The 144179-nt window shown below is 40.0% G+C and overlaps 7 protein-coding genes, 2 long non-coding RNA genes and 1 pseudogene across 11 annotated transcripts; 5 read left to right on the top strand and 5 right to left on the bottom strand.

Annotated features, from left to right (window-relative positions):
* The first annotated feature begins 59621 nt into the window (after window positions 1–59621).
* LOC125004442 (T-cell ecto-ADP-ribosyltransferase 1-like) lies at window positions 59622–60844 on the top strand. The gene is made up of 2 exons (XM_047579036.1): window positions 59622–59707; window positions 59836–60844. The coding sequence occupies exons 1-2, from the start codon at window positions 59633–59635 to the stop codon at window positions 60580–60582; spliced, it is 822 nt and encodes a 273-aa protein (XP_047434992.1). The 5' UTR covers window positions 59622–59632; the 3' UTR covers window positions 60583–60844.
* An 8523-nt stretch (window positions 60845–69367) lies between these two features.
* Window positions 69368–75123, top strand: LOC125001590 (T-cell ecto-ADP-ribosyltransferase 2-like). The gene is given in 7 exon segments (XM_047577248.1): window positions 69368–69594; window positions 69933–69985; window positions 70154–70343; window positions 73759–73852; window positions 74290–74557; window positions 74560–74934; window positions 75119–75123. Coding segments are annotated over 7 exon segments (1212 nt in total).
* Window positions 75124–89916: 14793 nt separating this feature from the next.
* On the bottom strand, window positions 89917–92255 carry LOC125004618 (complement C1q-like protein 2). Its single transcript, XM_047579347.1, has 5 exons — window positions 91794–92255; window positions 91393–91504; window positions 91053–91232; window positions 90563–90694; window positions 89917–90295 (listed from the first exon to the last, which is right to left on the bottom strand). The coding sequence occupies exons 2-5, from the start codon at window positions 91484–91486 to the stop codon at window positions 89994–89996; spliced, it is 708 nt and encodes a 235-aa protein (XP_047435303.1). The 5' UTR covers window positions 91487–91504; window positions 91794–92255; the 3' UTR covers window positions 89917–89993.
* A 1275-nt stretch (window positions 92256–93530) lies between these two features.
* On the bottom strand, window positions 93531–100303 carry tppp2 (tubulin polymerization-promoting protein family member 2). Its single transcript, XM_047579348.1, has 4 exons — window positions 100146–100303; window positions 98831–99022; window positions 98064–98217; window positions 93531–94363 (listed from the first exon to the last, which is right to left on the bottom strand). The coding sequence occupies exons 2-4, from the start codon at window positions 99019–99021 to the stop codon at window positions 94172–94174; spliced, it is 537 nt and encodes a 178-aa protein (XP_047435304.1). The 5' UTR covers window position 99022; window positions 100146–100303; the 3' UTR covers window positions 93531–94171.
* On the top strand, window positions 94792–96711 carry LOC125004620. The gene is made up of 2 exons (XR_007112365.1): window positions 94792–95198; window positions 95229–96711. It is a non-coding gene; the product is annotated as an uncharacterized LOC125004620 (long non-coding RNA).
* A 1310-nt stretch (window positions 100304–101613) lies between the features above and the next one.
* On the top strand, window positions 101614–105919 carry ftr84 (finTRIM family, member 84). The gene is made up of 7 exons (XM_047574808.1): window positions 101614–102326; window positions 102429–102524; window positions 102605–102838; window positions 103027–103183; window positions 103268–103324; window positions 103414–103467; window positions 103559–105919. The coding sequence occupies exons 1-7, from the start codon at window positions 101757–101759 to the stop codon at window positions 104098–104100; spliced, it is 1710 nt and encodes a 569-aa protein (XP_047430764.1). The 5' UTR covers window positions 101614–101756; the 3' UTR covers window positions 104101–105919.
* Window positions 105920–110811: 4892 nt separating this feature from the next.
* On the bottom strand, window positions 110812–111689 carry LOC125003211. The gene is made up of 3 exons (XR_007112079.1): window positions 111568–111689; window positions 111035–111113; window positions 110812–110865 (listed from the first exon to the last, which is right to left on the bottom strand). It is a non-coding gene; the product is annotated as an uncharacterized LOC125003211 (long non-coding RNA).
* Window positions 111690–122254: 10565 nt separating this feature from the next.
* LOC125000640 lies at window positions 122255–124584 on the bottom strand (annotated as a pseudogene).
* Window positions 124585–124746: 162 nt separating this feature from the next.
* Window positions 124747–126461, bottom strand: LOC125000633 (T-cell ecto-ADP-ribosyltransferase 1-like). Its single transcript, XM_047576226.1, has 4 exons — window positions 126443–126461; window positions 126084–126260; window positions 125812–125920; window positions 124747–125655 (listed from the first exon to the last, which is right to left on the bottom strand). Exons 3-4 carry the CDS (start codon window positions 125917–125919, stop codon window positions 124780–124782), a joined length of 984 nt encoding a protein of 327 aa, XP_047432182.1. The 5' UTR covers window position 125920; window positions 126084–126260; window positions 126443–126461; the 3' UTR covers window positions 124747–124779.
* Window positions 126462–126549: 88 nt separating this feature from the next.
* LOC125000997 (ecto-ADP-ribosyltransferase 4-like) lies at window positions 126550–140310 on the top strand. 3 transcript variants are annotated; one of them, XM_047576908.1, is made up of 4 exons: window positions 126550–126693; window positions 128030–128171; window positions 128365–128532; window positions 140172–140310. In XM_047576908.1, exons 2-4 carry the CDS (start codon window positions 128037–128039, stop codon window positions 140253–140255), a joined length of 387 nt encoding a protein of 128 aa, XP_047432864.1. In that variant the 5' UTR covers window positions 126550–126693; window positions 128030–128036; the 3' UTR covers window positions 140256–140310. The 3 variants fall into 3 exon arrangements, with proteins under 3 accessions (XP_047432864.1, XP_047432855.1, XP_047432846.1); XM_047576899.1 differs by lacking the exon at window positions 140172–140310 and having other exon boundaries at window positions 126551–126693; window positions 128030–128108; window positions 128365–129396; XM_047576890.1 differs by lacking the exon at window positions 140172–140310 and having other exon boundaries at window positions 126551–126693; window positions 128365–129396.
* Window positions 140311–144179: the final 3869 nt, after the last annotated feature.

Here is a 144179-nt window from a genome sequence, read left to right as displayed (position 1 = left end):
GGACGCTGCCAATAGCTGTCTTTGTGAAATGGTTGTCTCTTAGGACATTTTGCTGATGGGTACACTGTTAAACAATCAGCCTTTGTTGCCTTTGATGCTATTGGTGGTATGCACAGAAAAGATGCCATAGTTATCTTTGCCACAGGGTAGCCTACTCCTTTCCCGCTGTGCGCCACTTGATGTAGTGCTGTTGTTTGTCACTGATCAGGAACTTGGTCCACAGACTTAAAGCTGTGGTTTTGGAAAAAGGTAAAACAGTACAAGTACAAGATACTACTATATGTCTCCCAGTACTGGAGCTTTGTAAAAAAAAACAAAAAAACATTACCATTACAATCCCATAAATGTACTATGCCAGTGGATAATTCTGTAAATGTGTTCACTGGAAATCAGCTTCCAACTAGTTGGAATTAAATAAAAGCTGAAAGTAAACCTGTGGGGCGTGAAACCAAAACAACACACAGAAAGATGCCAAATAGAAATAGCTGATAGAAACTATTTTGCAAAATGATTGGATAGTTCAGCTGTAGGTGACACTGAATTATAGCTTTTAGTTGAAATTGAAAACCAAAACAAGAAGAAAAAAAAAGCAGAGGATTTCCTATTAAGTCTGCTACACTGCAGACTTAATGGTTGGATATGTAGTGGGAAGAGACAGTGTGTGTGTCTGTGTCTGAGCGTGGGCGTTGAGATCGGTATCACTGTAGACCATGAAGGCCTGGGCCGTTTATTTAAAGAGCCACTATAAATGTTGAAGCCGTGATAATGGCTGTGGGGCCGAGGGATGACATTTTGACAAACACTGCTTATTATAGAAATGGTTTTATCAATGTGTTTATAGCGCCATCCAAGTTGCAGATTGCGCAAGAGCTTGTGTGTGTGAATGTGTGCAGTGGAAATCCACACGCAGAGTGTCTCAGTCTACCACTATGTGAGTCTTGCCACTAGACCTTAGAATTTGTACAACTGGGGGGTTGGAAGGGCAATAAGAACTAAATGTGCTTGCTTTCTCTCATTTATTTTCTAAAGATTGAAGATGATAAAATGAGGGAGTTGAAGAGGAGGAGATGGCCAAGCATAATAACTTTTATACATCTTGTTTCTCTCTCTATCTGCAACTTTCTGCACATTCAGTTTCTGAACCAGGAGGCATTGATTGTTAGGATACTGCACACACACACACACACACAAACACACACACACACACACACACACACACACACACACACTTACACACACACACAGACTTAGATAAACTAGCAGACAGACACGTACATACCATGGATCTTCCAATAACTGCTATGGCAACTTAACTACAGAGCTGTTGCTGCCAGCTCTGTTAGGGCTACTGTCATGTCATTTTAATATTTTCTGCTTAGTGTGTGTGTTTATGGGAGGCGGGGTGGTGGCATTAGTGCCATTATAGAAATATTACTGAAGCATCAATACCAGTTATTACACAGCCATGCTAGGGCTGGCTTTATGTTTGTGTATGAATGTGTGAATGCACACATATATGTCATGACTAACACGCCTTGGTTTGACTATTTCTGGCAATGTTCTGACTTGGCCCATTAATCTATCTACCATTCTTTTTTCTGCTCTTCCCTTCTTCTCCTCTAGCTGAAATTACATCCTGTGTGGTTTATACATGATTTGACAGAATTGTTTCAGCATATGACTACAGGGTAAGGGTATGGGGCTTTATAATAAAGCCAAAACGTATCTGCACTGAAGCAGTGCTAAAATCATTTAATGTGCTGAAACATTGACAAACCCATCATGAAGTTCCCCATTTGGTTTCTAAAGAGCGGATCTGAAGCTCAGTATGAGTTACGCCAGTCAACGCCATCTTACCATTACCCGACTCTGTCTAACTAGCAGCAAATTTAGAAACTGTCCAACAGGTGGGCCGTCAGTTGAGCTGAGGTGACCAGGTAATGCCTGGGTAGACCACTAGCAACCTAAGACAGTCCCCACCAATCACTTAACTAAATAACTAACTTTAAGACTTTATATTATTTAAAGCTGCCAAAATTGTCACTGGCCTTCTCTTTTAGGCCCTGAGGCCCTTGTTTGGCCGAAATGCACTGACAGCAGGATCCATCTGCTTGAGGCCGGCTGGGTGGAGAGAGAAAAAGAGAGAGAAGAAGACAAAGAATGAGATAATCTGTCATAGATACATACATCTGACTAAAGCATACATGTACAATTCCAATTGTGATACAAAAACAAGACAGTCTGATAATGAATATAAATAAAGCTGTAAGTGAGAGCAGAAGTTCTATTACAGGTGAGTTAGCTGCTATAATGATTGAATATAAGAGGAATCATGGGCAGGTTGGCGAATGATGGATTCAGGTAGGAGTGGACTGCACGCGTGCTGAATAAGAAATTCACCTTGGCTGCTATAATGAAAATTTTCTTGGCATCCAACAGGTCAGTTAGCAGTTAGCAGCGGAAAACAGGTTCACTACATCCAAGTCACGAATCAGACACTTGTGTAAGGTGACGTGGAACAGAATATATTGTAGCGTGCAAGTTTCACAAAATCAATATTGTGGCGTTGTTGCCTTGCCTCCACTTTGTTGTGTTGCCATGACCTTTCTGTGCCCCATTTTCGCAAAGTATTTGTGCAAAAAAAATTGTCTCATTGCCTTGAAAAATTAAATGTGGCAGCTTTACTGCCAACTTCATCAATTTACCTTGTTAACTCTCTCAGGCTATAAAGTAATGGTTCAATGGTGGACACAGATAACAGGTGAGGCTGTCTGCTGCACACAGCAAGCAGAAAGAGACGTCAAGATAAAGATGCCATGCTTCTAGCCTTGTTGTGTCAGTAGAGACAGAAATATAAAGTACGGGACATATGGATAACACCAAAAACTCACCCTAATGTTTTTGAAAATTTTTTTCTTAGCACATTTATAGAGCCTTGCTATTATTTTGTCCGATGTGTGTTTAAGGTTAAGCCAGTGCAAAGGACATTAAAAAGGAATTGTTTCCCTTTGGAGCAATGATAGCAATTTTCATGGAAATCTCTATCTAATATAAACCACATGTTAACAACATAGGAAATGCATCCAGCACGTAACCCCCACATCATACAAAAGACTGAATTTTCTGCAGTGTTTTGAAATCCATCACCAAATTATAATGTTTACATGATATATAATTACTTTCTGAGGTATACTCCTGATAAAAGAAGTGTCTTGTTTTGCTGCTTTTAAGATAAAATGTCTTTCATGTAGTCCTGATACAGAGATAGCACTATAAACATGTGTGGTTCTGTGATAAAACAAATGCATTCCCTTTTCTTTTGTGTTTCAACTGAAGATATAATGTTACTACAAAAAAACTTAATATAAAATATAAAAAAAATATAGGAAACTCAAAACTTACAAATAGAGCCCATTTAAAATAAACTGAAAATTACTGGCATCTGACTTTGTGGACCTAAACAATAGCCTCCCTTACAGGCTTGATAATGAGCTGCTTTAAAACTTTGCTAGCCATTGCTAGTGCTAATGGCACTTATTGTCATTGTAGCTAGCTTGAACAGTTGCACAACTACATAGACACTTTCAGAAGAATCTCCTCTGTTGCTCACAAACCATGTGCAGAATGAATATCCATCTCCAGAATGTCAGGCAGACAATCTCTGGATAAAGAGAGCTACACAGTCTAACTCAATTTTCAGACATTTCTGTGTAACTTCAGAACCGCTCTCGTTTCCTTGTTGTCATGCCAACTCTTCTCACACACAGACAGTCATTTTTCCTGTCTCTAGCTGGTTTCTAACCCACCCTTCACCCAATAAATAACCAGTATTAGAGTTTTGATTGAATCAGTACCTTTTGTGAACTCTTCAATATTAAAATTAATTATTTAACATTTTATTTAGTTATTTTTTACTGTACTTATTAGACATAGATTTTAACTTTTCAATGAAAAAAGTCTTATCATTTGATTTTATAAATACCTTTTAAACCATATTTATAATCATTTTCATACAGAAACAATTTGTGAAACCAGGTTATATGTATTTTAACTTACCTGTTGTAACAACCTTATTTATCATAGAGAACCAAGTATTCCTGAATACATCTGTTTTTTGTTTGTTTGTTTGTTTTTACCCTGATTGCACCCTCCCCCTTTTAAATGTCAGATATCCTCAGTACTACACCTAGAAGGTGCAGTCTTGGAGGTTTGTAGAAGTCAAAATCAGAGATTAATTCTGTGTTATGTAACTCCTGTTGTATCATTGCAATAGCAAGTGCTTGTTGTTTCTGCATTTTTGGGGAGTCTCACCAGCTGTCCTAGTGGCATAATACAGTCTCTGTGAAATATTTTACTGATTTTCCTTCCATTTTCAGGTTTCGCCTCATAAACAGGGAAGGTGGACATCCTACTTACTGTAATGTACAGATTAAGACTCCATCAGGTTTGCAACTTGGGCTTCCCTTTCAGCCCAAAGTTCTTCAGGGCCTGCAGAATCCCATCATTTTTAAGAGATATCGGATCAGATGGCTCTCAAAATACTGCCCCTGATCCTATTGGATCCTGGAAGGGAAGCCTTAATGTACAAAGTACTGCTCAACTTAGATCTTGGCCACAGTATGAGCCTTATGGTTCTCTGTAGGTAATGCTTGGGTGTAGAGTGTGAAATGATCAGACACTACTGATATACTGCTTATGATCTTAAAGTCATTTTCCATTGAAAGGAAATCAATACATATAAGATCCATTGGTTCAGTGCTCATAGTTTGATATAATGGAGTTGCTCTTTGACAAGGAGTCTTGTAGAGGAGAGATACTCTCTGTAGTTCTTGGCATGTTGCTGAGTGTCTGTAGCCAATTATTGTGATTTGGGCCTCACATTAATGTCTATTGAGTTTCATCAGTAATATGCTAGGTGCATCAATTAAACCTTCTGGGATACCTTTTGTCCCCAGAGTGGAAAAAAAAGATCCTCACGCTGCAGTGAACTTCCACACTGGTGGAACTTTGGGTAGCAAGGTTCACCTTTATAATTTTAATGAATCAACATTTTAATTGTGTTGCTCTGAACTCTGGTTTATGGCAACAAAATGTCAATTCTCCCCAGTAGCAGAACTGTCTTCACAGTGTCTTCAGGGTGTAGCATAGGAATCAACTGCACCATTAGCTGCCTCTACTGTAGAGAGAAGCTAAATTGACTGGGACATCACATGTAGTCTCTGTCTTGTTAACCTTTTGTACTAATAGTTTTATTTGTTTCTTTAAAGCTGTCAACTCATAGTCAGTATGCTTGTCACTAGGGTGCTGTATGGTTGCACACTCCTCTGTGGTCTCAGGTGACTTGGTCAGTCTGATAAAATGTGAGAGCTGCTCCATGACTTGGAAAGCAAAACACAAATCTCCAGATTCTGTGAGACCAAATGTGTTTTTGCGTGTTTTCAAGTGGTCTAATGGTGTAGTGCGGTTCGCAAGGCTTTGAGTAGTACAAGCGCTGGCCCTTTCCAAAAGGCTTCGTTTTTTCTCTCTATCAGAGCATTCAGGCTTTCTCTACCATAAGCCATGCCTGCTCGAGCAAGTAATCAAACTGCTCCTCACCTGGTGGAACAGGCTGTATTCCTGAGAAGATGTGCAGTCAACAGTAACCACCTTCCGGTGGAGGTTTGTTTGTCTTTTGCAAAAAAAAAATCACCAACTGCCTGTTATATGGGCACAGAAAAGATAGTGGGGAGCGAAGCCATAGGCAGTAAAGCTTTAAAGTCCTAAATAGTCTTTCCCTCAACCTTCAACAATGTTTCCAATCTGTTACTGAAATTGTCATCTGCAGCTAAGGCGTCATCTAGCAAGAAGCCAGGCTAGAAGTACTTCAAGCAGAACATTTACTCTACCCAAGGCTTCCTTACATTCACACAAAATCATCAGGTTGTCTAGTTTTGGGTTAAACACTTAGCCTACCAGATACTCATCCCAAGCACTCAAAAGTTTGTAGGGATTCATATTCACGTTTTTGTTTGTTTGTTGTTGTATTTTATTACTGCTGAAAGCATATTATAACTTTGCCTTCCATTACAACCATCCAAACAAGCTATTACATCTGTATTTCTAAAACAGAAATACTTATACACAGAAATTGGACTTTGACATTTGAACAATACAAAATATCTGTCTGTATGTTTACATTTGACTGTAGGTTCCATTAAAGTAAGAGGCCTCTTTCAGTCAAGCAATTATGTTGTGTTTATTACTGTGAGACATTCATGATAACAGGATTAATTTTGCAGATGGACTTCATTTGGTGGATACTCTCTTATTTATAAAGACACATTTCCACTTGCCTCCAATCACAAATAGCACATTGACTCAGTCAATTAACTCAGGTTGTTCAAGAGCTGTTGATAATTAGAGAAAATCCATGGACAACATGTATTTAATTGGAGAAAACAAGGTTGTGTTATGAATTTATTAAGCCATTTACAATCAAACAGGGAAAACATCAGGTTGCTTCAGGATTTAATGCAGGGAAAAAGTAGTTTAATGACTACTGTGAAGCTATAAGCTCATAAGCGTCTGGGCTTTTGTGATTTCTGCCAACACGGGTTGCAATGCCAGCCATATTGCAGTGGTTGAAGTTGTTGTATTGGCATCATATTGACCCTGTAATAGGGTCAAAATAGCAGCATAGAGACACCTCAGAGCTCTTTCATGGTAATCTGCTAAAACTAAGGCAGCAGTGAGCAAATTTCCAATCTTTAATAATACTTTAAAGTAAAGCAATTATTTCACTTAAATATGAAGCTACAAAGGATGAAGAAATGTCTGTATTGAATGTGATGATATGTTATCCATTTGTATTTCTGCACACCTTCCTGAAGCCAACCTCTTTAACATGAGATATGCTGGTTTGACAACCCATATTCTTAAAAGTCATATTTAGCTCAATTTAGCTGCCTGCTGGTAGTCTGACAGTCAGTATGACTTTTCATCCATCACCAGCATGGGGCTTGCATTCATTAAATTTTGTTCTCCTATCCATGTCCTCCTAAGAATGTACTGTAATAATTTCAGTGATCCCTTGCCATTTGATGCCATAATCCGGTCACCTTAACTCTACCCATAGGACTGGTTTACCTGAAAAGTTTCCCAGCTGCACTAGCTTATTACCCTAGAAATGTGCCATTTGGATGTCATTATAGGGATTGTTTCACAAATAAAAAATAAATACCTTCACACAATTCCTACAACAACTACGAGTCCTACAACCAATCAGAGTCATCTTCAACTCCACTGCACTCAGATGATGTGGATGTGAACGTACCTATTACTCTTCTGTCCATCACTATGTAAAGCCCACCAAGACAATTTCATTGGCTCAGCAGCAGATTATTGCCAGAGCATAATCAGTTCTCAGCGGCTGGGTTTCACACTAGCTTTCTGCTACAGATACTTTAGGGGTGGGGCAATTTTTGGATTATAACAGCTGACACATTCTGGCTACAAAAGACAGTTTGAAATAATAAATGAAGCCATCTAAGTAAAATTGTAAACCTGTTCTCTGAACAGGGGAAGTGGCCTGAGATTAGGGATGGGCAATATGGCAAAAATATCATTTCACGATTTTTTAAAAATAAAATCACGATTTCGATTTTATCGCAATCTTAAATTGAAAAATGAAAAACAGACAATTTAGTCCAAAGAACCTTTCTTAATACATTTTATTTTAAGTAGTCGCAGTTTTTCCTGCATGTGCAAACAATCAAGTTTAAGGTAAACAACAACATTCTAATAAAGTGCGCTCTTGCAAAAGTAGTAATAGAAAGTTTTCTATCGTCTTCAACGGAACCATATCTTTTGCAAGATGCAAGGTAACTGCTTCTGTTAGCTCTTTCCATCGCTTGCTTGACTTGTCATACGGAGTACCGTTGTTAAACGCCTATTTTAATGTTGACTGTTTTGGTCTTACGCTAGCTGCTGCCTCTGCTGGCGGTACCGGTGCCACCGGGCCCATCGCTGTTTGGCTCTCAGCATATTGTTTGGGATGCTTCCTCTTCAAAGGATTGAACAGGTTCGACGTGCGAACATGTTCTGTGCACAGAACATTTGCCTGCGCTTCATCAATTGAGGAAAATCCAAACCAATTCCATATAATGGAAGTGGATTTTTTTTTAGTGACCAACTCCGTTTGGCTTTCAGTCGTGGCTCTCCATGCGGGTACCGCTACACACATAAACAAGGAGGCGGGTAAGAAAGCGCGTCACTGCCCGTAATTCGCTATGATTGGTCGGCCAGGTTGACGACGTAATACGTCTGGTGCGTCGGTAGAACAATTTATAGAATGTGCCCTAGACGATCCCACGGTGTCTACAGTTTGACAGATCGTCTTCACGTTGTAATCGTCCACCATTTAATAACAGCCACATACGATACAGTTTTAACACTTCGCCCATTCTAGCCATGATTTTGGAGAGTTGCACTTCATTAATAAGTTCTTAAACAACGATTTATTGTGAAAATAAGTTCAACATTGACAACATCCTGAAATTGCAGGTAAGTATTGGGTCATTCAGTGCGTTTACATGCACATGAAAAAAACAAATTATTGCCTTAATCGGACTATAACAGGAGAACTTAAGTGTATGTAAACACGTTACTCCGATTGAGACACCCAGATAATGCGACTGAATCGGAGTTTTTAATCGGATAATGCGTGTGCGCAAAAACGTCCAAGAAAGTCAGTCGCAGAAGAAGAAGAAGAAGAGAAACGGAGCCGCTAGAAGAACCGTCTGAGGGATAGCGCGGATCTTACGTATAAGATTAAAAAAAAATGTGCTATTATCTGTCTGGTTGTTGTTTGAAATGCCGGTCCGCCGCATGAACGACTCTAGCTTATTATATCATGTAATAGGTTGACCCGGAAATCGGGCCGTATTAACGTGGTATTAATCCGCTGAAAATACACATCTCGCCACCTAGTGTGGAAGAGGAGAACAGTTATTCGATTTTCTTGAGCTGCATGTAAACTGGGACAATGACTGTAGTGAGAAAGTCGAATTTTGTGCATAGCTCGATTAAGCTCTGCATGTAAACACACTGATTGACAATGGGCATAATCCGCAGATGTTTCTACTAAAAACTTAAACCATGGCATGTATGCAGCCTTGGATGAGTTTAAATGTCTTCAAGAAAACTACAAGTCCAATTGCATTTGTTGTAAACTTTTTCATGATATACTATGACCATGACCATGATGAATGTGAATCTTCAAATATACAAAACAAATAAAGCTGTGGTAGTAATCCATGCAATCCATGCTTTTCAGACGACAGCAAATATATCATCTGTTTGTTTTGCATGTTCTTATATAGACATGGATATATAAAGCTTATACCACGGGGCAAAATTACCTTTCGTACACACAAATGTTCTAGTCAAGATGTAAAAGCCATCCTGATGCTTGTGTTTGCTGAATATGATATGGTTTGTAATTCTTTTGAAAGAACATGTTTTTGCCTATTTATCTCATACAGACTCCGATCTCAGACAACTGTCTTTCACAAATACCAGCAATATCAACACACACACACACACACACACACACACATACACACACACACACATATATATATATATATAGAGAGAGAGAGAGAAAGGAGGAGAAGAGGTGGAATGAAAGTGTCTGTTTTGTTTCATGGGTGACTGCAATTCCCCTCTTGTTTCCTGCTCTAAGCCTGGTGGATTGGAAACACATTTTCACCCAAAGTCTGCACCTCATCCCAGAAGGCTCACACACAAGCACTTTCACTCTTGCACACAAACGTCAGGCAGATAAAAGACACAAATTTCCCTTGACTCGCAACCTCGCAACCACACACCTTCTTCCTACGCACCAAAAGGCCACTGGTAAACAGCCATTTGCATTGGCCTGACATCCTTATAATCAACCTCTTATCAAGGGTTCATAGGATCGTTAAGAATTGTTAGGGCCCGTTAGGTGCTGATTTATGCACGATTTTAACCCACTGCCTCATTCATGGAAACATTAGGAGATGGGCAGTGGCAATTGAACTGATACACACAGATAGCTACATACATACAGATACAGATACACACAGATAAAGTCGTCCCTATCCTCTTGATTTGGTCTGTATTTATACGTGTCTGTGAGTGTATGAAGGTTTGCGTGTGTGTCTTTCTGTCTTTATCCCCAAGAGTTGTGTGTGGAATAGTAATCTTGATCTTATCCTGTAATTTGCTAATTACAATGTCATCACAACTTCCTATCCTCTTCCTTTAACTCACATGGCCTTTTGTCAGTGTATAATAGCTGTCTGTGTTCTTGATTAGCCTTTTTGTTTTTTCTCTAGGCTGTTGTTATTAAAGAGTATTTAATTTTAAAAGTAGATCATTTAAATACTATCAGCTATACTATTGATACCCAAGGCTTTATTACAGCTTCAACCAAAGTTGTGTTCTTATTGTTTACTATTAACGTATAAACATACATACAAGGATCTTGTTTCTTGTTTTGAATGACAGATACAGGCTACTGCCAAATGCTGGTCTGGAGAGCTAGTTGTTCTCATGTAGGACCCATTTACTAGCTGGACGTTTCTTTGCAGTTTTTGCAATGTGTTCAAGTACAACCTCTGTTAGTTTTTTGATGTCAGTTTGGTGTGTCTGGGCATTAACATGTTAGACCACATTGCAAGCTACTCCGATCAGCAATATTAACATTATGACCACCTTCCTATATTGTGTATGTCTCCCTTGTGCCTCTAAAACAGCTGTAACTCATAGGAGAATAGATAGAATAGACATGGGTCTTCTGAGGGTGTCCTGTGGTGTCTGGTAACAGTACTATAGGTTGAGGGGAGGGGCCTCTGTGGATCATCCCACAGGCACTTGATCAGTTTGGGATCTATTTTTATTATATATATATATTTTTTTTTTTTTTTTTGAGTGCACCTATGTCAGGGATGCATCCTGCTGGGGATGGTCAATGTTATTCAATGTTATTCAGTTTACATGTCAATGGTCATAATGTTAGACTTGATCATCCACTGTCAGTCAAACTCAGACACATCCCTTCAGCCAGTATGGATGAATGAGAACATTCTGTTATTTTCTGTGGTTCTTTTAATGCGATACATTGCCATAAGAGTTGACTAAACTTTTTTTCAGCTCAGCTATAAAGTAATGTTTTTTTTTTTTTGACAAATGAATATGTACATGATAAAACAGTTTATATGCATGATGAAGCTAGAGTTCCCAATCAACAAGTGCTCTTTAATTATTATTCATAATATTCATAATAAGGCTCTATCTTACACAGTCATTGTTATGATGTTTTTCCTTTTTTTCAACACACTTCCTTTCCAGCCCTTTACAGTGTTTCACTCAAATGCAGTCACATTTCTCAGTGAGTACCATTAGCAGTAGCTTACACACAACAACTGCCTGTTACCACACAAAGCTCTCTTGATACAAACTTATTCGTCAATTAACTGAGACTGTGATTGCTTTAAGGCACTATAGTGTTTCCTGATTCTGAACCAGTGGTGCAGAAGACAATGAAATCGTTATGCTAATTACAAATGCATATTTAAAATGTGCCCAGCTTGTGCGAAACGCCAATAAGCACAAGCACAAGAGCTGATGACACTTCCAGAACTTGGTAGTGTTTTTGGTTCTTTAAAGTTTTTCAACTACTGTGAGCTGACTGGAGGATCAAAGTAATTGCAAAGTGAAAATTCTATTTTAAGAACAAATCACCACATTTTCATCCCACAGTCTCCAGGAAGGTGCTGAGGGGAACCGTGAAGGCTCACAAAAGAGCTGCTGGAAGGTTTAGCTGACACAGTGGGGTGGTGTCCCTGTGCAAAGTCTCTAAAAACAATCTTTACCTGTGACTACATTGTAAAAATCCCTGACTGACGTATTCAAACAAACATCTGAATGTTCCAAACTCATTTGAGAAAGTTTCAATTGAGCTCTTTGGCCATAATCCCTCAAGGGTAGATTTGGAGAAAAACAAATGATGATGAAAAAATGTTAAGCAGAGGGGTGAAAACGTTGTGTTTTGGGGCTGTGTGGTAGCCAGTAATGCAGAAAACATTGTACAAGGAAGAATGGAGTCTTCAAAATATCAGAAAAATACATAAAGACATGCAGTCAGTTGAGAAATGAAAGCAGAACAGAGGCAGGACATTGTTCTAAAACAGACCTCAGACTCATACAATGCAAATCCAAATAATCCTCTCAGTCCCCTGACTTCTCTGCCTAGATATGCTGAGTATGCTAGAAATGCAAAATTTGAAGTGATTTGCAAGGAAGAGTGTATGATAAAGTGCTAAAGGAAGGAATATTCTTAGCAGGCTACAGAAAGAGTTTGCAATTTGCAATATCCGGTGTGGTTCTTGACCTTAGACAGTCAAGAACTACTCCTGCGGCACATGGACAACAGATTTCAACGGGATGGAAGTTACACAACATAACAGAAGATACTGAGAGATAAAGAACAATAACAAGTTTTCCAAAATGCTTGAAACAACTGATATGTCAAGTGCCTTAAAAACAGTATCGACATACAAAGTATAGTTTTGTTTTTTGTATTTTTTTCGATTTATTTCACTTCGTGTTGACATAAACTGACATAAATTAACAAATAATAATGCAAATTATTCTCTATCAATTTGTGATTGGAAGTGTCAACCTATCATACCACCTGCCTTTCTGGCATTGGAGGACTTAATGTTTTTAAAGCCCGTTTATTCAGCCCATCCTAATGGATGCCTTCTAATGCCCAACTAAATGAGGTGGCCGTTCATTAAATCTCCTGCTTAAATTGTATTCACATCTTGTCTTAAAAGCGAGAAAAAAAATAATCTTCATTCATTCCCTGTCCTTGTTTTTGCCCAGTTAGTTTTTCAGAAGTCCTTTTTTTGGGAGCAATTAAGTTTCAGATGCTGGTGAGGGAAGTACAAAATAGGTAAAATGTAAAGGGATTATGTAACACTGAGTTAAAAGCCTTAAATGTACAATGAAAAGTAACTTTTCCAGAGTGAGACAACTCAGCTGAGATTGTCAGCAATCTAGATATCATTTTGTAGTAGAAAGACCTGAGGGGTATGAAACGTACAAAATACCACTAGGTATTCATACAGAACCTTTACATTTATTTAAAAAGAAAAAAAAGTGTTTCCAGCAAAGAAGGGTAAAGGAGGTGCATGTCTAAAAGAATGTAGAAACCCACAAAGAAGAACAGCATTTCACCCCAAAGTGTCATGGTAAGAGACTTAACAAGATTGCATTGATTTTAAGCCACTCACTGCTAGGTGCAGTCACAGCAACGAGCTACAACCAAGTTACTTTACTTTCTTTTTAATGAAGCTTCAGAGGGTGAAACAGGTAGATGAAATGGGAAAAAATGCTGGTAAAAAAAATAGTTATGAAATAAACAACACATTGAGAAAAACAGCAAGTTTAATTGGCCGGATGATTCATCGCTGCTCTCAATACTTTTGGAACCAGATATTTAATTTTTTTCCTTTCTCTCCATTTCTGTGTGTCTCAAAGAAATATGGACGGGGAGTTACATAAGACACTGCATGATGCCTGTCTGTAATGAGCTGGAAAAGCTCCCTGGCTGTGCCTTCTCAGTTTCCATCTCTGTCTGCCTGAGTGTTGCAGTCAATCAGTCGCTGGATGCTTTTGCTCTCTTTCCTTGATGCCAGGGGTCAGACGTGACAAAGACGTGAGAAACTGACAACATAGAGAGTGAAATAGCTAGTGCTGTAGAATGATTGCTGGAAGCAGTTTAAAGTACTTTAAATCAGCGGTCTTAGTTTGCCATTATAATAAGTTGATAAAGCATATTTGTAAATGATTCCACAGCCCTGAGCTGAAGGAAACTTTTTTGAAGGCTGATTTCCAATTCATTCTTCCATTTTTAGCCACTGTGTTGGTTCATGCTGGAAACAAGCTAAGTAAGTTACTCCACATGCCCTTCTCCCTGGCAACCAGTTCAAGGTGATCCAGGATGATACTCACAAGATTCCTGAACTCAGCTCAACTAACCCCTTTGACTTGAAGGAGCAGCAGCACCTCCACTACAAACCAAACCAATTTCGGCCTCTAGCACTCGCCATGCTTTTGGTTACTACCTAAAGTTTGTTATCATAAGCAAGGGTTGAGGGTGCATTAAAAGCTCTTCATAACAGCTCAGCCCTCTCGCTCTTGCTTATCAGCCTGTCCATCTCTCGCTCCATTTTATACAACTCCCTCAGATACTCCTTCCCTAGGGCCAGCAACTCACTTCCAATTTGGGGAGCACATCCAAAAAAAACATGGGCAACTGGAGTTGTAGAGTTTGTTGAAGAACTTCCTCTAGAACTTATTCAGTTCTAGAGGAGTGGTAGAGAGCTGGTGCTTAATAGGAACATCTGTGCCCAGCAAAAATGTTAGTGGGGACTTTTGGGTCCGATGGGCTTATGGTTTGAGGGGAAGGGCGTCATCCCACAGATTCTTAATCAATTTGTAATCTAGTGAATTTGGAAGCCAGGTGCTGTTCTTCATGGTTTTTGAGTTGTTCCTAAAACATTTGTGTGTGTGTTTGTGTCAGGCTGCATCTCATCTGCAAAGTTATGTTTCAGCGCTGGTAAATGTAAATGTCAATATGCAGCAATTTGCAGGACTGTATCCAACACAGTGGATGAAACTGATATTTGTCCCAGAGCCTTTAAATCCAACTCATCTCTTGGGTTTTAAAAACATAATTGACGTACAAGGTTGACATTGTCGTCATTGTTGTCATTCAACTTATATCATTCTGAAAGGAATGTTTTACAGCACATGTGTGTTTTCACATAGTCAATACCTTTCCAGCTGGTACTGTGCCTTCAGTGTAACAGTCACATAATTATTTGATAGGTAACATAAAAAAATTAAACATTTTCATCAAATATAATCGAGGCCACTCATCAGCCCTCTGGCTCAAATAAATCAGCAGTTACACATAAATTTTACACTAATAAGACATTGAAATATTACAATCATACATATTATTCGCTCTACTTTCAATTTTCACTTAATCTTGCTCTTTTACTTGATAATAAATATGGAATAAACACATCAGTAATGTGCTAAGTGTCCTGTGTGCCTCAATTTGGGTATTTGAATAACACAGTTGATAATGTGATTTGTGCCAGTGACTGCAGGAAACATGGCAAAGGCAGGGACCCTGTCACCTGGAGTAAGGACACCACTCAGCGTAACCTGAGCGGTAGAGAGCACTCTCTGAAGGGCAAGGCTGGTGAACACATGCATAAATTTGTGCACCTTGGATGGACACACTGCCTCTCTTGACAGTTTTGAAAATGTTAAAGCAGAAGCTAACATATACCCAGTACTCAATATCACAATGCAAAATAAATCTAAACACTTTCCATCATCCTGAGTTTACGCTATATATGAGCCGCCCGACCAACCTTTCGCAGTAAGTGGATTGAGGCAGACAATGAGTGGGACTGTCATTCCTGTGGAGGTCATTTGTCTGACAGCCTGCAATCTCATCGCGCAGAGTGTGTTAGTATGTACTGCTGTGCCTTGAGGTTGAGCATATCCATGCAAACTCACCTACACGTGTGAAATGTCCATAAAAATCTCATCTCACTTTTGAGAGGTTCCTGTCTTTTGAGGCTCAAAAAACAGAAGCATTGGGATAGAAAATGTTAACTTTCTGTCTTGTCGCCACTGATAAGCTGAGACATGCACTCCTACTCCTCGTATGGTCAGGTACAGACAGCTAGCCAGTCTACACATCTAAACTCAGTAAGTTGGTCACAGCTTAGAGACAGGCATCCACACTGGAAACTTAGCCTATCACATATAGAGCTATGCTGGAGCCTGAAATTATGTTTTTGGTGAATATAAACCTCACTGGTTCAAAGAATTTGTATTTGTCATCTGTCAAATAGAGATTTACGCCTGTTAGCCAGCATGCACACATTGTAGCGTCATGAATTCCTTGATCTTAAGGGAATGAAAAATAGATGTCACTGGCATGTGAAACCAGACTAATAACATTTGGTATGGAGGTTAATAATACAGTGAACTCTATTTGCCATCTACAATATGTCAGTGGTGTGAAAAACTCCTGTCTTTTTTTACCCATTGAGGCTAGATCCAATGAGTAGAGTTAATTCTGTCGCCAGAGGAGCTCAGCTTTTGAAATTGAAAGAATATGAAGGAGTGTAGTATAGTGTCACATTTTCTTTTTAAATACATTCAATAAATTAAACCGTTTCCCAGCTGGAGTCAGAAAAAAAGTCTCTAATCAAAGCTGCTCTTAAACACCAGCAGCAAAAATGTCTTCTGTAATCACAGAGAAAAAAATTAAGATGTGATATTATTATCAATGGTAACGTGAATGAGTGTCAATACTATAGTATTAACCATAAAGGAGAATGGATAGCTGGTAGGATGGAACAGGCCTGCAAGCCAAGGTGGAAATTGTGTTGTTTGGTGTTATATAAAGATGAATGATAAGAGGTTTAGATGTTATCTGCCTGGACAGAGAAAACCTTCAAAGAGTGTGTTCAAGTTTACACTGCTGATGGATGAGTAGTAAGTAGAATATCAAAATCTTTCATCCTACACTTTTGTCAGAAACTCAAAGTACCATGAGCACTTTGATCTGTTTTTGGGGTGGAAGCACAGACTGCACATTTTTTAGTATTTCAAGTTTGCTTTAAAAAACAGAAAAGAAAACTAGTTAGGTTCATTGGTGATTCTAAACTGCAATAAATATGAGTGTGGATGACTGTCAGTCTCTCCGTGATAGCCCTGTGATAGACTGGTGACCTGTCCAGGGTGTACTCTGCCTTTCATACGATGACAGCTGGGATAGGCTCCAGCTCCACCATGACCCTCTAGGACAAGCGGTTATAGAACACAAGAAGATGAGATTGAACTAAATACCATAAACTGATCTAACAAAACAAATAGCTTACCAGACAAAACATTGAATAATGAGTTATAAAGATAAATAAAACTAAACAGAAACACCCTAAATCAGGTAAACAGATTAAGTGAAAACAGCGATCATCAATAAAGAATCTGAAAGTCTGAACCTAAAGACTAAACTGAAAGCATCACAAGGCAAGGGGGAAAATGAGGAATAGGTGTCTTTCACCCATTAAAACATGAACACCATTAAGGATTAGCCCTACAGGCAGCACCAGCAGCAGCCAGCTGCTATATAATAATACAGCACCAAGAGGAGGTGATCTCGATCCAGCATACATTGATTAGTCATAACATTATGACCTCCTTCCTAATGTCTGTGAAGGTTCTTGAAATGTCTTCAAGACACTCTACAAGTCCAGATGCCTTTTCCTTTTTTTTCATACGCTTTTTGGATCACCTTCCTAATATTGTATAGGTCTCAGCTGTGTCTCATCAGAGATGTGGGTCTTCTTGTTAGTGGGGTCTTTGGGTCCTATGGGTTGAGGGGAGGGGCCTCTGTGGATCATCCTACAGATACTTGATTAGTTTAGGATGAAGTGAATTTGGAGGCCAGGTCAATACCTTCTGCTGCTGGGGATGGTTGCTGCCATCAAGGTGTGGGGGTGTCTGGTCTGGTCTAGGTGGGTGCTAAATGTCTAAATAACATCCACATGAATGAATGTCAGGTCCAAAATTTTTCCCAGCAGAACACTGAATTTTCAGCAGATGTTCAGTGTTAGTCACTTCTCCTGTCAGTGGTCATAATATTATGCCTGATCATCAGTGTCCATACTTCAAAGTCATTTACTGTAAAACATTCTAAAACCAAATATTTTCCCCCACAACTGATTATATTCAAGACGTTTTGGTAAAATTGATTCCCATCAATTTCATCCTTCATTTACCAGTCTGTGTGGAGATTTATTGTTGTACAGATAATAAATGATAACGTTGCACAGATTATGGATGAAAGACCATTTGGTTTCACAAATTAAATTCAGGTGATGATACTGAGGCTCCAGTACAAAATACATTTTAACTTTGAAATTCTTGACTCTTCTTCAGCCTGTAGTATAAACAGCATGGACGTGAGTGCTGTTGCAAGGCGGACTTGAGGAAGAGAATAATTCCTTAGCAGACTATGTTGTAGGTTAATGCATAGCAAGCCATAATTATTTCTAATTTTGTTTTACAGACATCACAGAGAGCCAGCTCTCACTCTTAGCTGCAAGACATTTATGGAGCAGTGGCAACTCACCTCATCCTCATTCTCTGCAAAATTCTCTGTGTCGCCTATTTTATTTTGTATAGTTCTTTGTTGTTTCCTGTCTTGTGTTAGTTCCTGTGTTTACCTCCTTTTATTTGAGTTGTGTTACCCCTCTGCAGCCGTCCAGCTAGTTACCCTGTCTGCCTTGGTTTTGATTCTTACATGTTTTTGATTTTATGTTCTTGGATTACCCTGCCTCTCAACTGCAGCGCCCTTTTTGTTTTTGTAATTTTTCGTTTCAATTCATTTTGTTTCCGACTCCTGCCTCATCCCTGTGACTTGCATTTTCAATTTTAAAATCTTTGTTTACAGAGGAGAAACTTTTTTTTTAATGTACAAAAAAGCAATATTCATTTTAGTCTGCTCAGAGCATTTTTCAGATGCAGCAATTCACCCATTTCTGAGTTGTGTTTATAAGATCAACCAAAGGTTCTTTGAATGGAGCAAAGTCGTACGGCTGTAAAAACACATGTGAAACGTTAGGATATGTCTCTGCAAATAGTTTTCTTAACTTGACCTGTTCTGTTGTAGCTTCAGTATCCAATATACTGTCTGTAACGTTCTGCAGCTTCAAGTGCATGAGACTCAAGCTCTGGAGAAATTTTACTTTGTCCTCCATTTCAGTCTCTTCTTCAATCCAGCTGCTTTCAGTGGATAGTTTACACAGTTGTTGATGCAGTCTGTAAATAAGATGCTTTCCTCTGATTGAACTGATAAGGTGACAACATCTCCTGTATGAGCAGTGTCAGATAAATCTGACCTGTGGTCAACATGCATATTTTAAGCACGTAAAATTGATATACATTAATCTGAGCTCAAAGTTAAACCAGATCATTTAAATAAATTATTATTTATTTTACCTCAAAACATCTTAGGTGATCATGTTCCTTTCGCTCAATCCATCAATCATATGAACACATGAAAGCGTATAAGCTGACTGAAAGAATAGCTAAAACAAAGTTTCTAATACTTGTGTTGTATCGTATCTATGAACTGAACAGTTTGAGTGAATTTCTATCTATCAGTTTCTAAAGAAGTGTGTTGCAGCCCTGTCATTTCCTTCTCCTCATTCACACACAGGCTAAAAGAGTCATTAACGATAAGAAGACGTGTCTTATCTCATTTACAGCTCTTGCCAGTTCCGTCTCTATGTGCGTCTGAGAGTCTCGGAGAGCCCGGGGCATGTTCAGCACAACATTTTTGGATGTGTGTTGCGGAAAAACACTGTGCTTCTTCATGTTCAGAAGAAGAAGCGCTCAGAGATAAGTATGTATAAAACTGAAGGGAATGCTTGGATGACTGAGTACACTTTTTGCTTATTTTTAGATAAGGAAAATTTGGATTCTTCAATTCTGATTATTCTGTTATTCTGATTTTGTAGTTATGCATGGGTAAAAGCTTGAACACATGTGGATGCACACACTCACATGTGCTCACTCATGTGCTTTGACAGATAGCAGAGGCCTCTTGTTCGTAATCATACATCAACTCAAGATGGATTTGTAGTGAAACCATAAATGTGAATATATGCTTATGCATTCATGCACAAACACACCAAAACAACATCAAACCCTGCTGCGCACTAAGTGTGATCAATCACCATACTGTGGCACACCACTCTCCAAACCAATATTATACTATCAAATGGTGGTGAATGGAAGGCTCTGATTGGTTTAGAGTGTGTTTTCTTTGGGTTGTAATTTACTGCGTGTTGTGATATGACCTTGGGCCCTTGCAAGATTTGCATTATCACAGGCTCATTCATTTTCTGTCTTTCCAAGCCATGACTGGAGAAAAATGAGTTGCTATATTGAAAGATATGAGTAAGAGGAAATTAGGGTATGGAGGGCTGGGAGGAGGGGGAGACACAGAATGTCCATGGAAACCGGGGATTTAAGAGAACAAAACTGAAGATAAATTACCCACAATGCAATTCAGATGTTACTTTATAACAAATTGCACATTAACTATGAATTATAGAGCCCATTAGATAACGATGAGCACAATTTAGACCTCATTAAAGGCTGGGAAGGATGGCTCAGACTTACCAACCTACAACCAAAGGACTGGCATGTATCAGTCACCAACCTCCGCACTGCCAGGTCAGTGTCACAGATGGGAGCTGTGACATAAAGCTATTGTAGTATGCCAGGGTGTCATAAGAGCTGTATTCTTCTTCTTTTTTTTCCCTGAGAATCATTCACTCCCCAGTGGACAGTGAACAAGCCAAATGCTGAACACAGATGAAAGAGGCAAAAGGAAGCGGGCACTAGTAGTGCCAAGCAACAGATGTTAGTTGGCAGACTACCACACAAATGGTTATAAAAGAGCCATGCAGGAATCCACAGCTTATGTTGGCTTTGACAGAAATATGGTGAGTGGCCAGGACTCTAGCAGAATCTGTACTTTACTCAGCTGAAACACAAGACTACACCAGGTGGATTAAGGATTAAAATGTCAGATGACTGAAGAGTATGGTGTGCTCAATTTGATACCTTGCAAAATATATGAGAATGGAATGTACAATGGAGTAATATCACAGATACAACCATTAAATCTACATTAGCTGATACTGTAAATTAAATTAAAAAATTAAATACTGTTGCACAACATAGTAGTTGCTCTCAGCTCTGTGAAGCCTTTTCAGATCTTCTTTCTATATCCCACTGCGCTTCAGTACCAGGACAAGTCTCTTTGAGTGGTATATGACCTTATTTGTCTTAATCCTGTTCCTACTACAGACAGTTATACTCATATTTTCTTACACTGACATGCTCTTCCTACAGTTTAACTGCACTACTCTGCAAAAAATAACAAAAGTTACTGCAAAAGTACAAATACTTTCGGCATTTGTGCAACTATTGTAAAACTGCTATACATATGTTTATTGTAAATGCAGTATGTGCTTATTTACCCTGCTCACAACTACACCCAGACTTTGTACAAAACAGTCTTGTCCACACCATCTTTATACACCACATTTGTTGTTCATTTTCATACTTACATACACAGAGAACAATGTGTAGAAGTCTTGTATGTGTCTGATTCTGACTGCCTGAGGAGGCCTGCAGTGTTTTATTGTTGGAATCCCAACTTATTTTTCTGCAGTAAACCATTTCTTTTTTTTCTATATAAAGTCGGTTGTGGCTCACAAGCCTGGATCTTAAACAATTCACTCTCGCTATCCTCGTCAGTAGAATTTTAAGACGCCGCTTGCAGCTGTTTTCATCAACACCGACAGAAACATCCTGCCGGTTTTTGATAAGCCATTTTTTTTCTGTAGTGAAGCATTTAGCAGCTAAAGAACAGCACATCTTCCTCGGGAATCGGTGGAGACTCCAACAGTCCTCAAAGGACAGGATGAACCAACACGCAGAGACAAGAACAACTTAAGATGCCCCATATGAATTTTATGGCAGTTAATGCTATTCTGTTCCTAACTCCAAGTATTGTCTTGTCATTTAATCTTAACTTTGTTGTAGTCACTTGTGTTGCAATGATGCAATTTCAGAATGCAAATAACTCTGTGTCTTTATGTGCTATCATGCGTGTGTGTCCATACAGTGTGATGATTGTTTGATTTTGTGTGCTGCGCGAGGCACAATTGTAATTGCAAAACAATGCGTTATTAGCCTCTGGCCATTTCTCCCCTCCCGGCCTCTCTGGAGCTAGGGAGGATTTATCAAATGGTGTCATCGACAGTAGCATCTTGGCTTGGTGTTTACTTGTGTGTTTGTGTGTTTTCAAGACATGTTTACTTTCCCTCAGGCATACAGAGCAGAACCCCTGCAGACCCATATGGCCTGGCATATGGCTCCTCATCCTTCCCACCCATCTGAGTTGCACCATACACACGCAGGGTGAGTTACACAGTGGTAATGAAGTCACACAGGAGACTCCATGGCATGATGCAAACAGGTACACAGAACACCCTGTTCTGCCCTGAATCTGCCCCAAGTATTTGGACTTAGTGGGCGTTCAGAACATTTCTTCTCTTTTTTTTTCGTCTTTTAACAGGGATGAAAAGATTTATTTCATGTCTCTAGCTGATTCAGATAGATCTATCATTGACTTTGGCTCACATTCTCCAATTTGATCTCAGCAGCTGCCTCTTCTTCAACTTCTGCATAACCAGCGAGTCTGTGGGACTTTGATGAATCTTTGGCAACCTTGTAGGCATGGTAACCGTTGCTACGAAAAGTCTCCATGTGCAGAACATGGAGGCAATGCTAAATACTGGCATGTACTCACTTGAGAACACTCATACAAACATGCAAATGTAATCTCCTACTTTGATTCACGACTCCACAGGGAGAGGTTGAATTTAATGGACTAATATAATTATAATTAATTATACAGTAGACTTTGCACCAACGCTAATCTCTCTCTTTCTTTCTTCTCACACACAATATACACATTACAAACATATATCTGTTCTTTCTTTGTGAGGACATTCCCTACACAATTACCTTAGAGTTACCCCAACGCTTCACTCCAAATTAATTCCAATCTTTATTTCCTATGTCTGGAGCTCAGATTGATCACTGAAAGAAATGCTAACATGGATACATGCTCATCCGTGGCTCTCTTATTTCAACTGTTGGATTGAATTGATTAAAGCACTGTTTTGCATGAAACACCACACACACATTAAATGCGTGTAACCTGCCCATGCATCATGCAGGTATCCTTCAGTCATCTTAAAAACCGCAATCAGGCTCTAGGAGATGGAGCACCCGCTCTTCATCAGCAGAGCCGTATCAGGTGACTCATACCTGCAACTGACAAGTCACTGCTATTGGCTGATGTGCTCACCCATTCACCCCTCTGATACTTTGTGTCACTGACTGTTGATGTATACTGCTCCTCTTTGTTGCCTCAAGCAGCTGTTACTAGCTATCTTGATCGCCATCACAGCTTCCTGTCATTTTTAGAAAATTAATTGTACCTCCAGTTTTCTGTGGGGTCTCTACCACAGTCTTTGCTGCGTCTCACCCCACTCACTTCTTTTGCGAAGCAGATCCTGTTCCAACCATGTAATCATTTGTCAGTGTGAATGGCTGTCTTTCTTTTAATTCTCATCAAGTGTTAATGACTGAAGTAGTCTTTTTGGGTTACATAGGAGTTACATTTGAGTAATATAGTTTTATTCATTGAAAGGATTTGATAGTCTTCTGTCTTAGTCAGATAGTGGAGTGTTGGTGTCATGGATTTATCTGCTGAAATAATGTGTGCGTATAATGATTTAAAAAAAAAACATCAAGAAACTGCATTTTAGTAAACTAATTATGCAGTGCAAAAACAGAAGCTCTGATTCCTTTTAATTCGATGACTGCTTTATGAAGTCTGGCAGATCTGACAGATAACAAGACGCTGTCCAAACTGAACCAGGTATCTATATTGATGCAGTTAATGACATCAATCTATGCAGTGATTAAAGATATCTCACATTTGAGGCAGCAATATTTCATAGATGTGACAATGGTACAGATTAGGCCTTAAACGACTCCCTATTGGCTAAATTTACTCTTTCAATGAGATGCACAACACCATATGAGCTGTATATTTTATACATACACTCATAAGAATCTGGATTATACAACATTAATCAGACTGCCCTGATCTCTTGTTTCCAGTCATGTGACCACCACCTCCTTTTTCTTTAGAATAGCGACTGGAGCTGCAGAGTGACATCCCAATCATGCATATCTTCAAATAGTCACGTTTCACCTGTGGAATGAGAGATGGAATTGAGGGAGAAAAGAAGAAAAGTAATTGGTGAGAAATTGAGTCGGTTTGACAATTCAGTGTCGTGCATGGGATCACGTGATACTGGATTTTTACGTTCTTGCATGAAGCGGACCAACATGTTCGACCTGTACTGATTAGGAGAAAATGACAATGCGAGAGCATTGGAAACACCACCATGTGAATGGATGACAGATGGGAGAATTACAAGTCAGACAGTGTCATGGGGTCTTGAAATTAGCTTCCATGGGTGCACTTCAGACCCAAGACATGATGCATCAGTTGGCCGTGTTTCGATTACACTACCTAAGTAAGAAATCCCATGGAATATTTAGAAAAAACTATTTTGATTTTCAGTGAGGCATGCTCTAACTGTGTGTGTTTGTTCTGTATGTTTTTTTAGATACACATTAACACATTATATCCTGATAAAAGAACTCCTGAAAATAAAGGCAGTGATAATAAATTACATGAATCAAAATGGAATTAAAGATTAATGGAATAACAAGCTTCTTAGTCCCTAGAATGACGGATAAGTCTACCAGTGATGGATTCTGCTCACTCATCACCCAGCTTCAAGGCTGGGTGAGATGGAGGAGATGAACAAGGAATCGGTTATAAGTTGATGTGTTTACATGCACAGTAGTTCTACAACACAGATGAAATCATTCTGACTGAATATGGCAACTTAACTGTTTACATGGCCACACCACGCAGTGAATAATGCATAAAGTGTTTTGATGTGCATAAAGTGGTTTTGCTCAATGTGGAGCATAAAATGTGCCATAAATATAGTGAAAGAAGTCTCGTCTTCCATACCGCTTAATCCGGCATCTGCATCGGGCAAGAGGCGGCGTCCACCCAGAAAGGTCCAAGCTGGACTCAAACCTGGACCTTGTCATTGAGAGGCATCAGTGCTAACCACCAAGCTGCTGTGCCACCCCTCTTTACACCATATAACTGTAATTATTAGAGTTATTAGTTATTAGAGAGCTAGTTACTTAACCTTGATACGGTCTCTAAATATATTTTGTACACTTAATATATTTACTCATAAATATATATTTATGTTATATATTATATGTTATATATTACACTCAGTAGCTTCGTCTTCTTTTGCCCCCTTAACTACTGGATGGGGGATGACTAAAGTCTTATCCTCTTTTATCTGAGCTTACTACTGCCATGTTTATCTTCCTCCCAGAAGCTCAACATGTCACCTTATGTTTAGCCCATGTGGGAAAAACACGGAGCAAAGAATGTATATGTTTCAACCAGTAATAAATGATCCGATTAAACGTTTAAGGCATGTGCTGAAATTTTCATATTCATCAGCCCATTAAAGGCTTACACCATCCCTCTAAATCTGATAGAGATATCCTTCTGATTGGGCCTGTCTTTTCATAGCAGTGGTTACATGAAGCATTTTTGCTTCTTACAGATCTTTTATTCTGATTATCTGTGAAGTACTAGTTTCTGTGTAGACATAGTTCGCCTCTTAACACACACTACAATAACAAATTACCTCATTCCCTTTAGAAAGTCTTAAAGTCTGACCTGCAATGTGGCACAAGATAGAAGCTCTATATCAACTGTATTTTGTAAGGTTCTGATCATTGAAGTCGCAGTTAGGCTATGTGAGGAAAAAAAAGGAGAGGGGATATTTGGAGTATGTTCTTATTTTTTATTTAAGGGCACTCAAGAGTTTATTCCTGCACTTGCAAGAAAAATTGTTGAGATTGTCATTTCATTTTCCACTTTCAGTCTTATTCTGCGTCTCTCTGTTTTTGCTTGCTTACTTGCTTCCTTATGGGAGTCCATCATATCTGATGATGACTCGACTGCTTCCGGTGTGTTTTGAGGTGACTGTGAAGTCCAGTACATGAGTAACATGGTCTATTGTGTGCGACCATGTGTGATGTTTTGATTAAGTGTTATGGTGTTGTTGTTGTTGTTGTTTGTTTGTTTGTTTGCTGGGACTGTAAAATTGGCCCCCAGTGGGATGAATTAAGTTTTCTGACTGACTGACTATTGCGATTGGGGCATATTGAGTCAGTGTTGATTGTCGTCATCTTGGCTGCAATGGTCATTTCCTCCCCTGATGTTTCCTTTCTCTCGTCTTCTTCAATGTGCTAAGGTCCATCTTAGCAGAGTTTTTTGACCTTCTGCAGATCACTAGTCATGATGTAGTTGAGCATACAGGAGTTGGCATAGAAGCTGTCCTCTTGCATCCTGATGGTGTGGCCAACCCTTCATGTTGGTGCTGAAGAAATGTGGCCTCCATACTCCTGGTGCCACTTCTCTTCAGTATGTGGTACACAGTCATTCCAGGTTAGCCCAGTGATGCACTGGAGACATTTGATGTGGAAGTTCTTCAGCTAATGGATGTGGCAGCAATACTCACAGCCATGGAGTAGTGTGGAGACAGATGGCTTGCTAGACCTCTGAGATCTTTGTTCATAAACACTCTCCTATGCAGTCTACCAAAGGATGTTGAGGCAGACTTAATGCATGGTGTGGACATCATTGGCAATACTCCAGCTTTCAGAGAGTACACTTCCAAGACATTTGACATCTGCTAAGGCTTGTTGTCGATATTGAAGACAGGTGATGGTGGTGGAGTTGAGGGCAGGAGTGCCTCTGTCTTTGAAGCCTACTATAAGCCTTCACAGCAGCTGTTAGTGTTGCTTGCAGAACCTCTGATGTATGTGCAACAAAGGCACAGTCGTCTGCATACTGTAATGCTATGCTTACAGTTTTGACCTTTGTAGCAGCCTTGAGTCTCCTGATATTAAAAAGTTCCTGTACAACATTTTTTTCTAAACAGTACAATACAGCTTGGGAATACAGCAAGTTGCATGAACATTGAACATTTCTGCCATCAAGTCAGAAAATCAGATTTTCTGGGGCCATGGGAATAATATTTTACATGTCAGTACAGTATAGTGAATGAACAAGGGACAGTGAAGAAATAATTTTAGTTATCATGTTTTGTTTTTTTCAAATTACCTTAATAATAATAATTAATAAAAGCCTTCCCAGTGGTGAATATTAATGGTCTAATTATGATCACAAACACCAAAGTGACAATGGTGCATTTTTATTAATGCAACTCATTTGCTGTGGTTGTCTCAGATTGTAATTGGGCCCAACTGCATTAGTACAATCTTGTATCGGGTTTAAAATGATTATCTGTTTCATGGATGTTCATCAACAACATTGTTGCAATTAGAATCTCCATACAGTTATTATAATCAGCCCTGACTGGGTTATGAGGACCTGCTGAGGTAACAATTACTTGTTTGATCATCAGCCACTATTTACTGATGTATATAATGTATAAATGCAAAGTGCAAACCTTACCGACTGGCTGAATTTCCCCTTGACTGAACCACCCAAGCATGGCAACCTGACATTTCAAGGTCCTTAAGACACAGAAACCGACAGTAGTGTGAACAATTACATCAGCAGGTGGTTTGACCTTTATGGGGTCCTCTTTTAATAACAGGATTATAAGGTACATGACACAGGTAGTGTCTACGGTCATCTTCTCATTTCATCACATCCATAGTTCATTTCGATTTAGTGGATCATTTTTATTCTTTACAGGAAAGCATTCTTTAGATCGTGGCCTTGTGTCACTAGCCTCTTGAGCTTCACTGAAATGTATATAAAAAAACGTGCTGAGCTTTTCAGAGCTTGAAGGGAAGTTCTTCTGTTCTTTCACACATTTATGTGGATTCTGTCAAAGAGTGAAGTGAATCAGATATTTGTTTGTTTTTGTTTTGTTTTGTTTTGATTTGTTTTACAGCTGACAGCCACGTCACACTGTATGTGATGAGTGTTGTAATGGTTCTAGTTTTATGTAGCGGGTGGTGTGACTCATATTTCAAATATCACTCTGTATTAGCCAGTGTTATTGAGACATCCTGTTGCCAGCGAAGATTTCTGAATGCAGAGTTTCTTCCTGAGATGAGGCTTAATTTTGCACCTTTTTCCTGCCATGGGTTGAATTGAGCTTTGTGAAGTCTTCTGAGCTAGAGAAACAAATGTGTCTCACTTAAATAACTCAGTGACAATCATGGTGCACATACAAGCTTGGGGCGATGAAAGCTAATGGAGGCTTCATTGAACCCTCAGTCTTAGCATTTTTTAGATAATGCTTTGGTCTCAGTCCCAGTGTCAAGGAAATCTTCCAGCCATTATTCCAGCGTAGCTTCAAAACTTTTGCGAAAGTAATGCAAAGCCAATATCATTTCAGAGCCTTAACTGCTTGAGAGATTTTCAAAATTGGCATCAATTTGATGAATACTTGACATAGAAAATGTAATGCATATGAAATGAATTGATCAAGGACCACGGAACATTCAAAGCAAAATCACGTTACCCTTCATTGGAAAAATAATTTATTCAAGTCATATTTTATGTAGATTGACTTGCACTTTATATGAAAATGTCTTCAAAATATTGAACTGGCACAATTTGCAGTTGTGGAAATGTTAGAATTATTCCTTTAATTAAAGAAAATCCCATCTTTAAAAGGCTCTGTTTTGCCCTGCGTCAGGTATTTTCCTGAACTCTTCATTTCCTTTCTTCTCCACTGCCTCGGTCCTTTGTCCCTCTTTTCTTGCAGTATTTGAAGCGGGAAATTAATGCAACTCTTATAAGCAAGGTGATAAAAATGTATTATGAATCGCCTGCACTTTCGAACCTCTGTGTGCGAAAATGCATTAAATGTAGCAGGAACTGAGGAAGACAGACCCCAGAAAAAGCGTGAGTGAGGATGAGGGAGAGCAAAAAAAGAGAGAAAACTTCACAACAGTGCGTCGTCAGCAGAAGGAGAACTGCGATATTTCATTTTGAGGTTTGTGTGTCTTTCTGCATCTATCTTTGCGGGGACCAATTTAAGGTTTAGACCTTGGAGTGTGGATATTTTGTCCTTACTTTGTTACAGAACTTTGAAGGGATGTTTGACTGCTGGAATCAGTTTTAGGTTAGTGCTGGGGCAAAGCGATCAGCTGCAGTGGTTTAAGGTCAGAGAAAGGAGAAAGGGACAGTTTTATGTCAATGAGAGTCCTCACAAAGACAGTAGTACAGATGTATGTGTGTACAACCTGTATCTCAGGCTTGAAACAAGATTGACTAGCGGAGGGAAGGAAAAGCTGATGAGAGGAAACAAATGCAGCAGGTAATAACATTTATCAGGACAGATGAGCTACACTGTAGGCATCAGTGGGTGTCTGCGTGTATGGGTGTCTATGCATATTAGCATGAAAAAAAAAAGGCAGCAGGGTACGCGCACACACACACACACACACACACCGCCACACACATAACACACACAAACATAAACAGAGATTAATGTTTATGTGACCGTCTTATGGATAAATATAGTAATATCACTCTCCTGGTCCTGGATGCTTATCTGAAATGAACAGGCGCAATAAACACATTTATATTTAGTGACACACACACACAATCACACACACACAGACTGACTATTAACAAGACTTGTAGTTGATGTCGGCCATCACTTCTGCGCTGTCTCCATTGCACTTATCCCGTGAACAGCTACTTCATCCCCCGCTCGTTATCTCTCTCCTCTACCCCGTATTCCCTCCCATATTGAATCCTCACCATCGATCCCCAACTTCTTTAAGCAGTCACGCTCTCTAAAACATTTTGTCATCACCTCTGTCTGACACACACTCCTCTGGAGTTGGACCATCTAATCTAAACAGTGTTCGTTTAGAGCAATATGTGTAAGAAAGTCACGTTTCTGTTCAGTTGATGTTCAGGTGCTTATCTGCCACTTACGGTGCAACAATTTCAAGTGTTGATTTCTTGGCGCTAAAATGAATAATATGGAGTGAAATCACTGCATTGCGTGCGTCACCTATGCACTACAGTTCCCCTTCTAAAGTGTTGTGTAATGCATAATTGATTAGGGCCTAATTCAAATTCATTCACTGAATAGCTGTGCATCTTCTTTCTCCTATCTCTGTGCTCTCCTCAACCCTGATCTCTCAGCACTAGATTTATAGCCCTCAGAAGAGAGGTCTGACAAATTGCCACCATATAAAATAGAACTATAGTAATACATATTTTTCAATAAAATCTCAAACAGCACATCCCTAAAACCACATGGGTCGAGTCCCTCACCCTGTCACATTTAAAACTTTATAATATCACTTTACAGAACAATGGCCAGCAATCCTTCACATATGAAAGGCATAAATTCATATAGTGTCTGCAAATGTGTTCAGTGTTTGTGCGAGCAATCATGTGTGCGTGCGTGTGTGGGCGTAAGGGCGTGGGGTGCATACAAGGGCATTCGTGAGAGATCGCCGGTGAATGTGAATAAATGCTCTCATGTGTGAGTGTCCTTTTGAAAAGCAATGATCTGCAGGACAGTAATCATCATTCATCTACGCTGAGATTTGAGCAACAGAGTGGCAGTCATCTCAAAGACAATTAGAGAGAGAGTGAGCCTGTGCTCAGGTCTGTGCATTAATGTGTGTTATTGTCTTTCAGCTGCTTTGTATGAGCTGGTGTGTACCTGAGCCATAGACTGTACATAAATATGGACAATGCGTCCTTACTTCCTTGCATTGACCAAACTGGTGCTATTTTCTCGAGGATACAGGTAGCGCATACTCATTTAATTAATACTACGCTCTGCTCTTCCTCTGCCAGTTACCAACAAATGTTAGATTGTACACTGTACTTATTTATTTATTTATTTATTCATAACTCTCACTGTACCACTGGGTAGCTTCATGGAGCGGTTTCGCATGGCAACTGGTAGTCATCATATCACGTGCTGTTTCTTTAGCTTCAAATAACTCAAACTAAACTTCTCAGAAACTATCTAAAATGACGAAAACCATCCTTGAAAGAAATTATTTGTTAGTGTACTTCAGTGTTTTGTTTTGTCTCAAGTCCTATCTACTAATGTGGAGGAGGTGGAACTTATGACCTATACTGCAGCCAGACACCGGGGGGAGCTCTACTTGCTTTGGCTTCACTTTTGAGGATCTTTTTACAACATTCATCTTTAAACTCTCGATGGCTTGAGTGCGTGTGAATGTATGTTTAGTTATAAAGGCAACGCAATCTATATTAAATAAAATGGGCTCTTCGGACTGGCATCTTTATAAGTGCTTGCTTCAAAGAGAGAGTCATGCAACATACCTGTGCCTCTTCTTTTAAAAACAATGGAGCTTTATTTTCTGAACTTTATAATTCCGGGTGCCATTTCACACCATTTAATGGACTTAAACTCACTCCCCTGTGTGGACCAACACACAATAATGGATGCAATACTCATTCACCTCCTGGGTTGAGGAAGGATTGGTGGGTTGGTATTCAAACTAAGCCACAGTTTCGAGGATTCCAGCTATATCTAGGGGATCGTACACCTGTACTGGGCTTTAATAACCAGCTAACTCTGATAAAACAAGTTAAAAAGAGAACTCAGAAAACATCAGAAGGAGAAAATGTAGCCACTGAGTACTGTTGATCCCAATAACAAAATACTGAGATGTCATTTCAATTGATCCTTCGTCCTCATCTATTTCTGAGCACGTGTAAGCCGAACATGAATAAATAAATGGCAAACAGGGAGTGTTCTCTGTTATGATCGCTGTGTCCTCTACAGCCGTGTCTGTGATTCACTTTGTACTGTGACAGCTCGCAGGAGAGCATATACCGCTGAGCCACTGACCTTGTCATTTAGTTCTGTGGATGTGTGCTATGTATGGGCATGTGTGGTCTGGCACCACTGCATCTCCGTGACATCTGCTGCCAGAAATGGTTTGATTGACAGCAGCTGCACTTCAGCCATGTGGAAATAGGGACTGTGTCCATGTAGAGTGCGACAGAGCTTGCAGTGATACTTTGATTCTAACAGCATCTTCCATACCCGAGGAGAAATATTAGATTTTATTGTTTTTTTGCGACCTGCAAAACTTTTTAATACACTTCCAGCATCAGGTTTGTAAAACTGTCAACAACAGATGGAGGAAAACATGCTTTTAATCACCAGTTTGCATATTAATACATCTGAGGAAGAAGAGCATATCTCACAGATTGTCTGTGTCACATTGGTCCTCGGATAATGCTGGGAAAGTTATCCTTCTCTGGAACCATTATAGACAACTGTAGCTATTTATAGCATATAGATTGTTCTAATTCATCATGTGTACCTGTAAACCATCAGGTGTTGTCAGCTTGCCCGAGAATACCCAGCGTACAAGTGATGAATTACCTCTTGCTGAAGTGCATGCGTGGGTCTCATTTACCAGTTTATTTATGGGAAATGTCATAAGCATGTTTTTTGTTCATATCTCACTTGTGAGAGTATGCATCTATATAGAGAAATATCTCTGCGGGTGCAGGCTCTGTCCAGTTCCTAGTGGTGTCTTTGTGAAGAGCGATGAGAGAGTAGATGACTTAGAGATAGATTTTTAATTTTCCCCTCTGTTCAGCTGACTGTGTAGTATTGATCAAAACACTGTTTGGGATGTAACACCGTGTGGCCTGGTCCACTTTGGCTGGCACTTTACAATCTGCTTAATTAAAAGTTAATGTCCAGAGATATTCAACGGGAGCTGACAGGGAGGATGAAAGCTCCAAGTTCCAGAGGCGGAATCAAATCAATTATGTTATCAGCATTGCTTTCTGTTTCTTAAATCTCTAGTTCACAGCCTGTGAAATTACTGTACTTTGTTTGACATTACCCGACTTCCAACAGCTCTGACTTCACAGTAATAAAAGAGTTCTTTGTCACGGAAAGGAAAAGTCTGAAATAAAAAGGTAACAGAGAAACAGAAAAATATCAGGGAGGGCAGATGTCCACAATTTGGGAAACTTAGGAGTCATTCTCATTAGCTCACAATATAGTGAGGCTAAAAATCAGACTTGTACTATAAGAGCATGCATGCTACATCCTGCTGAGCTAGAGCCGTGGTGCTCACTGGCCACAGCATCTACATTACTGTATAATTACACTTTGGTTTCATAATTTTCAAAGTGCTTAAACATCCTTCTAATTAAGCATCTCTCCAATTAAGCAGTAATTAACTCCGTTTACCATGTGAGATCCTTAACTGTAAATCTGACTCTAATGTCAAGATAAGAGCGCCTAAATGCTAAAATGACTTCATAAAAGGGTTAACCATCCTTAAGAGGAAAGACAATTAAAAAGAAATTTGTCCCAGAGGATAAAACATGGGATGAACTCTGCTAGACAGCTAAACATGCTGAGCTTACAAAAGCTCTCACCATCAGTCTCACTCAGCCAGGTGGAATAATCTCATGAGCAGTGAACTGGTGGAGACCTAAAGGAGCGAGGGATCATGTAAACCTGCACACCAGAATAAAAGAGGCTTTCGAGGTGTGTGTGTTTCCTCTGTGGACTTCAGCACAATGTATGACTTACTGTTCTCATTTGGTTTTAATGGACAGGTGCATCATTATGTGCCTACGAAACTTAGTTAGAAGTTTGCACTTTTGTCTCCTGGACAAAATTCCCTCCAGTGCCGTACTCCCACACACGCACAGAAATCTGGGCCAGAGAAAACAGCCTGCTGTAATGTTATTATAATATGATGAGCATTGACTAGTGGAGACCCCATGAAGTGAAAAATGACTTCTGGAGGTGTTCAACAATGAACCTCACTCAAATGTTCTCCAAGGAGATACTACAGGCTGAAAGTTTCTCAGAAAGTTCACCTGCTAGATATCTGAACTAAAAGAAGAAAGAGAGAGACCGAAGTCGTTTCCTTCAAGTGTATGGTAAATGTACTGTGAAGTTCTGATGTGATGTGCTCTACTGCTCATCAGCTTGCAAAACCTCAGCCTATTTCCTTTTTATCAGGTCCACTTGTCATAAAGTCAGCTCCAATCTCTATTTCATGGGTTCTTTAACAAGGTATATTGTTTTGAATTCTTCTCAAGTGATTCGAAAGTCATTTTTTATTAATGCATTCTCACTTTCAGCTCCATTTCCAACTCTAGACATTTCTCGCGTTCATATGCTGCCTTCACTAAATCATTTCTGGCAATTATGCCTCCCTTATGCTAAATTTAAAATAATTGTGGGAATGGAAATGCGAGGGCAAAACAATTGACAGATCGCACCAATCACGCTGTTAAATCAAAGAGTCTAGCAGGTGCCGTGACACACCAGGTCTGCACTTGATTCCAGTGTTAACCCACTCGTAGCAGTATAAGACATAAGGAGCATAGGTTAACATGAAGGAGTGTTTCCACTTTAAATCTGCAAAGTCTTTAGAAGGAGGTTGGAGTTGTGGTGGAAGCATAAGGCACAGGGCTTTCCCGAAAAAGACTGGCTATGTGACTTGTGCGACTGGGCTCCTCTGGAAATCGACGCATTCCTCTCTTCAACAACCCTCTTCAGGAAAGGAGTTCAAATACCGTGTTCAAAAATGACATTGAAATGTGGTGAGAGAAAGAAAAGATACAGGTAGGACACTGTACAGTAAAAAAAAAAAAAAAAAAAAAAAAAATCTGGTGTGCTGCTCTCCTTTGTATTCTTATAAACTGGGAATCTTTGTATATGTCTTATCTCTAACTTTAAGCCTTCTTTTCTTTTCTTTTTTTTTTTTTTTTTTTTTTTTTACAGATGTGAACTGCTTTGTGATGAATTTGTTATTCCTCATGTCTTATTTCGCACAAATATATTTTCTGCTTTTCAGGAAAAAGGCTACACTTCATGCATTACTGCCTGGACCTATAACAGAATTAGCATTTTTCTGAAAGTCGAGCATCTGCGTTTGTGCGCACACAGTGGTTCTATTTTTACACACACTGCTTATTATGAGCTGTAGGTCTACACTGGTGTTGCGTTGTCAGAAATTAGAAGCAAGGAAATTATGGCTGTGTTTGTGCCCACGCACGCGTGTGAATGTGGAGGAAAAGTGTGTGCGTCTGCAGTGTTATTACTCATCCCTGACTGAATTTACATTGTCCTCTAAGTCAGCAGGGTGGCTCAGTATAGGTGTGTACGGTATGTGTGTGAGTGTGAGCACTGTATTCACTCATGCTGTACTATGCAGATTTCCTATGCATCTTCTGCTGGGTATCCATGTGTTTGTGTGTGTGTTTCACTGCGGTCTACTTGACCTCCTCTCCACCTCTTCCCTGGTCCTACTGCCTTCATTACCATCAGCATACTTCACACTGCTGCTGCCTGCCCACACACTGATGCTATACAAGACACAAGACACACACACACCAACACATGCAGAAGGAGCGCTTCTCTCTGCTCATCACATCACCCTCTGTGATCCAAGGATAGTTACAGCGACAACCGACAAGACTTCTGTCTAACTAATCACTCCCAAACTGAGTGATTAAGTAGGATAGTCGAGTGCCAGTAGGTTGTAACATAAAGAAGCAAAAAGAAAAACAGACGGGTGGGCTACAGGTAGCTGGAGGGAAATAGGACAGAAGAATGGAAAGTTAAATAAAAATAGGTGGAGAAAGACAGGAAAAACAAACGCTACTCAAAATTTATAGGGAAAAGTTACCACACTTTATAGTAATAACTGAATAATTTGCCTGTTTTTGCATCCACATGCTGGCATGTTCTTAGACCTTGACCATCAGTCCTCTCCCTGTTTCTTCTCCATCTGCTACTGGACACAAAACAAACCATACCCCTCGCACACACACGCATGCACGGACATTACATTAACATAACTTGGGTTCACTAGCTAAAGGTCCACCCCGGCTATAGATTATTTACACCACCCGGTCTGGCAGGATGGTGGGAGGTCTAACAGGACCTACAGTCATACACATACTGAGCAGAATTCAACTCCTCTTCATTTTAGGATGAGTTTTTTAAAGAGTCACACAAACAATCTAAAAATCTACTCCAGACTCCAGTCATACATTTGTTAAAGCACATTTTTTCAATTTCTTTTTGCTAAAGTTGAAAAGCTGAAACACTTTCAGCTCATGTGTATGTCTTTGCATCTATTCACTCCACCATAAGAGAGGTTCTTTGCCATAGTAGTAGTCCTCTGTGTCCCTTCCTTTAAGTCCCATTCTGTTTTGTTTGATCCTTAGTTACCTTTTGTGTCACTAGCCAGCTGGAGTGATTGTGTGTGCTTATGTGTGTGTGTGTGTGTGTGTGTGTGTGTGTGTGTGTGTGTGTGTGTGTGTGTGTGTGTGTGTGTGTGTGTGCTTTTCTCTTTGTGAAAAGAAGCGGCATGCACAGCTTCCATTAACCTGCCATTTCACAGTCCACAAAGTGCAATAATCTGGTGGCAGAAGACACACACACATACACGGACAGTATATACTCCTTTAACACATTGAAAATACGTAGGAGGGGATTGCTTTGACTCCACTTGTAATCACACCACTCTTCTCTGCCTCTAAGGCAGTCCCAAATAGAAGGTCAGCGAATACGGACTATGGTTTGCACCCCCAGATGTTGTCATTAGAGCACATTACATCTGATGTAAGTTGTTGAGATCACATGATTACTCCCCAGATTGTAATGGGCAACATCAGTGTGTGTTATTGCGCCTTTTAATTTTTTGGATGTGCCTGCATGCATACACACTGTTATGTGTGGGCAAACATGTGGGTAAGAGGTCCATTACTATCGTATGTAGGAGGTGAGCACAGGTTGAGCAGCCACCCTGGCCCATAGTTGTCTCATTTCTTTTCTGCCTCCTACCATCAGTGTTTCAATTAGTGGTTCATGAGATTGTTAAAAATAAAAATGACTCTGCCCTGTCAGTGACCTGTTCCTCCCATCCAGAGGGGAGGGGATATGTTTAACAGTTCACCAAAGGCAGTCAACCTCAACTGGTGGCCTGCGGGTCATGTCCAGCCTGCTACAGCTTTCCATCCAGCCCCCCAGAGTTCATCAAAACAAATTAAACAAATGCCTTCTGAAAAGAAGCATGTGTCATAAGCGTTAAAATAAACAGTGTTACCAACAGCGTTGTTTTTTTCAGTGTTAATTAAAACTAATTACTATTTCCAATGTAACAAAGCTCTTACTGTTACCAACAATTAAATGTGGTGTGTTACTGTTTTTTTTTGTTTTTAAATGGAGGCCAAAGGAAGCCATACTTCCTCTCTTTTTTAATCTCTGTAGCTGTCATTAAATAAAAAGCATTCCTTTTAACAGTTTCGGCAATTCTTCTCAAGAGATGACAGTTGTGTCACTGTCATCTCTTCCTTATTTCTCTTCTCAAATTATTGAGAAGAGTGGCTTCCCCTGGTTAAAAAAAAAAGAAGAATAAGGAACGAATCAGTTGAGGCTACTGTCATGACACTGCTCACCTGTGATTGGCCACAATATACCACAGACAAACAGCCATTTCTGCTCCACACAGACAACAGCTTCTTGAGGTTGTGTCCCCCTCTCCCACGCAGGTATTGCCAGTTACGCTTTACGCTAGTAACTATAACTTAATACTTTTTAAAAGAAACATGCCCACTGGTCATAGCCTGCCTTCAAGCAAAGTTGTTTTTCACAAATCCTGCTTGGGCTTACTCACTTGCATGGTAAGTGCAAGAGTGGCACATCTGCAAACAGAAAGAAATGACAAATAAGGCCTTAGTTATTAGAATGTTAGTTTTTAGAGCAAATGAATGTAGTCTGGGAACAAATAAATACAAGAAAATATTTTACTTTATTTTTTTATGTGAGCATCTGGTCCTCACAGTGTCTACCAAGAAAAATTCTGGCCCTTGGACAAATGTAGTTGATGACCCCTGACCTAAGGCTTTAAGTAAAAAAGGGAGAGAAGTCTGGAAAGACCAGATCTTAAGCATCCACCACTGAAGGTGGAGCAGCAGCTCACCTATAAGAGGATCATCCTCCTGACATCAAATGCACCAAGAGTGGGAGGATCTGAGGTGTGCGGGGCTCTCCAACTTTTTACACGTAAGTGGATCATCCTACCCTGTTAGGCAAGGTCTTCCTGTAAGAAAGTGGAAGCAAAAGGAAAAAAGAGATGTGAGAAAAAAGTTGAAAAAACTGTTTAGAAAGGAGAGAGAGAAAGAGCGAGAGAGAGACGGGCTGGATGGGGCAGATGAAAAGTGATGTTGGCCTCTGCATTATACAGGATGTCTGTCAGCAAATTTTTCCACGCTGGGACGTGTTCCAAACCGAGTCTCTGAGGACAACACCGCAGCCATTACAGACCATTTTTCGATATGGTGCTTCAATAAATCTTTCTTCAGCATGGATCAAATACACAAAATATAGATTTTTATTTTTGTAGCCTTTACTTATTTATTTATTTTGGTTCTGGCAGGGATTCACCATTAATTTATAATAATCAAAATAAACCACTGAAGGTTAATTAATCTTAATTAGAATCAAACTCAAATTGCGCAGAAACACTCATAAGCCTAATCATCAAAATAAACATGCTAGCTGCAATTGCTCCTTTGGAAAATGAATTTAAATGAGTTCCCTACTTTGCGTCATAAAGATATCCTGACTTCTATGGTTTGGGTCACACTCTAAAGTGACATGTTGTAACTAAACAGCAATTCTCACAATGATTTCCATACTTCATCCAAGGGCATATATGTGTCTTTATCTGGCTGCTAATTGGTGGAACAGGACGGACAAGCTGAAGGGGTGTTGGGCTTCATAAATGTTCAGTGTCAAGGACAATAAACTGAAAAAAGAAACACATCTACTTCCAGTGCACACCTGCTTACTATGTTCCTGTGAATGAACTTCATTAATCACATCCTCTTCCGCCCATCAGATTTTCTCAGTGGGGTGTGCCAGATCCATGCCAAGCAACAACACTAATTAAAAACAGCGTTCCCGGCGGCACCGACACAGTCCAGTGAAGAATACTTGCTGAGGAACGCACTTCAAACAAAACACAAATCCAAAATAAATCCCCCGGACTCTTGAAATGAAACTGCAAATCCCAGTGGAAGTCACTGTTGAGAAAAGTGTGCCGACTGTGGGACACATTTCAAATTAAAAACGAGTCAATACCACCAAATGAAAAACACTTTCCCCCTTCTGAAAGTACAATTTCTTTCTCTTGGTGCTCCAGATGCAAGAGCTCTCAGCATGCCCCGTTTCCCCCACTGCGTTGCACTGCAAACAGCTTTCGAAATCCAGAAGAATTACATTTCACATCCAACCAAACAACAATATGAACATCTTTTATTGAATTACAATGAGAACTATGCACTCAAGTAGGCCAGGCATAACAGACAGAACCGTGGCACTCTGAGCCCAGGGCCCGGTGCATAAAACTGCTATGTAGATTTATGATTCAGATTACAATAGTATGACAGCTACAAGTGGTCATGTGATTTACAGGCAGAGTGAGTGTTCATATATAATCCCTTGTGTTAAACTCAAATTGGACTAGTTATATCTGGGAACCTAGAGTCATTTGTAATAACTGCTGAGGACATCTGTGATCTTAATTCCATGCAAATCGGCCATGTCCATAATTTGTTACACCACAAATTACCTACCCTATTTCTCGTAAAGCAGAGATGATATGATAATACTAATCCAGCGTGATTCAGCATCTTTGTGATTTGGGTTGGGTTTTTACTTTTTCAAGAGTTTTGTTTGATTCGCTGTTTCGTTTCTGCCTCTTGTCTCTTCAGGAAATATGAAGACATGCTACAAGGTCTTCCTGTCATCTTCTTTGGACAGATGTTAGGGGGAAGTCCAGATGTCAGTGACACATTCACCCATGAGAATAGGGCTAAAGAGTAAAACAAGGGTGAAAAAAGTCAAGCAGCAGGCAGAAACTACAAAAATCTAATTCAACAAATTCGAAATGCCCTGTCGAGTAATTGCCACTGGCTGAGACAGAGCGAACTGGCAAAGCTGGGTCTTGTTTTTTTTTTTTTTTGTTTGTTTGTTTTTTTGCTGGTTTCATGAGCACATGGGTTGCAGTTGAGTTCAATCAAGCAGAGGAGAGGGGCGGAGAGAGAAGGAGCAGCCCAGGGATTAGATGCTGAAGAAAACACAAAGTAGAGGGGGGGGCAGAAGACTGAACCCTGACACCTAGGTGATATGGGATGTCTGCTGTTCATTTTAATGAAAAAAATAATGCATTCAGCACAGTCCAGATGACAAAAATGACCTTCCAATATCAAAACAAACATCTCTACTATCAGTCTAGTCAAGCGAATTACATTTAAACACACTCACTGGGATGTTATACTACCAAATAGGGACTCCCTCTAAACTTAACCACAAGCCACTAGCTTGGAGCCAAGAAGCAGTGAGAATTTTAAGTTCTATAAATCAAAATAATGTTCTGCACAGTAAATCCACTCAAATCTCTTAATTAGATCTATCTATTAACAGAAGATTGTTGCTGTAGTCACAACCAAAATCTGATTTAGCTGTAAAACTCAAAGATTTAAGCAGACATCAATAAGAAGAGCATAAATAACTCGGCTCTGCAGCTGTTGATCACAGTCTACTTCCTGCTGGCCACAAGTCTGTCACCCACACCACTCAGAGGGGTGTTATTATAATGGGGCTGCTCCCAGTTCAATAGGAGTAAGACAAAGCAAAACCACGGATAAAGTTTCTGAGCAGGTGGAAGCTTGTGTGCATTTGTGAAAACCAGGGGTCTAAAGGTAGTTTACTACCTTTGGGGAAAAACAATTAATCTTGGATCAGTCATAACTGATAGAAATCCTATAAATAGATGGGAATGAGCAAGATGTGAAGTACTATAAAGGTATAATAGGTCTGGATGAGTTGTTAGGTCCCAACAGAAAGTGTCAGGGTATGTTGACACATATACACATCACTAAAACTAATTGGAAATATAGATCTAATTGTTTTCTGGGTGGATTTTCACTTGAGTATTTTTTGAGTATAGCCAAGAACATTTACAGACAACCTTTTTGAGTATTTCTTTTGCATACTCCCAGTTCATATGTCTTATTTTCTTGTCATTGACAGAGATGATAGGCCTTTGAAAGACAGCGTTAACAATCCAGTCAAGCACACTTTACAGAGATCTGAAAGAGGTACTAGGGAATTTGCAAACTTTGACATCCTGAAACCCAGTTAGGCGGTGTCAGTAAACCTAATGGTACCCTTTGCAGCCTTTTTCAGTTATGACCAAAAGATGAAAGAAGAGTTTGATTGTATGTCACCACTTTCTGAGCCAGCATTGTTAAGTTTCTATTTGTCTTTCTGCTGTTTTGGAATATTTTCTTACCCTGAAGAGGAATTTAACGTAGGTAAACAGTCCAGCACATCCACCAGGAATATATTAGTGTGGATGAGATGCTGTTGTCTGCTGAATCCCACATTTTAAGTTATAGGGTTATCTTGGCGTATTTTTATATAAAAAAAAAAAACGTTGGAGCTTCAACCACACCTGATTTGTCCTTTGTCAGTTCCACCAAAGTTTTTTATTTTTGGCCACACACTGCTTTTTCAGAAGCTGCCCTGTTCTGAAAATGATTGTTACCACGTTCCATCAATTTGTTTTGTCTGTCAATCATCATCCATGTTTTCTGTGGCCTGACTGTGACCTGCACTCATGTCCAATTCCATCAGTTGCAACTCCTCTTTTTCCACTTGCTGTTCTATCAGTGTTTGAAGGCCTGCTTAGAAAAATAAGCACACCTACACTCAAACAGTGTGCATGTACAGTGTCTTTGTTATTATTTCTGGCACTTTCTGTGAGACTCCTGGTTCCTAACCACTATTACCTTCAGAGCAGTTCATTTGAAGTACAGCAGGAAGTGAGAGAGATAGCATGGCACTAGGGACTGCTGCTACTGCTGCTGTATGCTAGCTGATAATAAAGCAGAGACAGAAATGGATGGGCAGACAGTCAGCCCACCCCTATGTTAAAAACTGGGACTGGATGTGTTTTAGAGGACTTTAAAATCAAATTTGATATGCATGGTCACCTGTCAAATAAAATTACATAAAATATACTTTACTTCACTACTGCTAAATGCTATGTGGGTGGTGACAAATCAGTTTTGTCGTAGACAACATTTCTAATTGTGATTTGACATTGGATAAGCATAGGCCCCCTCTACACCGACAATTACAAGTTTTCTGACACACAGTGGTGGAGGAGTTCATGTCGGAGAGGGATGACTCTCCACACTATGAGGTGCCCGGACAATAACTGGGTCCTTGACACCACCAAGATTTAGAGTAGTTGTCGGTGTAGAGAGGGCCTGTGCTTATCCAATGTCAAATCACCATTAGGAATATTGACTTGGACAAAAATCATTTGTCACCACCCACATAGCATATAGTTAGATTTAGACTATAGACTACAGGAAGAAGCAGGGACTGCATAGAGAGGGTCTTAGATTTCCAGCATCTTCACAGTGCTAGTGAAAAACAAACAACGGAAACTCTACTCCCAGAGGATCCCCAGGAACAACCACCTGACTGAAAAATTGCTTGTGTTCTTCTATTGCTCTATTTAGATTATACTAACCAGCAGCATCTGTGTGTGGTTGGCCAGCTGCACAGTGGCAGACAGGAAAGCTCTTCAGGCGGTTGTCACCACTGCCTAGAAGACCATCGGTGGTCCCATCCCCTCCCTGGAATAGCACAAAGAAAGATCCCACCAAGGATACTAAGTGCCTTAAATGGCCTAAAGGGGCTGATGATGACCCACGATATTTAGAAACCAAAAAGGCAGGACAGAAGAAGACTTCTAAAAGTCAGGTTTCTGTTTGGTGAATATTTTATGAGGAAAGAGAGGCTTTACCATGGACCTGTCTCCAAATAGTACAGAACCTTGTTGAACACCCTTTCCATTCTAGCCTCAGTCCACTACACAGTTTTGGATCAATTTAAAGATGATTTTATTTTTTTATTTTTTTTTTAAACTCTCAGTGGTCTTGCCCCACCCTACCTCTCTGAGCTGCTACCCCTTCATACACTTACCTGCTCTCTCAGGTCAGCTGATCAGCTGTTTCTCAGTGTGCCAAAGACCAAACGGTAGCTCAGAGGGGACCGTGATTTTCCTGTTGCGGCTCCACGATTGTGCAACAGGCCTCTCTTCTGTCTGGTTTGAAGTCCCATCTCAAAACCCACCTCTTATGCTTGCTGACCCCCTATTGACTTTATTTTATTTTATTGTCTGGCTTTTATTGTTTATTGTTTTATGTCTTTAATGTCTTTCTTCTCGACAGGTAATGGTGGTTGTTCCAATTAAGTCGGAGGTAAGGAGTATTCTGATGTAAACATGAAGCAACAGTATAGACTTAAATATTGTTACTGAGATGTTTCAACACTTGTTGTGGTTCAGATTCAGACTTTAGGAAAATCAAGTGGTGAAGTATATGAACGAAAGCTCTCATAGACCGTGAACTGTAATCGAAGTGTAAAGTAAACGTTAACAAATGGATCATTTAGTTATTCATGCAGCATAAAAATAAAAGCATTGATGAAATGAATCCATGTGAGCCCTGGCTGTAAACACTGGTTTCTCATGGTCTTCTCTACTTTTCACTGATGCCAGGTCTTATGAGGCCAGGTCTGTCCTATGGCAAATTTATTTACGTAGCCATCTGTCCTAAACACAGAAGTCCCACAAAGTCAAACTTCAGCCTTTTTGGTCTACTGGCTGTCGAGTGGTGTAGTATTATAGTCATTTTAAGTACCACAGCTCACATACAACACTAATGTCACACAATAAGCAGTATAGGATATTGCGAACAGAGTTGCTGCATAATGTTTTTGTGCTGTTATCAAGTAATGATGTTGATTCAGCAGTTCAGTTGCTTGTATTGTAAGCAGAGGACGATCTCACAGGATGGACACAGGAAACTGCCTTGAAGAAGTAGACTTTCGGGAGGGGCTTAAGTGCAAGGTAATGCCATTCGTTTCCAGGTAGAGGCTTGTGTGAGGGCTGCATGACAGGCAATATAGATAAAAGAGCTTTGAACTGTGATGTGTGAGTGCCCAAGTGGATCCAGATAGACATGTAGTGGAAGGACTAATGGTTCCTTGATAAGAATGGGAAAGAGAGAAGAGAAGGAGACAATTCAAATGATGGAAAGAAAAAAGGAGAAAAATGGAGACACAAGAAGCATGAGAGAAGAAGGAAGTGTCTGTCTTCACCTGCCACAGCATCTGTGCCCTGTCAGAAAGGCTTGACTTGGTAATGTATGCACATATGCACATTTTTAAAAGTCTGCACGTGAAACAGAATGAAACAATGGACAAAGATTTACACACACACACACACACACACACACACACACACACACACACACAGACACACACACACACATGCACAATGGTGGACTGCCATGTAGATAATGTCTGTTTTGAGCTCTGTACCACTTCAGAGTACCTTCTGCTTGTCTGCTGAATTACTCACAAACATTACACAGCAGTCATTTCGATTTCTCCTAATTCTGCTTCCAACTCATCCCTCTATTCTCAGTGCATCTGCCAGTTCAGATTCACACTCCGCCCAACACATCATTCTCTGATGAGTGTAATCCTTTTCGTCTTCACGATCTTTTCTTTGTGTCGGTATTGTGTATTATACTCTGTAGCTAAGGGAACACTGTAGACTTCCGGTTCCATCTATTTATACATATGTGTGAAAGCAAGTTTCATATGAAAATATCCATTCTCTATTAAGCAAAACATATTTTTCTGTGGAGAAAACTGTGAGCATTGTATATAATGATCCTATTCACTGATGAGATCCTTATTTTCTCTCATCTCTTCATTCCTTATCTTGATGTACAACTGGCAGCATCAGAGATGTACTCAAATAATTAAATCATATGCATTCATTTAGTGCGTAAGCTGATGTACTTTGTTCATATAACTGGAGTGTCTGAGTCACAAGCCCATAACAAACTGTGCCATGCATGGAGAGATCTGTTGTGAACTACATAACTCCAAGGGCTGATACTTATCTACTTACCACTGCCAATAGTAATGGGAGTGACACAATAGTCAGCTGGTGGTTGATGTTGGAACATCCAGCAACTACATGTTAAGTGTGAATTTTACCTTTCGTTCAATTTTTTAAGGTTAACATACATAGACTCTAAAGTTTTTTTTTTTTTTGTGTGTGTGTGTGTGTGTATAGCAGGTAACAAAACATCTTAAAATTCTTATGTCTAAAGATAAGAAAACAAAAAGCTTTGCAAAAGGCTGGGACGGGATTCTCCAATCATTGAAATCCATACCCTCCACCAGGTGGCTGCACCTAGAGATTCTATCCAAAAAGTTATGAACAGAACCGAAGACGAAGGGAACAAGTCCAACGTACAGCTGGCTACATGGTCCAAACTTGCACTCCTTTGGTACAGGGACTGAATGGCCCTAAGGTTAGGGTCATCCACCCCATACTCCCAGAGCACCGCCCTCAGGATGCCTCTGGGGACACGGTCATAGGCCTTCTGCAAATCCACAAAACACATGTGGTTTGGTTGGGCAAACTCCAATTTCTCACCAGGACCCAGGAAGGGTAGAGAGCTGGTCCATGGTTCCGCCTGTTTATATTCCTCCTGTTTATATGTTATGAACCCACTTGACATCTATTATACAGTATTAAACAGTACACCATGGCATCACTCTCCCTAAGTCTGGGACATATCCTTCCAGCCTCACAGTAACAGCCAGCAGTATGATAAATATTCCACTTTAAGGCATGTCTCTCTTCTCTATCCCCTCCCTGACTCCCTCTCCTTCTGTCAATTCCCCTGATGCTTCTCTGCTCCCCCTTAACATTCACACCTTTTGACTCTTCCTCCCCATCCTTTCTGATCTCCAAACTCTTCAGATTTTCCTTCTTTCTCTGGTAGAGCTCATGTTCCCTCACTTCTTTCCCTACTTCTACATCTTCTACAGCTCCTTTCTTGTATCTCCTTCCCAACCCCCATTTGTTACACCACGTCCTCTTTGCTCTATTCGTTCCCTCATTCCTGCTGCTCCTCTCATTGTCCTTCCTTTGTTCCCTCCATAATTCCCTTCCTCTGCCTTTCCCTTTCCCTGCTGTACAGTTTTGTTTCATAAAGCCTTGCTTCTTTTCTTCCAAGCAGTTTTCCTTGTCTTGCCTCCTCCTGGATTTCTCTAACCCTCTTTACATGCAACTTCCCTCATTTTTTAAATTTCCCTCAAAGTTATTCCTTCTCCTAAATCACTCCCTCACTTCAGTATTTTTCAGAATTTCTCCTTATCCCTTCTCTGCTAACTCTCTCTGCTCTTCTTAATTAGTTATTCACTCACAGATTTTAACTTCTCATTCCTACCCCTTTGAGTTTTCCACTTTCTCTAACTCTTTCTGGCTTTGCTCCCTTTCTCTTGCCGTCTTTCTGTTGGCTCAAAGTATTTACTGTACTTGATGTTTTCATTCTCCACACATTTCCTCCCCATCCATAGCAACCAATTTCTCTGCATTTTAAAGCTGAATTACTTTTCCCTCCCAGCTGAGGATGCTGAAATAATTCACTAAACACTGCACCCTCCCTACCCACACACATATACAGAACCCACACTCTGTTCTGTAAACTCATTCTCCACTGGGTCCATTCTACCTTTTCCTTTTTAGTGAGCTGTTGCATTCAAGGTTCAAGGTTCTTTCTTGCCATTTGTATGTTGCGCATACAAACAAAATTTGTTTGTCTGGGCCAGGAGGATACATACAAAAATAACACAAAAATGTAAAAATAGTGCAGAAGGTGAAAATAATATAAAATAAAATGTGCAATAAAACGGCTGAAAATGCAGCACATAGAGCAGTAGATGGCGGGGGTCACGTCAGGTCTTTGGAACATTGTTTATGAGTCTAACAGCTTCTGGGAAGAAGCTGTGCTGGAGCCTTGATGTTTTGGCCCTGATTCCCCTGCTTTCCTAGGTGTGTAGCAGCTAAACAAACATCGACTCTTCAGCAACAGCAACCTACTGATAACCTCCTTTCTCTTCACCTTGTGTCAGAATTCAGATTTCGCAACTCCTCTACCTCTCTCTGTTTTTCCAATTCACGTCTTTCTCCCTGCTGGCCTATCCTCTCATAATGTGGCCTCCTCTGAGAACTTAAAAATTAAATAAATAAATATCAGACATATACAACACAAACATACACACAAGCACCCACACAAAGTTAAATGCTGAAAACATCTCAAGACGACTCAAGATTGGCCAAATCACTAGACAATGCCGCCATCTGCTGGAATTTGGATGAAACACCAATCCTGGTATGTATGAAGCGGAAGGTTTTTAATTTTTACAACCACACTTCATTCGATTTTGTAAGCACATTTTCACAAATGAGACTATTTTTCTATTTATACATTAATGAAAATATATAAATAAGTTAAAAAAAATAAATAAACAAAAGCATAAAAAATTAAAACATTTCATCTCTTAGTATTTTGTAAAACAAAAAAAAAATATTTAAATTGCAGACAGGATACTTTTATGGCACCGTATTTCAGCGAACCTTCTTATATCCTTCATCACAGTGTAAAAGTTAAATTCCAGCCTCAGTTTTCAGGTTACCAGACTGAGGCTGCGTCACTACATGACAGGCCCTCTATTCTATTTCTTCGTGAAATATAAATGGCCATTTTGGCTTCTTTAAAATTTAACAGTTGCCAGATTCTCTTGTTTTCTTTTCTGTACTCTGCCCCATAAATAAGTTTAGTGGTTGTAAAATCTTGACTAAAAAGTTTAAAAACATCACGTAAAAGAATAAAAAATACCTTTGACAGTCACTAGTGTGATGCAATGGGCCCATGAAGAATGTGGCATTGTAGTTCTCCAGTTTCTTTTTTTTCCAGAGGTCACTTGTACAGGATCCTCCAGTTGGGAGCGGCTTCTCTGATTCTCTCTGACCATGCACAGACTTCCCTGCCTCTCAGAGTCCTTTCATTTAAAACCTTTACACAAGTCCAGTAGAGAGTCTTTTTGTTTACGGAGGATCCTCCTAATCAGACTGGTGGCTTAACTCCCAGGAAATGGTCTGTGGAGCAGATCCAAACTGAGTTAGTTGCCTCTTCTCTCTCAGCGTCAGTCTGTCCCTACATAGTTTCAGTAGTGCCTGTACCAGCCTGCTGGACCAGAGGCCCAGCACACGCCCCACAGCCTGGACGCCTGTCAGGTCCGGCCCCGCTGAGTGGACCAGCCACTCCAGGTCCAGGACTCTCGTCCAGAGCAGAGCAACCTTGAACAAACAGTAATAGATAAAAGCAGACCTCATCATCATGTTTACAGATGGATTTGTTTTCTAACATGACTTAAATATTTCTTCAACCTGCAGATTTCTTGGTCAGTTAAATAGGATGATGCTCTGTGCATGATAACTGGTTTTGCTGACAGGAAGAAGTCAAACTTAACAGGGAAGTGCAGATCTAAGCTGAGTTTCTTTACACCTTTTGTATTTTGGAATACGTTTTTTAACATTTGAGCCATGTATAAATTATTTTCTTGGCTACCAGTGACTGGAACGTGTCCGTGTGTGAGGGAGAGAAAACACACTGTTGTCCGACGTGTAGGCTTCACTGCTCCCTCCTCCAGCCGGCCAGCCTTCCTCCCTCCACCTGCTACGTTTTTACGCTTATTTCTCTTGAAGAGACAACAGGTGTCCAACCGGGGGGGACAAGATGCTTCGGGCTACAGGTTGTGTGGGCGGCTGCAGGATTCAAACAGCCCGTTCACCATCAGGCCTTCCTCCACCTGCAACCTCATCTGCTCCACTTTCTCAAGCCGTGGCCGATCCTCTCCCCCACGGCCAAAGCCACATCCTCCACTGTACAGGGAGAACCAGCAGCCAGCTTAATCCCGTGCTTCCTCAAGAAAGAGTAGAAACCAGATTCTGCCATGACTGGCTCCACCTGGCCTCATCCTCTCAAACAGAGGGGGTCCTAATCCCAAACACTAAACAAACTAAACTAACACTAAACTAACAAAAACACACATCTTAACAAAACACAAGAAAAATAGAAAATTTCTCAATCTCTCTTTGCTCTTCTTCTCACATGAAGAAGAACAAGAACAGGATAATGATTTGGCAAATCAGCGGAAAGAAAAGCAAAGGAATGTACAATTATGTTGCTCAGTTACATTCAGTTTCTCCTGTGTTGTTACCTTCCCATGTTATTTGAAGAGAACAACGACTTTCCTTCAAAGATCAGTCCAAAGATCTCCTATATAAAATGTATTTTCAGACCCTTTGAAATTGCAAAATCTGGAAATACAGGTCGGTTCTACCCGTTGTAGTTAACTTCTATGAGGAATTTCACAATCTGATAGAGAAAGACTTAAAAGAATTAAAAGTACGATAAAGCAATACATTATGTACACTATTATTATATATTATAAAGAATATATCACCACACTCATGCTTTGCAACTGAGCTGGGAAGACATCACAACTACACTTCTCAGTGTAGTTGGTACACATGGCCCTCTGTCTAACTACAACTAAAGAACATTTATTAACACCTATACTCAAGCTTTTCCTCTTCTATGCACTACTTCCCTGTATTTAATATTTCAGCAGCTTTCACATTCATCATGTTCAAATTTATTATTCCTGCTAAGTGTGTTTCATAGAACCACTGATAGACATTATTTTTTTGTGTTCATTATCCCTTATGCTTGGTAGCTGTAAGGGTTTGAGTCACAGGAAGCTTGAGAAATTGATTATTACTCAATTCAATTTAATTGATATTTTAAGAACAACTATTCTTGCCACAAGCAGTATGTACAAGCTGTTTATATATATATATGTGTATGTATGTATATATGTATGTATGTATGTATGTATATATATATATATATATATATATGTATGTATATATATATATATAAAGCCCTACAAACCACACCCTGGTGTTCTGCTTTGAATAGATGAAGTTTTGTGTCCATCTAATAAATGTACAGCAAACCTAACATGCACCAGAGTCACTTACATTTATGTAAATGAATGGAAAAATGTTAAACGAGCATCATAGCACAGCAATCTGGAAAAGAGGGGAAAACCTGTCATATGTTGCATATGCATATGAAATGCACCCAGAAAGCAATAAAAGGTGTAGGATGATGGTCTTATGATAATATATACACGGACCTGTATGCACCAGGTGTTGAGGAAAAGGACAACGAGCTGGAGAATTTCCAACATACAGCAATGTAGAATGGACTTCTGACTGTGTCATTCCATTTATTTTTATTGTGTAGTTTTGCTGGTATTTAAATAATTGTTCTAAGGGTCTGTCTGGGATATCCAACAATTAGATTGCTTTGTGTCATTACAGGGAGGAGATGACGGTGCACTACCAGACATTGTGGCAAACCTGTTGCTCCCTATTGATCACAAAAGGGTCAGCAGGCTCAACATCTCAAGGGCTAATGTCTGGGATGGAGTAGTCAGAGGTTTCAAGCGTTAAACCAATTCTGAAACCTGTGACATGCTGGTAAGATTTATCGATGATGCTGGTGTTTTGAGGAGGGAATTGACACAGATGGGCCAAGACGAGAATTTTTAACTCTGATAATGAAACACCTGAAAGACCCGTTTCTGATGGACCAGAAGGACATCGATTCTTGGTCTACAACACAAATGGTAGAATTAGATGGTCTTGCTCTTATATAGCGCTTTTCTACCTACTCAAAGGTACTCAAAGTGCTTTTACAGTCAGAGACACATTCACCCATCCGCTCACACAAGCACACACACATTCACACACCAGCACCAGTTGCACTGGGAGCAAATGGGGGTTCAGTGTCTTGCTCAAGGACACTTCGGCATATGGCACACTCTGGGGATCGAACCACTAACCCTTCAGATCATGGACAATCCGCTCTACCTACTGAGCCAAAGCCGATGTGACTATATTAATGGTTGGTTAATGATAATTAATATATACAGTAACATAGCATGTTTTTCCTCAATATCTTGAAGTATATAACGTATTGCTTTAATGTTTTAATTTTTGCAATATGAATCACAGCTGTTAGGGAGAATGAATACTTAATACTTACTGGCAGGAAAGATGATCACAGTGTCAATTGTACATGGAGTTCCAGAATCCCATTTCCTGTCAGAGGATCTTGTACATTATCTTGCCAGCCAGCCTTCATTCAAATCAACAGTTAATTTAATAACTGATGAAGAGAAGGTCAAACCAATAAGAGGTGTTATATGTTCAGACTCCATAGATGTAATGCAGAGTGTTAAAAGTGGAAACAACTCTAGAAGATCTTCTGCTAGAAGTGCATGTGATTTTATTGAATTTGCAGCATATTTTAGAGCTTTGCTTTGGCAGAGGAGAGGCAAAATCAATCATCCATCAAGGAGTTATGACCAAATGGCAGGACATATGGAATAAAGACACGAAGGGTTATAACAAAATTTAAAAGTCTGTCAAAGTAAAAAGGTCCCAGGAGAATGAAGGAAAGACGATGTCATTTTCACTAGGATATGACTAGGACACACAGGACAATACAGTACATTATTTATCATGGAAATGTGTGAATCAGATAAATGTGAAACTTGTGGACTTAGGGAAAATGAAGAACATGTTCTATTTGTGTGTCTCATTTCATCTTCTACCGCTTATCCTCACTAGGGTCTGGGGGGTTGCTGGAGCCTCTAACAGCTATCATTGGGTGAGAGGTGAGGTCTCCAGCCTATCGCAGGGTTAACACAGAGACAAACAACCATTCACACTCACACTCACACCTAGGGTGACTTTAGAGTCACCAATCAGCCTAACCAGCATGTCTTTGGAGATGGGAGGAAAACGGAAACTTATGATGCAGTCCAGAAATACCAGTACAGTACAGTAAAAATACAGTAGCCAAACAAATCCTACTTAACATGCCACCCAGAAAAGCCCGAGGTGGACTCCAACCCCCGATCTTCTCTCTGGAGGGCATCAGCACTAACCTCCACACCACTGTGCCAATTACGACACATCATCATATCAATAGAACCACCAAACGGCAGTGTTCACGATCTCCCTATATCAAATACTCGAGATCGAAACAATAACAGTTAAAAAAAAAAAATAAAAAAAAATCTGAATTGCTCCACAGACAGGTAAACAGCTTCGAGGGGTCCCCCACACACACCCACACATGTATCACCAATTACACATTACACAAACTCTGATTTAATTCAAACAATATGTAAAGTATCAATTCCATTTAGTTTAAGAATAAATTAGACTTACCAAGCCCTTTTTGACAGCTTCGATTAACCAAGTTGTCTGCTTAAACCAGTCCTAGTTGAATGACCTAGTTTTGTCTTTTCCCTCTTGAGAAACGATTAAATCCTCCAGTCGATGTGCTCCGAAATCTTTCATCTCCAACTTCTGCTCAGGTGTTAAACTCCTAGACAGCAGACTAGCCCGGTAGTCAACTTGATTCATCATGCAATTAATGAATGAAACATGAATTAGCTCCCGTTAGCCGAAGGCATGTACAATCAATTACGTTAGCCGAGCTGGCAAGACCTGTGACCTTGCCCCTCGCTTCCAAACAGCCAATGCAGGTTCAACAAACTCTGAGTCTAATACTAAACTCTGAGTTGATCTTCTCTGAGTTAGACTCTGGGTTTCCGGTTCAGACGTGGAGTTAATCGCGTGCACCACAACTCTAAAAAGCCAGCATCAATGGAGCCCCGATTCAACGATTCACCATGGCAACAGGGAAGCGCAGGGCTACAAACTGGAAATACTAATGCGCTGATATGGCGAGTTTCAACACGTTTTTAGAAAGAAGTGCAACACCGTTGCAAGTGCAAATGAGAGGCAGACGGCGTAAGAGAACATTGCTGCTCGGGTCAGTGCATAAGTTTAGATGTGGTCCTTTGCAATCACAATAATATTACTGGGGAAAACTGCTTGAATGGTAGCCTATTCATTTATCCCGCAGGGGAGAAGGGCACTTGGCATCAGCTGAAGATGAAATATAAAAACATTGTTCAAACAGGTCAGACCTCGGCATGGAGGGAACTCATTTTGATCATGTTTTACACTGTAAAGTAAATATTAAGTGGCTATTTGACTGTGCAGCTGTTTTATTTTCAACATAATGCTGTTTTCACACACATAAATGTCTTCTCATCTATATCATGTTCTGTTAAATTATTAAGTCTGTTTAAACTAACACAGACTTCTACTCAACCAACAGAAAGAAGGCAGATGCCCGTAAAACGGGTGGTGGCCCAGCACCGCCACCTCTAACGGAGGCAGAGGAGCCCTAAGCCAGAACATTGGAAAGCCAGTGGCTGAGGGAATCCCTGGAGGGAGCTCATCCTCTGAGTCCACCCACCAAGACACAAGTGCCTTCATAAAATGTAATAGGCCTATAGATATTTTTAAAGCCTATTCATACAATTATTTATTTGTTTTTTTATGTCTTTTTTTTCTTTTGTCCCAACAGATTCTGATGGTAACCCTTCAGATAATATGTGATGCACAAATACAGCTCACTAACATCATGGAAAGGTGTTGGTATTGCTGTATTAAGATCTTTAGGATCCATAAAAATCCTGATCTTCTGTAGAGTGACAACAGTCACCATGCTGTTCACCCACTGAGTTGGCTCGGACTGCTTTGTGATCCAGCTCCATCTTATGAAGCTGCTCAATCACTGTGTCACTGAGAGTAACTGGGATCCTCCTCGGTGCATGTATCACTGGTTTTACATCCGGGTCCAGTTTTATGGTGTTTTCACCTGGCAGGCATCCAGGTCCTGTGAAGCATCTTTCTCTATTACTTCAAAGTCAGTCTGATGTTTTTAAACCTTGTACTGGCATGTGACTGACGCTTTGCCCAGTGGCTCTATTTTGTGACCTGAGTATGCCACTAACTTGCAGCGAGATGCATGAAGCTTGTTGTCAAGTTTTATATCCCGCAATGTTTTAGCTGAAATTACATTACAGTCAGCTGTGGTGTCAATCCGAAATGTAACTTTCTTTCATATTATCGGCTCCTCAGACCATCTGTCATTGTCACTTTGTGCTGTCACCTCAAGCTCCGCGGTGGTTTGAAGTGTGCCATCCTTGCCATGTCTTTCTGAGTATTTCTTCTGACACCATGTAATGTTTGGTATTAATAACTTGACAGGACGGCCAGCTTTACGTGCAACAGCTTTACTTAGCGTCAGACATCCTCTAGCGTGGCTCTAACCAGGAGGTGTTGTTCTGCCCCCCATACAGTTACTTTTCACCTTAAGTCACAGTAACAACATAACAATACACTACACTAACAAGCCCTTTATTGTCTGCCTGTGTTCAGTAGCGTGTCAATAAACGCGTGTGTAAAGTGGGAAATGTCACATTGTATCGGCCTTGTAATAAAGTTGTTTTGTCCTTTGTGTTCGTTTCCCTCTAAAGCACCTACAATAATTAGAAAAAAAGTTGGTGTGATTCATTCAAATGGTGTATGAGCAAAGGACCCCTCTCACCAACCCCAGCACCGACTAAGAGAGGAAGTAAATTGGCCTCCTTTCCCAAACTCGGGCAATGGTGGAGAGGGCAATCGGCCCGCTGAAGGGACGCTGGCGCTGCTTGGACAGGTCGGGGGGAGTGCTGCTCTACCGACTGGAGAAGGTGTGCCGCATTGTAATGGCCTGTGGTGTCCTGCACAACGTGGCACACCTTCACGCCATACCACCGCCAGAGTACATCCCCCCACCAGAGGAACCGGATACCGGACCTGTCAACATCGCCCTACCCCGAGAAGCAAAACGGGCCCGCAACATGTCATTTCAACCATGTAAAGAGGCAAGGACACAATTTAGCTACTTATTCACAAGTGCATTGTTTGCATTGCTAATATCACCAAGGGTGGTAATTATGTGATCCAGACGATCATTAGTGCCATGGATAGCTGTCACAATGTCATTTTGTGACTCCAGCACCGCTTGGGTGGGGACACTGCCAGTCGGGCGGACGTCAGCAGCTGGCGTGGAGTTGCCAGGGCGCATGCTGCCCGTGGAGAGGGTGGAGCTGGTGGGACCAGTGGAGAGGTGCTTGGTGCCGGTGGAGGTGCCCTCTCCTGGGTCACTGTCATTTCAGAAATAATAATAAAAAAATTGTGACTAAACATGAGTCACTGTGTTTAATATCCTATCAACTTCACACAAAAGCCATGTGTATTTTTTTTAATTATTATTTATTTCAGATCCAGGGGGATCCATTACACAGTAAAGAAAAACAACAACAGCAGTATAAAAAGACAATATATTGTCAATACAATACAGAGCCTTTGACAATGTTCACTGTCTAACATACAGAAATGTTCGCCAATGGCTCCACAGTGTGGAGGAAAATCTAACAGAACTTTGTATGGGGTTAACCAAAGCAGTGATTATGTCATTTTCTGACCCAGATGCCCTACACATAAATCTAAACATCAGATTACGTGTCTCAACAGTAGCCTCATGCTGTCATTATAAGCCACTGAGTTTTCTAATGCTTTCTTGTTTATAACAGCACCACAAGTGGGCAGTATACAAAGGTGTACAATATACTCTAAAGAGTGAGATCTTCACAGATTCAGAGCACATGCTAAACTTCCAACACAGCATGTTTGCTTGAGCGTACAGCTTCTGACGCTGCCTATAGATGTCCTTGTCATCAGACAGATCATTTGCAAGGATGTGGCCCAAATATGTTACTTCACTGCACACACTCAGTGCAGTGCCAGACAAACGGAAGTCAGGAAAGGTTGACCGTCTGTCTTCTCTACTTCTGACAATCATGATCTTACTCTTTTTAGCCTTATATTTTTTTATCAAAATCAGCACCATACTGTGTGCTGATTCCCAGAAGCTGCTGGAGACCAGCACTGTATGGGCTAAAAATGACCATACATAAGGTGGTTAATTAGTAAGTCACCAACTCCCCAACCTGTACCACATGCATTTAATTTCGGAGACAAGTCATTCATATACATATTAAAAAGAAAAGGAGACAAAATTCCACCCTGGTGGACACCATTGGTCACATGGAAGGAAGCAGATGTTACATTCCCCTATCTCACTCTCATTGTCTGATGCGAGTACCAATATACCAAAATTCTAATTAAGAAACTAGGGACCCCATTTTTAAACAATTTAAAGAATAATTTCTCATGATTAACATGATCAAATGCTTTGGAAGCATCAGTAAAACACATGAACATTGTAGAGTTGTGCCTTATGTATTTATCTAAAATTTCCTTTAGTGCAAAAATACATAAGTCAGTGCCATGCTTTGGTTTAAAACCAAATTGATTGTCAGTAGACAAGACGTACCTCTCAAGTCTACTCAGTAGAACCATCTCCAACACTTTGGACATGACACTGGCCAGAGCTATTGGCCTATTATTATCTGAGCTGTTTAGCTTCCCCACTTTATCTTTGATGACTGGTACTAGCACAACCGAAAGCATAGAGTCAGGTAATACTCCATGGACAAGAAAACCTGTGTAGCAAATAGCCACCAGAGGGCACAGTTTCTGACTGTCAAGTTTAATATGCTCTGCTGTAATATTATCCAGACCATAGGCCTTATTATCTCTTAACTTCAGAATTGCTTCATGGACCTCAGCAGAAGTGACAGTAATACATCATTAAACTCTACATTATCCACTACAAACATATTACATTTTACACAATTTAACAGTTCAGAATAATGTTTCCGCCTACCTGTGCAATTTCATCAGGACCACTCACACCATCTATATTAGACGGAAGAGATGTTTTGAAATTGTTAACAGTTTTTACTTCTGTCCAGAAATCATTAACATTATTTTTTTGTAGCTTTTTATTTTCAAACAAAGGGCCATGCCTGCATTTGCCTGATTTAGCCCATTTCTTAAAATCATTTCGGGCCTCTGCATGGAACTTTTCTACATAACCCTTCCAACCTGGCTTAGCACTGAACACTTTTGTCCTATGTTTATATAGAGGCCTGCTCGAGATACTGAGAGACTCCACAATAGCTTCCTATGGGGAACATAATTCCTTAGATTGTTGTGCTTTTTTACAGTTCATATCCCGTACTGCATGAAATGGGACCTTAATGTTACTCAGCAAAACATCAGATTGATTGACATATTTTTTAAGATCTTTCTTAGACAATTTGACCAATCTGTTTTCCCTCCTGTTCCCTACTGTTGTACGACCAGTATAATGACAATATTTCTGGGTTTAACACATTTACCTTGAGGATGATCTGTGTCACCTTCATGGGCTCCCACAACTCCGAGGAGAGCTGTGTCACCCATTATGGCAGCCACTCTCTGGTCGAAGGGGGTCGGTTCGTCCCCTCCTGACCCCTCGCCAGTTGCCGTCAAGTTTCGGCGGTGTGCCGAAATCCTCCGCTTCACCTCAACCTTCACATCGAACCATTTCCTTTTGATTTCAGTGTGTGCACGCTTCTCTGACCCCATGGCATTAACAGCCTCACACACACGCTCCCACTCTTTCTTTTGGTGTTAATGCCGGATGACAAGCTACCAAACAGAATGTGCCTACGTGTCTCCACTTCATTTAATACAACTTCTACTTCGGACTCGGTGAAGTTCCTCATATTTGCTCTTCTCATGGTGAAAACCCAATCGTGCAGTATAGGGAATCTGCGATGCAGGCCCTATTTAAATTAATTTGCATATTTAAATTGCGGTGTGGACAGGGAGGAGTTTGGCACTTCGACATGTGCGCTCAATTCCACGTTGATTGGGATGTACAAAGGAAAGCTGCTTGGATCCATGTGAACACACACTTTGATACAGCTGATTTTTTTTGGGGGGGGGGGGACGCCAGTTTCTGGATTTTAGCTCACGCCATGGTGGTTCATGCTGGAAACTCCTCCAGTGTGGCTGAACTACAGCAATTCTGCAAAGATAATTGTGATAAAATTCCTACACAGTGCCGTAAAAGACTCATTGCAAACACTTGATTGCAGTTGTTGCTGCAATTTATTTATTTTATATTTGATCTAAAGCATTTAGGTGTAACAAACATGAAAAAATAAGTAAATAAAATCCGGAAGGGGGCCAAGACTTTCTCATGACACTGTATCTCTAGTTTGCTCTTTGTTGATTCTGTGTTCACCAATTGGCTGATGTGTGGTTAGAAAGAAATAAAGAAGAAAAGTTGCAGGCAGCACAGCCAGTTGAACAACCAAATGAAACTGAGTCATGTTTTTTTGTGGGTTTGTCATCAGTGCTGTAGACATATCATAGCTCATGGGTGGGTTTAACATAACCACAGCTGATGACAAACATTCAGCAGCTTATGGTGCCTATCTAAGTAACATGCTTTCAGTTAACTCAGTGTGTTTAGTGTTATGTAATGGGATTTAACCCCTTGAAGTTTACATTGCAATGTGAATCCAGAATGAATGAATTAATCCAAAATGTTAAAGAACAGTGTTTCATGGCTGTTTTAGACCAAGATGCTTGAATGCTTAGAGGAAATGTATACTTTTTAGATAATAACAGACAATGATACAGACATAGTTGTGAAGTATTGTTGACTGATATATAAAAGCAAATTAGCCTGCACATTCAAACTTATATTTCTATTGTAGACAAAAAATGATCAGGTATAACATTATGACCATCTTTCTAATATTGTGTAGGTCTACCTTGGGTGTCCAAAACTGTTTCGATGTCACAGATACTTGATCAGTTTGAATTAATTTGGAGTCCAGGTCAACACTTAGTGTTTTTAATATTTTTTTAGTTGTTCATGAAATGTTTTGCATATTCTGCTGTGGATGGCTGCGGCCATCAAAAAGTGTTGTTATGGGATGGGGGTGTCTGGTCTGGTCTAGGTGGATGGTACATGTCTGCCTAGGTAACATTCACATGAATGAAGGCCAGGTCCAAAAGTTTTCCAGCAGAACACTGTATTGTCACAAGATGGTCAATGTTATTTACTGTGATGTTGTGGCTGATCGGTGGCTGTTGTTTTTTTCTTAAGACAACTGTAACTATATATTAAGTACATATGATGTGTGTGATTTCTCTGGTGAACATAAAGCTCATTCCCTTTGAAAGAATAGAGTATTCTAAGACCTTCCATCAAAACCACACACTGCTCACTTCTTCAACAGTGACATTAAAGGTTTGGTCAGGGTTAGGGGCTAGGGAAGGCGTAGTCTGTGAGTGTGCATGCATGCATGTGTGTGTGTGTATGTGTGTGTGTGTGTGTGTGTGTGTGTATGTGTGTGTGTGTGTGTGTGTGTGTGTGTGTGTGTGTGTGTGTGTGTGTGTGTGTGTGTGTGTGTGTGTGTGTGTGTGTGTGAATGTGATGAGTATATATGTAGAGTGAGACAGCTGACTACCTGTCAAGTCAAAACTTTGATCTGAGCGGTTCTCAACAATTTGTCCTCTGAAAAACTGGTGAGTTCATCTATCAAAACATATTCTAATATAACATAAAAATACAAATCAAAAAATACAAAATCAACTCAACTGCATACAAATGCAGCTGAGTTAGAAGTTAGAGACGTCATATTATATTTAAAAAGACATGACTTGATAAGCTTGTAATAAATTGCTAGTACTTAAACAGCTTTGTGTACCTGTACATTGCCGCTGCCAACATTTGTCTTGTGTGTGTTAATCCAGAGCCTGTCTAACCACAGTGATGAAGTTTAACATGCTGACTTGTGCTCCACTGTGTTTGCTCTGTTTCTGGCTGCTTCCAATCAGCTCCCAGAAGGTGAGTGACTCTATATTATACTGTTGTTCTTAATCAAGACATATTTCTTCCAGCGCTGCATAATTGTACAAACTGCACGTCTGCGTCTGTCCATTGTTCTCAGCTTTGCCTTCTTCTCCTCCCTCTAGACCAGCAACCAGGCCATCCCACTGAGCATGGTTAAAGATGCTGTGGATGACATGTACAACGGGTGCAGAGCAAAGATGGAACAAACTGTTAAGGATCAGTACTTTAAAAAAGAAACCAGTGGCAACAGTCAATTTGGAAAAGCCTGGAAAGAAGCAGAGAATTGCACAAAGAAAGCCCTAAAGAAAAAAGAAAAAATAGATCAGGCATTAACTGAGGATCACATGAAAGCAATCTGTGTCTATACAGCAGAACGTCCAAAGATTTATGACGTATTCAATGAAGCTGTCAGGACAAACAGAAAAGTCTATGGCACCTTCTTTAAATACCACTCCTTACATTACTGGCTGACATCTGCTGTACAGATCCTCAGAAACAATCAAAACTGTTGGAATACTTACCGTAGAACCAATGCTGCGTTTACTGGCTCTGTCAACCGAATAATCCGCTTTGGTTCTTTTACCTCCAGCTCATTATTTGCAAACTTGACACAGTTTGGTGATAAGACCTGCTTTAAAATTGAGACCTGCTTAGGTGCCTACTTGAAAAACTATTCATACTTCAAAACTGAAGAACAAGAGGTGCTCATCCCTCCCTATGAGATGTTCAAAATTACAAAAAACAATGAAGTTGCTGACAAGCTAGCTGACTGTAAGTCAGTCTATTCCTTGGAGAGTGTAGGACTGCAGAGCAATCTAAACTGCAAAGCTGCAAGAAATTCCAAACGTTCAAGGCTGGCTGTTTGGTAGAACCAAATGAAAACTGACAGATACTCACATGTACATCAAACCAACAAATACTTATAATATCGCAAATCCTTACAATATTTCCATGATTTCTCTGCAAACCCTAAACTTACCAATCAGCATTGTTTGATTACTGCTTCCCTTTGCATCTTTCCCAACATGTTGAACAATATGAGCAACGATTCATAAAAGCTATTTGTAATCAGCCTCCATACTGTATGTGAAATATTGCTTTGAAAACAATACATTTGCTAAATCAGCTTAATCTGTTTTGTTTTCTTTCTTGAGTCGTGGAGTCATTTTTCAACGCTCCAAAAAAATGGGTAGATGTTGATGTCTTGTGCTGTCTTTCAATGGTGGGCGTTCTTTGAAAAAGTGTAACCCTTAAAAACTGAACGGATTGCTGGCAGTCCGTTAAAGCACGTGGTATTTGAATTTTGCCAGTAGCACAACCCATTGGGAGGTAATTCAAAGTGCGGCTGAACACTGGGATGTTGTGCTTTTGTCTGCAAGACTTATGTGACATCTCAAGGGATATAACTAACTTTGTCTTTACCAACAAATTTCTCCAAACAACTCTCTCTTCTTGGGTCTCCCCAGTCTTGCGTTACTCCCCAACCTGCAGCCGACAGCAGCAGTGCGTTATCATTACTGTAATGTCAGCTTTTTCGCAGTGTTCAGCTGTACTTTGACCATTTGAGGGTTAAGGTAATTCCAATACTGCAAGCTTTATTTTTTATCCACAGGCAGGTGTTTGGGTCTTAAAGGGTTAAGGCCTGAATTAGTCTTTAATGATGGTAAATAGCAGAGCTTCAGGAGCAGGACCACACCTCAACCGCACTTCTTCCAGCTCAAATATCCACCTCTGCTGTGGTCCCTACTCAGGTGCCCTGTTAGTTTGGTTGTGTCACTCTAGCCTTCATGCTCTGTAAAAATGGGTCTCTCAACCCTCCTTCTTGTCAATGGCTGAAACGCGTAGGGCATTGGGTTAATTAATAGAAAAATCCCTCTCTCTGCCTTGTGCTCTGATATATTTTCTCCTCAACTGCATCTTCTTCAATAGTGCCCTAAGCAAGTAACATATGCAATGATGCAGAGAGTGACTTAAAATAAAGATGGTATAGAGTACATCTAAAAAAACCCTGATAAATACATTTAAGTTTTATTTCTGTATTATGTTTAAAATATCTACACACAAGGGTTCTCAGAAGCCAATGATGAAATTTTGATAGTGCTGCCATTTTATTTATTTTTTTTTTAAGAAAGAAGTCTTTAACTTGTCACAAATCATTTGAGAGGATTTTAAAGAGGAGTCAACAGGGGGGTTAATCACAGTTTATTGTGTTTATCAGAATTCTGGAGCTATGATTGCTCTTGATGATGATATCTGAGAGGTAGTAGCGGATTAGTATGTAATCAGAGGTTCCTTACATATTTCATACGCACATGTAGTCTGTCTTTTGTCCACTCTACTTTCTGGCACTTCCTGCAAATACAGTTGTGGATGCATGCAGCCCGAGGTTCATTTTTGTCCTTCTAGCTTTGATCTTGAGAGGGACAATGGAATCCAAGAAGTAGAAGTAGAGGGAGATTCAATAACAGAGACTGTGGAATTACCAATATAGGCACTTGAAAACAAGCCTAGGTGTAGTAGAACTGACTATGCCTGAGCAAATTGGGATGGACAGTTTTGGTGTAGGTAGCAGAAGCTCAGTGTTAAGTAGAATAACCCTGTGGTCAGACACAGATATCTAGATATGTATGGAAAGCAAAATTGCTAAGTGAGAAACCAAAGGATAATAAAGGGTGTGATTTTTAACATGTGCTGGGGACATACACAGTAAAATCAGCATACCCAAATTAATACTGTAAGAGTTGATCTTAACACTTTTAAAGTGTCTATATGGGTCCACACCTCAGAGTGTTAATTTAACACTTTTTCGAGTGTTGGTATCTTTACACTAAGTTAGTGTAAATTTGACTCTTGTTGTAGTTAAATTTAACACTGCCTAACACCAACTAGTGTTTAGATAGATATGAAATCCTACAAAAAATACCTGGAAAATAAACTTTGCTAAAATAAGAAAGTGCATGACTTGTCTCACTCAGCCAAAACATCAAATCAAACGAACCGTTTACTGCTGTTACTCACTTTCTTTGTTACAGTGAAGCCAGGCATGTACGCTAACCTGTAGCTCATTAAGCAGGGTGGTTAGTAACAGCGTGACGAGTAAAGTTTCCATGGTTCACCGCTGCAAAATGACCAGGAGCCCGAAAATTAATGGCGGGGAGGGGGGGGATTCAACTCTTCTCAATTTGCTGTGTAACACCTTGTACTAAATGCACTAAAAGAGTGAATTAGATGCAAGAAATCAGTAGCGAGTGTATTTGTAGGACAGCAGACGCCAATGTTAAAATCACCTAAACTCAAAACCCTGTCATATTGCGACATGACAAAAGACAGCTCAGAGAATTTATTGAGGAAGTGAAAGAGATATGTGGTTAACTGGTTATACTAAGTAGGCCATCTATGTGCATGTCATTGAAAGTTACAAAGAACAAAGCACTGACTGACAATCAAAAAGAGACATATTATCCTTATCTACATGCTTCTGGAACAGGCTCATTAATATTTATTGATGATGTAACTGATGATGCTAATAGCAGAATGAATTCCGAAGTGTACAGTACCATTTTGTCCGTCAATTTACGGAGAAATGCATCCAAACTAATCTGGAGAAATTTATCATGCAGCAGGACAATGACCCAAAGCAAACTGCCAAAACAAAACAAAGGACTTCATCAGGGGGAAACGTGGAAGGTGTTACACTGGCCAAGTCAATCACCTGACCTTAACCCAATTGAGTATGCATTTCACCTCCTGAAGAGGAGACTGAAAGGAGAAACCCCCCGAAAACAAACAAGAACTGAAAGAAGCTGCGGTAAAAGCCGCAGCCGGTAAAAGTATCACAAATGAAAAATGCAACAGTTTGGTGATGTTAATGGGTCGCAGGCTTGACGCAGTCTTTGCAAGCAAGGGCTATGCCACCAAATATTGAATGTTATGTTATTTACTTTAAGATTATTTGTTCCATTACTTTTGCTCACCTAAAAATGCTGTGGTGTAATAAAAACGGTGATATATCCTAAGTTGTTTAACACATATAGATGTGAATACCAGGAAATAAAAGGTGACATTCTGAACTCTTGTCTCATATTCATTATTCCGGTACTCGGGGGCCACTGACTTGCATGTTTTCGATGTGGCCCCTGAGGACCGGAATTGGGCAGCACTGCCCTAAACCCTGTGGAAAGCCTTCCCAGAAGAGTTTAAGCTGTCATATTAAACCCATGGATTAAGAATGGGATGTCACTTAAATTCATATGCATGTAAAGGCAAGTAAGCGGATACTTTTAGCAATATAGTGTATTTCAAAAATGTATTTTAGAGTTTTGGGGTACTTAAAATACAAGGCATAAGTACCAGCAGGCTCTGCTAAGATCCCCAAGGTGGTTGAGTACAATTGAATCCTCAGTGACAATCCTTACATCCCTGACTTGTTCAGTTTCACCACTAATGGGAGTTTGATGTTCATTATCTATGATATGGACAAGCCAAATGTTTCAGATGATGAAGCATAACCACTTTGTTCATAGCTCCGGATTCATCTACAAACCTGCTCTTCTGTCACACCACAGTTCTTTTGTGCATTGTTTGTAGAAAATGAAAATGAAAGTCATACAAAATCCTGATGTTCTTCATCTCCAATAGGGTTGAGAATGTGAAATTTTATTGTAAATAGACTCTCCATCCATGCAGCCATATCTCACAAATGTGGAATCTATGCTGCTGCATGAGAAATGGAGGACACACTGAACATGACAGGAACTTATAAAAAGTCCACACTCCGAGTTCCCTCTGATCTTTGTCTATACACTGCCAGATCACAATTACTGCCTTTAGCTTTTTTATAGCAGCATTTGCTGTGACATTGTTTCAATAAAGTTCTGCAATGTCACAAGATTTATTTCCATCCATGGTTGCATTCATTTTTCACCAAGCTCTTGTATTGATGTGCAAAGCCTTCTCCAGCACATCCCAAAGATTCTCAATGGGGTTCAGGTCTGGACTCTGTGGTGGCCAATCAGCATATTCAGGTAGTCAGCTGATCTCAGTCTTTAGGCATTATGTTGCTGAACCTAGAACTGAGCAACTGCAGCAACCCTAGATCATAGTACTGCCCCCACAGGCTTAAGCCGGATTTCCATACACGGCCTACCTCCATGCCCGCCTGTACTGCCCACTTTAAATCGCTATTTCCATTGTTAGAAGGTGGGCTGAACGAGACCAAAGGGATACTTTTCTGGGTTCGTTTTAGCACCTCCTCTGTGGTCAGTCCGAAGTAGCTGAATTGGGGCCGAAAATGTGACGTAGAACGCTGCTTACTACTGACTAGTCAGAAAAACAAAATCACTTTTTTTTGACTAGTAGTAAACTGCTCACTTTCAACTTTCTTCTCTCGTGTTGGTACATTTTTAAATGATGACCGGAACAATAGTATCGTTCTGGACCAACCTGGAGACGAGGGCTTTTCTGTCCTTGTTGGGAAAAGAGAGTATACAGTGGGAGTTGGATGGGACCTCTCGGAACAACAAGGTTTTCCAGCAAGCAATGGAAAGCAATGGCCTAAGCAATGGAAAAGGTAGTTAAAAAAAAGCTTGGGAGATGTGGGGCGGTGTCGTGTGGGGCGGTGTGGAGGTAGGGTGTGTATGGACACTAGGCATGATAAGGGCATCACTTCATCTGCCTCTTTTCTTACCGTGATGCCCTAATCTGGACCATCAGACCACGTGACCTTCTTCCCTTGTTACAGAGTCCAATATTTATGCTCCCTAGCAAAACCGGTTGGCCTCTGATTAGTGGTTTTCTTAAGGTTCTGTTCAGACAAAATCCCTTGTGTTCCCTTCGCATTGCAGGTATGGAAATGTTTCTACTTTCACTATTAAACATAGCCCAGAGTTCTTCTGTTGTTTTTCTTCGATTTGATTTCACCAAATTTATAAGTGATCACCAATGACCCCTCTCAAACAGACTAACGTATGATAAATATTCCACTTTAAGGCATGTCTTTCTTCTCTATCCCCTCCCTGAATCCCTCTCCTTCTGTCGATTGCCCTGATGCTTCTCTGCTCCCCCTTAACATTCACACCTTTTAACTCTTCCTCCCCATCCTTTCTGATCTCCAAACTCTTCAAATTCTCAGATTTTCTTTCTTTCTCTGGTAGAGCTCATGTTCCCTCATTTCCTTCCCTACTTCTTCTTCAGCTCCTTTCTTGTATCTCCTTCCCAACCCCCATTTGTTGCACCACGTCCTCTTTGCTCTATTCTTTCCCTCATTCCTGCTGCTCCTCTCATTGTCCTTTCTTTGTTCCCACCATAATTCCCTTCCTCTGCCTTTCCCTTCCCCTGCTGTACAGTTTTGTTTCATAAAGCCTTGTTTCTTTTCTTTCAAGCAGTTTTCCTTGTCTTGCCTCCTCCTGGATTTCTCTAACCCTCTTTACATGCAGCTTCCCTCATTTTTTAAATTTCCCTCAAAGTTATTCCTTCTCTTCTTAATTAGTTATTCACTCACATATTTAAACTTCTCATTCCTACCCCTTTGAGTTTTCCACTTTCTCTAACTCTTTCTGGTTTTGCTCCCTTTCTCTTGCCGTCTTTCTGTTGGCTCAAAGTATTTACTGTACTTCATGTTTTTATTCTCGCCAGAACAAGATTAGCCAAATCACTGGACAATGCCACCATCTGCTGGAACTTTGATGAAACACAAATCCTGGTCTGTATGACTTTCATGTATGAATTTAGCTGAAATGACCCAACTACACTTCTCAAGTGTTGGTACACATGGCCCTCTGTCTAACTACAAATGAAACACCATTATTAACATACAGTGGGGGAAATAAGTATTTGATCCCCTGCTGAATTTGTAAGTTTGCCCACTTCCATAGAAATGATCAGACTCTGGTTTTTATGGTTGTTTACTGGTTATGGGTATAGACAGAATATCAATCGAAAATGCATAAAAAACACACAATCTAAAAGTTATAAATTGTTATGTATTTTATTAAGGGAAATAAGTATTTGATCCCCAACAATTCACTTAGAATTCAGGCTCCTACAGATTGGCTGGTGCGCATGTGGCACACAGCTGTGCTCAGTCAACTAATTACCAATACTCCTGATCTTAACTCGTCATTTATATAAAGCACACCTGCTCTAAGAATCAGTTTCTTACATTCCAACTTCTACAGCACCATGGGCAAGACCAAAGAGCTGTCAAAAGATGTCAGGGACAAGATTGTAGACCTGCACAAGGCTGGTATAGGTTACAAAACCATCAGCAAAAGGCTTGGTGAGAAGGTGACAACTATTGGTGCCATTATTCGCAAGTGGAAGACCCATAAAAGGACCATCAACTGTCCTCGGTCTGGAGCTCCCCGCAAAATCTCGCCTCATGGAGTGAGGATGATGATGAGAAAGGTGAGGGAGCAGCCTAAAACAACACGGCAGGAGCTTGTTAATGATCTGGAAGCAGTTGGGACCTCCGTCACCAAGAAAACAGTTGGCAACACACTGCGCCGTTATGGTGGAACTCTTGCAGTGCCCGCAAGGTCCCCCTGCTCAAGAAGGCACATGTACAGGCCTGCCTTAAGTTTGCCAGTGAACATCTAAATGACTCAGAGAAGGCTTGAGAGAAAGTGCTGTGGTCTGACGAAACCAAAGTTGAGCTATTTGGCATTAACTCGACCCGCCGTGTTTGGAGGATGAAAAAACGTGAGTATGACCCAAAGAACACCATACCCACGGTTAAGCATGGAGGTGGAAACATCATGTTTTGGGGCTGTTTTTCAGCAAAGGGTACAGGGCAACTTCACCGCATTATGGGGCCAATGAATGCAGCCATGTACTGTAACATCTTGGACAAAAACCTTCTTTCCTCAGCAAGAACACTGAAGATGCCTCATGGGTGGGTTTTCCAACATGACAATGACCCAAAACATACTGCCAGGACAACAAAGGAGTGGCTCAAGAAGAAGCATATTAAGGTCATGGAGTGGCCTAGTCAGTCTCCAGACCTTAACCCGATCGAAAACTGTGGAGGGAGCTGAAGCTCCGAGTTTCCAAGAGGCAGCCAAGAAACTTGAAGGATTTAGAGACTGTCTGTAAAGATGAATGGGCCAAAATCCCTCCTGCGCTGTGTGCAAACCTGGTGACCAACTACAAGAAACGTCTCATCGCTGTGCTTGCCAACAAAGGTTTCTCTACAAAGTACTGACTTGTGTTGTGCTTGGGGATCAAATACTTATTTCCCTTAATAAAATACATAACAATTTATAACTTTTAGATTGTGTGTTTTTTATGCATTTTCGACTGATATTCTGTCTATACCCATAACCAGTAAACAACCATAAAAACCAGAGTCTGATCATTTCTATGGAAGTGGGCAAACTTACAAATTCAGCAGGGGATCAAATACTTATTTCCCCCACTGTATACTCAAGCTTCCCTCTTCTTCTATGCACTATTTCCCTGCATTTAATATTTGAGCAGCTTTCACATTCATCATGTTCAAATGTATTATTCCTGTTAAGTGTGCTTTGTAGAACCACTGATAGACATTTTTGGAGTGTTTATGATCCCTTATGCTTGGTATTTTTTATTTATTTAAAAAAATAAAAGTTCTATATACCACAAACTGGTGTTCTGCTTTGATTGGATGAAAACCTTTTTGTGTCCATTACAGTTTTTTTCAATCGCTAACAAGCGCTTACCCATACTTCAGAGACTTTTTCTAAACCCTTAACACAGACTCACACATACAAAACACAATTAGTCAAATGGATAATTTTCTTCTCAAAAAACATTTTGTCAACTCTTCATTTCAACATAGAACACATCTGCACACACTAACCTTACCAAAACACTGGAAATCTGACTCAAAATGAAATTATTCTGTCAAAGAATAACACTTGTTTTCACTTCACAAGGTACATGCAGTCAGTCAAAGTACACCAAGTTTCAAAATACTGGCTATTGTTGACATTACAAAACTGCATAGACTTGTATGTTTCAGTTTTACAGGTATTTGCACGCAAAACATGCAATCCACCACTTTTACAATAAATTTCTTCGTTGCATCTGATATTATCCAAGGCGATGCACCTAGGATAAAACCGCTTGGTATGTCGGATCCACCCTTGGCAATCATCAACTGTGATGTCCCTGCAGCCAGCATCCATGGCTTCAAGGAGGGACATCTGGGGCCTCATGTACAAAGACTTGCATGGATTTCTCACTGAAACATGGCATGCGCTAAAATCCAGTAACTGGTGTCCGGCCCCCAAAAAATCAGTCAATCATGTATCAAAGTTGTGTGCGCCCAGAAACGTGGCGTACGCCCACATCAATGTCAATGTTCAGATGTACCAAAAGTGAGTTGACCATGGAAATGGGCGGTGACCTCCACCAACATCATGGCTGCTGTATGCCGGTTTCCACAGCTATTGTTCCTTTGGCTACACCAAGAGGCGACGCTGAGGAACTTTCAATAATGTGAAATCAAGTAGTTCTTGAGGATGTGCACATCAGAGACACATTAATGCGCAATTAACACACACGTCTTTGTAACCATTGGTGGATACAAAAGTATGCGCAAAGTGATGAAGAAAATGGTATTAACAATGGCAGCCTTGGCTTTGTTAGAAGACCTCGCAAGTGGTAACATTAGGCATGAGAGAGTGTTTAGAGAACACGAAGATCTACTCGCAAATAACAACCACTGGCTTCGGAGTCGTTTTCGTTTACCGAGGCTTTTACTGGAGCTGTGTGCAGAGCTGCAGCCCTAAAACACAACACAGCGCAGAGCCAGGGGTTGACCTGCCCACACAGGTGCTGACCACTCTGGGGTTCCTGGCAACAGGGGCTTTCCGGCGGGAACTGGCCGACCAGTCAGGAGTGTGACGGTCAACCCTGAGTCGAGCCATGCCAGTGAGCAATGTGTGGGATGGCTTCATCGGAATGTCATCCAGGTACATCAAATTCCCATACAATGCTGATGAACAGCCCAACAGTAAAGCATAGTTTACACCAAGAGCCAGTTTCCCTGATGTAATTGGAGCCATGACTGCACACACATTGCTATAAAAGTGCCACCACAGGATGAATTTGATTTTGTCAACAGTAAACATTTTCATTCCATAAATGTTCAAATAATATGTGATGCGCAAATGCAGCTCAGTAGCATCGTGGCAAGGTGGCCTGGTTCAACGCATAACTCATCCATTCTGACCAACAGCATGGTTGGGAACAGGCTGGAGGCTAGCACGGTGCGCGATGGGTGGATTCTCGGTGAGTAAATAATTTATCCATTAATAAAGTTGTTTTGTCCGAAGTGTTCGTTTCCCGCTAAAGCACCTATAATTAGAAAAAAAAGTTAGTGTGCGTCATTCAAATGGTGTATGAACAAAGGAAACTAAATATATATTTCGCACGTTTTCTGCCTTCATTTGACCCCAGGGGACTGTGGCTACCCCCTGAGAAGGTGGCTGTTGACCACTGTCACCAAGCCCTGCACCGACCAAGAGAAGAGGTACAATGACCTCCAGTCCCGAACTCGGGCAGTGGTGGAGAGGGCGATCTGCCTGCTGAAGGGACCCTGGTGCTGGTTGGACAGGTCGGAAGGAGTGCTGCTCTACGACCGGAGAAGGTGTGTTGCATTGTAATGCTGGAGGCACAGCAAAAATGGCTAGAATTGTCAGAAATAACAATAAAGAAAAATTTCGGTGTTCTGAAATCCTCCGCTTCACTTCCACCTTTATGTCAGACTATTTCTTTTTTTTCCGTTTGCGCGCTGTTCCGACCCCACGGCATTAACAGCTTCACACACACACACTCCCACTCACTTTTCTTTATCTGATTACTGTATACCATACTGTACTGTAACTTATTACCGTGTAGGTTACCTAGTTGCAAAGTGCAAAGCCTATAGAACTGGACATTGAATTAAATATACAGTACTATACCTGGATATATTGTCATCATAGCTCCTTGACTCTCTCACTGTTCCTCTCAAAGGGAACAGTGTAGAGCTGCTTCATCTGCACTCTGTGTTTGGACAATGTCCACATAATGGTTGTGAGGCCGATGCTATTGATATTGTCAAATATGTCATGGTCCTCCACAATTCTAGTTTGAATTTCATGCAGTTTTATTGCATTATTTGCAACAACCATTTCTACAATGGCAATGGTTTGTTGAAAGATGCGCCTCAAATTGGGCTACACTCATTCACCAGCCTCTCTCAGTGAAAGACCGTGGTTGATTACATGGTCAATAATAGGGGCACGAATTTCATCCCTGACTACTGTTCTTGCAGCCCTTGGAATGCCACTACCACGCATTCTTACACCTCTACCTTGCCCTCTCCTTGGGCATGCTCTTCTCACTGGCCCTGCTCCTCTCACTGCTCCTGCACCTCTCACTGCATCTCTCACTGGGCCTGCTCTTCTCCTGGGTCCTTGCACTTATCTTCATCTCCAGACTTACAGGTTGTTTTTCTGTTTCCAAACATCACTCCTCAAAGTTCTCCTTTTACTGTAACCCCTGCCACTGAGTCTAAGCCAGACTGGCATCAGCTGTGGTTGGCCCAATTTACCCGACATAAATCAGCTGTGTGTCAATTATTCAGCTGTTTGTTTATTATCAGCTGAGATATGTTGTTTTTGAACTGATATCATTGCAGAAGCAGAGGTTTGTATCTATACTATATCTAAGGTTTGGAATATTGTTTTTGCTATTGTGGGATGTTGTGTGTTAACATTCGTAAATAATGCAAAAACAATCCCTGATTTTGTTGGGAGGTATAGCTTGTCTGTTAAGGAAATGTGTTTGACTGCATATTGTGTTAAAACGACATGAAATGTGTGAATAAAACAAAATACCAATGCTGTGCTAATTGTGTTTAGAGTTTTGAAAATGTGACAACTGCTTGGACAAACACTTGTTAGTAACTGAAAAAAACTGTGATAAATATACAGCAAACCTAACATTCAGGAGAGTCACTTATCTCTAGCTTGCCATTTTAAATCGCTATTTCCAGTGCTAGAAGATGGGCTGAACGAGGCCAAAGGAATACTTTCCGGGTACTTTTTAGTACCTCCTCTGTGATCGGGCTGAAGTAGGTGAATTGGGGCCGAAGATGTGACGTAGAACGCTGCTTACTACTGATTGGTCAGAAAAAAATCATCATGATGCTGTGTCAGGTACAAAGCAGGATGTTTTGACTGGAGATATGAGTGTTTTTGACTAGTAAGCTGCTAACTTTCAACTTTCTGCTCTCGTGTCAGTATATTATAAAGACTGGAAAAGCAATGGTGTTCTGGACCAACCCAGAGGTGAGGGCTTTTCTGTCTTTGTTGGGAGAAGAGAGTAGTCTATACAGCGGGAGTTGGACTCAGAACAACAAGGTTTTCCAGTGGATCGCGGCTGAGATCACCAAACTTGGCTTTATTAGGACGGTAAAACAAATGAAGGAGAAGCTTAAGAAATTGAAGGCTGATTATCAGGCAGCCAAGGAGCACAACAATACAAGTGGCGCTGATTGAAAGGTCCCAAAATGGTATGAGGAGATGGACGCGATATACGGCCACAGACCAGGGAGCGCTGGTAGGGAAGCTTGCCTTGAATCCACTACACCGTTGGCACAGACCTCTGCTAAGTTTTTATTACATTCATTGCGTTCTGCTTGAAAGCTCATAACTGCATGACAGTTGTTTCCTTTTGTTCACTGGTTAGAACATAATTTTGTAGCCCACTGTTGCTCGTAGCAACAAGCGTGGGTGTGGCTAAAACCCGCAAAACCGGAGAGAGAAAGAGAAAAAAGGCTGGTGAGGTCTGGGGCAGTGTAGATGTAGCCGTGTATGGAAATCCGGCTTATGTTCACCAGTTGGCTGACACGTGGTTAGAAAGAACTGAAGCAGAAAAGTTGCAGGCAGCGCAACCAGTTCAGCAACTGTGGGTTTTCTGTGGGTTTATCACCAAAAGCAACACCTAGTCATTCCATCAGTGCTGTAGACATATCATAGGTCATGGGTGGGTTTAACATAACCACAGCTAATGACAAACATTCAGCAGCTTATGGTGCCCATCTAAGTAACACACTAATAACTCCTGACTGCTCAGTGTGTTTAGTGTCTGTCAACCAAACTCAACAACTCTGTAATTTGATTTAACACCTTGTAGTTTAAACTGTGACATGAACCCAGAATGAGTGAAAGAATCCAAAGTGTTAATGAACAATGATATATGCTTGTTTTAAACCAAGACGCTTGAATGTTTTGGTTCTTTGGGTCCTATGGGTTGATCACTTTGGGATCTAGTGAACTTGGAGGCCAGGTCAACGCCTTGTGCCTTGGGTAGTACATGTCTAAGTGGCATCCACATGAATGTCAGGTCCAAAAGTTTTCCAGCAGAACACTGAATAGTCACAAGAAGCTCAATGTTATTTATTTCTATTGTCAGTGGTTTAAATGTTGTGGCTGATGGGTGTTTAATAGATAAATCTTTATGTTTCATTGGATGGTGTTTCTTCTTAAGGCAACCTAAGTACATACTATGCAATGTTTCATTTTTCTGGTGAAGATAAACCTCATTTCCTTTCAGAGGAAACAGCATTCACCTTCCATTTACCACACACACAGAATGTGTACAAAGTGTGTGTGCTGTTGTACAGCTATCTTTCTGAGGACCTATTTGAGTTTTGCCCGATTAGAGTGAGAGCATTTTCACCTCACTGCTCACATAGGTGTGTGTGTGTGTGTGTGTGTGTGTGTGTGTGTGCGCGCGTGTAATGAATATATATGTAGAGCCTCAGACAGCTGACTACCTGTTTGATCTGAGCGGTTCTCAACAATTTGTCTGCTAAATAACTGGTGAGTTCATATTTCAAAACATATTCTAATATAACATAAAAAACAAATGCAGCTAAGTTAGAAGTTAGAGACATCATATTATATTTAAAAATACATGACTTGATAAGCTTGTAATAAATTGCTAGTACTTAAACAGCTTTGTGTACCTGTACATTTTCACTGCCAACATTTGTCTTGTGTGTGTTAATCCAGAGCCTGTCTAACCACAGTGATGAAGATTAACATGCTGACTTGTGCTCCACTGTGTTTGCTCTGTTTCTGGCTGCTTCCGATCAGCTCCCAGAAGGTGAGTGGGTCACTCCAGTCAAGGGAATCTGCCCAGTATTTTCAAACTTAATGCATATCAGCAGTCACCAGGGTTCATTCAGAACAGACTTACACTTGATGCTGGGATGAAAACCTTCTCTTTTTATAGATCCATCCTGGTTCAGTAGGGTCTAAAATCTATTCAGATTAAAAAGAGGACCCATCCCTTCATCATCTTCTCAACAGTTATGTAGTTTCTAAAGTACACGCAGTCTTTTATTTGTGTCAGTCACACGCTGACTGATGATAAAGATACTTGAACTTATTTTGTTGATTGGTATACATTACTAGCATGATGATACATGGATTATATGGAACCAGTAATGTATCATGATAACAGTGTCAGGGACTGTTCAGCATTAAAAGTCATTTTACTTGGACTCTATATTATACTGTTGTCCTTAATCCTCCCTCTAGACCAGCAACCAGGCCATCCCACTGAGCATGGTTAAAGACGCTGTGGATGACATGTACTTCAGCTGCAGTACAAAGATGAAACAAGCTGTTAAGGATCACTACTTTCAAAATGAGACCAGTGGCAACAGCACATTTGCAGATGCCTGGAAAAAAGCAGAGAGTTGCACAAAGAACACCCTAAAGAAAAAAGAAAAAATAGATCAGGCATTAACTAAGGATCACATGAAAGCAATCTGTGTCTATACAGCAGTTCATCCAAAGATTTTTGGCATTTCAATGAAGCCGTCAGGACAAACAGAACAGTCTATGGCACCTCCTTTCCATACCACTCCTTACATTACTGGCTGACATCTGCTGTACAGATCCTCAATAACAATCAAGATTGTCATGTTACTTACCGCAGAACCAAAGCTGCGTTTACTGGCTCTGTCAACCGAACAATCCGCTTTGGTTCTTTTACCTCCAGCTCATTATTTGCAAACTTGACAGACTTTGGTCGCAAGACCTGCTTTAAAATTAAGACCTGCTTAGGTGCCTACTTGAAAGACTATTCACAGCTCAGTCATGAAAAAGAGGTGCTCATCCCTCCCTATGAGATGTTCAATATAACTGAAGAAACTAAAGGTGCTGACAAGCTAGCTGACTGTAAGTCAGTCTATTCCTTGGAGAGTGTAGGACTGCAGAGCAATCTAAACTGCAAAGCTGCAAGAAATTCGAAACGCTCGAAAGCTGGTCAACAGGGCTTGTGGAACAAAATTAAAAAGATATTCGGATCCATTCATGTTGAACAATATGAGCAAAAATTTTAAAAACTGTTTGTGATGTACAGCTTGATTTTATCAGTCTCCAAACTGTATGTGAAATAATGCTTTGCTTAGAAAGTATCTGAAAACAGTACATTTGCTAAATGAGTTAAACTGTTTTCTTTTTTCTTTGATGAGTCACATGTATTCACCAATTTCCGACATGGATGTCTTGTGCTGTCTTATAATAATGGATGTTCTTTGAATAAGACTTTATGGCCTGAATTAGCCTTGACTAATTACTATCTACTTTACTATTAGACTAAATTCAAGTCTGCTATGTCCAGTCTACCCAAGTGAAAAAAAAGTACTTTATTGTATTTCAAGTATATTCATTTTGTAAATATATAAAAAAGTATACTAACATCATGCTTTCACGCTTACACTTTTAACACACTTGAAAATAATTAGGGGCTACGGGGCAACGCCTGAGGCTGCAGTCTACAGCGGCAAGCTGTAGACTCGTTTCTTCTTTTTTTTTCCACTTCCTCCCCGTTTTCGTCCCTTAACGCATCCTACAGCTCGAGCTGTAGGACGAGTTATATATCAAAACCTGTGGTTTGATCGAGATCGGTGTGCTATTACTTTTCTTTCTGAAATATAAATTTTTCGTGACGTAAGTTGCAAAAAACTGCGACAAATTTACCATTGGAAATGGATGGGACGTCTGAAAAAAAACACGCAAAAAAGACAGTTTTTCAAAGGTCTACTGTTCAGGCATACTTTCACCTACAGACTTCATTTAAACTTTAAAATGAAGACACAAGCATCATGTATTGGTGTATTACTCCTCGTTGGACATGTCTTATAGTTTTTGATCAATCACTGTTCAATGACCATAATCTTTTTCGTAAAAACACATTTTAGAGTGCGGAACGTTGGTACTTAGAGGGAGAGACCGTGTGTGAAATCGCCTCAAATTTTCCTCTTTCCACGCATGTCCCGGCCACAATTTACACACTAGACACACGATTTTTTTTCCACAGTTGTAAACAAACTTGTTGTGTCTCTCACAATGTGCTCGGCAAAGCAGTGAGACGTACAGAATTTAAACTGCGAGCCTCTGTTCGTGATAAAGTACCTGTCTGCTGTCCATTCACTCCAATGCAAAGGTTTTCTGAGAGAAGGAGAAGGGACCTTGTGTTTAACTCGCGAGTGTGTCCAAAATATTTACTACAGAAGAACAAAAAACATAAAATATGCTTGTTTTTCTGATAGGAGCTATGGTTTACTCACAATAAGCCTAAATGTGAGACCAGCGAAAAGGGGGGAAATCTCGCTCTTTTCTGTGTCCCAGCTCCGCGCGCTTCTGTCGTCATTGATTGCCACGGCGACCACTGTGAGTTGCCACGGCAACCCCTGAGCTGCAGCTCTGGGCCACAACTGAGACCAGTTCATTAATCAGCTGTTTCTGCTCTTAATACAGCTGATCCTTGTGTCCCACACATTTATGTTACAATTACACACACCAACACACACACCTCCTCACCCACACAGGTCATTTTTATAATTACAGACACAAGCACACGCCACACACGAGCAAACAAACACACAGGTAACTTTATGTTATTACAGTTACAAATGCACACAGGAAGAGTAGTACGATACACAAACATGCGTGCGACAGCACGCATTGATCTCTAACACACAGGCTAACTGTAGCCCTTTCAAAATTTCCCAGAGGGAGTTTTCTAGTTACACTATCTTACACTTATTTGCAGCACCATAAAGTTGCCCCTTTCAACCCCCAGGAAGCATAAGCTATTACTCTGTCCTCCCCTTCCCTTACTTGTACTAACACTGCTCCTAGTCCTACATCACTGGCGTACTTTAAAGGGAAGCAAGAGGTCTTGCTGAGCTAGGATGGGATTACTGACAAGGGCCTGTTTTAGCTGTCAAACCTTTTCTGGCATTCAGCCGTCCAGGTCCACGCCACATCTTTCCTGGTCAGGCGATGGAGGGGAGCTGCAATGTCAGCAAAGTGAGAAATGAGCCAAGGAATCTCTGTAATGCCTTAACATTGGTGGGTGTTGGATATTCTGTTACTGCCAGTGTTTTCCCTATGTCTACCTGTACACCTTTCTCCGACACTACATGGCCTAGGAACTTCAGTTCCTTAAAGAAAAAGTGACACTTTTTCAGGTTGAGGGTTAGATTGGCCTCATGAAGCTTTGCCATCACAGCTGTCAGGTCCTTGAGGTGTTGCTCAGGTGTGGGTGAAAAGACTATGACATCATCAATGTAAACAAAACAGATTCGCCCTCTCAGCTCCCCCAGGACCTTCTCCATCAGACGGTGGAAAGTGGCATTTGCGTTTTTTTAAAACCAAAGGGCATACATCTGAATTGAGAGGCCTATTGGTGTGATTACTGCGGTTTTGGCTTTGCTGTCTTCCGCCATCGCCACTTGCCAGTACCCAGATTTTAAGTCGAGGGAGCTGAAGACTGCAGCTCCATGCATAGACTCCAGTAAATCGTGGATGAGGAGCATGGGGTAGGCATCTTGTTGGGTCTTAACATTTAATGATCTAAAATCAACACAAAATCGGGAAGTGACCTGCTGCTCAGAAGGCTGAGAAATAAAAGGATAGAAAGTATAATCCCTCGGGCCCTTCACGCCATAAATTCGGTCCCCAAGATTAATAATTGTTGAGGTCTTTGTTAGAAAATCTAGACCTAAAATTAGGCGAAATGCTAGGTTGTTATCTTCAATAATGTACGTCTCTAACGACCACAGCATGCCATGCCAATCATACAGTAGCTGTACCTTTCCTAAAGCTTTGTGGCAGGTTTTCCCATCTGCCAGGGCAAAGCTTGGTTTTCACTTGGCCTATTTTTTTCTCCACTGTGTGACAAGACATCCAGCTAATCTGGGATTACAGTTATTGAGTATTTTCCTGACCAACTCAACTTCTGTGATTTTAGGTTTCCACTTTAGACAAAGGGCACGATAATCATAGGCAAAGTCCCTTAGACACTGGTCAGGAAGTTGCACCATATCTCTAAGTTTTTCTTCGACTTCAGAGATAATCTGGAGGTAGGAAAGCTGCTTGGAATGCTTCTTTAAAATCTACCCAACTGTGGACCCTGTTTCAATGACGCTCCACCAACTATGTGCTGGCTCTTTAAGAACGCTGGACAGCGGTCCGTCAAGCTCTGCGTCGCTTAATGGCCGGACAGCGAGGAAAGTTTCACACTGATCAAAATTAAGGACATACGCCACCTCGCGGGACCCGCTTAAGGTAGGGAATTCCATGTGCACGGCGAGTTTGGCATATACTACGTGGGCTCTAGAAGTCTGGCTGCTCATGGACCTTCAGGGTTTGCACTGGGAGTAAAAGGTGAAATTAAGGGGTTATAGTTGTGGCTCTGCAGCTGAGGTTAACGGTTGGGACGAATTTGTGGCTAATGGGTAGTTTATCACAAGCACTTGAGGATTCTGGGGTGTGAACATAAGTCAGAGGAGCAGTTTGGCACGAAGTGGATCGAACATCCCATGGGTGAGGTGTTGCCTCGGTGTTAAAGAGGGACCGTGAGGCAGCAGTGAGGCTGGCGTGCTTCAGCTTCTCCAATTCTGCCTTCCACTTCCCATCACGTCGCTGAAGGCACTCCACGAGCTGTTCTTCAAAAAAATTTAGGATGGTCAGCATCTTATGCTCAAGCATTTGCGTGCTTCGGTCTATGCAGCCTCTGAGGTTTTCTTCTCTATTTAGGGAACTACTGACTGAATCTCTAAAATCAGTCTCTAGGGTTTTAACCTTCTCAATGACTGTCCCTAAATCAGCACTAAACGTATTTAGAGCAGAGAGGGTAAGGAAAGAAGTAACATCTCTCTCTAGTTCTTGTTCTTCCTGCTTGTCACCATCCTATAAATAAAGAGAACTAATCAGTGAGGTAACTTCGACAATTGGATTTCTCCTAGTAACCCAAGCGTCCCCAGTTCTATACTTCGGTTGACTAGACTCTACCTCAGATCTAGGAGTAGAAGCCCTAGTTTCTGTGTCATCCTTACTGTTGTCGACATTGGTATCAGGTACATCAAAGTGTTGTTGGCCATCTTCACTATCACCATTATCCATGTTGGTTTAGTTAAGTTCTCAGATAAGGGCCAGGAATCGTCTCAAAAGCTAAAGAGCTTTACAGAAATGTGCAAAATAAATTCAACTGAATTATATCCATTACAAGGCAAAAGGAAATAATATACACTTTAATACTGTACGTGTGTTCAGAATTGAAAGAAACATTTTCAGTCACAAAAAGGTAAATCAACTCGTATTTCCTGCTCCCCGTACGGGCCACCATCTGTAACAATTCACCTTTTCGGGTTGAAGGTACTTACACTCAAGGGGGATCTTTTCAGGATAATTCGTGCCAAGTGAAATGAATAATATACAGAAAGAAGACCCACACTATTCCCATAAACACATAGAAAAAACACACAAAAATCCGTCATGGATATATGGGGTCCCTCATTTAATTAACAGAAATAAGGTCTTGTTTTATATTTCGTATATTCAGGAGAAATCACCATCTAACAAAAAAATTTTAATTCGGACCCTTTGAACCCCTACAAAATGTCTTTTAAATTATATTAAGTTAGTCCGACTCCGCGGCCCCCGATCCTGCATAATCCAACCGTCCACAGTCCACGTAGCCCGCTTGCCAATGTCTTTTCTTAAGGTTACTTAAAATTATTGGTTTTGGCTAACTAGACAAGCTACATCTTTTAAGTCCTGCTATAGGTCCACCCTTAGTCCTTTGTTTGCTTTTGCGGTCTCCCGCTTCTCCCCTCTTCCGCCACAGCACATCCTCCATATATAACCTTTCCGGTTATCACACAGATCAATTAATGTACAATTACATTTACAATCAGACAGACCACCCATATCATACCTCGTCATATACAGTGAAAATGTAATTCTTCATATGATAGAGAAAACACGGCGTTTTACTACAACTTCCATTTTATTGCTTTACAGGCTACACTCGATTCATTTTTTATTTACTTTTGGTGACACCGTCACAGTACACAAAGGTATGCTAAATGTCAGTACACTTAGCACATTTATTTTTCAGCAGATTGTGTGCAAAACCACAGCAAAAACACACAACAGGGTGTTTCTATAGTATCTACATGGATCAGTGGGGATTAGTTCAAAAAGAAAAAAACGCCGTACACTCAGAAGTTCAAAAGTAGTAGACACTACAGAGTTCAAAATGGCACACAGCTCTACTGACACCACACCAACAGGTCCAATAGAAACTAGAGATTATGAGTTCACTGCATGTTCTGGCTGTAGAGCTCCAGGGATAACCTCCATTAACTAACAGGAGAGTAATAACAAGACAGACATGAGGTTAACTGGTGATAACAAATAGGCCATTGATGTGTGTGTGAGTGTGAGGGTGAACAGTCTTGTCTGACTCATATTCAGTGTTGGGCATGTTACTTTTAAAAAGTAATTAGCTAAAGTTATATATAGGTTTCACAAGCCAGTTGCATATAGAATTGTATAGACACGGACTTACACAGAACTTTTAACATTTATTGCACCTCACCCAACCTCACCCACCTCACCAACATATACCGCTTTCACATTGGCAAAAGTCCCGTGTCGGACCTCCACCTGTGAGAGCTGCTTTCCCACTCTTCCAAAAGGCTGCTGATATTAAAATAAATCACTGTGTCCTGCGCAGAGCCCGATATCTGCCAGTATCACTATTATTATCAGTAGGCAGGAGGAGCTGTTAACTCTACATGTTGCAGTCTTACATGAGACCCTAAAGATGTTTTAACCTGAAGTTGAAGTTACCATCAACTGTGGTTGTGAAAAGTGTCACACTCTTCACTTGTGAGTTCAAATGGTGTTTATAACAACAGAACCTAAGAGAGTTTTAGTCGCAGAATATTGATAGCCCTTTTGACGTACACTGCATTGATGTAAAAAGTGCTTGTATCATGGTGACACTGAGACACAGTGACACATATCCTGTTCAGATATCTCTGGTGGTTTCAGAACAACATTCGCATACATTATCAAAGTTAATTTCTCGACTCTCTGAGTGACTTTGAGTCCATGGAAATACCATATAACTAACTTAAACCTTATACCTTATTTTAAAATGTTGACGTTGTTGCCATCACGGGACAAAAGTGTCCTCTTCAAAAACACCCTAAAAAATAGCATATCCCTCCTATTATCCTGAAATATTACTAACACGTTTTACTCTCAAGAAAATTATTTACATAAACTTGTTGACTAAGTTTTTGTGTCAAGCACTTTGTTTATTTGTTGACTTCATAAATAACCACTTGCTACCAGTGAGTTGACCTTCCCTCTACTGTTATTTTTTGAATGATGAACATTGATTGGGGTCAATCGACCCCAATGATAATAGGATGGATATATTAATATTTTTTTCTACTTAATCAATAATCTAAATGAAAAGTGGATTTTTATTGGGGGGATTATTAGAGTCTTGGACATGTCAGTGATTAGTAGCAACATTGATTTAGACTGGTTTTTATTTTTTTGTAGTGCCCGATTCAAAAAAATAATTCCCATTAAAATCTGTTGAAAATCCATTGAAACTGCTGTTGCAAGCTGCACTTTGTCTTTTTTCACACTCAGACTCATTCACTCTGACTTTCAAGCAACAGGATAAAAGATAAAGTTGTAAAACCCTAAATTACCCACATACATGCATGCAAACACACTCACACAGGCACCCAGGTCAATGCAAAGATCACTATGAACCCACTCGTCCTCATGGCCTAACACCATTTTTGTTGTCAAAACAAATTTGGGAGCTGCAGATCACAGTAGGGCCACAGCAACATTTTATTTTAAGTAAACAACATTTCAAAGTGTGTGCACAAACAGACACATGCATGCACAGGTCAATACAAAGACCACTATGAACAATGTGACATCATCTCGGCATCATAACAAACTTGGGAGCTTCAAACTACAGCAGGGCAGAAAGTGAGGACGGCCTGAAAACATCCACTCCAAGGTCTTCTACTACTACCAAGACCCACACAGACATCTCCTACATCCCAAAGTGTGGAAAGGACATGCTGCTGTCAAGTACTGGACACTGGGAGCTGGGCCATTACTGGAGAACCTCACCAGAAGATCATAATAATCCTGCAAAGGTGGTGTGGACAACCTGGATAAGGTACGCACGATTGCGTATCGATTATACACACACTTTATTATCACTGGAGTTATGCTCTTGTCTTAGATACAGTGCATTTATTAGAAACCTTTGGCAATTTATTTAAATAAAATTATATGCTTTGGTGTGATGAGGAATAAGTGTTTTGCACAAACATGCATGCATGTGTTCAGTTCACTCCCATGCTGATGGATGTGTAAACTTTGTAAATCTACTTTCCACACATGCAGCAGGTATTGGTAGCCGTCCTCCTTTGACCAGTGTAATGCATGCACAGTCAACCTTTGTTGGATTTGAAGGTTCCTGGGTACCCACTGATACAGGCTCGGTCTACCCTTGCTGGGGCCCTTAGACTTCTTCATGTTGTAGTTGTTTGTTGCAGATTTTGATGCCTTGATGACAGAGGCATGGGCTCCCACTTAAAACTCTGTGGCTCGCCATCTTCACTGTCATGATGGATCATAGAGTTCCCTAGACACTACAAAACAAATCCTCCAGAGAAATTTGCACAATTTGTACAATTTGCTCTGTTTCCATGTTGGATATACAGTAATCTACAGCAAAAAAAAATGTTGAAAGCAAAGACAACTAGGATGTTGTACAACAAAATTAGTGGCCAACAGCAGGTCTTTCAGTGACAGCTGTTTTTTCAAACTAAGGGCCCCAGCCCTTAAACCACAGGGGCGTTGCTGTAAGGATCACCTTGACCCGGGCAGAGAGGCCCCCCACACTAAGGTGCGGAATGCTTAACCACCCAGGCTGAAGGGACCCAAGGGAGGGCGCCCCCCATGGGCAGACAGGAACAACCCTGAGCCTGGCAGGCCTCAATGAGGAAACACTGGAGGACTAAAAGACTAAAACAATAACATGTGGTAAGACATTGAAATAAATAGATAATAAATAAATAGATAAAGTTTGCACCTAGACTATTCTGCCTCATTGCACCTAAACATATAATTTTATTCTACACAGGTCATTAGAAAAAACATAAACAGTGGGTGGGTAAATTAACTCTTATTTCAGCACCAGCACTATGGGAAGACCATTTGGGGAGACAGTGTTCTGTTGCAAAAGACTCCAAAGAGTCCAAAGAGCCTTGGTGCCAAGTAGAGCAACAGACCTTCAGGGGTCTAGTGGAGTCCTTGCCTGGAGGGGTCAGAACTGTTTTGGTGCCAAGCATGGAAGCTAAACAATATTAAGCAGGTAATAACAAATTATTTCTGATTGATGTATGTATGTGAAAACACAAAATTCTGCAACATATGAAATTATGTAACCCCAGGGATTTTCAACACTGCTGATGTAGCCCCTGCGACAACTATATTTTGGTTTAAGGTTTTGATCAAAGAATTCATGAAAGAGCTGAGAGAGAAGGATCGATAAATGTCCAACCTGCCGAGCTGGTGTTTCTCTGAAACAGAGAAATACAATATAACTGTTTCTCTTTTCTCTGAAACAAAGAACCAGTGAACACAGTAGATGATGGACAATAGATCATCTAGAAAGATAAGCTTCATACATTCAGTGTTTATTTTCTCATAGGAAGAAAACATGCTTTCATCACATAATTGACTTTCATAGCCTCAGGGTGATGATGCATTTGAGGAAATAAAGTGACCATGGCCAAACCAGTGTTGCATCAGCAAGAACCAAAATGTGGAACACTTTTTTATTTTTTTTTATTTAACATTAGTGCTTCCCCAAACAGAAAACCATGCACCCTGCTTATTAATAGGGTAAAAACTCAAGTCCAGTTTAACTGTACAGGCAGTACCTTCACACTCAAAATTGTTTTATAAGTCATTAAGCGAACAGGAACAACAGGGCCCTCTTGAAAACAAAAAAAAAAAATACATTTGTCAAGAGCCAAACTGTTTTGGGTTTTTATTTTTGTTCAGTCCAACCACGGAGAAAACTCGTTCTGCATCAGCATTTGAATGAGAAAGTACGAAGACCAACTTGGTCATACGAGACAGCCTGCCAGATCTGCTCATACCGGTCTCCTTTGAAAAATGTACATAAGAAGCCTAATTACTTTCAAGTATTTTTGTTTAGTATTAAGTTGATTATGTCAATGGGCATTCCCATGAGTACAGAATAATTCTTACCTTATTCTTCATTGATGCTAATCACCAACTTTTCTCCTACAAGAGACACAAATCAACAACTTCAGAGGTCATTAACGATGCTGTATGCACCAACATGTCAGTGTGAGACGGGAATAAGACTGTGTTGAGTCACTTTAGTTACCATCAAAAACCACAATGGCACCCATTTAAGTATGTTCACATATCTCTGGTGGTTAAAAAAAAAAAAAAAAAAACATTTGTCACATGAAACCTGTGCAATTCCTTTGGATGCTAAACAAACAGTGTTATTTTTAAGTATCTACATACTGAACAAGGAATGCTCACAATTAATGGATTTTATTGATGTGCTGATATAGAGTACAGATAAAATACTGTATATATTGAAAATGTAAGGTAATATCAAGATAAGCTCCTCTAGTGGTGGAATGTGCAGTGTTGCAGCAGCATATAGTTTAAGGACAATGCACACAAGAGATAAGAATACGAACATATAGAAAATAAACATTACAAAATCGTACGTTTGCAAATTGCACATGACAATAAAGATATGTCGGCATATAAATATTCTTGTTGATTAAACATACATTTTACCTTTATAAATCAAGCAAAAATTATGCTGCTGTATTTTTTTTTTTGATTGTTTGTTTTTTGTTTTTTTTATGCCTTTATTTAATTAATAAAAGAGACTACTGAATAATTTATCTGAAATCTTTATTAATCTTAACAATAAACAGACAAGATAGCCATCTTAAAATAAATAAACAAATAAAAAAAAAATTACAGAGCAATAGAAGTACCTGCCAGAACAACACAATCAACTTCTGCATGTAAATGTATCATGTTCAATTGGTTACAGAATGAATTCCATTAATGGAAATCCAGTATTAATAGGCCTATTATAACTCATTCAACAGTATTCAGACTGAAAGAACAGCATTTGTACACATGAATCTTGAGGATTGAAAATCCAATAAAAAGTTGACTATGCCACATATGTAACAGTTGAAGAAAGTGACGTAGACTACTCCATGGAGGACATAAAAAACACACAGGCCAGGCCATCGTTAGCCTAATAGCATAACTGCCTACGTCACCTTTTTGACCTACTGTTACAAAATAAATAAAAATACTGATGTGTTTCCTGAAAAATGTTTTTACTTCATATTGTTTTCCGGAGACATTCAATTGTGACTTTGACAATTATGCTATTAGACTAATTGAAACACAACATATCAGGGCTGCCAAGTTTCATACAATGACAAGAGTGAAACTCTAGAGCTATGATGTTGATGATGTTATGATGTTGAGCTATTAATGTGGATTTATACCTTAAGACTGATGTCCTCACCACCATGCCAGCTGCTCTCCCTGCACTGTGGCCTCCTAATGCTAGTCTTAATTAACCAGAAATTAGAAATGAAAATTGTAACAAAAATTTTGACAAAATACATTTATTTGTCAATATTTCATTTTAACCAACTCTCCATTATTTAGGTGGGGACATGTCTCATGTTGTAGTTGTTTGTTGCAGATTTTGATGCCTTGATGACAGAGGCAGGGGGTCCAACTTAAAACACTGTGGCTCGCCATCTTCACTGTCATGAGAAATGTTGTGAGAAATGTCAAGTGTGGTGCGAGAATGGATCAAATTGCATAACTGTCACACTCAGATGCTTGATGCTCGGAAGCTCTGACATATGCATCTCTTGGTACCTTGCAAATGAATACATATTAAAGGAAAAGCACATTAACTTTACATGACTGTTGACTAGGGCTGCACGATAAATCGTTAAAGAAATCGCGATCACAATTCACACATACAGGTGATTTCGTTTCGAAACACAACGATTCTTAAGCATTTTATTTCAAGAGCAACATCACAAACCAATGCAGAAAGCACAAAGAGGAAGACACGAATGACTGCAGACTGAACCTTAATATCATCATTGTCTGTTCCTGTCCTTTTCTGGTTGCTGTGTTCCTTTGATTTCGATGTGATTGTAATGATTTTTATACCTAAATTGCAGCAAGTTGCAGTGGCCTTGACATTGGTCTTTCTTTGGGCACGCATGCAGGTTACAAAACTGATAAGTTTAGCAACAGCAGATATGCCGTAAAAAAAGACAGTCTTCGCTAACATAATTTAACTTGATGAAAGTAAAAACACATAGCTTACCTGGTTGAGCACTGCATGTTCCACAAAATGTCCGACTGATGTGCACTTCCAGCAGAAAGTCATTAAAACCGGTTCTAAAACTGGTTCAGACAACGTATAGGCATGGACATATGAGCAGCCGTGGAGTTGGCCCAACTTGTATTATTATTAGAATATAATCCATATCTACAAGCAGAGCCAAAATATTGCAGCATAATGGGTCAAAGTCAGTGTTTGGTTTGGGTTGATGCATGGGAAGTGGACTACTTTTGTTGTTTGCTGTTTACTTACATTTTAGTTAATATGCTGTATGTAGTGGTGAATTAACATAGAAACTGAATACTAAATTTAGAGATTAAGTTTGTAGAAAAGGTTTAATAATATCAGCGTTAACTGACTGGTCATTATAAAAATGATTTAGTTTTATGTACCTTTTTCACCTTTTGGATATAATATACAGTGCAATTTATATCCAAAGGGTCAAAGTTCAACTTCACTATTTTTCACACTTGATGTAGATGGGGATTTAAATGAATAATAACAGAATATATTTAATCACAGATGCAATATTAATAAGTGTTTCCCTCCAGTGTGTGAAACATTTCTTGCCAGCAGCTTTAACAGTAAGGCAGGGCCAAGGTTCAAACCAACCTATATTAACACTAACAGGACATTAACAAACAAAATAAAAAATCTAGATGGAGGCTTCTCTTACATCTTTTTTACAAACTAAATAATTTTTATAATGACCAGTCAGTGAACTCTGATATTATTGAACCTTTTCTAAAAACTTAATCTCTAAATTTAGTAATGGTGTCTCTGCAGTAGGGGCTGTTGGGTTTGTCCCTTGCACAATGCTGTTGTGCAGGGGAAGATTATAAACTTTTACATGTTTTCCTGTGTCAAAAATGTTGTTGCACATAAGTTATTGAATAATCAACTTTCTCCCCTATTTTTCATTTGATGAATACAAATCCCGTGTTGATACTTTTTGTGGCATATTTGTGTCGTTGTGTCTGGTGCGTCTCTGTTTCCTCTTTGTGGGGCACCGCTAGGGTTGGATGGTGTGACCAACAATCTATATCACAGTATTTCAACATTCTGATGGTATCATGGCATAACACAGTATTTTTTTTTTCATGCATAATCACATGTTCACAACATTTTCTACTGGTTGAGAGAGGAACTAAAGCAGTATATTCACTAAGGATGGACTATTTTACTGTGATGATGAGTAAATATTGTAGAATAATCCCACACTAGTAGTAAAACAGGTTTGCATGGGACCGTGTTAGCACTGCCTGCTGATGTTACAGCTCGGAGATAAAAAAAAAAAAGAATTAAATGTTTTCAAGGTGGAAGGAAGAAACAGGGACGATTACGATTTGATTTATATTGACATATTTATTCATATTTGAACTGCTATCTGTAATGTCAATAGCAGCGCAACCAGATAATTGTAGTCCATGGGCAACATTTTTTTCTCATTCATAAAACGCTAAACTTGGGGGTAATTTCAGGGACAGCTGCAGACGGGGGACAAAACAGGGGCTGTCCCCAGAAATTGGGGATGTCTGCTCACCTTAAAAAACAAGAACCAACACGACACCTTTTTTTGGCACAAGTCATCTTGTTCTGCCACTTCATTTCTGGGACCTTTCCATCTTCACCATACTTCGCAGTTGCATCATACATGTTTAGAAGTGCTACACTGAAAATGGTCCAGTCTAAAACAGTTTGGTGACTTTGTATATTGATTGATGTGTACTGGGTGTGCGCCATTCATGCCATGAGTTGTGCAGTGTGTTTTTTTATTGTTGTCACGTTATTGTTTTTCGATGTTGAGTATCTGATATAGCGAAATCATAAGCAGGTCCGGGTTCGAATCTGATTCCACCTTCCCGGGTGGAGTTTACATGTTACATGGATTTTCTCTGAGTGGCCAAAGGACAACCGTAAACCAAACCCAGTATTACCTTAGAACAGTAAAGGATGTGGACTGCAAATGTGCACTTTATACTCCTGCAACCAGACTACCCACAGCCTATGCCGCAGGGGATCATGCCTTCTAAAGCATTTAGACCTGTATGCTAATGTGTCTATAGGTATGCCAATAAAACACTAGCCTGAGACTGACCACTCCTTACTTCATAGAAATGGTGAGTGGAGTGCTTTATGTTTGGAGTAGAAGTTAATAAATGTGGATCAACGGCTCCTTTCAGTGGAATCACTGTAGTACAGAACATAGAGACGAAATTTGAGTAGATGTTGTGTAGGAAGCTGAACAAAGGAGAACTTTCTGATCAAGGAAATGCATTTTAGACTAATCATAGACGTTACGGTCAGTGTTGCCATGAGACATAATTACACATCTAGGGAGGTGCACGTTAGAGTTGGATACAGTGTTGGGTCTGGAGCTGCACCGTAAAAGTGACATCTAACTACAAATTGTAGCTATAAGTAAAGCTTAAGTGTACGTGTCTGCAGTGGTCTTTTTGAATTTATTCCTTTACATAAATGACGTTTTGTAAATATTACAGTGTCCAGAAGTTTTAATTAAATCTCTATAAACATTTAGATGCAGAACATAATAGACACAAAGAGAAGCACCTGTACATGGAAATGCAAACCTAAAATCAAATGATGTGTTGTTGGGCTATACACATGGAAGTAAGGTTAGGGTTATGGGTTAAGGGCTGCATAATATGCTTACCTAATGTTCTAGGATAAGGTCTTTGTGCTCAATTAGGGAAGTGTAAAGAGAATATTGGCAATACGAGGCAGTGCATTCAGTACAGCACTAGGTACAGACACAGTTGTTAGATAGCGCCATCTGCTGTGTTCTGTATGCATATCTGCAACATTGCCACTTTAATCTGCTTATTTTTTCCATCCATCTTTTGGATTTGTACCTTTCATCTATATCATCTATATTTGTCCTTAGTGGTTAAAGTCCTTTAGTGCAGCTTGGTTTGAAGGAGTGGATTTAGTGATGCAGAAAAAGTTTTCAGAATTAAATATGTGAATTATTAAGTGATATTAAGTGAATATCGCAGCTGTCATCGGGTGAGAGGTGGGGTAAACCCTGAATAGGTCTCCAGTCTGTCTCAGGGCTGACACAGAGAGACAGACCACCATTCACACTCGCACCTAAAGCCAATTTAGAATCACCAATTAACCCACACGGGCCTAGAGAACCACCACACCACTGTAAATTTGTGGGGTCAGGCTTAAGATTTTGGCCATAAGATCTTATTGAAATCCTATGTCTAAACTCCACATTGTTGCCACAGCCAGGGTTTAGTCCCAGAGCACTGGCTACTTTGCAGTGGTGGATACCTGGATGTATAAACCACTGTAATACAGAACGTTTCATTTACACAGAAATATAAACATAGTTTCAGAACTGCAGCTACAGTGCTGCAAATTATGTATTTTATTTTCAATCACATTCAAGGTCACAGGTAAATCAGTATTAAGCCAGAGTGGGATAAATCAAAGAGCCAGCGAAGGTGTTCAGACCCTCAGCATTGTCACAAAGCTGCCTGCCATTCAGCAGCTCTACATAAACCTGGCCTCCCTGCTGCAGAGACAGCAGTATAGTCTGGGAGTTGCTGTCTTCTGAATCCTCCCTGTTGTCCTCCCAAGTTGAGGTAACTGGTTCTCCATTTCTTATGAGTTGTACTTTGTAGTACATCCGCTCCCCTGCTCCGCCCACCTTGGAGTAGACGGAGAAGGAGAAGGAGTAAAGTCCGGAAAGAGGCGCTGTGAATAAACCTGGAAGAGCAGCAATTTTAACTTTAGATCATTGTCACTGAGCAACTCTATGCTTTCATATGCCAACCAAACTCATCCAATAGTATTGTACAGTGTTCATTGCCTAACAAGATGTCTGTTAAATGCTGGTCAGCCAAATACTAGAGGAGATGATTTTGTTACTTCCCTGTGGTTAAAATTGCTAAACATTCAGAGAAACATTGGTCCATTGCACAAATCATAGTTGGACAACAGTTTTATATGCTTCAATCATTTCTTGTGACTTACCCAGGGCAGGATTATATGCACTTCCGTGGTTGAGGGTGATGACATCGTAAGGAATTGGCCGATTCCTGGTGAAAGGTCCGAGGCAGTTTGTTCTGGGGCTCATGGAGGCGGTGAATGCAACCCTTATCCCTCCTGACAAACAGGCAAGCCAGCAGAAGAAAAAAAAAAGTCACCTTTCATGTCAGTATTTCGGGCTTCAGCCTTGACAGTGCGACCTTGCATCCCAGACAGTTTTCTTGGCAATAGTAATTTCTTTAACCTCATGTGATTGGACGCTAACTGGTCATAACTAATGATATTTCAGCCTGATCGCAATCAAACGTTTTGTGCAACATGGACAAATTCATCTGTAAAATGTTCATCTTATTTCATTAATATCCAGTTTTGCTTTAGTATGAGCAGTCCCTGAAGTAAATAATAGATTAAAAACAATGTTGGTAGTTTAACCATCACCAATTGGTTGGGGGGTTTCTGTCAGTGTCTAGAGTACCTATGAGTTCCAGGATGCTGTCACCCAGCTGGGACGCTCTGTTGGACAGGTCCTTCATTCTCATAAAGATCTGATCCTCCACTTCTTGGAGCTCATAGGCTGCACAGCAACAACCTCGCTGCCGAGTGAATGCACATTCGCAGTCCCACTTTCTGCATGGCAGCTCCCCCTCCCAGGCAACTACAGATGCAGAAAGAGACACAGACAGAAGTGTCAACACCTTGAGTTGGATTAGAACTGACATTTAGAGACTAAACCTCCACACCGATGACCCCCTATTTTTCTCCATATTAACATCAATCACAACAGTGTTTAAAATAAAAATAACTGCTTGGTTTACCTCCTGCTGCCCGCAGGCTGCTGATGATATCTTCAGCTCTCACACTGTTCCAGAGCAGTGCCAAGGCAAACAGACTACACGCTATAGTTCTCATTTCACAACACAGAAATGTCTGCAGGTAGAATTGTAAAAATTAACATCACATTTATTTAATGTTGCCAAACAAAATTGACATGGGAAAACATTAGAATGATTAATTACAATACTTCACGATTGTTTCAAAAATACCTGTCAGCATTAACAGAACATTGATTAAGCAGAACACAGTTTGTTGTAGCTTTACACATTATTTGAACAGATTTTAATTTAGATTATACTGGGAATTTAAAGATTAAATGGCAGCTACACTTTGTAGATAGAGTAATCTTAGTGCTTTCAGTAAAGCGAATGTCTTGACTCACTTCAGTTGTGTGAGAATCTCCTCTTCAGATTGTATCCGGGTGAAATCTGGTTTAAACCACCTGTAGTTCTTTAAATACTCTTGCAGTAATGTCAGAGATGTTCCTTTTTGTTTCCTAGATGGGTGGAGCAACGTCTGTGTCCAGTCACCTGGCAGAAAGGTCCCAAACAATTATTTGATTACCCTGCAATATGCAGTGTCACTCCTGTGCTCTCCCGGCTGTCTGACCTGCATAGGTTAGTTTCAGCAGGGCCATTGTGATGAGTCCCCCAGGGTATAGGCTCCTAAAGATCTCCTAAAGATGTTATCTAATAGAGCCTGTGTGTATTTGTTGGTGGGTCAGCGGTGTCAGGTTTGCTGATAAGATCCCTCAGTTTGTTGTTTATAATAAGCCCGCTGCTACCCATCAACAACTGCCCCGCTATTGGATACGGATGACGCTGAATGAAAAGACGCCCCAGTTCAGTTCATGCTGCTGTTTCCAGTAGTGTGACAATAGTCCCTGTTTCTGTCAATCAAGACCAGACTACGAGGAGGCAGTATGACATGGAAAGTGTTGAGCTGAACATTAGCACCCATTATACACATGTTTAAAAAGCTAATAACTTTTATTTCATACATCTTATCAAGACATTACAACTCTGCCATGTGCATCACTGTAACTAACAATGTGTAGTTTAATAGTTTATTAGATTCTTAAGCCTCTTTGTTCACAAACCCCATTCATTCTGACACATAGCTAAGCAAAAATGGGAGCACTATTCATCTTGTAGCCAGAAACACATCTCTAGATGAATAAATTATGACAAGACAAGTTTGTTAAATGATAATAAGGCAATTTACACCTAGTGCAGAAAGACACAATGCTTTCAGCTTCTTATTTTAGAGTTAAACTTTATTAGTAAAGAGTATTGCTTCATTGTCAATTAAGATCCCTGTGATTACACTGAACGGTGAGTTGAGTGAGACAGTTCAGACAATATGCTTTGTATTGTGGAATTCAATACCATTATCCACATAAATACCCAAGTGATGCTTATCGGTTCAGGTGCACAGAGTCTTGCATAGAAGAGGAGAGTTAAGGAGAGAGATCTTTAACCATGTACGCTATACGAGATGTTTCTTATGAATCCTCCATAAATGGTCAGAGTATCACAATACTAGGAGGGTCCTGGGAGATGAATGAGTGTACGTTTAGTTAGTTTATTGTTCTACAAAGACTCTTTATGGTATGAAATTGGATCCTGGTTATTTTTGTGGACCAGCCAGGTTAGATGAAGGCGGGTGAGAGAAGATATAAGTTGTGTTGCTTTGAAGAGTTATTTATTGACAGAAGAAGACATGGCAAAAGAGATATTTAGTTTTTATCTTTTGTTCTGTTTTAGTTTTTCTTCTTGCTTTCGTTTTTTATGTAGGATCAAATGTATACTCATGCAAAAAATGTGTATTATGTAAGCCACGTCAGAAAAAGAAAGACAGATCAGTATCACGTTCTGCACCCTGATATTACTTATAAAATATACTGTTTATCTGGTTATAATGTAAAACATTTCACATGTAATAAGAAAAATACACAATATTGATTTTTTTTGTTTGTTTCCATACAGTATGTATGTATGTGAATTCATAAATATTGTGTGTTCAAAGTACTAGATACTGTAACATCCCAAACATTTTCTTCCGTCATGTTATATTGCTGCACCCCTTAACCCAAGTTTAAATGTCAGAGTCATTTGGATTTATTTTTGAGTATTTATTTAAATTCTTACATTTGCTTCCCTTTAAATGCATTGTTTTGTTTATGGGAGAAACCCACTAAGAAAACAAGACAACACAGAAGGACACATACTGTGATGTGAACTGCATGATGACATTAGCATAATCAGTGGAGTCTAACTGTTCTTCACCACTCATTACATTATTTTTCTACAAGCTATTTAAAGACATAATACATTCACTTCATGACATGAACAGATTCCATCACAAGAATAATAATGGGCACTGATTGGTCTTGTAGCAACACGTATTGGCATATAAAGTGTAAAGCTCGGCTACAGTCATTTCATGAAGGAAGCTAAATTATCTCCTGTTGCACCAAGATAACTAAGCATAGCAGCGCATCTTATCATAGACATTTAAGTAGTGTATAGCTTAAGTAAGGCACAGTGTTAGTGCATGATAAAAAGCAGAGTTACACAAAGCAAGCTGTGTTTTGGTCCCTGTCAAACAACACAAAATTCACAGTGCCTGATTAGTTGAACATGCTATGTGTTATTTCTGTACTAATGTCTTTTGATTTTAATAGGGACTAGGGAAGCCAGTACGTGTTTGTTCGTAGCAGCCTTACTTTGGCTTATTGGTTAAACAAAATGTTCTTAACTATGCTTCTTTGACTTTTTCGTCGTAAGTGCCGCTGCCTTTGTAAGCTGACACGTAGCCACTGGTGTCTGGGATTTCCTCACGCCCGGCTTTCCCTTTCCCTTTGCCTGACTCGTCGAACCGCTCCTTGTGTAAACCAGTGTACTTTGTGGTGTCTGTCAGTCTGTCCACTGCCGCTGCCTTTGCCACTTTCTAAAAGGCGGGGAAAGACACATTTTACAGTAGGAACGTAAGCAACAAACAAACTCCACTCCTTGTTTCATTCAGTAACACATCCGATAGACACATTTTAGCTGTGCTCTTGTTTACTTTCACTCACTAATATCACACACTACAAAAACAGCATTACTAGAAAGAAGCAAAATATTCTTATATTCAATCAAATCATCTTGTATTAAGAAAAATAAATTTGCAATGGGTTAAGCTATTTTTGCTTGACCATAATTCTTAAAATAAGCACAAAGTTATTAAAATAAGCACAACGTTCTTGTCTCTGAACAATGTATAAGATGTCGTTCAGGCGTTGCTTTAACATCAGTCCTGGGGAATCAGATCAAGCGGCCAGCCTAAAAGTACAGCTGTGAACACACCCAGGAGACACCGAGGTTGCATTTGGAAAATCCGATCTGACCACATCCGTGGTCTAGGTCACATTTGACCTCATTCCTGTGGTAATGTTAAGAAGTGTAAACCAGTGATTCATTAAAGTGTCGTGAGATATCAACTGGTGTGCTGAGGGAAATTAACCAATTTTACTTAACTAGTCAGAAAATTATTATTTATTTACTGCAAATAATTCGACGTGGTTCGTCTATAACCGCCACGTATAGTGACAGGCAGAACAATTGAATCCTCTTCCACTAGATGGCAGAAGGTAGATAATTAACCTCTCCATCTACTTGTTGTCATTCAAACAGAGTAGGTCATGACGCTTGAAGTGAGACAGCAGTGTTAGAGATGGATAAATACTGGTAAGGAAAAACTGTCTCCGAACTGGGTTCTGGAGACAGTTCTATCCCAGACTAAGGTCCTAGAGACAGTTCTGTCCCAGACTAAGGTCCTAACATGATATGAGTAGTGGCCAGAAGAAAGCAGAACGAGTGAGTTCAAGATGACACATGAAAGTTGTCTTTCTTTTTGGATTTACTGTGATGTGACTGAAGGTGGGCGTGGGTTGCTGAGGCTCAACGGACTGTGAACAGGTGCGTGTGTGTGAGAGGGAACAGGTGTGTGTGATTACGGGAGGGAGAGACTTGTGGGTTTGGGATGGAAGGGTGAATCTCTCTGTTGGTGCTGGTTGGAGCTCACGTCTGGCGGCTTGGCACTCTCGGGAGGGAGCGGGGTGTCGGTCGTGGCTGTTTAGGGCCGCCGGCGACGAAGACAGCTAGTGCAGGGGGTTAGCTGTTCCTGCGCCAGTAGGGGAGGCTGGACGCCTCTTGTAGAATAGTCAGGGCCGGGTTTAGTGAGTGCCGGGTCTGCTGCTGCTCCCCACCGCCGTCGAAGCGTCTCTTCCACCGGGTGGATTGGATCCGCGCTGTCCAAACGAAGCCGTTTTCTCCGTAGAGTTGGACGGCGTCTCAAGCTCAGACTCTGGGGGGGTCTCGCCGGACGGGCGAATTGAGTAATTACTCTTTTAATTAGGTTATATTTGTTACTGTATTTGAATGTGTTGGCCTGTGTGGGCGGGAGCGTAGTGGGGACAGCTTACTTGAGCAGGAGCGAGGGAGGGGCTTCCACTTGTCACATGTGTGCAGTGCTAGGCAGGTGTGTAGTGCAGTGCCTCCAGTAGAGGGTGATAGCGTGCCGTGTGTGTGGTGTGCCATAAGTTTGCTGTGATTTGTAGTGGGTAATAGTGGGAGTTTTCCAGACTCTTGCAGTGAAGAATCCTCTTTGGCTGTCGTCGCTCATCAGCCCCCTGTTTTATGAACTGCCTTTCGTACCAAAATAAAGATTATTGCATTTTGTATATTCATAGTCTCTGGGTGATTTTTGAGGCTCTGACCTGGTGACCTTCACCATTTTATTTGAACCCCAATATTTATTACGTTACTTTTACCGGGAAACCGTGCAGACTTATTCTGCTGTATGCGTGGAAAAACTGGCCCACTAGGTAACCGTGCCATGCCCAAATGTTTGTTCCCTAAAGTCCCGATTTCATGGCTAGTGAGAGTGCTTGCGCACCGTGCCCAAGTTATGGCAGCTTTGCTGGTCACGTACGTGCACAACCGTAAACGTAACCACGCAAGTAGATTTCACACTAAGTAAAGTGAGTAAATTGATGGTGATAAAATAAATGGTAAATAAATCAGAATTTACCGGAATTAACATTAAATTAAATACAAGTAAACTGTGTGTGATTCTGCCATGTGTCTAGTCCAGTCACCAATGTTTTTATGTATCTTCATTGCCAGAGATTTTTCGCTCACTGACAGCACAGCACAGCAGTGAAACTATAGTGCGTGTTGATTTATTTATTTTAGGAATATAATGAGCTTTGTGTATGACTCTAAAATAAAGTAAGGGTACAGATAAATAACTTTTGGTGAAAGTGAGAGACTTCACAGCGTGTTCCAATATATAGAGGATGGATTTTCTTTAGAAACAGAAACTTGCACTGTGCCCCAAAGGATGTTTGTGTGTATTGTGGAGATGCATTTTAAAGCTATGTGTGAACACATACTTTAAACTGGTCACTTGTGATCAGAATAACCAGGTCAGATGTTAATGTGAGGTTTGAACAGGGCCACAGTATGCTTGACACACATTTTATCTGAGTAAAATTTGTAAAGAATCGCACTTAAATTGCAGTGCAACTCCTTTCATGTCATTCCACAAGAATAACCATTATTTGACATATTTCATCTTAACATAAAATTATTTTCTGCCGTCTACCAAACATATTTGTCCAGTAGAGAGTCAGTCAGAGAACTACACCATATGATTGTGGAGGATCATTTGTTTCAGCTCAGAAGAGGACCCTAATGTAGGACAGAGAGAGGCAGACTTTAAAGAACGGGAAGTGACATCTTAATGAGGAGCTGATTTAACACTGTCATCGTCCAACACATTGAAGTGAAGTTTGCCAAAAATTGAGAAAGGCAAAACCATAAGATGCAAAGTAACACAGCAAAAAAAAAGCAAAATGAAAAATGGCACAACCATGGAAGATTGGCCAAGAACAACTGAGAGAAGGTGGTACTGAACTATAAATGAAGAGTATTTGACAAATGAAGCCCATGTGTTACAGAAAAGTATAAAAGGAAGTAAAATGTATGTGAATCTATCTTAGTATATCAAAAAACTTATTCTGAAAACAACAATATGCAATATGCATACTATTTCCAGGGAAATTTTGTCATATGCAACCAATAGACACAATACTACTGACATGGTAATTCTATACTGAGCATGTCATGTCAGTATATACTGATGTTTATTTGCATACGTTGACCTTATTGACTATGTAATGCATAAGATGTGCTTTAAGATACTCCTGGGCTGAAAAATGTCAATGCAAAATCATCACTGTTCTTTGAATATCAACTTGACATAAATTCCTCAAGACAGCAGAGATGATGCCGATATGTTTACAGCCTGGTACCAAAAAAATGTAAAAAATAAATCACCATTCATGACAAGTATGCAGGTGAGTTTTGATGTAACTCATCCATTTAAATTATACCGAGGCTTAAAATTTGTGCATGATTTGGTAGGATGACTGATCTTGCAATTTCAGATCATCCTCAAATTCAGTCACTCACCAGATCCTTGTCCACTCCTAAATTGGGACACATTTGGAAAACTGTCTCTCAAAATATACTCAGCAACTCTACAAGTGTAGTTCCTGGATTCTGCCGGCTTGAGGATGTCAAGGTTGTATCTGAACACTCACCGTGACTCCAACATTGGTAGGTTCCTTCCCAACAATGAGACCATAGAGCTGCTGAAGTGCCTCGTCTTTGTTCTTGCCTTTGAACCGTTTGGGAGCCAACTCGGTCAGGGCCTGGTTGAACTGCTCAAACGTGATTACACGAGCGGATTTTGCCCTGAGGAAACATACAGCGTAGGCAATTGTTTTCTGAGGAAAGTTATCCAAATAATACCATGTGCCAGCTTTCATATCAATATATTGCCAAGGGGTAAACAAAGAGAGGTGGTTACATGGTCTGACTGTGAGCTATAGTTGGACTAAATAAACAAGATTTTGTTGTAGCAGCCACCACAAGACTAAAATGCCTTTCTTTCTCTTCTTGAAGAGACACAACATAACTAAAATATTTTTTTCACGACCAAAGACCACACCTTAATTGATGCAAGGATTTTTATTCATGGATACTACAGGAGGGTAATGGATGGAGGGATGTAAAAGGTTGAGAGGGGATGAGGGGATGAATAATTGGATGAATGATTGTAAAGGAACCCAGGGAATGAGACTCGAGATCGGGGCACGTCTCAGGAAGCTTCAGCTCCTTCTACCCCAGGTTCCTGTAACAAAAAATGAAAGTGGAAGAAACGAAAAGAGGGATGGGGAGGGTGAGGATTGAGAACTGAGACAAAAGAGAGGGAAAAAGACCAGGAAAAAGAATTTCGACATTGGGCATGAAATAGTTTTATGAAATAGTTTTAGCTGTGGTAGATTAAGCCTGGGTGAAACCTTACTTGACCTTGCTGAAAACTATGTCAACGTCCGTGGTGGTGACGTTCTTGCCATCAGTGATGCGGCAGTCTTTGCAGAGCTTGGCAAAATTCTTGCCGTTCATCTCTTTCCCCGTGGCCTTGGTGTCCCCGTGGACTGCAAACTTCTGGAAAGCTGTCTCCACCTCTGCTACGGACACTGAGCCCTCAGCCATGCTAACAGATGCACACACAATTGGACGAAAGATGCAATAAAATACAGTTACAGTAACAAAGCATGAACCATGTATGGATGCACTGTTGTTCACTTGCTCATTTGATTATGCGGAGAATTCTGAATTGACTTTAATTCACTCCAATTCATAGTGACTCTATGAGCCCATTGACCGGCCGGCTATGATGTTCAGTCTAACATCTTTCTCTCTAGACGAAAACACACATTTGTATGGCTTTTTTAGTCAGGACATTCATCGACATAATGCATTCTCTAACCCCTTACTGTAAGCCTAACCATCTCAACTAAGTACCTAACCCTAACCTTAACCATGATCCTAGAGAGGTGTAGGTATAGTTGTAACCTTTAAGTCTTAAACAGTCTTGTGAGGACTGGCCAAAATGTCTGAACAAACTGGTCCTCAGAAAAATAGCTGTTTAAGTACACACACACACTCACACACACATTGTACATCAACCATTTGCGCTGTGAAAGCTGCTTGCAAGCCACTTTAATTCAATCAACTTAATTTCCAAAGAGCTGCTCTGCTGCTCAATCCTCCCCTTCCTCTTCAGTAATCTGTCACTTAAGAGTTACTGCTGTAAAGATACTCTGACGGAAGAACTATTAAAATGTTAATTCACTGAAAGGGGGTAATAAACAGTGAAATGGAAACATTGTTTATTGGTCCAAAACAAACCCTTTCGTTTAAAAATCATGCCTTTCTTCAGCAGATAAAGGTTGATCTGATATAAATTCCCTTTTCATGCGTGGGTACATTAACGTGGCAGCCAGTATTTAATTTATATTACTTGAGTAGACATTTTATTAGTGGGCAGGTAAATAAAAATAAGCACATAAAAGCTGCATAATCTCCACTGTAAAACCAGTGTTGCATTTTTGTCCAGTGGCACCTTGTTCTGGAAATAATCCTGAAGCAAAAATCGAAAACTTCAGTTGCATCTTAAAATACATCACATCAATACTGTATGGTAATTCTCATTACCGTCAAATGTCTAAATGTTCTAAGAATTGTGTACTGCTGTTAAGATGATACCCACTGCCCCTTTGCTGCATTACTCCAAGTAGCGCATAAGACAGTGATACTAGAACGTAAAGGCGTACCTGCTGCCGTAAATGAAAAAGGATGCTGCGTAAATATTTAGGAGAATCCTGATGAAGGTTGTCCTCAGTTTCCTCTTTGTTCTCTGCCTCTCCTCTGTCCGGCCACTCCCAGGCTTTCTCACAATGACGACACAAATGGAGGGATACAGAGAGGGAGGAGGAAGGGAGGAGGGAGAGAGTACCAACCAGCACAGTGAATGACATCATAGGTGCTCAGCCCCACTTGTGTCTATTCAGTCTCCTTAGTTCCTATCTCTCTGTACAGACTGGCATCTTTGGAAAGAGTTCTCATGTCCTGAATATATAGTTTAAGGCTTTTCTTAATTTTAGTTCCAGATCTTCTTGTTTTAGAGAACAGGCTTCAAAAACAGAATGTATTATTCACTCCTATATCCCCACAGTTTGTTAAAAACTAAATCTAACTTGTGCATCTGCCAGGCTCATTATCCATTTCTCAACTAGCCTTGGACTCTCTCCTTTCTCTCTCCTACTGTCATTGTCACAATAGCTCTCTTGTTGGCCACAGATGTGAGTGGCTCTTCACAGAAGGAGAAGACAACACACTCTGAGCTTTATACAGGTTTATAAAATAACTAACGTCAAAGCTAAGACAAATAATAAAAAACTTCATGTATATTATATTTGTTGACCTCACAGCTCGTTACACTAACAGCTGTTAGTGTTAGGTAGTCCCCTTGGCACAGTAGTAGATGCAGATGTTTTTTCTAATGCACCCCAAAATTATGTCAGTATTTATTTGGATACAGAGCAGATACCAGGTGTGAACATAAGTACTTTTAGCTGTCTGAATAAGGCCTCAAGTTTAATTGTTGTGTCTTGTCAGTCTGTGATAAGAGACATTGCTCAATTGATTATATTGTTTATTTTCTGTTTCTGTGTTTTAATGCCATAAAAATGTGTTTAATAATGCTTTGTTGGGGTAGATGAATTAAAAGATTTATGTATTTATTTCAGTATTTTTTCAAGTGTGTCCCTGTGGGAACTCACATGTTCTGTATTTGTTAGCAGGACAAACAGATATGTTGTTTTGGCATCAGGTGCCATTATGAAACTTAGTCACCTGGAAAGCTGAAGGTTGCGATGGCCTTTTGCCTTAGAAATGATAAATAGTGTAGCCAATTCCTAACTTGTGATTAAAAAGACATTTGGAGGGATTAATGTTAAACAACAGTGGAACTGTTCTTTGTTCAGTCTTGTGTCTTTTAACTGTACGTTCCTGGCAGCCAGCTGCAGTTTCTCTGTTGACAACTTGACCTTTCTGTGTTAGTTTCCCTGAGATTCCTGTTTGGTAAGCACATTGGATGTAGACATGCAGACCTCAGTACTTTCAGTCATATGCAGGAAACAGGGCTGTGTGGGAACACATCACCTGTCTGCTTACACTATCAACAAAGCCTTTCTTTAAATAATAGCACAAAGCAGGTTCTTCTGGTGTAAAGGAGTAGGATCACAATATCCTGTGGATGCATTCTTTCTTGGACCATACCTTGAGCAGCAGCACTTGACTTACCATCATTTTGTGGACTTAAATTTATTAACAGTTTGGGAATCTATTCTGATTGATTTCCAGTATCTTCTAAATCCAAAAACATGGCTGAATCCGGGTTCCCTTTGCCACCAGCTTTTTGTCAACTGTGTGCGGACACTCTGAGAGATCCGGTCACCATTCCCTGTGGTGACACTTACTGTCTAGAGTGCATCAAGATCTACTGGGATCAGTTTGACCACATGGGTGTGTACAGCTGCCCACAGTGTCGTTCCACCTTCACTCCGAGACCCGTTCTGAGACGTAACGTGCCAGATGTACAGCACGAGCCACGGCAAAAGCTTCCAGAGCTCACTCCTTTCCCCTACATGCACCGGGAATCCTACTGCGATTTCTGCGTAGGTCGTCGCAACAAAGCCGTCAAATCATGCCTCATGTGCTTGGCTTACTACTGCGAAACGCACGTCAAGCCTCACTACGAGTCGTCTACCTTCAAGAGGCACAAGCTAGTGGATGAAACAGGTCACCTGGACAGGAAGATTTGCCCTCAGCATGAGAAAGGCCTGGAGCTGTTCTGTCGCTCTGACCAGATGTGCATCTGTGTCCTGTGTACTGTCCGAGAGCACCGCAGCCACAACATTACTTCAGCAGAGGAAGAGCGCATTGAGAAACAGGTAAGTTTGAAGCTGGAGTCAGTATGTCTGGTTCTGAATAACATATAGGCATCATGGGGCAGTTGTATAGACATCCCATCTTTATTTTTGTTTTTCCATTAGAAAGTCCTGGTGGTCACCCAGTCTGAGGTCCAGCATATCATCCAGGAGAGGATGAAGGAACTACAGGAGCTGAAGCATAATGTGGACGTTTTAAAAGTATGATTCAACATAGCCACGAGAAGAATGAGTGTTACTGCACCTAGATGCTCCTATTAGAAACTGACTTTACCTTTCAGAGTGGCGCCCAGCGAGCACAGGCAGAAAGCGACAAGACCTTCCACGAAATGCTGCAGGCAGTGGAGCGCTGGAAAGCTGAAATCAACCAGATGATAATGGCCAACATGCAAGCGGCGATGTCACAGGCGGAGGGTTACGTGGAGCGCCTGGAGCAGGAGATCATGGAGCTACAGCGACGGGATGCAGAACTACGACAGATCCTCGAAACAGAAGACAACATTCATTTTCTGCAGGTACTGGAAGATGATACAGATCTGCAACAGTTAACATTTATGAGTATTTATAATGTAAAACAATATTTGATTTCTATGCACTTTTGAATCCATATGTTTTAGCATGGCCGACTAGGCTAATTGTATGCTATATTTAGTTGAAACAAGAGATAAGTTAATGATATGAGAAAATGTTTTTCTTCAAACAGAACTTCCCAACCCTGTGTGTTCCTCCTGAAGCCATGGTGCCCAAAGTGCTCATCAATCCTCAGTTCTCCTTTGGAGAGATGAGCAAAACAGCTACTGAGATGAAGGAACATCTGGATGATGTCTGTAAAAAGGAACTGAGCCAAATCTCCAAGACAGGTTCGTTCCAATTCATTTATTTTTATATCAGTACACTAAGAGAATCGTACAACACAGCAACTTAATGGTGTAATGTATTCACAGTCAGTGAAACTCCAGTGTACATATTGTTGCCGAGAAATGGAGACAAACGAGTCAAAGGTAAGAGTGTGTAAACTGAATAATTTAATTATATAATTACACTTATATACATTTTACGCAAAAATATATATGTTTTCAAATCCAAACAGTTCCTTCCAGAGTAGATTTTCAGGAGCCCAAAACCAGGACAGACTTCTTGAAATGTGAGTAAACTGTTTATGGTTGAGTCTAGTCCAGTGCCTTTCACTGTCACCAGAAATGTAGATGATGGATAACTGTGGTTGTTTTGATCAGATTCCTGCAAGATGTCATTCGATCCAAATACAGCCTACAAAGAGCTGGTCATATCAGACGGGAATCAGAGGGTCACAAGGAAGAAATCAGTCCAGTTTTACCAGGATCATCCAGAGCGCTTCGATGGCTTCTCCCAAGTGCTGTGCAAGGAGCCTCTAACTGGTTTCAGATTTTACTGGGAGGCAGAGTGGGGCGGCGAGTTTTCCATTGGGGTGGCTTACAAGAGCATCAGTCGTAAGGGGAAGAACTCGCACAGTCTGCTGGGCTACAATGACAAGTCGTGGAGTCTCCTCTGCTCGGACTCTGGCTACTCTGCCTGGCACAACAAAGTAGACAGAGACCTTCCTGATGCACCCAGGGCTACAAGGATTGGTGTGTACCTGGACTACGCGGGCAACACTTTGGCCTTTTACTCAGTGTCAGAGTCTATGGAGCTTATCCACAGATTCAAAGTCCAGTTCAGTGAGCCTTTGTATGCTGGTTTTGGCGTGGGCTCCTCAGTCACCCTCTGCCAACTGAAGCAGAGTCCCATGGCTTATTGATTCAAAAGGTCTATAACTCACATTGATGTAGATAATGTAGATATAGTACTGTATACATTGTGAAGTTGCAATATCATAATATTTCAGATATTTACCAAATCATCTAACAGTAATAGAAATAATAAAACTACAAAAACAGTCTGTGTGCTAGACTAACAGACTATCTTTGGTCCAAAATCTGTCACAAATCGATCACCAGCTAGTCTGTAAATACAGGCAGGTAGCGAACAGTATGATTGTCATTTTATATTATGTTAATATGAAATTATATATACATATTGTTATAGCTACTTTAATGATAAAGCTCTGTCTTACAGTCTTGAATATATGCAGATATTTTAAGCTAAGCTTTACATATGAACATTGTGATCTTCCTATTTGTGCATGTTTAACTTGAAAATGGAACCATTTGCAGATGCACTCTGGGCACTTTCAGTGCTCCAGCCGTTTGGTCTAATGTGGTGAGAAGTTTGCTCTGTCGCAGCTGTAACCACTCAAGGTGAAAATCATGGAGTTCACCTGTACATTACAGCAGCAAAGTCAAAACTTAAACCACTGGAGGTGACCAAAGCAAAACAATTCACAGGGTGTAAAGTTACTATTTAATGTCATTATTTCTCTGATCCTGTACGATAATCAACAGTTTATAGACCTATGAATATTTGCATATTGGCTGTTATTTTCTGGAATGTTTCACCACTCTGTACAGATAGAAAAGAGGATGGAAAAAACCTGTGATAACAAAGGTCCATATATTTGCTGACGAAAGTGTGAAAAAATGTGAATCTGGTATGGTCTCTTTCAAGCATGTGAGTAGCACAGTTGGGAGCTGAGTTACAGTTGTAAACACCAAATTAATGAGAATGATGTTAAAAGCCCTCCTCTTCATCCTGTTACCACTTTGGTTTTTCCTCCGCCCTTCCCCTGGTCCAGGGAGTTTCAGAGCTCTGAGAATTGAGATGCACCAGAAAGCCATCAAAATTAAGAAAAACTGATATAGAGCTGCTACCACAAAGAAATACTGCCTTTCAGAACTGAATGCTCTAATGACAGTGGAGACCACGTTCACGATCAGCCAGGACACACAACAGCCAGTCACTCTGTGCTTAAGAGGTTTACACCTGAGGAAAATAACAGGATGGATTGTAGCGAGGTATTGTTCCAGGCAGCCACAGCTCTGCAGTAGTGGACGAATAAAAATGACAATCGCACTGGAGAACACATATATTCTGTTGATGACACAGAGCGACATGTGGTGATCCAGGAAGTAGAAAACGCCTGACATACAGAAAAGAATCTCAGACACAAGCTGGTTGACGAGGATGAAAGCAGAAGCGATCTTCTCTTGTTTTTCCCTCAGTATGTGCCACAGGACATAGCCATGGATGGGGAGACCAAAGAGGAGGTTTGCTGAGTACGCTGCTCCTGTCAGACAATCCTTCACCGTCTTCATGGCGTTGTCTTCAGGAGACATCCACGGTGAAGTCGTGGCTGTACGGTTGATGGTGCAGACATTCATTTTCTTCCTGATAATAAAATACTAATCAATCAATCAATCAATGTTTTGCTTTTGGTCACATTGTAGTTGTGGCTGTACCAAACCTGACTATATATGGGCAAACAATAATCAATAAGTAATATAAGCAACAGGTACTGGTATCGTTAAAAATTTAAATTTCTTGCGTGAATTTATTGCATCAGAATAATGTGTGACTTGTAGTTCTGCATGTAATGAGTATTCCTCGTCTTAATCTCCGTGCATTTTTTCAATGTAAGAATCTGAACTAAATAAACAGTTGTCACCATTTTCTCTCACAAAGTCAGAGGTTTTTCTTTTTTTAAGCAAATTTTCCGTAACAAATTAAATTGATTAGCTGTTTTTTTTATCTTACATTACATACTGTACTGGTAGGATTTTCCATTCCCACACTGTAAAATAACACCCTCTTACCTGGAACGGCCTGACACGAGTCTCCTTCCATAGCTGTGTGAGGTCATGTTCAGAACCAAGATGGCTGCATATTCTTTACATATTCACACCCTCAAAATAAACATGCTGTTGCATTGCTGATGTGTTCGACTCAAGTCAACCAATAAGAAGCAGAAACGCAGCTAATCTCAAGAACTATCAGATGGTTTTCAACTATCTGTCTTTCATATATGTTTAAGAATGTGTATCAAATTACAAAATAAAATAAAATAAAATAAAAAAAACTGACTACAAAATAACATACTGTATTTATTATATTGAAAAATATCAAGTCCAGATTGGTTCCACTGACTGTGCTTGATGGGAGCTGCACATAGTGGTAATTTTAACCTTAATCTGTTAATATTGATCTTTTGTCACTGTGTTGCTATTTTTGAAATATCATATTAACTGTCATTTTCGCTGCTACCCATAGAATGGAAATTGTCTTGCTGCGATCAACTCACATGATTTGCAAGACAAAAGACCCACAGGGTACACTGCTGCTTTCCTTTTTTTTTTTTCCATATCAGACGCAAAGCACGGTGACGTGTGTTATATGTAAACGTACAGGTGTTGGAGGCGATCAGTCAGTGGAAGAAGGAGCGCTGCCAAAGGTCCTCTGTCCCTGCAGCAGTCAGACTCTTCAACATGAGTCTCTGAGTCTCTGCTGCTGTCTTAGGAAATGTACTTATTTATCATTTTATCATTTTCATTGTGTGTAAATGTGGTCTTTTTCGCAAGTGCAATACAGCAGTCTCAGGTGTGAAAAGTGCAAATGCCACCTTGGGTGTCCTTTCTGCGCAATATTTATTTTTAAGAGTAATACTCCTGTTGGAATTTGTCATTACTCATGATATTCATGAATGTCCATATGTATGTTCAGCTTCCACCACTTCAACACTTTTCTTTCAGTTAAGCATACTTACTTAAATTTGTCTGCTTTCTCACCAAAATGTAGTTACTTACAGTAAATATTTGTGTACTAATCTGTAAGAATGACTTAGACTTAGTCTTTAATGATCCACAAGGGAAATGGCTTGGTCATAGCAGCATCTATCTATCTATCAAATAACAAAAGCAACATTTGTTTGTGTGTTACAGCAACATTAAACCAAGTTCAAACTATTTTTCCAACATGAATGTAAGACGACCTGGTTTCCTGAGAAAGGGTTTTGACTCCAAGGAGTATCCATAGATTCTTACAGAATACTTAAAGAACATCTAAATCGTGGTAAGACAACAGAAGGTCTGAGTGCATGCAGTGATGGGATAAATGGAAAACATTTGGGGCGGCAGGATGAAGGAGAGGGTGGACAAGAGAAAAAAAAAAGAACCTCATTCAGTCTGTGGTCTATCATCCAACCGATAATAGGAGCCTGCAACACTATTTGCACATCATTTTGAATCTACATTGCAGTGCTGTTTGGCCAGAGCTCAACACACTGCTCCGCGCTGTACCAGATTTGCAATCCTTCACATTTAATGGCAACTACACTGGTGGATATAGACATATCAACAGCAACCGCGTTGCATTAAACTTCTGCCTTCTTTACAGAGACATAATGAACATCACTTTGGCACAGAATGGTGCAACAACATCCTGGGTCTTCCTTTGAATGGCCATGTCATGTTTCTGATGCTGAGAACAGCCAGAGGGACTTTGGCCTCAGACTTTTTCTCTCTCAACCTGGCCACATCTGAGACCCTTTTCTCTTTATCCAACCTCTCCTATGTTCTTTTTGTAGAGCTGATGTTGTCCTTCTTTTTCGAAGCATTCGTGTTTTCCCTCGGCCTTCTATTTATGGCCTGCCCTCTTTTCCAGTGATGGATCTGTGTTGAGTGCTAGGCTGGGGTTGTCCACCCTGTGTTTTTTCTTTGGTATAAAGCACTGAGATACAGAGTGGCCTGTTGTTGTGCCACCTGGCTCATTGCTTTGGTTTCCTGCATTTATTCTATGTTCACCTATTCTAACACTCTGTCTTTATGGATTGGAGAAGAAGAAGAAGAAGAAGAAGAAGAAGAAGAAGAAGAAGAAGAAGAAGAAGAAGAAGAAGAAGAAGAAGAAGAAGAATAGCAATGCAATGAAAAGAAGGGCCTTCAACATAATTTTAATAATTGTGATTTCCATGGCCATTAATTTTGTTTCATATGTGGCTAAACTTATCTCCTGTTGTCTTATTCCTATGGATTGAAGTTACTGCAATGCTAGTCAATGCATTGTGAGAAATTGTCCATTTATACGATAGTAATAGTGCCACAAATCTTAAAACACTGAATGGTAGCCCTCTTTCATGTATAAATTTTTATAATCTATATGTCTGTGAGTGATCTGCATGAATTTGAGGATTATTTGCATGTTAAATCGGCTGCTCCCAAACAGCACATATCTGTGGTTTGTGTTTCTTTCTGTTGACTGATTTGACTAGTAATATAAATACAGCTCTGTTGAATAAAATCCTGGATATATCTTATACCAACAATCTGACACATCTGGAATGCTGTTTCTAAGAAGAGTGGGATCAAATGAACTAACCTCTTATCATTGCAGGTTTTTTGCAAAAAAAATTGCCTAGTTAGGAAATACCCAAACTAATGTGAATGCTGTTTGTGAACATTTTGCAGCTCATGCATGGTCAGATTCACTCGAAGTGGCATTGTTCTTGAGTAATCAAAGTTGGCACACAGTTAAAAAAATAAAAAGTTTCCTGAACTTTTTAATTTTCCTATAATGACTTTTATCAGTGAAATCAATAGAAAATGACAGATCACATACAGCATTTACTCAAACACAACCCGTGTACAGAGCTCTGATTACTTCAAAAAGCTACTGCCGTCCCATATACCACCCACAGGAATGTTGAAGGAAATTAAAGCATGCTTCTGTTTTTTTTAAAAAAATGTTTATCAGTGGTATTGACTCAGTTGTAACTTAAGTATGCAAGATTCCTGATATGAACTGTCTTTGCTTTATTTTTTCGTAACACAACTGGCCTCATGGCGTATTTGCAACCTGACAACAACATTTTAACCATGGAGTCCACCACATCATTGAAGTGAACCTGGTAAAGAATATCTAACTTGTGTGACTCGTTCTGTTATGTGAGGATATATACAGGGGCATCATTTTATATCATATTAATGGATTATATTAACAGATATTAAAGGTGGTGTGTGATAGATGCTGAACTGGACTTGTCCACTCAACCTTGCTGTCACTTGTTATTGTTGAGTGCACTAGAGACGTTTTCACTGACTGGTGAAAATAAATGGTTGTTATTTTGCTCACATATTGTATTATAATTAGGAAACTGACGAGATGACAGCCATTTTCTTTGTTCACAAGATGAGAATACATGCGGCTAGAGTTTGGTCCAATTGTTTAGAGTTTGGTATCAATCACTCCTATTAATGAGAATGTGATGTTTCTTACTAATGCAATGGGACTTTGCAATACCATAGGACAGCTGCATGTGAGTTACTTCCCAGTAGATGGCGCCATTTCCATCCTTTGCTGTTTTCTTTCTCATGGTAAATCATTAGTTATATAATCATGTGTTATTAAAACCCTTGTGTGTATGTGTGTGTGTGTGTGTGCTGTGTGTGTGTGTGTGCGTGTGTGTGTGTGTGCGTGTGTGCGTGCATGCGTGCGTGTGTGTGAATCAAAATGTGGCTCCTTTGTGTTACGTTTTCATCTCCACTGTATATAGATGTTGTATATAGATGTGTTGATGTAAAGAAGTGATCTCCACTGACAAGTCGTCTTTTAAAAAAGGTTTATTGCATGAAAGAACAATGTCAAAAACTCTTGCTCTCTCTCGTTCAGCTCCAGTCTCCTTATTATATGGTTGCTCATCCCCAAGAACCTCATTTATAAACAAAGGAAGCTCGTCTCCTTACGTCTTGATATTTTACGAGCCGACAACTGGTAAATGACCTTTTAACCTTTGAACTTTGTACACATTTCACAAACCCCCAAAACAGGAAAAGGAGCAAGAAGAGAAAAACAAGAGGATCATATACAACAAAGGAAATAGTAAACAGCTCAATGGCTCACTTAGAAAAAAGAACAAATGTTTTTTTAATGGTGGAAGCATTTATGCACAATAGCAGTTGTACGATTTTCAATTTTTTTTGAAGTCAACTAATATGTGGTGAAAGTTGAGTCAATGACATGCATAAAAACACAGTAGTAAAGTTGTCCTAAAATAATGCTTTACAACAATGAAATCCGTACTCTTGACCTGAATTTATGTAGCATCTCACACAACACAAGACAATACATTAATACTGCGCGCTGCAGATAGCGTATTGGCAATCGTTAAATGCTATCGTCAATAGCATTTAACATAACAACAGCATTTATACAATATGTCTCACATACCCCGACATCGACACACCCATATCCACACATATACTGTATATATACACACTATATGTAGAGGGTGACATTGTTCATGATGAACTGAGGCATCTTCTTCCGTGTATAACAGCTAAAGGTCTCATATCTTAAGACACTGAAATTCGTCAATAAATTGTTGATGAGTCCAGCCTCATTCTCTCTGTTATGGCGTTCAGTGAAGTCGTTAACTGACTGTTGTTGTGGATTGCTACTCTGCTAGTGTTAGCTGGTGCCTTTTCGGATGAGTGTGCTTTTGTTGTACTCCAGGACTGACTTACCAAGCTGAGAAAGTAAACTTGACTGCAGGGCATATTGGTCTGTTTAACCACAGTCTGTACAACTTCCTCTTATCAGAGATGAAATCTTCTCCATTTTACATTTTGCACACTCAGGTCTTGAAACAAAAAGACAGTCACACCACTCCTGTATCAGTCTCTAACACTCCTGGTCTGTTTTAGAATGGAGTCACTACTTGTGTCCCCTCCACGTCGACTCCACAACAACAGTTCAGTACAGCTGATCATGTACTGTGGTTCAGGTTGGTCCTGTGTCAGGTGTTTTACCTTAAAGAGTGCTGTAGACTTGATTTGGATCCATCGTAGATTGTTGAAGCATTTCATAGACTCCTTCAGGACCTGCACTCTGTGGGAAATTGAAATGAAATACTAAACAACAAGTGTTCAAACATTATAAACTCCATCATCTGTTATTGAAGATGACACTAAGAATACAGCTGTCCACACTCTGACTGAATTCAGTTGTAAGCACTTTGGGATACAGCTCTTCTATACTCTTTGTCTTTGTCAGTGTTTGGCTGTTCACATTAAATGTGCCCAACGTTTCACATCACGAGTCAAACATATTATAGAAGTGGCAGCATATCAGACTATTAGGTTATTAGGCTATTAGACTAGGTTAAACTCAGCTCATTGAGATTTCTTTCAAATGTTATGCACTGTTGGTCACTTGAGGATGAAGTAAAAGATTGCAAAATAATGCAAGTGACCACAAGTTACAGATAAAGCAGCAAAAGTACAATTATTATTATTTATTATTTATGTAATTATTATTAACAGAGCAGTGTGAAGGGTCTTACCCTCATGGTGTGTTTAAGAGTGCTGTAGGCTTGGTCTCCATCTGTCGTGGATGGGTGGAGTGTTTCATAGACTCTATCAGGACCTGCTCTCTGTAGGAACTTAAAATGACTACAACTGGAAAATATCTGAAAACATTATATTAAACAATAAAAGGAAAATTCAGATGAGGAGAAAATGAGCCAAACATCAAACATGTTTATTTGCTTTTTTTGGTGACTGAAAATGAAAACAACCTAGAGGTGAGGCTAGTCGGTTTCTGGGTGAACTTCCGTTTTTTGTTTAAATGTTCTATGAAGGGCTGCTAGGTTTTGTTGAAATCATTACCAGCTTCCAGCATGTTTGTAGGTCAATATCTGCCGCTTTGTCACAGGGAGATTAGGTGCTGTAAGAGTGTGTGAATTGTGTGCAAAGTCATGTGTGCAGCAGTTATAAGGTCAGTTCCACCACAGTGTTGGTGGAGCTAGAAAACATGTTAGCATTTCATTTAGCACCTCTAAACTTTGTCCTAGCACCTCTGAAAATAAAAATGTTTTTTCGGTTGCTTGTCTATGATAATAATGACAAACAATCTGCACAATAGCAGAAAGTTAGTGGTTTAAACATAATATTTTAATAAGGAAATGCAGCACACACAGCTGTGTGGGCGACTGGATGGAATGAATGCAAAACATATCCCCATGAGAGATAATTAATAATATTAATTCATATAATATTAAATAATAATATTATAAATAATTGTAAAAGAGGACTCTAGAGCCCTGACTTACCTCCTGTACTTCTTCTGGTGGAGAATCAGCTCTTGTCACTATTTCTGACAACATAAAAATTTGTTAGTATGTCTGAAGGAGGCTTTAGTGTGATTCTCACATTGTGTGCTATGTCTGTGGTGGCCGGTGTGGGTCTTACTCTGCTGTCTCTTCACAGTCTTCATGACTGTCAGCAGGAAGATCAGTGTGGTTACTGTGGCAACGACACCTATGAGTATAAATGTTGCCTTAACTGGTCAAAGACAAGAAAAGAAAGAAAAAGCGGAAGATGTATGTAAACAAAAAAAAAAAGCCAGACAGAAAGCAATATAAAAAACAGACATGGAATTAAATACTATTCACAGTGTACAACACATCATATGTAGTTTACATCATACCAGGTCCTTGCGTTGCTGATGGAGGAGGTGTTATATAAATGGTAGAATATAACCCAGACATATCAGTGATGATATCATGTTACTGGAAGACACAGTAAAGGTGTTTGTAACAGCAAATGACGCTGATGGTGCAACAGTCACTGGTTCAGTAGGTGTCCTTCGAACTGGAGGCTCAGCTAAAAGTAAAGACATAATATACAGTATACTGCTTTATTCATTACCTGAGATGTTAGTATTATTTGACAAATAGTGTTTTATTAAAATAAAAATGAAGAACATGAACTTACCTTCAATAACTTTGAGATTAAACTCTATAAAACTGTCAACACCCAGTCTTTCAACTCCACAATAATATTTATTGGAATCTGACTTTTTAAGATTAGTGAAGGTCACAAATAATCCTTCTTCAGTGTTAGTTATCGCTATTCTGTCCTTGTATGTAGTCTTTCCAAAAGCTGCTTTGATGATGATATGTGTGTCATCAGTGCATGGACTGTGACAAAGATACTTAACATTTTGTTGTACATCATTCCATGCTTTCCAGTCAGAACATGTAAATGTCACATATTTCCCAACATGTCCCACTTTGTTGAGAGTCTTCACCTCCACAAAACTCAGAGCTACAAGAAGAAATAAAGAAAACATTTTCAAGTTGTCATAGTGTCAATGAATATGTCATCTCAAATTTGAACATTTCTATTAAAACTGATCCATTTAGCATTCATGAACGATTGTATAAGGTTACAGAAAAACACAACTCACCAGAAAGAAGACAAGTGTACATAAATATTTTCATCATCGTTAAAATGTAGAAAAATAAAAGCGAAGTTTGTGAGAGTGTTCAGGTCGGTTCTACCACATAACTTCCCCTTCCTGTAAAACAGAGGTGGGCAAACCTTTTGACTCTGGGCCACAGCGGGTTCTAAAATTAGTCAGAGAGGCCGGGCCAGGAGCAGATAGATGTAGTGTTTATGTAAACTAATATAAATGACATGTAAAACCCTTTTGTTTTAAAACCCTTACTGGAAGACAGAGCAATTGACACTGGTGGCTCAGCTGAAAGTAAAGACATAATATACAGTATACTGCTTTGTTCATTACCTGAGATGTTAGTATTATTTGACAAATGGTATTTTATTAAAATAAAAATGAAGAAAATGAACTTACCTTTAATAACTTTAAGATTCAGCTCTATAAAAGTGTGAACACCCGGCCTTTCAACTCCACAATAATATTTTTTGGAATCTGACTTTTTAAGATCAGTGAAGGCTACAAATAATCCTTCTCTAGTGTTAGTTATCTCCATTCTGTCCTTAGATGTAGTCTTTCTAAAAGTTGCTTTGATGATATTTGTCATCATTGCATGGACTGTGACAGAGATACTTAACATACTGTTGTATATCAGCCAACAAGTGTTCCAGTCAGAACATGTAAATGTCACATTTTCCCCAACATGTCCCACTTTGCTGAGAGTCTTCACCTCCACAAAACTCAGAGCTACAAGAAGAAATAAAGAAAACATTTTCAAGTTGTCATAGTGTCAATGAATATGTCATTTCATGAACTACTACATGAACTACTATGTGTAAGGTTACAGAAAAAGTAAACTCACCAGAAAGAAGACACAATATTGTGTGTACACAAATATTTTTGTCATTCGTTAAAATGTGGAGAAACAAAAGCAAAGTTTGAGAGAGTGATCAGGTCGGTTCTACCACAATCTTTATAACTTCCTCTTGATCTAATGCCTTCAAAGACAGAAGCTCCTCCCTTCAGCCTTTTTTTATTTTTTAATTTATTTTTTAAATACAGTACATACAATACAAATATGAACAACAAAGAAGATATGAACAATGCGTATGTGTGTGTGTGTGTGTGTGTGTGTGTGTGTGAGTGTGTGCGCGCACGCGTGCGGATGTGTGCGTCACCTACCATAATTTCTATGTTTACCATTTAATACAATAATAAAGGAATAATAAAACTTATTACATTGTTATTTATATTATAGTAAGGCTATATAACAAACATATGAAGTAAAACAATGCGTCCATTAATAAGTATTAAAAAAAAGAAAGTAATAATGATAATAAAGAAAACAAACACAACCAACAGAGGTATAGAAAATAATTAATAATTATAGTGATAATAATTATTATAGTGAAGGATAGTGAGAGATAGTGGAGGGGGAGGAGGAAGGATAGGGAAGATCTTCTAAGACAGTGATTTCTTTATTCAGTCTATTTTTAATTATTTTAATGTGTCTCGGGCCCCTGCTGACCCACTGGGAGCCAGCCTGAGGGTCCCTGCACCCTCCAACCCCTGTCACCCGCCTCCCACCAGGGCTTGTGTGTTTTTTTTGTTTGTTTGTTTGTTTTGTAGTTACTGTTGTTGCATGTTTGTATTTGTGAATGAATGTAGTGCATTAAAAACTGGGCGTGTGTGATGCATTAAAAACAACATGGAGGTTGCCATGTTTGCTGTTTGCATGTGAGTCGTCCAGGGCAGAGAGGGGAAGGGCCAGAGGCCGGGAGGAGCGAAGAGACCCCAGGCAAGGGTCCATCGGCACGCTCTCACTCACATACTCGCACACAAGCACAATTCAACAATGTAAAAGACAGAATAAGTGAATAAAAAAACAGCAAAAAGTGGAATTAGGTTAACTGAATATGACTCTCGGGACATAATTCATCATCATCTCTGAACTATTGTATTTTGAGAATTTCTGAGACAGCCCCTTTAAGAAGCATCCGAACGTGTTAAGTCGTCTGTTGTGGTTACCAGAGTAAATAAGAGTAAATTTTGTGTTCTCCTCTGTTAGAGAGCAAAATGAAGCTTGATGAAGTCACAGCAGTCAGAACTCAAATACTGGAATGAAAAGCGGAAATTAAACAAATGCAGGTGTGATCTCATTATAGAAGATGCCACCAAGACTTCAGCCACCCGACTTCTGATGTATTTGAATTGCACTGATAAGTCAATAAAATTGACTTGACTTGAGTGTTAATCATCTCTAACAATATGGTTTACGCTACTATATTCTTTAACATTTGCAGTGAAGGCCTCAAGTAGACACACCAGTCATTTCACACATAGATTCAAACACACACTGTCTACCGAGGGCTGGTTTCTGTCACCAGCCTCACATTAGAAAGCCTTTTAAGCTTCTATGTGTCTTTGAATTACATGCAGGCACAACTAGAAAGGACAGGGGCATAAAGTATATTTGTTTAATTTGGGCTTTATTTATACAATATACAGTACATTTAATAGTCTATGAAACTGCTTTACAAAACAAAATGTGTCTTATACAGTATGTATATAACTAGAATAGTAAAAATAATATTCTACCATCATTTCAATCTGTGACTTGAAATATTATTTGACTAATCTGGAACAATTCTGCATATTGTTTTTCATAACAATAGCAAACATCTATTAAACATGTCACACTTTCTGTTTTTTGATGAGAGCACAATTCAAACTGGAAACAGTTTTCTCGGTGCTATTCACTGTGTAGATCACCTCACATGGAAGAGAACTCTTTTGCTCTCTTCTCTCTATCTTTGTGACTTTAAAAACCTCGTAAGGAGGAATCAGGACTTCTCTCTCTGACTTAAACTCAGAGTAAGATGAGATGTTGACTCCAACGCAGGTGTATATCTCAAAGCACGTTTTATTTCCAAATTTAGCGTCAGGGTATGAACTATATGAGCTGGAGGTGAAGGACCCAAAGCGAATCTCTTTGTTGAGAACATCTTGGCTGAAGTAGCTGTCCACTCTGCGGTATCCAGTGAGACATCTTTCATTTTTAGGTTTACAGGAGTTGAGAGTTTGAGAGTTTTTGCGATACACCCAGATGTAACCCTCTTGTAACCCTCTGTTACCAGGTAAACATAAAAGGTAGTCAATCAAATTAAAGCTGGGCTGATATCAGAAATTCAAGATGCGACTATGGAGCCTGAAATAATAAAAGTCAGCAGAAAACATCCCACAACACAAAACAGGTAGGTTTAGAAAATTATATTATACAAAAAATCAATTACAAACCCTGCCTACCTAAGCCGGCTTCCTAAATGCACATACGCATGTTATAAGGGCCCAAGAAAATAAATAATCGCAACAAAAAGTGTCCCTTTATGAGATTTCATTCAAAGTTAAAGGAAATAAAGCTGCTCTTTTCCGGAATTCATGAGAGTTCTTGGTGTGTGTGTTCAGTAAAATGTGTTCCTTCTCTACCCGGGTAGACTTGTTCTTATGTGTGTTTTTATCTGTGTTTCAAATGAAGTAGTAGGATGATGACGATTCCAAAACGCCACACCAGGCTCTTGGTCCTTTCGTCGATTCTGCAGTTGGCTCGCCACTGACTGCTAGAGTCAGATTCAGATGATCTCTGTCTCTCTCTCTAAAACCAATCTATACATACAGTACAGAATGCATTAGTTACTCTTATTTCATTTCTGTTTAAATCTGATCAAGTCATTTTCATTCAAATATCAAATCAAATATACCCAATTGTTAAGGATATGAATACTCTAATCATTATGTAAATGAATATGTACACATCACACCATGGATTGGTCACCTCTAATGAACAATCAATCAATCATGCATTTCCACCTCACAGCATAGAAATAAAATCATGAAATTTATGAAACCATATATTTATGTTTTTTAACCTTTTAAATCTATTCATGCATTTTAACATTTTAACCATCACCTTTTAAACATTTTAATATATTTATCATTTTAGTAGTTAGATAACTTTTGTTACCTCTCATCCATATAACATACATATATAACATGTTGGTAATTAAATGCATTAAATCACCCATATTTTGCATATAGACAAGAGGATACATATACCCTCAATCAAGTGATTTCTACGTTACAAACAGAGTCTAAAGGCACATTTAACGGTGAAAAAGATGTGGTACAATGGTAACTAGCTTAACCGTGCAAGCAGCAGAACTAAAACAACCAAATCCACATTCAAATGCTAGCGATTAGCACGCGGCTAGAGCGATTAGCGTTCTTTTATAAGCATTTTTAACAATATAAAACTACTTGAAACCGTGTTTATAAGACATCAACAGTCAACAGTAAGAAGAAAAGTCATATCTCCGATTGGTTTTGTACGGACACAATATTTCAGTATTTTGATGTGAAACTTTATGAATTTCTGTTATTCTGGTGATATTTTCATACCAGTCCTTCATGCGTTGGGCAACGTCTTGACCGGAAGAAAGGAAAATCAAGGGTCTTTTTGACAATCCCCCGGGGCGTATACGCCACCCTCTGGCAGAATAAGGGATTGCACCCTAGTAACCTTGTGCTGGTTACACAGACACCCTCTCAATGCAGCCACCACGCCACCGTGTGCCTTTCAACTGACAGATTAGATAAATCTGACTACAACTGCTACTACAACTCCTTTTGACAGTAGATAGCTAGCCTTACCTTTAGCATGCTCCCCAGAATGTGGCTAAGTGTACATACACAAGAACAGAGTGGGCAGGCAGCATCCTCCCCTAACCACAGGTTTAGGTTTTGGGAAGGTGGCAGCACATCATAAATTTCCCCTATCATAAATCTAATCCTACTAGCCTCCATGCTCCACAGCTCTCTCCAAGACAACTTCCTTTTCTCTACACTCTCCCAGTTCACCCACTGTCCTTGCTTAGCCTGCGACACTGCCTTAGTGCATCTCATTGCTTCCTCTTGCCTATGAATTTCTTCCACTACCATCTTCCTCTTTTCCGCTGCGGTTGCCTTGCTCTACAGAGGTTTCCCCCACGCAGTCGCAGGCCTCCATGCCCTTGCTGTACATGCCTTATGATATCCCTAAGCCTGAAGGCAGCCTGTGCCTCCTGAACCATGGCTCTCAGATTCCACTTCCTCCCTGTTTTAACCATGAAGGCTACATGCCTGACTACTGGATCTTTCAACTGAGTAAGAGTCACCTTCAGTCTAGCCTTAGCACATTTAAACTTCCTCTGTTAGGCTAGTTACGGGGAACTCCAGTATGCCTTTCCCATACAAAGCTGCACTGCTTAAGCAGTGTCGGACACCAAGCCATCTCCTAATTGATGAATTATTCATCCTTTCAAGCCTCTCAACCTTTGTCAGACGGACCTCATATACTGTCAGTGGCCACATTAGTCGGGGCAATAACCCAAATTGCATACACCATAACGTTAGTTAACGTTAGCTTTCCTGGGAGCCCTAACTGGTCTATGCTTGGAATGCCTTGAATCATTTTCTCCACCTACCACCCATTTCGAGGCCCTAATAATCACCTCCATTGCCATTGTAAAGACTAGCGGAGAGACTGTACACCCTGCCATGATACCTACCTCCAGCTGCTGCCATGCTGTAGTATACTCAGCTGTGGTAAAGCAGAGCTGTGTATCTGCAAAATATGCTTCGACTAGGCCTTTGATACTACCTGGGACACTAAAAAAGTCAAAAGCTTCCCATAATAAACTGTGAGGAACTGAACCACACACATTGGCCTGGTCTAGAAATACAGCATGCAGGTCCGTCTTCTCTCGCTTTACTAACTGAATTTGGTGCCAAATCACACTGGTGTGCTCCAAGCATCCCGAAAAGCTGGGGATTCCAGCCTTTTGCACCGATGTATCAATCAAGCCATTTTCCTCCAAATAACTGGACAGCCTCTGTGCCACAACACTGAAGAAGACTTCCCCTAAACATTAAGCAAACTGATCGGTCTAAACTAAGTTATCTCTACTGAGCCCTTCTCTTTGGGAATGAAAAACCCCTCTGCTCTACGCCATGCTTTGGGAATGACCTGTTTCTTCCAAACTCATCAAAAATCTTTCCAAAGAAATCTCAATACATCTGGTGCACTTTTATACAGTCGATACGGAACTCCATTAGGTTCCGGGGCTGAAGAGGCTCTTGCGCGCCTCACCACCTCCTGAACCTCTTTCCACCTTGGTGGGCTCTCGTCACACTGATTACCTATTTTTCCAATTGGTGGAATAACAGGGGGGAGCACCATCTTCCTAAACCTTTCCTTATCTTTGTGTACCTCCACCAAGTACTCCTCAAGTTCCTGCTTTGGCACCATCACGCTACCATTCTTTTCTTTACCAAATAGCGAATTTCACAAATCTAAATGGGTCCCTATAGAATGCTACTCTCTCCCGCTCTTTCCTTCTCCTATTTTTCCTAATGCTCTTGGCCCTTCTTAATGCTGCCAGCTGCTCCTTCACTCCTGCCTGTAAGCAATTAATGCCTTTCTTCTCCTCCTCTGTAGCCTTCTTCTACCACTTCTTAAGCATTCTCCTCTCCTGTTTAAATCTGTCGATTTCCTGTTGACGTCTGGACCTAACTACCTCTCTCTCTGGTTTCTTCCGTTTCTCACTAATACCAATTCTTTCCTTACCGTTATCGTAGATTATATCTCCCATTCTCTCCAACTTATTCTCTACCGTCCCTTTTAGTTCACCTAACACACTGACCAAATCATTATTGATGTCCTCCCACTTCCTAGTTTCAGCTGTGCCCGGCCACTTGGCCCTTGGTTTCCAACCACTGATCTTCTCCCTCCTTGGCTGGCTGCGCTCTTGTTCTGCCTCCGTGCTAGTACCTGTCTCAACATTAGGGATGCTGATATCCTGTGAGCTGTGGGTTACTTCCTCGCTGGACTTTAACCGACTGACTTGATACGCTTCTTCAAAAATAGCTATCAATGCGGGTTCCCTGCGTTCCCTCTACCAAGCACTTTTTCCTCCCTTGATGGATTCTGAGGCCATTTACTGTTGTTACTTTCTGTCAGCCACACACACACACACACACAAACCTGCTGTTTCTTCCCATTTCCATCTGGACCACTAAACTTTTACATGCACTCAAGTATTGAAGTTACATGCAGTTTTAACAAATGTGTACTTTGAGAATTTATACCTTTACATTTTGCTACTTTATAAAGGGAAATATTGAACTTTGGACTTCACTACACTTATCTTACAGCTTTAGTTAATAATTACATTTAATTAGATCAGGGTGCCTCAGTCATCTGTCCTTTTGTCATCTATCCTTTTATATAAGATTATATATATTCAGAAATTGATGTCTCACTCAGTGTGTTTACGTACATGTTAAAAAAAATAATTATTGCCTTAATCGGACTATAACAGGAGAACTTAAGTGTATGTAAACACGTTACTCTGATTAAAATCGGAGTTCTCATTATCCGATTAAGACACCCAGATAATGCTATTGGAATTCAATATTCTCTGGCGGTAATCGCAGTTTTCAATCGGATAATGCATGTGCGCATGTTCCACAAACACTGTGCTGCTGTGTGACCCCGGAACAAAAACATCCAAGAAAGCCGGTCACAGAAGAAGAAGGTAAACAGACCCGGTAAAAGAACCATCTGAGGGATAGCGTGCATCTTATCTGCACCAGAAGTTGCGCATTACGTACGAGATTAAAAAATGTACTATTATTACATTACATTATTACATTTGTTGATTGAAATGCCGGTCTGCCGCAAGAACAACTCGTGTTTATTATATCATGCAATAGGTCAGGCGTATTAACGTGGTATTAACCTACTGAAAAGACACATATCGCCACCTAGTGTGGAGGAGGAGGACATGTTATCATCAGTTATTTGATTTTCTTGTGCTGTATGTAAGCTGGGACAAGGACTGTAGTCAGAAAGTCGAATTTAGAGCATAGCACGATTAAGCTCTGCATGTAAACACACTGAGAAATATTATATTTGCTGCTGATGCTTATGCTCATTTGTTAAAGTGGGGTCTTTCAAGCAAGAAATCTTATCTCATCTTCTACTGCCACTTACTCTACTTGAGTGATTTTAATTAGTCATAATTATTAGTTTTGCACATTCTGTATACATCTTCTGTCACTGGTTTCAAGTAATTAAACAAAATAAAATGTGTATCATTTCACTGTGGTGGACAGTGGAGAACTTGGTAGCATCCTCTTTTAAAACCCCTCTCAGAACTATTTTATCTCACATTTTAACCATTAACTTCAACTATTAACTTAAAGCTTGTTGTATTCTGTTATAATGTTAATATTCTGTGACTGAGAAGGTTGAGCACACATTTACAACATTTACAGAAAGCGCTTGTCATCACAAAGGGAAGTCACAGTTGCAGACTAAGTGAGAGTGTATCCGAGTCAGGAGACAAAAAACACACTCAAACATGACCACAACTAGAAATGTAAAATGACACCGTATTTTCAGATAATATATGCGTCAGTAATGTAAAAAAAAAAAAAAAAAAAAAAAAAACAAGAAGAAAAAAGTGTGATTTCCTGCGCAAACAGTTGATGGAAATATGTTCTTCAGAAGCCAGTGAGACAAAAACTACACTGAGTGATACCAGGATGTTGTATTATACTTCTGTCTCATAGGCCACTCCAAAACTCTGGGGAGACTTTGCTGTAGAAAACATCAATGTTTGCATGTTATATAAAGGATAATAAGTGTAATCTTTTGATACCCTGTGCACTCTGCAAATCAGAAACAATTAGACAACTTTTTATGATTTTATTTATAATTTCTTGCGGGGTTAAAATTAACTTTTATCTTTTACTTTGAAATGAAAGGGTCTTGGCACATGTTATGTTTTCTTCTAAGACCTTCTCATTCTGTATGAAATGTTCGAAATGAGATGTTGAAATGAAAGGACTGAACGTGCTCCCAGTCAACATTAATGCAGTGACCATAAGTACCAGCAGAGGTCCCAGTGCAGCAGTTACAAAACATGTCTACTTCATTTATCAGGACTAAACACACTGCCCAGGGGAAAGCACCAAAACATTTGTTTGTGTTGATGACATCTTGCTGAAAATGTTTCCATGTCCTGTGATAGGTGGTTCTGCACGATGTACAATTGTGATGCAGGATTCAAATGGCATCAGTCAAGTGGCAGTAGAAATAGTGGAGTGTAAATCCATCTGTGCTGTGGTTTTGTCTTCCCCCTTCGTCTTTTCACTGATTTGTTAAAAACTATGCCATGCTCTTCAGATAAGAGATAGCTGCAATAAGAAAACCAACACCTGGAGAAATGTAGAAAATTTGGTATAAATAACATAATTGAATTTCAAAATATCACTAGACTGCATATTGTTCTGCATGTTTAATTATAATATATATGTTCAATGTGTCAGACTGCTCATTTCAGAAAAGAGCACAATTGATATTAGAAAGATTTCTGCCTGTGCTTTTTAGTTTATAGACCACCTCGCATGGAAGACTCTGCTCAGACCTTCTCTCTATCTTTGTGACTTTAAAGACCTCATAAGGAGGAATCAAAGCTTCTCTCTCTGACTCCCCGAGCTTAGAGTACAACGAGATGTCTGCTCCGTAGCATGTCATTATCTCAAAGCACGTTTTATCTCCAAATCTGTCAACACTAGGGTACTGACCCAACGAGCTGGAGGTGAAGGAGCCAAAACGAATCTCCTTGTTGCGAACATTTTGGCTGAAGTAGCTGTTGACTCTGCGGTATCCAGTGAGACATCCCTCACCTTTAGGTCTGCGAGAGTTGAGAGTTTGAAGGGCGTCCGTGAGAAAAAAGTGCAGTGAATGATATCTGAATGTGGTCTTGTAGTCGAGCCTCTGGGTTCAAACTGCGTTATTGAAATCAAGATAGATATTTGGTTTGTCAAGTGTATAAACATAGATAGCCATGATCTGTTTCTTCCCCAGAGCGCTAGAAGGTTTTCTTCCCTTTCTATGCCTAAATCTTTTGTTGTAGTATTTCTCTGCGTCACTCCAGGCCAGTGTGAAATTTTTGTCTTTGTTTTTCTCATTCATCAAGTACTCATTCTTCACTCTGTTCTCCATCTTCTCTCTACAACACATGTACATGTCATCTACAGAGTTTGGAGCCATATCCAGTGGGACTTGAATATTTGAGCCAGGTTTTGCCACGTTCTGCAAAAACAGTAGATACAAGAACAAAAACAGAAAAAAAAACATTCAGTGATAAAGACAAACAAATAGCTGTATACTGATACACTTGATATAAGCCACCACCCAGCTCCCACTACCTTTGCAATTCCTATAGAAGCTCCATATGCCATAAGCACTGTGGCCCAAACTGCCATCACCATCTTTAATCCTGGACATAAAACACAGTTCTGTGATTGTCAGTGTAAATCACATCTCTTTGTTGACTTTCAGTGTTACTGAATATTTAACATATAAAGATCAACAATGTAACGTGATAGGTCGGATTTAGTGATAAAACGGCAAACTGGTAAATCACCTTTGCAACTATTCAGTCAACTGGACTAAAGCATTTTCACATTTTAATCTAAGTTCATCTGGAATCTGATCAAACCCCGGAGGAAATTAAGACTTTCGTTTACATACCACAGTTCAGTCCTCACATCATATCACCTTTAGTGACTTGTTCAGATGGGAGCTCCTGCGTGTCTTTAGCCAGCTGCAGCTTCTTCCAATCAGGGGCGGGACTTCATTGAACACCACTTTTTTGATTGGAACGAACTGCATGCAGCTGTCCAGTTGTTCCTACATTACAAATACTCTAAAACTGCATTTAATTACTCAATTAGTATTGGACCCATGTTTTTGTTGTTGTTGTTGTTGTTGTTGTTGTTGTTTTGTTTTGTTTGTTTTTGTTTTTTTGAAAATAATAAAAAATATTTGAAACAACAGTTAGTGAATCTCTGTAAATGTACCACTACATAAACCAAGTGCCTGGAAAACATCATATGGTGCTTTAGATTCAGGACAGCACAGAAAAAGAAAATATAAATACAATTGCAGATATAGACTTAATGTCTGTACAGAGATGAGAATGACCTCATTTTGACCAATTTGAATGATTGACCATCATTTAAGAATTACCTTATTTTGATCACATTAATCAACAAAATCAAAATTGTGAATTAGTCTGAATTTATTTTGCAGAGCAAACTGCTTTTGAATTTGTTATTACTTACAAAACATGTACAAAGTCTTTCAGTGGATCAACTCACAAGATCAGTCGTCCCGTTGTCACATCATCAGGTCTCTTTTATTTGCTGATCAAGTCAACATTACTGCAGTGACTGCCAGCACCAGCAGAGGTGCCAGCACCACAGCCACAAAACACTTCTGCTTGCGTTTTATCAGGACTAAAGAACTTATTATCAACAGTGTCCCGCATGCTGACATCAGCCCAACACTGTATTGCCACTGTGTTGAACCAATTCCAAAATATGCCGCCATCAGTCTTTGGTTCAGTCGACAGTTGACATCCCCCTTTGGTGTTTTGGTACTCTGTAGCTTGTAGACCACACTGCACCATGGCTCGCTGGTCACAACGTCTGTGACTTTGAAAACCTCATAGGGAGGAATGAGCACCTGTTCCTTTTGTTTTATGTAGGAGTAGTATGTTATATCAGCACCAAAGCAGGTGTAGATCTCAAAACAGGAAACATTGCCGTTGAACACCAATGAGTGCTTGTTTGACGCTGCCCAGGTGAAAGCACCAAAACGCATGTTTGTGTTGATGACATCTCGCTTAAAGTGCTTCCATGTCCTGTGATAGGTGGTTCTGCACGACGTCTCATTGTGACGCAGGATTTGAATGGCATCAGTCAAGTAGTAGTAGAAGTAGTGGAACTTAAATCCACCTGTGCTGTATTTGTGTTTTCCCCTTTTCACTGCTTGGTTGAAGTCTTGTCGGATGCGATTTGCTTTTGAGAACATGTGTAAAACTATGGCATGGTCTTCTGTCAGGTGCATGTTCAAAGGTTTCTTTGCTTCTCTTTCAGATAAAGCCCAGGCAAAACTGAATTTTCTATTGTAGTGCCACTCAAACACACCAAACATGTCAATCATAGAGGCTGCTGCAGACCTGCAACCATCAAACATGTCATCAATGGAATATGGAGCCATGTCCAGAGGTAAACCGCCAAACTGTGACAGATAAGAGACAGCTGCAATGAGCAAAAATCAACAATAGAAGAAATGCAGAAAGATGCTGTGCATATTGTCCCAAACATTATTATGACTGATAATACGAGTTTCATGTCTGTGTGACTGGAACATATTTAAAAAGGACTATGATCCCACCTCACTCTTAGGCCGCTTCAGTATCTGAAATGGGTCAGCATATGAAAGGACCGCCACCACCAGCAGGACGCACAGCATGGCCCAGTTTCTCAGTTTCTCAGACTTCATACTTGAGTGAAAAAGATACCAAGTATCACGGATGTACCAAAGACTTATTATTTTGTTTTCATGCACATTCAGAGTGTATGGCGATGCCTCAGCTCGGCGGTTGTTATGTAACAAACGGTAAAAACGGTGGAAATACGGTATTCTTTCTTCCCTCTTTGACCTACCTTACTGACGCTCTCCAGCAACTCCAGGAAATGGTGATGCCTGATTGTTTTGGCCCACCTTTGTCCTTCCGAGGGTGTTTAATAGCGCCATAAACAAAGTTTCAGCAGTGTTAAAAGCGCTGTTGCAGAACTGTGTTTCCGTCAGGAAGCTCCACCTCACTGGATCAACAGGTACAACTGCATGACACACACAGACATGTGCACACACACGCACACTTATGTTCTTTTTTGTGTTTGCTGAAGAGCTGAAAAAGCAGCACCTAAAGCTTTACTTTTATTATTTTAACTTAATATTATTTTTTTCTACCAATTGTTCTCTCAGTTCGCTGTGTGTATCCATTAAATGAGGGTAAACAAACCTTTGCTTCATACTGGCTCTGTCATATCTTTGCATCGCTCGGGGAGGTTTACATGTGGTAGTACTTGCAAATCCGGTTTAGTCACGAGGTCAGGCAAAGACAAACAAAGGTAAGTCACATAGTTGGAAAACACAGGAAGCAAGCTGTATGAAACAGGAGACACATTTTTTCTCTAACAGAAGGTCTGATAGTGACAGCTCGTTGTTTCTAATACACAGGCCACTCTTCACCACAGTGCTGCTTACGATGTGGTAAGTTAGAAAGCATTATATCTGCTCATTAGTTTTCAGAATGTAATGTGTTTTCACACACAGAGACATTGTTAGCTCCAGTGTCACTGATTACTGATTGAAGGGAAGAGTAGCAATAACTAATTTCATGAATATGTTTAATGTAGAGCTCAGATTTTTTATTTGAGTGGGGGGAAGGGGAGAACCACTACTCCACTCCTCCTGCCATTGTTGTTTAGGTTTGTGTCCTGCGTGGTATTACACGTGAGCTGTCCTCATGCTGCAAATGTGACTTGTGGCATACGTGTTGTCACTCCACGAGATGCATGTAACGCACAGTAACTTGGATAAATTCTTTTAATGTGATTTTTGATGATTTGACGATCTGATTTACTGGTTTGGAAATAGTAACACGTTAGATTACTTGTTAGTGACAAAAAGTAGTCAGATTACAGTAAGGCATTATCACTGGTAAATGTATTTTTTTTTTTTTTTTTTAAAAGTCAGCTCATTTGAAGATGGACATTTACAAGGTTGGATTCACACTTGAAGCCAGCCTTAAGTGGTCGTTTGCGGACATGAATCGGTTATTGTTATACAACTCTGGCATTTAGTATTCGGTTCTCTCTCACACTCCCACTGGCTAAGAAGAAAACCCTGTTTTCTTTGTGCAGAGGTATTTTTTAAATGTAGCCTTTTCTATATGCTAAAGCCATTTGTCCAGGTTTGTTAGGTCTCTGAAAACGTGTCATCTTAAAAACTAGGGTGAAGACTGTCATGGACAGGGAAAACTAATCTTGTGGCTTGTGAGACAGAATGCGTGCCATTATCTCTTCTATTTACATGAGGTGATTTTGTTCACTGGTAGATGTGGCTGAAATAGCCCTGGTTCTAACATGATCTTTGAAATGTTTACACATAAATGCCCCATTACCCTTCAACATGAGGAACAGAGGCTTCAGAATGTGCTATAGAGTTCCCTGCTACATAGACCACACCCATAAATGATGCAGACCCACAAAACTGAGACAGCAGGATATGTTTGTCAGCCTTTTGACAGGCCAAAATGGGGTCAGGGTAATACTGATGCCTGTTGGTTTGGCATGCTCTTGACAATGCCTCCCTTGTGCTTTTGCATTTGCATGTGGACAGTGTGGATGATACCTCAGTACATGTGGACTGTGTAGCTGCACAGATGCTTGTGTTGTCACAGGCTGTGACGTGGTATCTTTGAATTATCCCACAGTGTGTATTCACTGAGCAGATAACACACAGTACGATACAGACTGTCACTGTCAGAGCTATCACCTCACATCAAACCAAATGACTCTGATCTGACAGATGTTCTCTTTTCCAGATGCATCATGCCTTCCTGGGAGAAGCAAGCCTGCCAGAAGATAGCCATATCTCGTGCCATCATTTTTATTGTTCTTTTGGTGGGATTGCTGATTTTGGTTGTCGTATATCTGTCAGTCAGCTGGCAGGGTGTGATTGGGGAGGTTCGTAACACTTAAAATAATTACAATTTATAGATTTGACATAAAGTTGATGCTGAAGCTCAAAATTCCTGTATGTTGTTGGATCTCTGTCATCTCTGATGGCTGCGCAGAGGTCCTGGCTTCCTGCAGTTTATTTTGTGTTTGTCGCCATCTAGTGGACATGTTATTAAGGACATGTTTCTCCTCATTTCAGAGTTCCACTCAGGATGTGACCTACGACCCCACCGACAACAGCCTCGGTGACGACACGTTTGAGGGCTGCAAATCTAGAGCTACAGTTGTAACTGATGAAGACATAATGCAGAGATGGGACACCTGCAGTAGAACCTTCACTCAGGCCTGGAGCAATGCAAAGCAAAATGTTAGTGAGCCAATGCACGAGTACATGGAGAAACGTCATTCATTTGCTTTATACATGTACACAAATATTATGCTGCAATCTGTTAAACAGATGTCTGCATCTGCAGAAAGAAATGTGAAACAAAAGGCAACTTTTGAGCCACACTCCCTATATTCATCCCTCAGTGAAGCAATCCAGATACTGAAACACAGTCAGGTGATGTGCCTTAGTACAAGTTACAGAACAGAGACAGTTTTACATCTGAACACCTCTAACAAGCAGGTTCGGTTCAACACATTCATATTAGGTTCTGATGAGCGGAACTTTACTGGGAACGCTTCATGTTTTGAGCTACACTCATGTTTTGGTGCTGACATAACACATTACTCTGCCCTGAAACAGAAGAATCAGGTGCTGATTCCCCCCTACGAGGTTTTTAAAGTCACCCACACCCAAACAGGAACAAAGAGTTGTGAAGTGATCTACAGACTGGAGAGCAACCTGAACTGCGTTTATGACAGAGACAGCAATATGTTGCATCCAATATCACCATTACCAGTGGAGAGATTTTGGCTCATATTTACCATTATTTGTATTGTAATCATATTTATTGTGATACCTTTTGTTATTAGGAAGGTGTTCTATAAGAAGACCACTGTTTACAGACCGTCGTATTTGCAAAGCAGCACTAGCACTAACCCACATTGGGGCGCCTATTAGGCTGATATTTCCTCGTTGTAAAACTTCATACGTGGGAAAACAGGACAATAAGGTTAACATCTGCATACCTGAAATACATTAACATATATTATCCATAATTATGTTGTCATTTTGTAAACGCTTGTATAATTTCTCTAAACTAATAATAAATCCAATCTAAACTAATATTTATTGAAAGTCTCCAGCCCATAATACCTATGGTACCGACAAAATGTGAGAGCCAACACACAAGCACACAGACACACATCATTAATTTCCTTTATAAGTGTCCACAAATATTATGGTGTAAATCTATGAATCAGCCAAGTTTGCAGAAATAAGTATCGAACAAGAGGTGAAAATTTTGTACCACTCAGCTCTAAAGTCTGATTATGAAACACAGTCGACTACAGAGACAGTTTTACACCTGAACATCTCTAAGAAATGGATTCAGTCCCATACTAGGTCCTGACGAGTGGAGTTTTGAGGTTTATTCGTGTGCTTTTGTACTGACGTAATACAGTACCCTGCCACAAAGTCCTTTGATCATTTTCCAGAGAATATGAATGATAACACAAAAACATTTTTTCCACTCATGCTTAGTGGTAGGGTGAAACCATTTATTGTCAAACGACTGTGTTTTTTTTTTTTTTTTTCAAATCATAATGACAACAGAAACTACCCAAACCCCCTGATCAAAAGTTCACATACCCTGGTGATTTTGGCCTGATCACATGCACAGAAGTTGACACAAATGGGTTTGAATGGCTACTAAAGGTAACATCCTCACCTGTGATCTGTGCTTGTAATCAGTGTGTGTGCATAAAAGCTGTGTGAGTTTCAGTGAGTTTTCTTCACAGGAAACTTGGTCAAAGTTGAAGGAAAGATGAATGCAGCACGTTCTCAGCAAATACTGGAGGCAAATTTGCACTCATCAGCCTGGAAGCTGCACATGGGACGTACTTAGACGTTCCAACATGACAACGATCCAAAACAGAAGGCCAAGTCGACCTGTCATTGGCTACAGCAGAACAAAGTGAAGGTTCTGGAGTGGCCATCTCAGTCTCCTGACCTCAATATCACTCAGCCACTCTGGGGAGATCTCAAGCGCGCAGTTCATGCAAGACAGCCTAGGAATTTACAGGAACTCCCGGCTTTTTGCCAAGAAGAATGGGCAACTTTGCCATCTGAGAAAATAAAGAGCCTCACCCACAACTACCACAAAAGACTTGAAGCTGTCATTTATGTTAGAGGGGGCCGTACACGGTATTAAGAACTGCGGTATGCAAACTTTTGATCAGGGTCATTTAGATGTTTTTTGTCATTATGGTTTAAAAATAGAAAACACAGTTGTTTATCAATAAATGGCTTCACTGTCATCATGCCCATAGCATGCTCCCTTATGAGGTCCAGTGTAAGGGCTTTGTGTGTGCAGATGATTGTCGCTTTTAGTGGGCACAGGATGTCTCGTCTCAATAAGTTGATTGGTGCTTTCTTAATGTAATAGTGGTGCTGTTATTATTTTTCCTGATATTTTCATGCGCACCGGTCATGTTACAGGAATTACCTGGGTTGTCCCAGAGAAGCCTACAGTTTTGATGGACTGACCTGAGAGGATAAGCCCCTGTGTCCACCATAAAAGCATATTCTTGATTCGGTATTGTAACAGCAACAGTGGGTTCCTTCTGTGGTTGTGTCGAAATGACCGGTGACATGTCTCACCCCTCTGGCTTTTCTAGATACCCCTATTGGCACTCCCTTGCTGGCCCCACCCACAGATTAATGGGACAATTAACATGACGATGGCCTTTCTGGTCACATCCCCAACACACCACTACTCCATCTTGTTCTGTGTTCAGTTGGGCATGGGATTGTGCATGCCTCCGCATCTGTCGATTGAAACATCTTCCTCTTCCGTGGCGACAGTAGCGTCCTCTTTGTCCTGGCTGCCCTCTATAGGGCTGACCTCTGACTGGCTGAGGCTGATTCACGTGCACATGCCAGTTTTTTGTAGACTTTTCTGTCAGTTCTCTGTCTGTAGTTGACTCAGTTCCCATCAGGGGCCACTGCTTCATTTGTGCTGGCTCCACACGAGTAAGGAGGGGGTCTGCTCATCACTGTTGGTGCAGTGGGCGTGGTCTGTTGTTCGGCTCCTCCTTTGTCTCCTCCTCCTAGGGCAGGCATCCAACACATATTGTCTTGCAGCCTCCCTGAACCATCTGAGCACTTCTCACTCCCTGGCTCGCTTCCCTTCTCTACTGTCTGTTAAATCTTTTCATTTGTAGTATTTTATACTTGATTCAATTTCCTTGCAGCATGCTGTGTTAAAAGTCCCCTTCTCAGGCCACCGCAGAACACCTGATGTTCTCTTGTGCCATTTGTTCATGCATTGTGTAATCTGCTTATCGTGACCTGGATGCTTTCTTATCACTAATTCCGCTGGGATCATCAGTCCCTCCCCTTTTACCACTCCAGCCCCCATAACTCCCTGTTTAACACTTTCCTCTTGCCTCCTAATTTCTGGCTGTCCCTCTTCTGTTATTATTAGTACTATTATTTTATGTACGGTGGTGGCCTGTTTAAGCCTAGGTGTCCCAGTAGGGTTGTACTTCAAGTCCTCGCTTCCGTCGTCAGCTGGAATTTTAGTAAGGTACCCAAATTTGCCAGTTTCCCATTCCACTTTTTTGGGAACCATCTGTATTTGCAACCATGGATTTACTGCCCCCCTTTGTCTCCCAGTTATGGTTAGGTTCTCAGGAATCCCCAGATAGGGTTGCAGAGGCAGTGCTACTATGCTGGATTACAACCTCCCACGGTAGTGCTGGAAACTCCTCTTTAGTCTGAGTTAAGTTTCCAATCTTTGTGATATGCCACAGTTTTTGGTTAATCTCTTGTTCAGTCTGCTAATGCTCTATGCCAATCTCTATTTGTCCGTTCCAGCTAAAATTGTGTCCCGATGCCTTTCGTCTCACAATCTCCTTCTCGTTCAAAATGATCAGTGGTTAATACTTTGCCCTCACTGTCACTTCCTTCATTCTCTGTCTTATTTCACCTTTTTATGATTATTATAAATAATATATATCTTAAGTTAATATATATATAAGTAAATATATAAAACATATAAGTAAATATATCTATGTATTTAATGCTTTACAGACTCTGTTCTTTTCTCACTCCTCCTCCTGTCTTAGACATTTGTGTGTGTGTGTAGTATCACCACTGGTGATACTATCCTGCCTCACCCTGGACAGGAACCTGGCCTCAAACTGGACAGGGTGGGCTTTATAACTCCCCCCCTGGGGCGGTGGCTACAGACACCCTCCTCTCTGAGACAAGACATACAACTGTGCCTGTTTTAAGCTGGTACTGGATTATTACACAACAACCCCTACATGGCCTTCTGAATTCACTTCCCTAACATCAATAGGCTATCAGGAATTTCTTACAGTAATCTCTCAAGTTCACTTCCTCAACATCAAGAGACTATCCGAACTGGTTATGTCAACCTCCCAAATTCACTTCCTCAACATCAAGAGACTGTCCGAAACCTATTGCCCAGTTGTTTTTATCTTTTTCTGATTATTACCAACTTAACAAATCCCTCAGCAAATACCAGTGTGGTCTTCTGAATTCACTTTCCCCACATCAAGAGGTTATCAGGATATGCTCTGTTCTTGTCAGCTATTCCTGATTTATTGCTAGTCTGAATAAGTCATCACTCATTCACTCTTTCCACACCATGATCTGGCTGAGGCATCTGTAACACACACAGACAGTAAGACAGACATACATATAATGCAGGTTTACACTCTGCTGCTCTGAATGCCCCCCATGATTTTAGTGATTTTTGAAAAGGTTAGGTTCAGAGCAGATCATTTTTCGACGAGATTTTGATCTCACCTGGGCAGACCACATTCTCCCCACAAACACCACTTGTACAAATTTGCAGATTTTAAAAAAGGCTCTGCTTCTCTTTTTGGCACCAATGGTGTCGCGGTTGAGTCTGAGGTCCTCCCGGTGATGATTCTCTCTCCATCTGATCTTTGCCCTCCTGGCTTGGCTCGCCAATAAATGTTGTATCAAATTGTATCAATTAGGAGACCTTTGTCAAAAAAAGCCCTTGGCAGTTGTCCAGTTCAGCCTGCTGGAGTCTTCTCTTTGGAGTCTTGAAGAAATCGTCAGGAGTCCACATTCAGAGCATCAGAGTGATCTTTATTGCCAGCAACAAAGGAGAGCACAATTACATTCCACACAAAGTACACCATCCTACTCTGAAGTGGGAATGCCTTTGTTCTCATCTTTTATACTTTTGGGGTCTCACAGGTCACACCTTCTGTCCGTTCCCTACATTCCAGCCCCTCATTTTAGCCAATCACAGCATTGTGGCAGTGAGAGCCTAGTGTTTCACTCTTATGGAGCATCTTGGTTTATTCCAACTACCTTTTTATTTTTTCTAGGTTCATCCACTTGTATTACACCAGTAGCTTCAGAATTCCCCTAGTCTCCCAGTTTTATACAGTCACTCCTGCCTATTTTACCCTTATTTTCTAATCCACTTGTAAGCTTTTTGTTTTTTTTTATTGCAAAGAAACTGTGAATTTTAGCAAGTGTAATAAGTGCAACTATCTTCTACATACACACATGCTCTTGGGAGGAATACAGTAGATATACTTTTGATTTCTGTGCTCTCCCTTTGTGTTCTAGTAGCATATGCCTGGTGAAGGCCCATCATATCATGACATTATAATCAGAGATATCATTGTAATCAATATAACATTATAATCAAACATGACCTCATTGTCATCTGCTTACGTTTTTCATTTATCTTCTTCTTAGCACATTACAGGCTTTAAAATTACACTACACAAGTGTTCTTCTGACTCTTTTGTTTTAGGCTGCTAGAGTTTTCAACGGGAACGTCTTTTGTTTGTTTTTTTTCTCTAGTCTGTTTTCAGAAGACAAGTACAGCAGCCAATAGCAGCAACAAATAACAGACAGGAGAACTATCAGCTAAAATGTTTTCATGATTTTTTCTTGAGTATTGAATTAATTAAAGGACGATCTCTTTGCCACACAATGGTGCCTCATCAATGACTGAATGACCCACAGTGTTTTCATTTACCGGTTGTTGAGTACAAGGAACCTCTTTGTGTTTGACCTCATTGTTCTGTTTTTGAGAAACTATTGTACAGTTTTGGTTTGGATACACCTGTTCACCTGTTTGTGTAGGACTGGGGCTGATTGGGGAAATTAAAAACCCCCCTGCAGTACGTCCGTGGACTGCCTAGGGGTTGTGGACCCCCTTTTGCAGACCTAGTAAATACAAATTGCAAATTGGATATTAAGATAAAACAAGAAGTGCAGGGTGTGGCTAACTTCCCTTGAAAAGGTCAATAAAATGGTCTGCACCGTGTTTATTTCTATCCAGAATGTTTGTCCTTAAAATAACTGTGATTGTGCAATGACAGTACTGAAAAAACGACATTCATGTCTTGAGCCAGTAGGTTTCACTTAATGTCAATGAAAAATACTGTTACTACAACATCGGTAACACTTTCTATGAAGGTTGTATTTATAATGCCCTATGAATGCACTCATAATGTTTTATAAGGTGTCTATAAAGCATTATAATGGTCATTATTACCATGTATACATATTCACAAGTCGTCATAACCAACTTCATGATGCATTATGACAACTGGTTATGAATGATTATAATTTTAATCTGAATAGTGCATTATAAATATGTCAATATCTGCCTATTCACTTGTTCATTTTATGATGCATCATAACTACTTTGCTTTGCTAAATGTGCATAGTGATGCATAATGAGTTTTGACTTCTACTATAGTGCTTTATATCTGTAGTTATAAGTATATGTAATAAAGTTATAATAATGTATACATCTCCCTACAGCACACAGTTATAAACAACTATGCAATATCATAAGTGCTATTTGTCAGCGCTAAGTAAAGTGACGAGAATATGACACTATTATTAACAGATATAAGTTACTATGAGTAATTAAAAGGTGCAATGAACTAAGTCCTGACTCTGGCATCTTAACCCCATATGCACAATGTTAATATCATAGGTGTTATTTGTCAGCTTTAGGTAAATTAGTGCAAATGAGGTGTTGTGGATATAAGACTATTATAAACAAATATGAGGCACAATGAAATGAGAGCCTGGACAGTAAAGACAAAAGGAATGCATTTAGTTCACTAAACACACATAATCAGAATGATTATCAATGTTCTGAGCACATTACACAAACACATGAAACACGTGAAACAGGCCACAAAAGTGGCACGGCGTGGTCCTAGAGATGTGGCTCTTAAAAGTGCCTTTGGGTTGGTGAGGTGATTCAGGGTTAGAGGTCAGGAGATGGTATGACAGCAACTACAAGAAGAACAGAGGCAAATCTTTAGTGCTCTAGCTGGGTTTGTTTTTTATGCAGAAAGGTTTGATTGAAAACACATAAGCAGATCACGTTTTTTTGTTTAAAGCAGCCTAATGAGACATTATGTTACCGCATATCATGCAGACACCGCAGATTACCCGTAGGTGGCTTAAGCTAGCTACACGAAAGTTACCAGACACGGCTAGTTTTACCTCACAAATTAGATCATTTTCATATTCTTGCGTTTAATGATTGAAACCATTCGAAATTATTGCTTTAATATGTAAACGATGTGCTTCATGTAAGCAAAGTAAGACATTAGCTCATAAAACACTAGCAGGACAGTGAGACAACCTACCTGTCCTGGAGAGGACTCAGCGGAGAAAGGGCAGAAAAGCCGCTTTACGACTAGTACACACAGTCAATGCTTTACGACAGTAGGAGGAGCTGTGGACGGAGGTGGGTGGGGTCAGAGGTCAGGGGTCATGGACTAACGAACGACATTTCTACAATAATAATAATATTAATAAAAACGATATTAAAATAATATCTGACGGCATTCAATAAATGCGGACATTTCTAGCGATCCTGTATAAGAGACCGATATAACAAATAACCGTTAATTTTTTTCGAATCTCAAAGTGCCGAATCCTGCAGCAACATTGACGTTACATTAAAAACCGAAATAAGACCATTACAAATCTAGTCTAAATGAAATTAAATCAAACCTCTTCATTGCGCAGTGTCCCACTGACAGTCGTCCTCATAGCACGAAATAACTTCCAATTGAAATGCATCAGTTTGAAATTCGTTTCGAGCGGCATGAAAATGTGAGGAAAATCGGCAGGCACCAAACAATAGATTCATTTTCGTGACAGTTTCACATCCACTGTGACACCGGGTTGGCATTTAACCGCTTCTTTATACAGGATCGCTAGAAATGTCCGCATTTATTGAATGCCGTCAGATATTATTTTGATATCGTTTTTATTAATATTATTATTATTGTAGAAATGTCAGTCTTTAGTCCATGACCCCTGACCTCTGACCCCACCCATCTCCGTCCCCAGCTCCTCCCACTGTCGTAAAGCATTGACTGTATGTACTAGTCGTAAAGCGGCTTTTCTGCCCTTTCTCCGCTGAGTCCTCTCCAGGACAGCTAGGTTGTCTCTCTGTCCTGCTAGTGTTTTGTCAGCTAATGTCTTACTTTGCTTACATGAAGCACATTGTTTATATATTAATGCAATGGTTTTGAATGGTTTCAATCACTAAACGCAAGAATATGACAATGATCTAATTTGTGAGGTAAAACTAGCCGTGTCTGGTAACTTTTGTGTAGCTAGTTTAAGCCACCTACGGGTAATCTGCGCTGCCTGCACGATATGCGGTAACACAATGTCTCATTAGGCTGCTTTAAACAAAGAAAAACGTGATCTGCTTATGTGTTTTCAATCAAACCTTTCTGCATAAAAAACAAACCCAGCTAGAGCACTAAAGATTTGCCTCTGTTCTTCTTGTAGTTGCTGTCATACCATCTCCTGACCTCTAACCCTGAATCACCTCACCAACCCAAAGGCACTTTTAAGAGCCACATCTCTAGGACCACGCCGTGCCACTTTTGTGGCCTGTTTCACGTGTTTCATGTGTTTGTGTAATGTGCTCAGAACATTGATAATCATTCTGATTATGTGTGTTTAGTGAACTAAATGCATTCCTTTTGTCTTTACTGTCCAGGCTCTCATTTCATTGTGCCTCATATTTGTTTATAATAGTCTTATATCCACAACACCTCATTTGCACTAATTTACCTAAAGCTGACAAATAACACCTATGATATTAACATTGTGCATATGGGGTAAAGATGCCAGACTCAGGACTTAGTTCATTGCACCTTTTAATTACTCATAGTAACTTATATCTGTTAATAATAGTGTCATATTCTTGTCACTTTACTTAGCGCTGACAAATAGCACTTATGATATTGCATAGCTGTTTATAACTGTGTGCTGTAGGGAGATGTATACATTATTATAACTTTATTACATATACTTATAGCTACAGATATAAAGCACTATAGGCAAAGTCAAAACTCATTATGCATCACTATACACATTTAGCAAAGCAAAGTAGTTATGATGCATCATAAAATGAACAAGTGAATAGGCAGATATTGACATATTTATAATGCACTATTCAGATTAAAATTATAATCATTCATAACCAGTTGTCATAATGCATCATGAAGTTGGTTATGACGACTTGTGAATATGTATAGATGGTAATAATGACCATTATAATGCTTTATAGACACCTTATAAAACATTATGAGTGCATTCACAGGGCATTATTAATACAACCTTCATAGAAAGTGTTACCACAACATCTAAAAACATCAGTGTTCGCGTACTTTTGTGCATTGTTGCATGAAATTGAAACAGCCATAGATGTCAGTTAAGTATGCAGTCTTTCCGTGTGGTAAAGGCTTATGGTGTCACAGTGCTGAAAGAATGGGGTATTTTTAGGCCCAAGTCATTTGATTGTCATTAGTCATCAGTGCTTCCTCTGTATATCTTGGCAGTATTCCCTATTGTACTTACAGCAGGTTAATGTGGCCATATAACTTCTGTACTCAAGGCCACACAGAAGGCATTCTACGGATGGATCAGTCCCTTGCTGTGTCTTAAGGGGACAGCTTCGCTCTTAAGTGTTTTTGAGCACTGATAAACCCAAGAGTGAATCTATGTCTTTGAGAATTTCCGATATTTTAATCAGACATGACGCTATACTTAAATGAATGTCGACTACATGTTGTAAATCAGATTAAGATCACGAGTACTATTTTTACATCTTGCCACCTACCCCAGTGTTTCATTCTGAAACTGAGGTGTGTCTGCTACGAAGGCCAGCGTGAAGCGGGAGAACTTTGTCACAGGGCGGTGAATTCTAGGACGAATCTCACTCACTCTGCAGGTGAAGTCCACATACATTTAGTTTATGATGAATGACAGGTGATATCCAGTTCTTCTGATGATCCAACGATGATGAAGTGATTCAAAGATCCTGTAAGAGTGTTTATTATTCTGCATGTTGTCCATACAGTCCTCTGAGCAGACCTGATGAGTCTCAAACCTGTCAGGTAGGATACTCCTACTGTCTGCAGAGAGCATATCTTGTCAACGAAATTGCTGCTTGATGACTGTATACGGTTCAGTTAAAGACCATGGCAGAAAACACTGTCACCTTGTCACATATCTATCAACAAATCTTCCCCTACTACGCAAGGCTTTTTAATGCACACACCCAGACCCGCAACATTTTTCACAGATACAGACACATGTACAATGCCTATGTGGCCTTTAGTTTATGAAGTAAACTACAACCACTTGTATTAACAACCCTTTTTTAAAAAATAAAATAAAAAAAGAATGAAATTCATTCAAATGATCACTTTGCTTTTTCTAACTTTATTTTAAATTCAATTCAATTTTATTGTTATTTGTCAATAACAATACAAGTTGTCTCAGGACGCTTTACAAAAAAACAACCTGAAAGAGCAAACCTGAGGGCGACGGTATAGAGGAAAAACTTCCCTTTAACAGGAAGAAACCTTGAGCAGAACCCAGCTCATATGGAGGGACACATCTGCTGAAGGCCAGCCATGTAGAAACAGAGAAGATAGAGAGAAAAGAAGAACAGGAGAAACAAGATAAACAAACATATATCAAGCTGAAGGAAACACCTAGAATCTAACAATACAACACACAGCTGATGATTGATCTTATGTGACAGTGTGAGAGTATAACAGGAATCATGGGCAGGTTGGAGAATTGTTCATCCAGGTAGGAGTGGATAACTGCAAGTCATGAAGACTGATCATGACAGGTTAATGAGACCATGACAGCAGATTTAGTTTCCAGTGAAAAAATTATCCAGTGTAAACTAAAACAGTAGCATATCTATCTATCTATCTATCTATCTATCTATCTATCTATCTATCTATCTATCTATCTATGGGGAGCAACTGGGGGTTCAGTGTCTTGCTCAAGGACACTTCGGCATATAGCACACTCAAGGAATCGAACCGCTAACCCTTCAGTTCTAACTAGAGAATGGAAAGAAAAATCACTGTTTGTGCAGATCAAACTTTTCGTCATCTTTCCTCTTTAAATGTGATCACATTTCTTGGCAAAATCATTAAAATTATGTGCAACAATTGATTACTATAACACATGTCTGCCTCTAATACACTGATTGCAAGTTTTTTTTAATTCGTTGTTCAGCTACTTTGCTTGTCATTCAGTTATGCAGCATGCACATTAGAAATATTGCATGTTCTAGCTACTCAGGTGCAATGTGCATGATAAGATTAGTGGGATTAGCTTTATTGCTAGTAAACAAAAAAGTGATTTTATTTATCTATTTATTTATTATCCAGGTCACTAAATCTTTGGGCTACAAGTGGCAGTGCCTTGGTGGGACATTAAACAGGAGTATCATTACTAGCTGAAGACCATGCTCTACAGTATGAATAAATGTGAAGTTTGTGTTCCTCTTTCAGATGAGAGCTTTCCAGGCAGTGGAGAATCCTACATCCGAGAATGTTGATGGAACCTTAAGAAACCTAACCACATACAGCGCATGACGGGAGACTTGTCTCTCACCTTCAATCTCACTAGCTCCACAGGTAACTTTTATTTACGCCATCATCATCCTCTGAATCTTTAGATTTGTTTGTGACATTTCTTCTCCCTCCAGGCATGTCTCAGAGCTCCAGTAAGTTCAGCCATCCTTCACCAAAACCTGTGTCATTTAAGCTTCAACACTGAAGTAGGGGCATCCTATCAGATTAAACAACTTTTACATTTACAATTATCTTACAAATTTTCACAGTTGTGGCTGCCAAGGTGAGAGAAAAAGATGAACGCGGTCCTGTTGGGGATGGCTACTGCCATCCAGGAGAGTCAATGGTCAGTGTTATTTATGTTATTCATTCTACCCATACTTTCTGCACTATTCAACTCAGGGTAGCATCAGTCACTTTATGTATATTGTATGTTGTCACGTGCTGTTTCATGTTCTTTTGTGTACTTTGTATACACAGGATATATTTTTTGCACATTTCTTGTTTACTTTTTTTGTTTAGCTGCTGCATCGTAGGCCTTTGAGAATGGTCATTTCAATCCTGTATTGTGTTGCACATGTCAAAAATGACCATAAAGTTGACTTGACTTGACTTTCTCCTGTCAATGGTTTTAATGTTGTGACTGATCGATGTACTGTATATATAATAGTCATAGTCAACATAAATGTTCAATCTGATCCAGCACACAATCTATACTTCCAACAACTACTGAAATCAAATCATTATTTTGTTCATTTTTTTTTCATATGCTAATCACATGCCTTTGTTCATGTTATTTTGGTTTCATTTAGTTTGTGTGTCACAGTGTGTCTAAGAGCCTCTTAAATGACTAAGCCAGGTTTTATTTCTGCTCTTTGCCTTTTAATAATTTGTAGGATAACCCATTCCTTTTTATTCTCACTGAACACACATGCTCAACTCAGCCCTTCCTTTCTTCTTTTTCTGTATCTCCAGGTGACCGATGTCAGTCACCCAGTCTAACATGAAGTCAGCATATACCCTAACTATTCCTCCTCTTCATCGCTGTGTTCCACTGAGACTTCAGTGCCAACCTCACCAATGGCGTCAATTGAGCTGACATGGAAAGTGTCACCATCCACCAAGGGAAAGGTAATCTAAATACCACCTACGACAGCTGCAACTATCACTACAGCTGCAGTTAACACTACATCCACTGGAGGGCACGCTTCCAGTTGATCACACTCTGGATCAGCGTTACGGTTTCACTTCTTTGGAAGTAAGAGATGAAGGGGAATTACACTGAAAATCTGGGACGTTACATTTTTCTTTCTGTTGTAAATTGTTGCAAATTTCTCTTTATGCTTTCTCGGTGCGTAAATTTGCTTGGTTTGAATGCATAAAAAAGTATGATTCTGTACGCAGCGAAAGTACGGATAAAAAACACTGGTAAAAGTAAAGGTTCTGATTCAGCTCCTTAATTCAAAAACAAGTAAGAAAGTACAGGCTCTGCAATGTACTTTTTTGTTTTTGTCATTAATGATATATATCCGACAATATATCCGTTGATAATTCTGCAACATGAAAAGGGTTCTGATATTCTTGGAGCCGACAGCATGGAACCGTCCTCTTAAATAAGGCCATGGATGAGGAAACTCTTTCCAAATCTTTTAAGCGACTTTTCAACCTGGTTGATGCAAGCAATTTCATGATTTCAGTAGAAAGTTACAGCTCCTCTGTTCTGTGTCTCGGTGGCAAATAAAGTAAAATAATACTTTGCGATCCATGTTTGGCTTCTGTGTGATTATTTTTGCTGTCATTACTGAAGGGCAGTTTTCATTCTGAAACGCAATTTAACGTCGCTGTATCCACGAAGGCCAGGAAATCCTTTGTGATTAAACCTCATTTCATTTCATCTTTTGGGGGTACTTTCGTTGCAGCCTGTATTTTAATTAAAAGCCATGACCTTGATTCAATCAGCAGTTTTGGATTATTTCATGAGATTTCTATTTTTGTGTCGAAAGCTGGAGTCTGTGGGAATATGTACTGTGGCGGCAGAGTGGGATACAGCAACGGGGAGTAAGATGGACCAGTGTTAAATAATAGAGAAGAGAAGGAAGTCTGTGACGGTGATTGCCCGACGTGGTTCGTCTGAGTTCAAAAATGGGTCCTGTCATTATTGTAACCAAAACACAAATAAAAGAAAAATGCGACACACCCGTCTCACCTGTAGGGGAATTTAGGTTAAGGAAATGGTTTCCCGGATGTTGTTTTATGTGATGGTTGGGATTCCTGTAAGTTATGTCAGTCGTTATAAGCCGATCGTTTTCCTTGGTTTGGTTGCTGCAACCAAAATGCCATACGTGTTTGTAGTTTATTATATCTGATGAGGCTTTCTTGGCAAGGAGTGGCAGGCTGCGGTTTTTTAAGTACTGTAGCATTAAATTAGCTGTTATTATCCTGTTGCTATGTACTGTGAACTATTTTGCGTTTTTACACTACTTCTGAATTACAATGGAAACACTCACAGAACCCATATCTCCAAATAGTCTACTAATTAAGTGCAGTACTTGGCTAAAAACACATTACAAGACTGTAGCGCACGGAGCTTGTGTCATCCTCTCTTTCCTCTCATTATTTCTGAATAAAGGTGTAACTCAGTGGTGTCAAACTCAATCACTTGACGGCCAACATTTAAAACACAATCTAAGTTGCGGGCCACGGAGGGTTAACTGTATTAAACAGTCTAGTAGGGGACAATCCTTTAAAAATAAATATTGAATTTTAACTGAATTTGAAACATTTTTTTTCCATAATAAAACGAAAACAATGATAATAATAATTAAAAATAAAATTAAAAATATTCACATCAAGCAAAATAAGAATATTGATACACATAGAACGTAGGATATGTCAGTGTCTCAGACTAACAAAAAGGTGTGTCTCATTTCAGAGCTATGTTGTTCTGGGGTTGATAAGATTGTGTGTGCTTCCCTCGTCGCCCTGAGACGGATCAGCAGCTGAGCCACATGCTGAAGTGTCCTTGAGCAAGACACTGGACCCCCCATTACGTGGCACTGGTGTGTGAATATGCGTTTGAGCAAATGGGTGGATGTGTCTGTGACTGTAAACGCGCTTTGAGTACCAATAGCTGGAAAAGCGCTATATAAAAGCAGGACCATTTACCATTTACCCACATTCTCATCCATTCCTCCTGTTCTGAAAATAACAAGCACAACACAAAATATGAGCACAATCATTCACTTTCACTTCACGTGTACATGTTACATGTTATTGTATTTTTAATATAGTTTATTTTATTTACTTATTTAAACGCTCACCCTTTTGTTTTCTGGATGTCTAATAACGTTTCCCCTGTTTAGTGTGTCAGTGTCTGGTCCCAGGTCTTGAGCCGTCTCAATCAGCACAACAGCGTGGAGCCTGAATGTCATCAGTGATACATTATTAGTAAACTGTCTGTACCAATAAAAGTCTACTATATAGGCCAGACCTGGGCATTTTACGGCCCGCGGGCCACATACGGCCCTTTGGGCATTCTCGTCTGGCCCGCGGTACGTCAGTCATAAGTACAAATGAACTATTTATTGAAGTATTTATGCTGTGCATGCAATACGACTGTGTTGCTTTTATTTTGAGCCATGATGTGTTATTTACGTCATGGCACTGTTAGTTTGTAAATTCTTCAAAAAGTAAGACTGAAACAGCTTCTTGCCATCTATTAACCCTCAAAAGCCTGAACGGATTGCTGGCATCCGTCAAAGCGGCTGATTTTGAATTACCGTAAGTCACAGTGGTTTGCGCTATTGACAATATTCATTGTGAGTGAACACTGGTTAGTTGTGCTTTTGCCTGGAAGACCTTCGTGACATCTCAAGAGTATAACTAAGTTAGTTTTTACCAACAAAAATCTTCAAACAACTCTCTCTTGCTGGGGCTCCGCGATCG

Source organism: Mugil cephalus, chromosome 2 (genome assembly GCF_022458985.1).
Source record: "Mugil cephalus isolate CIBA_MC_2020 chromosome 2, CIBA_Mcephalus_1.1, whole genome shotgun sequence".
In the NCBI taxonomy this organism is placed as follows: Eukaryota; Metazoa; Chordata; class Actinopteri; order Mugiliformes; family Mugilidae; genus Mugil; species Mugil cephalus.
The sequence above is the reverse complement of the archived record's forward strand: the minus strand, read 5'-3'. Positions and strand labels throughout refer to the sequence as shown.

Coding starts and splice junctions, on each gene's coding strand:
- LOC125000997 (XM_047576890.1), top strand. CDS start 128,037: ATGCCTTCCTGGGAGAAGCAAGCCTGCCAGAAGATAGCCATATCTCGT. Junction 128,172..128,364: donor GGCAGGGTGTGATTGGGGAG/GTTCGTAACACT, acceptor TCCTCATTTCAG/AGTTCCACTCAGGATGTGAC.
- ftr84 (XM_047574808.1), top strand. CDS start 101,757: ATGGCTGAATCCGGGTTCCCTTTGCCACCAGCTTTTTGTCAACTGTGT. Junction 102,525..102,604: donor ATAATGTGGACGTTTTAAAA/GTATGATTCAAC, acceptor TTTACCTTTCAG/AGTGGCGCCCAGCGAGCACA. Junction 102,839..103,026: donor ACAACATTCATTTTCTGCAG/GTACTGGAAGAT, acceptor TTCTTCAAACAG/AACTTCCCAACCCTGTGTGT.
- LOC125004618 (XM_047579347.1), bottom strand. CDS start 91,486: ATGAGAACTATAGCGTGTAGTCTGTTTGCCTTGGCACTGCTCTGGAAC. Junction 91,233..91,392: donor CAGCCTGCGGGCAGCAGGAG/GTAAACCAAGCA, acceptor CTGCATCTGTAG/TTGCCTGGGAGGGGGAGCTG. Junction 90,695..91,052: donor CAGCATCCTGGAACTCATAG/GTACTCTAGACA, acceptor CCTGTTTGTCAG/GAGGGATAAGGGTTGCATTC.
- tppp2 (XM_047579348.1), bottom strand. CDS start 99,021: ATGGCTGAGGGCTCAGTGTCCGTAGCAGAGGTGGAGACAGCTTTCCAG. Junction 98,218..98,830: donor ATAGTTTTCAGCAAGGTCAA/GTAAGGTTTCAC, acceptor ATGTTTCCTCAG/GGCAAAATCCGCTCGTGTAA. Junction 94,364..98,063: donor CTACCAATGTTGGAGTCACG/GTGAGTGTTCAG, acceptor CCCGCCTTTTAG/AAAGTGGCAAAGGCAGCGGC.
- LOC125004442 (XM_047579036.1), top strand. CDS start 59,633: ATGAAGTTTAACATGCTGACTTGTGCTCCACTGTGTTTGCTCTGTTTC. Junction 59,708..59,835: donor TTCCAATCAGCTCCCAGAAG/GTGAGTGACTCT, acceptor TCCTCCCTCTAG/ACCAGCAACCAGGCCATCCC.
- LOC125000633 (XM_047576226.1), bottom strand. CDS start 125,919: ATGAAGTCTGAGAAACTGAGAAACTGGGCCATGCTGTGCGTCCTGCTG. Junction 125,656..125,811: donor TGAAGCGGCCTAAGAGTGAG/GTGGGATCATAG, acceptor TATCTGTCACAG/TTTGGCGGTTTACCTCTGGA.